General features: G+C 35.5%; 17 protein-coding genes, 1 long non-coding RNA gene, 2 other non-coding genes and 1 pseudogene across 29 annotated transcripts; 12 read left to right on the top strand and 9 right to left on the bottom strand.

Annotated features, from left to right (window-relative positions):
• Positions 1 to 4,965: 4,965 nt before the first annotated feature.
• On the top strand, positions 4,966 to 12,409 carry LOC106405534 (salutaridine reductase-like). Its single transcript, XM_013846054.3, has 4 exons — positions 4,966 to 5,092; positions 5,196 to 5,457; positions 11,351 to 11,533; positions 11,889 to 12,409. Exons 1-4 carry the CDS (start codon positions 5,046 to 5,048, stop codon positions 12,282 to 12,284), a joined length of 888 nt encoding a protein of 295 aa, XP_013701508.1. The 5' UTR covers positions 4,966 to 5,045; the 3' UTR covers positions 12,285 to 12,409.
• A 1,301-nt stretch (positions 12,410 to 13,710) lies between these two features.
• Positions 13,711 to 17,014, bottom strand: LOC106405595 (L-type lectin-domain containing receptor kinase V.5-like). Its single transcript, XM_013846123.3, has one exon. The coding sequence runs from the start codon at positions 16,756 to 16,758 to the stop codon at positions 14,800 to 14,802; it is 1,959 nt and encodes a 652-aa protein (XP_013701577.1). The 5' UTR covers positions 16,759 to 17,014; the 3' UTR covers positions 13,711 to 14,799.
• LOC125589478 lies at positions 13,748 to 13,874 on the top strand. Its single transcript, XR_007325666.1, has one exon. It is a non-coding gene; the product is annotated as a small nucleolar RNA snoR86 (small nucleolar RNA).
• Positions 17,015 to 23,444: 6,430 nt separating the features above from the next.
• Positions 23,445 to 32,335, top strand: LOC111206911 (annotated as a pseudogene).
• Positions 28,875 to 28,981, top strand: LOC125589533. The gene has a single exon (XR_007325715.1). It is a non-coding gene; the product is annotated as a small nucleolar RNA R71 (small nucleolar RNA).
• Positions 32,336 to 32,519: 184 nt separating the features above from the next.
• Positions 32,520 to 35,010, bottom strand: LOC106403104. 2 transcript variants are annotated; one of them, XM_013843954.3, is made up of 5 exons: positions 34,921 to 35,010; positions 34,107 to 34,539; positions 33,711 to 34,033; positions 33,115 to 33,626; positions 32,520 to 33,038 (listed from the first exon to the last, which is right to left on the bottom strand). In XM_013843954.3, the coding sequence occupies exons 2-5, from the start codon at positions 34,451 to 34,453 to the stop codon at positions 32,760 to 32,762; spliced, it is 1,461 nt and encodes a 486-aa protein (XP_013699408.1). In that variant the 5' UTR covers positions 34,454 to 34,539; positions 34,921 to 35,010; the 3' UTR covers positions 32,520 to 32,759. The 2 variants fall into 2 exon arrangements, with proteins under 2 accessions (XP_013699408.1, XP_013699409.1); XM_013843955.3 differs by having other exon boundaries at positions 34,107 to 34,494; positions 34,921 to 34,997.
• Positions 35,011 to 36,426: 1,416 nt separating this feature from the next.
• On the top strand, positions 36,427 to 40,440 carry LOC106406430 (BAG-associated GRAM protein 1). The gene is made up of 18 exons (XM_013847094.3): positions 36,427 to 36,727; positions 36,843 to 36,893; positions 36,987 to 37,084; positions 37,211 to 37,286; positions 37,511 to 37,639; positions 37,740 to 37,786; positions 37,884 to 38,004; positions 38,144 to 38,260; positions 38,344 to 38,373; positions 38,457 to 38,556; positions 38,794 to 38,900; positions 38,974 to 39,120; positions 39,199 to 39,303; positions 39,407 to 39,553; positions 39,666 to 39,719; positions 39,822 to 39,885; positions 39,992 to 40,053; positions 40,149 to 40,440. The coding sequence occupies exons 1-18, from the start codon at positions 36,539 to 36,541 to the stop codon at positions 40,281 to 40,283; spliced, it is 1,779 nt and encodes a 592-aa protein (XP_013702548.1). The 5' UTR covers positions 36,427 to 36,538; the 3' UTR covers positions 40,284 to 40,440.
• Positions 40,441 to 40,467: 27 nt separating this feature from the next.
• On the bottom strand, positions 40,468 to 41,360 carry LOC106406431 (54S ribosomal protein L51, mitochondrial). The gene is made up of 3 exons (XM_013847095.3): positions 41,169 to 41,360; positions 40,879 to 40,985; positions 40,468 to 40,791 (listed from the first exon to the last, which is right to left on the bottom strand). Exons 1-3 carry the CDS (start codon positions 41,246 to 41,248, stop codon positions 40,619 to 40,621), a joined length of 360 nt encoding a protein of 119 aa, XP_013702549.1. The 5' UTR covers positions 41,249 to 41,360; the 3' UTR covers positions 40,468 to 40,618.
• Positions 41,361 to 46,389: 5,029 nt separating this feature from the next.
• LOC106403839 (putative F-box/kelch-repeat protein At4g11750) lies at positions 46,390 to 48,376 on the top strand. Its single transcript, XM_022704533.2, is given in 2 exon segments — positions 46,390 to 46,683; positions 46,686 to 48,376. Coding segments are annotated over 2 exon segments (1,179 nt in total). The 5' UTR covers positions 46,390 to 46,401; the 3' UTR covers positions 47,583 to 48,376.
• A 5,679-nt stretch (positions 48,377 to 54,055) lies between these two features.
• On the bottom strand, positions 54,056 to 58,584 carry LOC106402843 (protein NLP9). 2 transcript variants are annotated; one of them, XM_013843642.3, is made up of 7 exons: positions 58,162 to 58,584; positions 56,970 to 57,896; positions 56,790 to 56,828; positions 55,878 to 56,582; positions 55,373 to 55,493; positions 54,943 to 55,302; positions 54,056 to 54,864 (listed from the first exon to the last, which is right to left on the bottom strand). In XM_013843642.3, the coding sequence occupies exons 2-7, from the start codon at positions 57,804 to 57,806 to the stop codon at positions 54,269 to 54,271; spliced, it is 2,658 nt and encodes an 885-aa protein (XP_013699096.1). In that variant the 5' UTR covers positions 57,807 to 57,896; positions 58,162 to 58,584; the 3' UTR covers positions 54,056 to 54,268. The 2 variants fall into 2 exon arrangements, with proteins under 2 accessions (XP_013699096.1, XP_048616926.1); XM_048760969.1 differs by having other exon boundaries at positions 56,970 to 57,787.
• A 1,921-nt stretch (positions 58,585 to 60,505) lies between these two features.
• LOC111206910 lies at positions 60,506 to 64,553 on the top strand. The gene is made up of 11 exons (XM_022704362.2): positions 60,506 to 60,698; positions 60,755 to 60,954; positions 61,186 to 61,434; positions 62,004 to 62,105; positions 62,320 to 62,555; positions 62,650 to 62,863; positions 62,958 to 63,074; positions 63,261 to 63,335; positions 63,495 to 63,707; positions 63,823 to 63,897; positions 63,966 to 64,553. Exons 1-11 carry the CDS (start codon positions 60,506 to 60,508, stop codon positions 64,551 to 64,553), a joined length of 2,262 nt encoding a protein of 753 aa, XP_022560083.2.
• Positions 64,554 to 73,937: 9,384 nt separating this feature from the next.
• Positions 73,938 to 74,997, top strand: LOC106404507 (60S ribosomal protein L38). The gene is made up of 3 exons (XM_013845231.3): positions 73,938 to 74,085; positions 74,339 to 74,522; positions 74,779 to 74,997. The coding sequence occupies exons 1-3, from the start codon at positions 74,083 to 74,085 to the stop codon at positions 74,799 to 74,801; spliced, it is 210 nt and encodes a 69-aa protein (XP_013700685.1). The 5' UTR covers positions 73,938 to 74,082; the 3' UTR covers positions 74,802 to 74,997.
• Positions 74,998 to 82,238: 7,241 nt separating this feature from the next.
• On the bottom strand, positions 82,239 to 84,701 carry LOC125588965. The gene is made up of 2 exons (XR_007325155.1): positions 82,607 to 84,701; positions 82,239 to 82,512 (listed from the first exon to the last, which is right to left on the bottom strand). It is a non-coding gene; the product is annotated as an uncharacterized LOC125588965 (long non-coding RNA).
• Positions 84,702 to 104,809: 20,108 nt separating this feature from the next.
• On the top strand, positions 104,810 to 106,250 carry LOC106403838 (probable LRR receptor-like serine/threonine-protein kinase At4g36180). The gene has a single exon (XM_013844620.3). It carries the CDS (start codon positions 104,851 to 104,853, stop codon positions 106,075 to 106,077), a length of 1,227 nt encoding a protein of 408 aa, XP_013700074.1. The 5' UTR covers positions 104,810 to 104,850; the 3' UTR covers positions 106,078 to 106,250.
• On the bottom strand, positions 106,221 to 107,974 carry LOC106406836 (protein YIF1B-A). The gene is made up of 5 exons (XM_013847571.3): positions 107,777 to 107,974; positions 107,255 to 107,427; positions 107,073 to 107,171; positions 106,837 to 106,988; positions 106,221 to 106,745 (listed from the first exon to the last, which is right to left on the bottom strand). Exons 2-5 carry the CDS (start codon positions 107,423 to 107,425, stop codon positions 106,358 to 106,360), a joined length of 810 nt encoding a protein of 269 aa, XP_013703025.1. The 5' UTR covers positions 107,426 to 107,427; positions 107,777 to 107,974; the 3' UTR covers positions 106,221 to 106,357.
• A 4,672-nt stretch (positions 107,975 to 112,646) lies between these two features.
• On the bottom strand, positions 112,647 to 114,233 carry LOC106404813 (probable fructokinase-4). The gene is made up of 4 exons (XM_013845480.3): positions 113,742 to 114,233; positions 113,221 to 113,553; positions 113,025 to 113,141; positions 112,647 to 112,949 (listed from the first exon to the last, which is right to left on the bottom strand). The coding sequence occupies exons 1-4, from the start codon at positions 114,141 to 114,143 to the stop codon at positions 112,821 to 112,823; spliced, it is 981 nt and encodes a 326-aa protein (XP_013700934.1). The 5' UTR covers positions 114,144 to 114,233; the 3' UTR covers positions 112,647 to 112,820.
• Positions 114,234 to 115,168: 935 nt separating this feature from the next.
• On the top strand, positions 115,169 to 117,175 carry LOC106402848 (protein FAR1-RELATED SEQUENCE 6-like). Of its 3 annotated transcripts, none has more exons than XM_013843647.3 (3): positions 115,169 to 115,534; positions 115,958 to 116,517; positions 116,798 to 117,175. In XM_013843647.3, coding segments are annotated over exons 1-3 (759 nt in total). In that variant the 5' UTR covers positions 115,169 to 115,533; the 3' UTR covers positions 116,996 to 117,175. The 3 variants fall into 3 exon arrangements, with proteins under 3 accessions (XP_013699101.1, XP_048616922.1, XP_013699100.1); XM_048760965.1 differs by lacking the exon at positions 115,169 to 115,534 and adding an exon at positions 115,579 to 115,842; XM_013843646.3 differs by lacking the exon at positions 115,169 to 115,534 and having other exon boundaries at positions 115,849 to 116,517.
• Positions 117,176 to 117,277: 102 nt separating this feature from the next.
• Positions 117,278 to 118,189, bottom strand: LOC106402849 (calmodulin-like protein 4). Its single transcript, XM_013843649.3, has one exon. It carries the CDS (start codon positions 117,988 to 117,990, stop codon positions 117,376 to 117,378), a length of 615 nt encoding a protein of 204 aa, XP_013699103.1. The 5' UTR covers positions 117,991 to 118,189; the 3' UTR covers positions 117,278 to 117,375.
• A 3,322-nt stretch (positions 118,190 to 121,511) lies between these two features.
• LOC106402992 lies at positions 121,512 to 124,956 on the top strand. 6 transcript variants are annotated; one of them, XR_007325153.1, is made up of 9 exons: positions 121,513 to 121,620; positions 121,979 to 122,132; positions 122,300 to 122,381; positions 122,473 to 122,573; positions 122,777 to 122,881; positions 123,062 to 123,622; positions 123,700 to 123,877; positions 123,955 to 124,044; positions 124,112 to 124,956. XR_007325153.1 is itself a non-coding variant. In XM_048760966.1 (5 exons), exons 2-5 carry the CDS (start codon positions 121,998 to 122,000, stop codon positions 123,203 to 123,205), a joined length of 747 nt encoding a protein of 248 aa, XP_048616923.1. In that variant the 5' UTR covers positions 121,512 to 121,620; positions 121,979 to 121,997; the 3' UTR covers positions 123,206 to 123,623. The 6 variants fall into 6 exon arrangements, 1 of the variants encoding a protein (XP_048616923.1); XR_007325154.1 differs by having other exon boundaries at positions 122,459 to 122,573; XR_007325150.1 differs by having other exon boundaries at positions 121,512 to 121,620; positions 122,777 to 123,622.
• Positions 124,957 to 125,156: 200 nt separating this feature from the next.
• LOC111207303 lies at positions 125,157 to 126,151 on the bottom strand. The gene is made up of 3 exons (XM_048760967.1): positions 125,823 to 126,151; positions 125,639 to 125,700; positions 125,157 to 125,562 (listed from the first exon to the last, which is right to left on the bottom strand). The coding sequence occupies exons 1-3, from the start codon at positions 125,931 to 125,933 to the stop codon at positions 125,163 to 125,165; spliced, it is 573 nt and encodes a 190-aa protein (XP_048616924.1). The 5' UTR covers positions 125,934 to 126,151; the 3' UTR covers positions 125,157 to 125,162.
• A 1,586-nt stretch (positions 126,152 to 127,737) lies between these two features.
• Positions 127,738 to 128,154, top strand: LOC106403837. The gene has a single exon (XM_013844618.1). The coding sequence runs from the start codon at positions 127,738 to 127,740 to the stop codon at positions 128,152 to 128,154; it is 417 nt and encodes a 138-aa protein (XP_013700072.1).
• The last annotated feature ends 7,897 nt before the right edge of the window (positions 128,155 to 136,051 follow it).

Genomic DNA, 136,051 nt, shown 5'->3' with positions numbered 1-136,051 from the left:
CATTATATATCAATTATACGGATATGAACAATAGACAAGTATCCAATATACAACTGGTAGATACCCAACATGAAAATCTTATTCAAAACCTAAGATAACGTGAATACTTATAGTCTTAAGATCTAGCTATATCATCACATAAAAGTTGTCATTTAAAGAATATTATTCACTTCAACAATTCAAGTCGTAGGTCAGCATGTATACATGTAATATCAATATTTTTTATAGTTTTTTTTTTTTAGATAGGAAACTCCGTATCCGATATCATTATATGACAAGAGTATATATAGTACATAGAAGGAATGTTCTAGAGAGAATATCTAGTGTATCTACAAGATACATAATATCTAAACCGTATATACTCTAACACTCCCCCTCAGTCGAAGCGTCCGACGACGGACAGACGGTGAGACTGGTCCGAAATTCATTGAACAGAGGAGAGGGTAGCCCTTTGGTGAATATATCTGCAAACTGTCGAGCTGAAGGAACGTGCAGGACCCGGACGTGACCAAGAGACACATTCTCGCGAACAAAATGAATATCAATTTCGACATGTTTCGTGCGCTGGTGTTGAACCGGGTTTGACGACAAGTAGATGGCACTAATACAATATACCACTGTGGCTCGAGACAGGGGAATCTTCATTTCGAACAATAGATTACGCAGCCATGTTGCGTCAAAGACGACATTTGCAACACCTCGGTACTCGGCCTCAGCGCTCGAGCGAGAGATGGTGTTTTGTCTTTTAGAAGACCATGACACCAGATTGTCTCCTAGGAATACGCAGTATCCTGAAGTGGATCGGCGAGTAGACGGGCACCCTGCCTAGTCAGCGTCAGAATAAGCGGTAAGGTGGAGTGACTTCGACTTGAGCATGCGAACGCCAAGAGAGATAGTGCCTTTTAGGTAGCGTAGGATGCACTTGAGAGCATTGAAGTGAGATTCTCGCGGGTCATGCATGAAGAGACATATCTGTTGGACTGCGAATGCTATGTTAGGGCGGGTGAAAGTCAAGTATTGGAGGGCTCCAGCCAGGCTTCTATAGAGTGTGGGATCAGAGACCGGTGGGATGTCATTGGCAGAGAGTTTTTGTGTCGTGTCAACCGGCGTGAGACAGGGGTTGCAGTTTGTCATGTTAGTGCGATGGAGGATGTCCGCGGCGTAATTTTGTTGATGAAGAAGAAGGCCGGTTAAGTCGTGTTTCACAGTGATGTCGAGGAAATGGTGGAGAGGGCCCTGATCAGACATTTCAAATTCCGAGCTCAGACTTTTGTTGAGGCGATTCAGCAGGCATGTAGATGATGCGGTGAGAATTATATCGTCAACATAGAGAAGGAGATAGGCGATATCAGCTCCAGAGGAGAGCACGAACAGCGACTGATCAGACGTGCTCTGTGTGAAACCCAAATGACGAACAAAAGAGGCAAACCGTGTGTTCCAGGCGAGGTGATTGTTTGAGTCCGTATAGGGAGCGTTTAAGAGGCACACATGGTCCGGTTTGTTTTTGTCGTGAAATCCCGGAGGCTGGTGCATATACACGGTCTCGTCGAGGTCGCCATTGATGAATGCGTTCTTCACGTCGAGTTGATGCAGAGGCCAATCGCGAGCTAGAGCAACATCAAGGACGGTGCAAATCATTGCCGGTTTGACGACGGGACTGAACGTTTCATCACAATCTATTCCTTGTTGCTGGGATTTTCCATTCGCGACGAGTCTTGACTTGTGGCAGCGAAGAGTGCTATCTACATTAAACTTATGCTTATAAAGCCACATACAACGCACAATGTTAGTATTCTTTGGGCGTGGCACAAGAATCCACGTTCCCTTTTTAATATGAGCATCATGTTCTATATGCATAGAATTATTCCAGAGAGGATCCTTAGCTGCATGAACATGCGACAATGGGAGAGGAGAAATTGTTTTATCAGTATGAAGGCACAAAGAAGTTCGCGGTTTGACTATGCTGCTTTTACCTCTAGTAGTCATGGAATGAGTATTTTGAGTAGGAAGAGGAGGTGGAGCTGGAATTTGAACAGGTGGAGGAGGAACGTGTGGGAGTTGTGTTTGGCGAGGAATTGGTGTAGGAGGAAGCTCCAGGGGAGCAAGAGGAGCTGACGCTTTAACATAGTGTTGAGAGAATGGAAATATCGTCTCATCGAACACGACGTAGCGGGAGAGTATGATGTGTCTAGTGTGCAGATCCAAACACCGGTAGACGCGATGATCTGTTGGATATCCGAGGAACACACACGGTGTGGAGCGCTGAGCGAGCTTGTGCATTGATGTTGGTAGCAAGTTAGGATAGCAAAGGCATCCAAACGTTCGCAGGTGTTGATAGTTGGGCACCATTTTGAACAAGCGAGTGGCCGGTATGTCGTTGTCAATTGCCGCCGATGGGAGTATGTTGAGAAGATGAGCTGATGTATGAAGCGCCTCCACCCAAAACTCAGGTGGAACAGATGCCTAAAACAAGAGTGTGCGGATCATGTTGTTGATGGTACGTAGGATGCGTTCGGCTCGACCATTTTGTTGAGATGTGTGGGGACATGAGAATCACAGACTTGTCCCGGTTGATGCCATATGGTCTTTGAACGCACGGTTATCATACTCTCCACCATTGTCGCATTGCAATGATTTGATAGAGCTATGGAATTGTGTCTGCACATAGTTAGAAAAGTGAAAATATTTTCCAAACGTATCACTTTTACGGTGGAGGGGATATACCCAAAGAAAATGTGAATATTGATCAAGAAACACAAGGTAATACTTAAGACCACTATTACTGATAACAAGAGAGGTCCAAATGTCAGAGTGCACAATTTCAAAGGGATGAAAAACAATAGTGTTTGACTTATAAAAAGGTAAACGAGTGTGTTTGCCAAGTTGACATGCTTGACACAAAGTTGTTAAGTCTGTTTTTGGAAGAGAATGAGAAAAAGAAGACAATATACGAGAGAGGGTAGAGTTGTTGGGATGCCCGAGACGCTGGTGCCAAATGGAGCTATTCAGTGACGTTGTTGTGAAGGCGGAAGGAGAAGAGAGTGGTAGTGAGGGCGTCACTGAATATAAGGGTCCGGAGCTATCACACCGGAGCAGTTTGTTTCGAGTCCGAAAATCCTTAATACAAAAACCAAATGGATCAAACTCAGTGTCACATGAATTATCTGTGACAAACTTGCGAACATATATGAAATTTTTGATTATGTCAGGGCAAACCATAACATTGCGAAGATCAAAAGAGCGAGAAGGAGAAACAATTTTACCATGACCAGAGTTCTGAACAGCAGCTACGTAACCATTACCAAAGGTAACCGGAGTTATGGTGCTCATATTAAAAACAGATTGTAGGTTACCTGCGTTGGAGGTGATGTGCGTGGAGGCTCCATAGTCCATGTACCATGCGTTATCTAGTTCCTGAATGGTCCTCATGTTGAACGCATGAGCAAGGCCAGGAGGGAATTGAGTCATTTGCGGAGTTGTTGTCATCTGCGCCATATATGCTTACTGATTCGGACGTGAGGGTTGAGAGCCGAGAATGCCTTGAAAAGCAGGTGTCCCTTGTTGATGCTGGTATTGCTGGAAAGGTCCTGGTGAGTAAGGAGCGTACCTCGGAGAAGGATAAGCAAAGTGGGGCGGCATCGTTACATAGGCAGGGGGCTGCTGGTTGTAGTACCATGGTGAGCCAAACTGAATCTGCTGCCAATTGTTATTGAAGCGTCCTCTACCTCGAGAGCGACCGTTTACGCGATTACGGCCTCTGTTTCCACGACCGGAGTGGTGGTGATTGTTGTTATTGGCGGACCGAGGGTTTTCATCAGCGCCGGTATACAGTACCGTGGAGGAAGAAGAGTTGTCTTGATGACGTGGTGATGGTTTCACCTGTCTGGCGAGGCGAGTCTCTTCCATCTGTAGCATTGATCGAGCCTCCAGCAGGGTTGGAAACGGTGACTTGTGTTGGATCACATTAATGATCGAGTCAAATTTGTCGGACATACCATTGAGGAGATGCGAGACCAGAGCCTGTTCTGTCACGGGAGCATCAATGTTAGCGAGCAGATCGGCGGTGGACTTCATCTTCTGGCAGTACTCGTGCACGGAGAGATCGCCAATGACCAGCGTTCGGAGGTCGTTCTCTAGTTGGAGGGCACGAACTTCCTTGTTGTCACGAAAGATGTTTTCAATGGAGGGCCAGAGATCACGTGTCGTAGCGTTCTTCTTGAGAACGGTATCAATGATGGAGTCAGATATGGTGCCGTAGATCCACATCTTGACTAGGCCATCACGTTCCTTCCACTCTTTTTCGGTCGTAGGAGTCGAAGAGGAGGAACCGTCAATATGGTGTGAAACACCGAAGCTTACACAGTGGGTTTCAAAGAGTTCACGCCACTTGTCATAGTTAAGCTTTGACATATCAAGAGAAGTAGGGATGTACGCTTTGATTTGCGAGATCCCGTATGGTTTATCACTTGTCGATGCAAGAGCAGACATAGTTTCTTAACAGAAGAAGAGGAAGGTTTGATAAGTAGAGAGGGAGAAGATACGAAGAGGAGGAAGAAGAAGAGAGCGGAGATAGGATCGATCGCTATTAGCTTAGTGGCTAGGGTTTAGCGTCTGATACCATGTAAGATAGGAAACTCCGTATCCGATATCATTATATGACAAGAGTATATATATAGTACATAGAAGGAATATTCTAGAAAGAATATCTAGTGTATCTACAAGATACATAATATCTAAACCGTATATACTCTAACAACTACATACAGATATTCGAAACCGTGTGGACACTTTGACCCAATGGACTTTACAGTCACGTATTTTAGAATTTAGATAGGTCTTGCCTTCTTGATGTTCTATTATATATATATAACACATATGATATAATTCCTATGACACCGTCACACACAAAACACAACCACATGTTATGCATGTAGCCATGTATAGTATAAATATGCATGTGTTCAGATCCAAGTCTATTTATAAGTTATTAAAGCCTTGTCTTGATATAACCCCTCATCAACTAGTTGTTAGCATCAAAGTCATATATGGATCATCTAATTTCTCTTATTTCTCCAATACCCTCTTCAAACAGGTTCTTGAACGCCTTTTATTTATTTGTGTGTAGTATAGTTTCTTCCTATGTAATTAAATAACTATTGCTAACTTGGTTTTGATAATTGTTGTGATTGTTAAAGATGGTGGTCGGAAGAAACAATGGCAGTTGTGACCGGAGCAAACAAAGGTATAGGTTTTGAGGTGGTGAAGATGTTATCGAAGCTTGGACTAACCGTAGTCTTAACCGCCAGAAACGCCAAGAATGGAAGCATCGCATCCGATTCCCTCCGCCGCGATGGCTTTCAAAACGTTCATTTCTTTTGGCTCGACGTCTCGGATCCTTCTTCCATCTCCGCCTTTGTCTCCTGGTTCCTTCTCAACTTTGGCGTACTCGACATTCTAGTAAGTACAATGTGTTTTGTTTTGATTGTTTGTAATTATATGAAAAATATCATCAAACTACAATGAATCATAGAAACTTGATTACTTCTTTTTTATATAGTAATTAATGATGATATACATTGTTTTGATAATTTTGATAAAAAAACAAATCCATTCAGTTTTCTTTAACGAAACTAAAAGATATTAAAAAACACGCGCCTTTGAAAAATCTTCTCAAGCTGAGGTCAACCTCTTTTCTCCTCCACCGTCACTCTCAGCGGCGACGGCCCCAACCCGCCGCCATGGCAAAGAAAAAAACCCCCAAACAGCCGGTCCCTGCCCGGAAATCTCCATCCCCCCCTCCGTTGAAGGTCTCTGTTCCCCCAATTGAAGATCCGGTGCCTGAGTTTGACCCAGCCACTGTGCTTGATTTACCAAGCGTTTCTCTTGGAAACACAGACTGTGAAGTCCCTCTATCCCCATCCCTGTCCACTGAGCTTGATATTCATCCCGCTCTGGTCTCTGACGCGGAACCCCCATATTCTGAAACCCTAGCTACAGTGTCCTGTGATGTCCCTGTAGTTAAAGAAGGTTCCACCGTCCTCGCTGTCCAAGCTAGTGCGGAAAAGGTTGCAATTGTCTCCTCATCTGTCCCCGAGCAGTCTAACTCTCTGGTCACTTCCTCTGCTCCTGACCTGACGAAAGCTCCGTCTTCCTCTGTTGAGCAGGCTAAGTCACCAGCCGAAATATGGAAGGGCTTTGTCAAACCCACACAAATCAAACTTCAACCGAAAGAAACACCCTTTCTACTGGAATCTGGTGAACCTTGTGTTACTATCCCGAACTCGGTGGTGGAGAAGAACAAGAAAGCTTGGGAATACTTCATTATTGGTCAATTCTACGAAGAAGCCCCGGCTCGAGGTGCTGTACATGCCATTGCAAATGGTATTTGGAGCAATCAGAGAAGGGACATTTCAGTATCCAAAATGGAAGGGAACTCTTTCCTATTTCGTGTGCCTTGTCCTAACGCTCGACGCAGGATACTCAGACAAAATTTCTGGCAGATAGATGGCCAAACAATGTTTGTTGCCAAATGGGCTCCGGGCTTGCAGCAAGTAAAGCCGGAACTTGAAATGGTGCCTGTGTGGCTGGAGTTCACGGGAGTTCCGCTCCAGTTTTTCAACAGTGAGGCTCTCCAAGAGATTGCAGGCATAGTGGGTCACCCAGTCTGCTTGCATCCTTCGACAGAGAATCTCACAAACATTGAAGTAGCGAAAGTCTATACAGTCATTGACCCTAGCAAGCCTCTCCCTGCCTTTGTTAATGCGAGATTCCAAAATGGTGATACTAGGAGAATAGCTGTAACGAGCCCTTGGCTGCCCTCTCAATGCACCTTTTGTAATAAGCTAGGTCACACCATCTCACGCTGCAAAGCTGCTCCGAGAACCTGTGCTGCTTGCAACTCAGTTAGGCATACCACTGAAAATTGCCCGCGAGGTCTTAACTTGCCCCCGAAGGATAAAGGGAAGGCCCCTATAAAGAGTCTGCTGCCTATTGTTTCCCAGAACAAGAGAGAGTCTTCTCCCAAGCAGGTGTATAAGGAAATACAGAAGAAAACAAATGTTCCTTCTTATTATGTATTAGCTCGGGATTCCGTCGCTAATGCAGCAGCCGTGTTTAAGGAAGCCGAAACAAATGAAGGTCCCTCTTCGGTTTCGAATTACGGGGTTACGGTTGCCACAGTTCACGATCTCAATAAAGTCCAACTCTATGTTGATCTCTCAGGATCTCCGGGCCACTCTCTCATCGCCTCATCATCCTCTGGTGAATCATCCGCGGAACTGGACTCTATTCCTGGTGATGAGGACAACCCAGGGGATTCCCAGGATGAATTCATAGAAGTCATCTCTAAGCGCTCTAAGAAGCAACTAAAGGATAAGGAAAAGTCAAGAGCTAGGGTTAGAGGCCCTCAAATCCTCTAAATTTTGCCTTTTTTATGGATATTTTTTGTTGGAACATAAGAGGTTTCAATGATTCTGTAAAGCGGAGAGGTTTTAGAAAATGGTTCAAAAAACACAAACCTATATTCGGTGGTCTCATTGAGACGCATGTACAGCCGGCTAAAGCGTCGACTATAGTATCTCGTACGCTTCCGGGTTGGTCTTTTGCTACTAACTATGAGTTCTCTGATCTCGGGAAGATATGGCTTCTATGGCACCCTTCGGTTCATGTCGCAGTCATCTCGAAATCTCTACAAGTTGTTACTTCTCGGGTTAAGCTGCCATCGCTCAACTCCGAGTTTATTGTCTCGCTGGTCTACGGCTCTAACTGTGCTATTGAAAGGCGTCAGTTATGGTTGGAACTTGAAGCTACTGCTAATAATCCTGCTATTGCGTGTTCTCCTTGGCTCATTCTTGGTGATTTCAATGAAATCATTGCTACTTCTGAGCATTCAAATGAAGCAAACATTGCCATAAATAGAGGAATGCGTGAATTTAGGGAATGTCTCATCCGCTGTGATCTTTCAGACCTTCCCTACCGTGGAAATTCTTTCACTTGGACGAACAAACATGTTTCTAAGAAGCTGGACAGGATTCTGGTCAATGACACTTGGCTGCAAACCTTCCCCGACTCCCTGGCTGTCTTTGGAAAACTGGGAATTTCTGACCACACTCCCTCGTGCCTCTTCATGGATCAGTTTAGGCCCAAGCAGAAGCATCCGTTCAAATTTTTTGCTCACCTAAACCAGCACCCGGAGTTCTCAGATATCATAAGGGGTTGTTGGCATGGTTTGGCTTTCTCTGGCTCTCGTCAGTTAGCTATCTCCAAGAAGCTTAAAGAGCTAAAGCCGGTCATCAGATCTTTTGCTAAAGAAAATTATTCAAATCTGGAGAAACGAGTGGTGGAGGCTTTTGATAATCTCTCTCATTGTCATCAACTCACTCTTTCTTCCCCCTCTCCTTCAGCTGCTACAGCAGAAGAGGAAGCTCACCGTAAATGGTTTGCGTTAGCCAAAGCAGAAGACTCTTTTCTCAGACAGCGTTCAAGAATTCAATGGAAGTCCTTCGGAGATGCAAGCACAGCTTTCTACCATAGGTCTATAAGGACTAGAAGGGACCAGAACCAAATTGATTTCTTCATTGATAACGATGATAATATCATTGACTCCCTGGAGGGCATTAAGGCGCATGCTGTGTCGTACTTCAGCTTGCTTTTGGGTGGCTCTGTTAATCACACATCCTCTTCGCCCCAAATCATCTCAGACATTGTCCCCTTCAGGTGTTCACAAGAATCCGAAAATGTGCTAAACAGTCCCTTCACCGCCTCAGATATTCAACAGGCCTTCCTCTCCCTCCCAAAGAGTAAGGCTCCGGGTCCGGATGGTTACCCAGGAGAATTTTTTCAAGCAAATTGGGCTGCAGTGGGTAAGGATATGATTGATGGGGTCAATGAGTTTTTCGCCACAGGATGTCTCCTTAAGCAATGGAACGCAACCATCATCTCATTAGTGCCTAAGAAGACGAATGCCTCACGTATCTCTGATTTCAGGCCAATATCTTGCTGCAACTCCGTTTATAAGGTCATCTCTAAGCTTTTAGCTAATAGGCTAAAAACGGTTTTGCCGCAGATTATATCAAATGTGCAATCAGCTTTCATCCCGGGCAGATTATTGGTGGAAAATGTTCTCCTGGCTACTGAATTGGTTCAAGGATACAACTGGAAATCCATATCGAAGCGGTGTATGCTTAAAGTTGATCTTAAGAAGGCCTTCGATACTGTGAATTGGGAGTTCATTTTGAACACTCTTGAAGCCTTGGCTTTTCCTCCTAATTTTCGTCACCTGATCCGACAATGCATTACAACTACTAGATTCTCTGTGGCCATCAATGGTGAATTATGTGGATACTTCAAGGGATCTAAAGGGCTGAGGCAGGGAGACCCCCTTTCACCCTATCTTTTTGTACTGTGCATTGAGGTTTTCTCGCAGCTACTGAACTCAAAATATGCTGATGGTTCGATTGGCCACCATCCAAACGCGGTCAACCCATGTGTCTCTCACCTCGCCTTTGCTGATGACATTATGGTATTCTTTGATGGTGAGCGGTCTTCCCTGCAAAACATCTCCAACACGTTTGATATATTCTCGGGATGGTCTGGCCTTGAATTGAACAGGATGAAAACAGAGCTTTATACTGCAGGCTTGACTCAGAATGAAACCTCCGAACTCTCAGATCTTGGCTTCACTCTAGGCTCTCTACCAGTTCGTTATCTCGGGCTTCCTCTTATGCATCGTAAGCTGCGGCTGGAAGACTACAGATCACTCATTGACAAGATTACCGGCTGCTTCTCTTCATGGTCTAACAGAGCGCTTTCTTACGCTGGGCGAAGAGAACTGATATCTTCAGTTATCTATGGTATTGTAAATTTCTGGACTTCTGCGTTTATCCTACCGAAGGGATGTTTGAAGCGCATCCAAAGTTTGTGTTCTATGTTCCTATGGAGTGGAAAGATCTCTGGCCCGGTCCAATACAAAGTTGCTTGGACCACTGTCTGCCTACCAAAGGCGGAGGGTGGGTTAGGACTACGGGATTTTGGTCTCTGGAACAAAACGTTATGTTTAAAACTGTTGTGGTTGCTATTTGCAAATGCCGCCTCTCTTTGGGCGGCCTGGATGAAGTCAAACAGGATCAGGGATGAAAATGTTTGGAGCTGCGATGTGGATAGAGCAAAATCTTGGACATGGCGTGCTCTCCTCCACCTGCGGTACTTGGCCTCTCGATTCATAAGGGCTCGGGTTGGCAATGGTCGACTGATCAGCTTCTGGTGGGATATTTGGACACCTTTCGGTAAACTCATTGAATATTTCGGACATGATGGTCCTCGAGAGCTGTCTATCCCTATTCAGGCATCCATCTCCACCGCTTGCAACTCTGAGGGGTGGATCGTACGCGGGGCAAGGTCGCCTGCTGCTGAGATGCTTCAGATATTCCTTACCACGCTTCCACTCCCCTCCCTTGTAAGTGAAAATGACTCTTTTGTTTGGCTTGTTAACGACACTGCTCTAGAAAGTTTCTCGGTCAAACGAACTTGGGAAGTCCTGCGTCACAGAGCTCCGACACAACCTTGGTCCTCTTGTATCTGGTTCAAAGGTGCGATACCCCGCCATTCCTTCAATATGTGGCTAGCTCAGCTAGACAGGCTACCTACAAGAGCTCGTCTATCCCAATGGGGCACCAATTTCCCATCATCTTGCTGCCTCTGTAATATCTATACAGAAGACATAGATCATCTCTTCTTTCGCTACGAATGGAGTGCTGATCTCTGGAATATCTGTCTGCGCAGAATGGGATACTCCTTTGCGGGATTTCACACATGGTTAGCCTTCTCCGAGTGGCTTAGCCTGCGTGATATATTTGTCCCTAGGTTACTCAAGCGCCTAGTGGCCTCAGCAACAATCTACTCAATTTGGTCTGAAAGGAACAAGCGTTATCATGATAACATATCATCGTCTCCAACAACCATCTTCAAGCTACTAGACCGTTTCATTAGAGATGCAATTCTGTCCAAGAGAGATCAAAAACAGAGTTGCGGACTAATGCAACACTGGCTTTCTAGGGAGTGAAATACTTGCTCTTCCTCTCATATGCTTTGCCTTGTTTTTATTATTTTTGCCAAGGTAAACCATAGTATGAAACAACCGATTGTAATAATTTACAAACTCTACCCATTTTAATGGAATTCACATATTTGGCAAAAAAATACTAAAAGATATTATACCTCACAATTTTCTCTCGAAAAAGATTTCATCATATTTTATTATATGATAATTATATCATTTTACATTTTTTGTTTGCATTTTGGGAAATTTTGGTAGTTTGATGAGGCCAATAATCGTTTTTTTTTTGGGGCTCAGGTGAACAACGCGGCCGTTTCATTTAACGCGGTCGGCGAAAACTCAATCAGAGAGCCAGAGACCATAATCAAGACCAATTACTACGGTGCCAAGCTTTTAACGGATGCACTTTTGCCGTTATTTCGCCGCTCGGTCTCCGTGGGACGCATCCTTAACATTAGCTCAAGGCTTGGCGCATTAAACGTAATACATAGTTTCTTTCTCCTACTCTATTTTTTTTTTGAATTCATCTTTTACCAAAGAGAAGTACTCGCTATTTTCAGTCTTGTTAGGACAATATTAAACGTTAGATACATATAAACATATATATATATATATATATATATATATATATCATATTGTTTTTTAATTTGTATATATATATCATGCAATATCAAAAAGCTATTCTATTAATTCATAACAGTCTTGATCATTTCTTTTGAATCCGAATATATATAGATGCAGCGTCAAGTTAACTTTTTCTATTATCTATCATGCATAATATTTATTTTAATCTATCATGCATGCCATTTGACATTTCGTGTTTTTCTGCATATAGAAACTGAGAAACCCTAGTTTAAGACAAACCCTAGAAAGTGAAGAGCTCACGTACGAACAAATCGATGCCACAGTCACTCAGTTTCTTGAAGACGTGAGCAAAGGGACGTATGAGGAGAATGGATGGCCGGAAAATTGGTCGGACTACGCCGTCTCCAAGATGGCCTTGAACGCTTACTCTAGAGTCTTGGCTCGACGTTACGACGGCAAAAAACTAAGTGTGAATTGCTACTGCCCTGGTTTCACTCGTACGTCTATGACAGGTGGTCAAGGGACTCACACGGCGGAAGAAGCTGCCGCAACCATCGCCACGTTGGTTTTGCTTCCTCCGGAGAAGTTGACCTCCGGCAAATTTTTCATGTGCGTGGAGCCCAATAAGATTATTTCCAGGTTGTAAATTTTATAGTTAATATAATCATTATTGAATATTGACAATTATTAATTGCTTACTGGAGCATATAAAAAGTCGTCAGCCTTTCTGTGATTTAATATAGGGCAAATTTCCAAAATAGCACATTTCTAAGTTTTTATCACAAAATAGCACTCAAAAACTAAAATGACCAAAATAGCACATTTCTAAGTTTATCCTTTGAAAATTTTAATTTTTTTATTTTTCAAAATTTAAAATCTTATCCCCAAAACCTCATTTCTCAACTCTAAACCCTAAACTCTAAACTCTAAACCCTAAACTCTAAACCCTAAACCCTAAACCTTAAACTCTAAACCCTAAACCCTAAACTCTAAACCCTAAACCCTAAACCCTAAACTCTAAACTCTAAACCCTAAACCCTAAACTCTAAACCCTAAACCCTAAATCCTAAACTCCACTCTTTAACTCTAAACCCTAAGTTTGTGACTTTTGATAAAACATTAAATGCTATTTTTGTGATTTTTGACATGCTAGTTTGGAAACAAAAACTTGATTTAGTGCTATTTTTGTTTTTTTCTCTTTAATATACTAAAGGAGTTTTTATATATGTGTATGTGTCGATAAATAACATATTTTATGTACAACGGTGGTTATTAAAGTATCTGAACTCATATCAGATATTAATTGAGTGATGAAGATATAATAAACAAAGAGAAATGATAAAATATTAGAAAAATATCTCACATTCGTATATTATAAATATGATTATTACCTTATATATGAAACTTGAATTATTTTATAGTTATTCTTTTTACTATATTTCTTTGTGATATGTCCATATGTTTAAACCAAATTTTGGTCGATAAATATATTATTTCGAAAACAACTCTATCTGATTATGTCTATTTACATAAAAAAATACAACGCATCTCGCTCTAGCTTTCTTCGTTAATGAATCCACACAAATTTCCAGCTCGTAGGAATATGAATTAAAATTAAGCTCTCAAAATCATCTGAAAAAAAATGAAACGCATGTATCTTTGAGGTGAAGTGCTCTTGAAGTTATTTTACTATACTTTAAAAATATTTTTAAAATAATGTGAATGAAAGTGGTCTTGAAGTTTGATTCGGTTTGGTTTTGCTGGTAAAGGAGGTTATGAATGATGGATGATGTCCCCATTAATTAACTTCCAAAATTTCATAGCAAGTTCCTCAAGGGCCTAGGCCCGTTTGCATCAATATTAGGTACATTGGCCTATGAATGAACTCAAGCTTATGTATTTGAAGACATTAGGGTTTTCACTGTTTCTGCAGCCGCCTTTACTTCTTCTATATAAAAGTCATCAAAGGGCATAATTTTCATAATCATCTCTAAGTTCAACTTTTAAGTTCTTTCTTCATTGTCTACTAGGTTTGTTAGCTTTTCAGTTTAGTTTTTGAACTTCTATTTTGTGTTAAAGCTTTTTTTCAAGAAAGAAAGCCAATTTGCAGAGCAATGACGTCAAAATATAAAAAATGGCGTGAGTTGCCTTGAAGGTTGGCAATAACAATAAGCGATTCTCCGTGCCTATCAAGTTTTCTTTATACTGATTGTGGCCTCGAACAAGTCGCTACATTCATTAGCCTTATCAACTCCAAACTCATTTTTTTCTATAGGTTTTAATCTTTATCAACTTCTTTATAATATGTTTTTCCCACTGGATCCAGTTATTCACCTGGGATCTATAGAAGAACGACCTTTAGATTTGACCGTGTATTGTATGTACATTTTCATGGAACGTTATCTGGGACTATAACAGCTTCTTACAGACAAGACCAGCTATGTGTCGGACGTTCAATGATTGAGGCTAGTCCTGTTTAGACTAAAAATCCGAAAAGCTGTTATGTTGTATCGTCATCTTTAGAACCAGACTTCCCTAACAAAATCTATATCATTATTACCGACCCAATCAATTCTTTAATATGTTATCGACTATGGATATATAGAACTACCTCTAGAACTACCTCTATATCTGGGACAATAACGGCTTCTTAAATAGGACACATTCAAAGATTGAGCCACATGGCCCACATAATATTCAGAAAATCAAATACAAATAGCTGTTTTGTCTTATCTAATCTTTAGAACCACACTTGTTTGTTATGGATCCAACTAAAACGAATCTTAGTTCTTCTTCCTAAATCATGCTTGAGCTCATCAAATATTTTGATTCTTGGTGAATTAAAGCTAAATAGTTTTTAACTTTTTATATAAAAAAAGATATAAAAAAAAGAAAGAATAAAGCTAAATATTTAATGCATAACGCATCGAGATCAAATTGTTTACATATGAAATTAGATAAACAGAAACATCACAAGTTTAGAAGAGGAGACTGTGTGGCCTATGTAATGTGCGCATACCTCCAGAAACATAATACAATGGGCTCTCTGTTGCTGCACCAAAGCAATCTCTACCAATGTAATTGTGCATAAATCTCATCTTTTTAGTATTCAAAGAATCAACTTTATTTGGCAAATTTCAATAATCAGCGTCCATGTGAGACTAAGAGTGTGTAAACGTGGATGAATTCAAACCAAGTAGCATTTCCATCGAAGTCTCAGGCAATCCTCTCAACTTCTCATCCCTCATGACATCAAGAAGATTATCCGGAAGCTGTGAAACTCCATTCAAGAACTGCATAACAGTACTCATCGCTGGTCTAATCGATACACCTTGATGCGAGCACAACACACCAAGCTTCAAAACAAGCTCAACCTGTCCCCTGTTCTGTTCCTGACGTATGTTTTCTTCAGCGGCATCAAGAATATCTTCTCCTTTCTCCCAAAGCTCCACTATCCAATCCACAAGAACTTCTTCATTCTCCACTGCACGTCTCTCTATCAACCGTCTACCGCACACTACTTCAAGCATAACCAACCCAAACGCGTAAACATCGGTGCTTGTAGTTGCTCTCCCTGTTCTTAGCAGCTCAGGTGCAATATACCCGAACGTTCCAGCTACTTTAGATGTTTGCGGATCAAATCCCTGATCATACAGCTTAGCCAATCCAAAATCTCCTAGCCGTGCATTCATCTCATGGTCGATTAATACATTAGCCGGTTTAATATCTCTATGTATAATGACCTGTACCCATTCTTGATGCAGATATAGTAAAGCAGATGCAACATCTTTTATAATCTTGAAACGTGTCTCCCAAGTAAGCCGTTCTTGATTCTCACCGTTACGGTATAGATACTTGTCAAGACTTCCATTAGGCATGAAGTCATAAACCAAGTAGAGATGTTCTTTATGCCTACAATACCCCAAAAGCCTGACTAGATTTGGATGTCTGAGCCGACCAATTGTCGATATCTCGGCTAGAAACTCTCTCATCCCTTGCCTTGAATCATGAGAAGTCCGTTTCACAGCAATCTCTGCATCAGAACCAGGAAGTGTGCCTCTATAGACTTGACCAAAACCTCCTCTTCCAAGAAGTTGTTTCTCCTTGAAACCCTTTGTGGCATTGGAAAGCTCCTTGTAAGCAAACCTATGAGGTCCATATTGTATCTCCCATTCCTCAAGAACTTCTTTAACTTTCTTGTGTCTCAAGTAAAAGACTAAACCAAACCACAAGGCGATAAATGCAGCGATTACGGATACAGTTAAGCAGACCGCTAAAACGGTTCTTGTTCTGTGAGATGCTTTCTTTGGATATGGAGGAAGGTTTGGTTGCCTACCAAACTCCAAACTCGGATAACTGATCTCTCCAACAATAAACCAACCCATCATGTAATGAACTGCACCAACTGAACCAGTTGAAGCAGTGAATCCAAGATACATTTCCTCAAGCAAATATGGAGAAAGATCTTGGTTTAACGACAAAAGCGGTTTTCGAGGAGGAACAGAGATCTCGGCAGGGAAGAGAGTAACATTAAGCTGTTGATCAGGCTGACTATAAACTATAGAAAGCCTCATTACATTTCTACTAATCAAAGAAAGATTCTTAAACTGTCCATCTTCATCATCATAGTAACCAGCAGAAGCAGAGACAACAGATCTCATATCATTGATGTTAATCCCAACATGATTATCATCAATATCACCAAACTCTTGGTCTTTATGTATATCTAACTCGATAGCTATCACGTTGTTAGAGCTTTTACCGTTGGTTGTTTCGTTGAATATACCTAAGTATTGATCAGAGGAAGCTCCGGGGAGGCCTCTTGTGGGAGAGATAACGAAAGCCATACCGTGTGAGCCTTGGTTGTTATGCTCAGGGACGATAGCGAAGAAGAAGTTGATGGAGAAAGATGTTGTGAGGTTTGTTGATGGGTTTGTGAATGAAAGTGGTTCGCTGTCGAAAGCTTGACCGTGTGTGTGTTTTGTCGTGTTTGTCAACGTGAAGTAACCGTTAAAGCCGATTCCTACGGATCCTGCTGGGAGGAAGTAGCCATGGGAGTTGTTAAACAGAGTTAGGAACAGAACAAGAACGGCTTCAAAGAGAGTAAGTTCACGAGACATTTCTTGGTTGTAGTTTTCTTTGTTTGTGTGCAAGACTTTTTGGTTGTAGTTATTATCATCTCTTTGACGTCGAGAAGTTACATGGAAGATAATTCCTTTCTCAAAAAAAGAAGTTACATACTTGCATGGAAAAGTCAAAGAGGTTGACTTTTAGGACATTATGGGCTTTTCAAAGTCGGGTCAAAGTTTGCAGCAGGAAGGGTTTTGAATCTTTTTGTAAAAGCCTACCCCGCGGCGGGAACTATCCGTTCTGTGGGTCTTCACTGATTCTCGCGTTTAGATTACTACCTGCACCACGTGCATTAAAAAAATTTAAAATATTTTTTAACAGATAAATATAAATTATATTTTAAAACAAAATTTTATTAATATTATAAATTTTCTTTTTCGTATCAATATTTTAAGAGAAAAAGACAAAAATAGCACTAAATCAATTTTTTGTTCCCAAACTAACACTCAAGGTCAAAAGTCACAAAAATAACATTTAATGTTTTATCAAAAGTCACAAACTTAGGGTTTAGAGTTAAAGGGTGGGGTTTAGGATTTAGGGTTTAGGGTTTAGAGTTTAGGGTTTAGGGTTTAGGGTTTAGAGTTTAGGGTTTAGGGTTTAGAGTTTAGGGTTTAAAGTTTAGGGTTTAGGGTTTAGGGTTTAGAGTTTAGGATTTAGGGTTTAGAGTTGAGAAATGAGGTTTTGGGGATAAGATTTCAAATTTTGAAAAATAAAAAAATTAAAATTTTCAAAGGATAAACTTAAAAAGGTGCTATTTTGGTCATTTTAGTTTTTGAGTGCTATTTTTGTGATATAAACTTAGAAATGTGTTATTTTGGAGATTTGCCCATATTTTAATATAAATTTGATTTAATTAAACATAAAAATTATATTTAAGAATATGCATGTATATATTTAAAATTATAATCTTAGATAGATTTTTCTATCTATTTATTTTAATTAAATATATTAAATAAATTTGCAAAAGTTGCAAAACTACCAAAAATTAAAATTAAACAATATTTATAAAATTTGTAGATATATAAGAAAATAATGATTTTACGATTAATTTTTATAATTTTCTAAAAAAATTGTATACATTTTTGAAAATTTTAGTAATAAAATTATATAATTTAAAAATATATAATTAAATTATATTTCAAAATTTATAGTGTCATATTTGAATATATATTTATTTTAATGATGATTTATGAGTTATTCTCATATTTTAAAAAAAAAATTCAAAAAATATAAATTGACATTAAATGTAATATATGAGTTATTACCATATTTTAAAAAGTTTATCAAAAATATAAATTGACATTAAATATAATTGTCCATGTCATATTAAGCTATAAAACATGTCATCAATTTCAGTAGCCACGTCATATTTATTTTGTGAAATTGATCGTAGAAAGGACATATGGCAAAATCAATTCGCAAATATAGTCTAGGGGATTGATGCACTTATCGTTTTTCTTCAAACCCAAAACCTCAATTTTTAACCATCCTGCAGACCAACCTAGAGCACACATGACGGATAGTTCGCACTGGACTGGTTGTTATACTTTTATCTTTTGTTTATTCGTAGTGTGAACGGTTTTTTAAGCTGACATTATAAGACAGATACGTAAACATGCTAACAATGTCATGGATTGTTTTACAATTTTCAAAGGTAAAATATAACATTTTTTTGACCGGGAGCTTGTGGTCAAGTGGTAAGAGGAAAGACTTGGATATCATCACATTTCAAGTTCGATCCACCTACAATGCGAAACTAAGTCATATTTTCCTGGTCACCTACACGGATATGGGCTATTGCATTTCGGCCCATTTGAATACCCGGGAGAAGGTCTATCCGTGGGCTGCACCTCCCACCCGGGAGTTAGGTATGTGTCTTTAATAGACCCGGGTTTAACCCTTTTCTTTTTCAAAAAAAAAAAAAAATATAACATTTTTTTTATAATTATCTATTTTTGTCAAAATTATTAAACACGAACTAAGATAATCTTTGATTAAATTCAAAATTTATGTCTAGAAGTTAATTTTTTCAAATAGCTATTTTGTCAAAATTAATTGTAAGTTTATTTTGACAAACAAAAACTAAGATAATTTTGAATAACGTCAAAGTTATGCATAGTTAAATATTTAAAATTATATTTAGATTCATAAATCAGCATATATAGGCAACTAATCAAGTTTTCCGATTGAATTTTATTTAAATTTAAAAACTATACAGTATAATAATTGCTTAGTGTTATCCCCATATGCACTATCATAAAAAGATCGCATAGCTCAGTGTATAAGAAAATTGCCAATTTAACTTAGGATAAGAGTTAGCAAATTTTGTATAAATATCTATATTTTATCAAAATTAATTGTAAACTAATTATTTAAATAACACAAGCTAAGATCATTTTGATTAAGATTTAAAATTTATGTATTCTAAATTATTTTTAAATATAATTAGATTGATAAATCAAAATTATGTTTTAAACAATTTAATTTAAAAGTTTTAATGTTGCGCATGACACATGAAATTACCTATTTGTAAATCATTAGAAAATAAAATAAGAAGGGCGAATTCGAGGCATAAGACACAAAAACAACAAATATAAATCTGAGTGTTTGGTCTAAATGCAAATCTTGAAACAACGAGAACCGGGAACAACAAACAATTGGAGTACTTCCTTTCATTTATGTTCCTACATTTCAGTTAGTGTGACCATAATAGCTTTCCAGTTCCCAAGTCCATGACATTGCAGTTGTTTTCTAACCCGCTAGAATCACAATAGCCAATTAAGATCCAACTCAACTCCTTCAAAGTATTTCACATCATAATGTAATGCTGCTTACTAGGGGTGGGCGTTCGGGTATCCATTCGGGTTCGGTTCGGGTTTATTCGGGTTTCGGGTTTTCGGGGTTAAAGATTTTAGCTCCATTCGGGTATTTCTAAATTTCGGTTCGGGTTCGGTTCGGATCTTTGCGGGTTCGGATCTTTGCGGGTTCGGTTCGGGTTCGGATAACCCATTTAAATGATTTTTAAAATTTTAAAATTCAATATATAGTTTCAATTTCTCAAAATCTGTAAATAAAATACTATATAACATATAAACTTGAATAACATATGTCAGAGTACCTAAACTTAACATATAAATTGGTTTGTTTGAATATTTTGATAGACAATCAGTAGACATTTCAACTATTTTTGGTTTTTGAGTATATTTTATACTATTTTAGAAATTTACTTTTGAATATTTGTATATATTTTCAAGTATTTTAGACAACTTAAAAGTATCTTATATATTTTGAATGTTTTTAATATACATTGAATCTAAAAATAATTAATATATTTAGATATATAAATCTATTTCGGATACATTCGGGTACCCGAAATACTTCGGTTCGGGTCGGGTTCGGTTTCGGTTCTCTGGATACCAAAATTTTGAACCCGTTCGGATATTTAATCAATTTCGGTTCGGATTCGGTACTACTTTTTCGGATCGGGTTCGGTTCGGTTCTTCGGATTCGGATTTTTTGCCCAGCCCTACTGCTTCCCATGCTACACCGAATCTGCTATCATTTCTAGAAGAAGTGGCTTCGTCCAAATTTTGGATTCTAGTGCTTGGTTTCCACTTCTCAATCAGCGAGGAAAAAGAACACTGATTACATAAGCCATATCTGGTCTCTATTCAGATTTCCTCGCACATTATTGATTTGTTAGTTTAAACACCTAGCTCATAGGTGCTTAGTTGGATCTTTTGGTTGACTTCAATGGTTTTGTCAATGGAAAAATGGTCTTCTACACTAAGCATCTTTATGAACCAAGATATAATGTGGATATCATCTCCGGATCGCGTGTGGTCTATAGCTTTCTGATGGTTATGAGCTTCATGAGGATGACACCAAAGCGCTCGCCACAATTACAAAGATTTCATTGGTTAGCAAAATAATTTACATGTTAGAATCGAATAAATATTGACAAAAGAATGAGAAAACTATTCAATACTTTTGGGTGATTTAACCAGCTCTCCAAATACATTTGCTCTTGATTGATTCTCTACTTTTTACTTTAGCAATCACTAAAGAAAAGTTGAATATTTTGGCTCGTCACTCTTCTAAGAAGAATGTTTAATGATTTCAGGTCCACGTGGATGTAGCTTTGATATTGAAGAGCCTGCCCGAAGTCACATCCAATCCAACAGTAAGACGTGTGGTCCAATCTAGTGGTGTCAAACCATGGTCATTCCAGTGAAATAGATGTCTACTCAAAGTATCTTGGGGGCATGAATTGATAGTCTAGTGACCTCTCATTTCCTTCAATGGGACACCCATTAAAAGATAATAGGTTGCAGTGATAAACTCTAGTTAGAACACTAACCTTTAACTTAAATTCACTGATGTCCTTACAAACAATAACCGTCATTGTTGCTTTTACCAGTAATAACAGATTGGTTCATTTTCTTAATTGCAATATTACTTCCATGTGGCAGTGTACCTTCCATCTTGAATTGAAATCTAAAAATTTTATTTTCATAAATTTTCTTTAATTTTTGTTCAAAATTTGCTTATGTTTTACTTATGTATTGTTTATTTTTAATTATTTTTATGTTAATGTTTACTTTAGTTTTTAATTAGTTTTATTTTAATGTACAGATAACCTTTTAAAATTATTAAACTTTTACCTATAGTCATGTAAAATTAAATGAAAACATATATCTGATTAAATTTAATACTCATTAACACAATCTAAATTTTCAAAACTCTTAAAGCATCCCAAAATTGTAAAAACTGTAAACAATATTTTATACAACACTTTGAAAAATTAATTCATTCTTAATCTTGCTGATACTTTTTAGATTTCTAATTACTATAAAAGTAACAATAAATATAAACAACTATGTAATAAACGAATATCTATATAAATAAAGTTGAGAAAATGTTTTGATATCCGATTAATTTGTCTTATGTAAAACTCATGCATAGTAATGTGAAAATATGATTTTCACTTTTAATCTTCAAACTAAAATTATATTTTAAAATATTTGACAAAAATATAATAATTTGATTATACTAATATATTATACATATATATATATATATGTATAATTAGTTTATCTCTTTTGCTGATGGTTCAAAATTTATGCAAATCTTGCATTATTTAATATTTATTTCATTATTTGTTGAAATTTAAACATACATATAAACATGTTTAAAATAAATAAGATATGTAATTTATCATTTTAATAAGTTATAGATAAATTAAAAAGGGCGATCCTCTCGAATAGTCATTTTTAAGTTTTTGTCATAAAAATAGATTTCAAAGAAGAAAATGACCAAAATAGCTCATTTTTATTTTGAAATTTTTAAAATTTATTTTTTATTTTAAAAATATTTGAAATCATATCTTCAAAACTCCACCCTTTAACTCTAAACTCTAAATCTGGATTACTTAATCCTCGGATAAAAATGTATTTTTACCCTTTAATAAAACTTATTTTGGTCATTTTCATCCTTAAGGCTATTTTGTGAAAATAAACTAAAAATGACTATCCTATGGAATTTGTGTATTTAAAATATTTTTTTCATTTAAATCAGTGCTTTTAAATTTGACCCGGACCCGCAGTAAAACCGTTAATCCGATGATTCGATATACGTTAGAAAAAAAAATCTATATTTAAAACCTGTAAAAATCACTAAAACCCGAAACTAACCGATTGAACCGATGGATGACCGCTATGTAATCTGGTCTCTAACATTCTTGTGGACCTAACTTCTTTTTTGTGGGATTATAAATTAAATACACTCATTTATTCAGTTTCAATCACTACTATATAAAAGGAACTAAATTGAAGCAATTCTAGGTGTGCCACATAGGACAAAATATTCATAACCAATCATTTGTCCATGTCATCAAGGATGTTAAGCTGTTGGACCACGAATCTGTGCTACGTAATAGGTCCATTAATTTTAATGACCAGTTTGTCTTACTTTCCTCTTCCTCTAACCCAAGTTGTCACGGCATCTACAGACCATCCAAAACTCATCGTCTTCCCATCTCCTATGTATAACGCCTGCGACGGCAACAATGATGAATAAAAGCTATCCTCCAGACAAATCGGCGTGTAACTTTCCACACCCCTCCTCTTACCCAATGATATCAATGCCTCTTGAAGATCCCTTAATTAATCACTTAAATGAAACACATCACATCTCTCTCCTTTCCCTATTGAGACTATATATATATATATATATATATATATATATATCCCAACCCAACAATCTCTTCCTCAGCAAACGCATCCCAGCACTATGGCAAATCAAACGGCAGTCGCCACCGTGCAATACAAGCCATTCTCCACTTTTGTTTCAGCAGGACCATGAGATTCCAAGTTGATGTTTAGACTAATCCATTTTTGGGAAGCTTGCAATAATTCCAAAGGAGGCATCCTTATCGGAACCAAGTACGTGACAATCGATTTCTGTAAAGATCATCATCCACATTGGCTCTCTCATGTTCCCTTTTCCCACTACATTCTTAGAGTTCCCTGCTGGCGAGTTCTACCGAAAATTCAGTGAAACGTGTAGTAGGTACTCACTTATCTTTTTCCTCCATTTAAACCATGATTAACTCTACGTTTAGATTCTCATTTCTTAAATAGATAAAGACACCTACTTAAGCTTGATTTAAAGATAAATGGAGTCTCTAAAACTGATAGGAATCAAAGGTTCGTAAGTTTCTAATCTTCTTATGACATCTACGTTTTGCTGTTGCTTAGGATGGTTATCTCTCAAAAAGACATGATTGCTTACCACGAACATGCCGGAGAAGCCTCAAATTCACATCCGCCTATGCTCGATGCAGTGTCAAATGAGTTCTGGGAACAAAAAATTGTGAGGAAGAGCAATGGAGCGGATATCTACAGACTATAGAGGAACGTTAAGAAACGGGACATGTTAGGTTTACATAAAGATGGTTTCGAAAGAGAAAAGGCGTGTGTTTTTAAGCTAAGACACAAGAATTTGGTAAGATTTTTAGCAGTAACTTGATCGCTTTGGTTACAGAATCGACCGGTGGAGAAAATATTAGAGACTTACGCTCAATTCTTCATTGACTGCGTCATGGAGAAGAAGATTAGGAGTGGTTATAGAAGTTGTAGAAGGTATGTTCTATCTATTCGAAAAATGGCCTGAGATTATATTTGATCTGAATGCAAGTAGTGTTTTGTTATCGATGATGATAAAGAACCATTGATTTCTCAATTCAAGATTGGAGATGAAACCTACTCATGGAGATGAAACCTACTCATCAAGTAATGTCTTTTTCTTCGAAAATATAAAATACAAAAATTTCAAGTTACGTGTGTTTTTGTTTGTGTTATCATTGATGTTAGGAGTTTTCAAGGCTCATAAGACAAATGTTGTAGTATAAATGATTGTCGAACCAGTTCTGAGGGATATCAAAGCACCGAGAATGCAAGTACTCACTTAATCTAAGTGCAACCAATGATTTAGATGAGTTTTAAACTACTACTAATACTAGAAAGCAAATACAGAATGATACTTTCTTGACTAAGGGAAAAGATAACTCATGGGCATAGGGATTAGACCTTGGGTGATTAAGTTTCGAACTAAGGATGGCAAATGACCAATCAAACTATCGACCTTAAGCCTAGACACAATTCTAAGCAAGCTCTATGTCTAGATGAATGCTCATTTGCTAACATATCCCAAACATCAAATGTCTTTGGTTGAATAATGTGAAAGCAATCATTACTAACAAGTCTATTAGCTATCTTAGCATCTTTAACAACAAATGTCTTTGGCAAAGTATACTAAGAGCCTAGGAGAGTTGTTTCAGGCATTTCATCAAACACCTTTTGGGTGGGAAATGCCTATTGATCAACTTTTGAGTGGTCCAATCAGAAGATGCATTATGAATACTCTACTAGCAAGGAACAAGAATGATCTACACTAAAACATCCTAGAACTAACCTAATTACCCCTAATCTCCCTAACCCATGAATTCAAAAAGTGATTACTCACTAATCTCCATGATTCCTCTTAAACCCATATTGGATTTCAGATTAATCATGTAGAGAAATAGACAAGAAATCAACAAGAACACAACATCAAAGTAATGAAATCTGAATCAAAAGAAGTTTTACTAGTTGTTCTTCTCCAAAAAGAGATCTCGCCTCTGGTGGCTACAAAATGTACTTAAAACATAGGTTTTGAAAAGTAAAAACGTGCATAATGAAATGACCAAAAGGCCCTTTAGAAAACATGAATTCGGCTAAACAAATAGACGCGGAGAGACCTCGGCACGTCGCTGCGAGAGGTCGCTCCCGGGTCGTTTCTCCTAGAGCGACCTGGCTGTGTCGCTCTGAAGACGTCGCTCCTGGCTTGCTCAGAAACCATAAACGCGAGCGACCTTAGGGTGCCGCTCTAGGAGGTCGCTCCCGGCTTGTTTGTCGCTCTCAAATTGACACAACCCGAGCGACCTCTGGGTGTCGCTCCGGTAGGTCGCTCTTGCTGGAGCGACTTGAGATAGTCGCTCTGGGCTGGTCGCTCTGGCTGGGAACGACCTTGGTAGGTCGCTCTGAGAGGTCGCTCCAGGCAGTGGTCGTCCAAAGATCACTCTAATCACCTCCTTTGAGCTCCAAATGCACCCAAATGTCTCCAGAAACTCCATGTGGTACTCCAATACCTAATAGAGACATATGTATGCAAAATGCAACCTAGACATGGCTAAATCCTAATCTATATGATGAAAATGCACATGAATAAATAGATAAAACAATGTAAATATGCAAGATATCAACTCTCCCAAACTTATTCTTTTACTTGTCCTCAAGTGAACTTTGTAGAACTCATAGGGAGAGAGGTTTGAAGGTGGGAGCTCATAGCCAAAAGAAACACACAAGCACTCAAATCAACATCTAAATTCAGCATTAGTACACCCTCTTTTATTATACTCTAGCTTCTCTAGGCCTATCTCAACTCTTTTCATCCCTACACTCATCATCATGCATTCACACATGCAAATCAGCCAACTCTCAAGTTCATTAAGCATAGCATCAAGTGAATTCTTGCAAATGGTCAGTTGGTCCAAATCATTTGGGTAAGGGGAGGCTTTTTAATCAAGTGAGTCAAGGGGTTCAAGATATATGATATTTAAGGTGGTATACTCTCAAGACAAGTAGCCTTGACATTGCACATAATATATCTAAGAAATGGATCAACTCATGCATACAATGCTCAATCCCCATTGTTCTACCCTTTTCCCAAACATATATGATACACATTCATTTCTCCATTCCAAACCCAACTCACATCTCTCACCCAAGGACTCCAAAAGCATTTCCCAACATAAAACTCTTTTTTTTTTTTAACAAGGGATTTCTTACACTTTTTGAACATCTCTTATCTCATACTAATTTTGATAGCCCCCTTTTCTTTATTCTTTTTTTTTTTTTTTTTTTTTGGGGCCAAGACTTTTCACAAATTGAGCTAGAAGTTTCTCTACTTATCCCATAAAGACTAGTCAATTAAGCACAAAAGTTCACTCTTTTCCTTCAACTTTCTCATACTCCCAAATCAAACTTTACAACACTCACCCCCATCCTATGGCTAGACAATAATATGCCTAATCTAGCAAGAATGAAGATCAAGCATTGTCGTTCCCGATACTCTCAACATTATGTGCATGTAAGACTTTCCGAAAAAGGTCTCACTCATCAATCAATGAAGGCTTAAAAGGAGGGAAGGGCTTTGGGAATGGTGTACCACTCGAGTTTGTCAAAAAGATTGGCATAAAGGATGTGACAACTCAAGTGTGTATATCCATGACTCAGTACACAAGGGACTATAAGCAAGAAGCATTAAGTTCATTCAGTTCAAACAAGGTTGTAGTTGGCTTCAAAGGTTGAGTTTCAGCAATCAACAAGTTTCAGGAAGAGTTTTCAAGGCTCGAAGCATACAAGTCTTTTTGAGAGGTGCATAAGCTACTCAGGTGCAAGGTAATGTTCTTTACAAGGCATTCAAATCATTGCTCCCAATGCAAGTAAATGCTACCTATATGCTCTAGTCTCTCCTAGAAATGCAAATGATGCAAACTAAATGATTTTTTTTATGCAAATAGGTATGCAATGCATGACTCAATAAAACCACATCAAAGCAAACATGATCAAATACTTGGTACCTCCCCCAAACTTAAATGACACAGTCTCTGTGTTGTCAAGGAGAGAGAGATACCCAAAAAGAGAAAACTAATATGCAAAAACGAAATGGTATATACAAGGGAAAGTAGTGGGTTACCTTCTATGGGGAATGAGTAGAGGGAGATGCTCCCTCCTTGTCGTCCTCAGGTGGTAACTCTTCAAGGTGCTCATCAGCAGGAGTGTCCATCTCTTCAATGTAGAAGGCTTGCCCGAACACAGTTGGTTTCTTCATTTTCCCCTTGATGTCAAAGTGGAGGATGTTCTCTTTACCCAAATGGAGATCAATCGTGCCTTCCTTCACATTAACAATAGCTCCTGTTGTAGCTAAGAATGGCCTTCCTAGAATCAATGGGTCTTGAAGTTCCTCACCCATCTCAAGCACCACAAAATCTGTAGGTATCTCATACCCTCCAATTTTCACAGGGAGGTCCTCTAAGATGCTCACAGGGTACTTCACCGAACGATCAGCTAACACCAGAGAGAGTCTACACTTCTTGTACTGAGTGAATCCAAGCTTCTTTGCAACAGACAAAGGCATCAAGCTGACACTAACTCCCAAATCGCAGAGACATTTCTCAAATACCATAGGTCCAAGAGCACAAGGTAGTGTAAAGCATCCTGGATCCTCTAACTTCTCCGGAACATCAAGCCTCTGAATGATGGCACTGCACTCATGGGTAAGAATCATCATACCTTCCATCTCCTTCTTCTTTGCAGCTACAACATCTTTCAGGAACCTGTTGTATTGAGGAATCAACATGAAAGCATCGATGATGGGCATTGCAACCTGAGCTTCACTCATTTGCTTCTCAAACAGAGCTTTGTACTTCTCTAGCAGCTGCTTCTTGAATCTATCAGGGAATGGAAGTTTGGGTTCATAGGGAGGAGGAAGAAAAGAATTCTCACTTGCTGGAGCAACAACTTCACCATCTTTCACTGTTTTCTTCTCTTCCCCAACCTTTCCTTTACCTTTGGCTTCCACAATCTTCTCCAAGATTTCATCATTGATTTTCTCATAAACAATCACCACTTCATCATCTAAGTTGATGGCCACCTTCTCACCTAGTTTCTCAGCATCCCTGGTGAGGGTTGTAGGAGGTAACTGCTTACCACTCCTAAGGGTGATAGCTTTGGCCTCCTTGGGGTTTTGGTCAGATTTTTCAGGTAGAGATCCTTGTTGTCGATTCTGGTGAGTGTTCATGGAAGCAAACTGATTCTCTAAATTCTTGACTGTAGAAGCAAGATGTGAGAATTTGTTGTTGAGCTCATTGTAGCTCCCATCAATCTTAGAATGAAGGTTCTTCAATTCATAACCAACATGCTTCTCACTTCTAGTCTAAGACTCCAAGATTTGTTTCAGCAAGGTATCAGTGTTGCTCTCTTGACGAGCAGAGGAACCAGACGAGGGGTTTTGCTGAGGCTGATAGCTGCCTTGCTGGTTGTTTCGAGGCGGATAACCACTCTGTTGGTTGTTGGGATAGGATTTCTGTTGGTAGTTGTTGTACTGAAAGTTGGGCTCTTTTTTGTACCAACTACCATTGTTGTTGATGAAACACTGCTCTTCCTGACCTTCCAAACCCTCAACCTTATGGACAACAGGTGGTGTCTCTTGGCTTGGGTTACCAACAAAGTGCAGCTGCTCTTAGGTGGCTTTATCAGCAATGAGGATGTCTATCTTATCTTGTAGAGCTTTCAACTCCTTCCTCGTCTGCTTATCATCTGTTCGACTGCCTCTGTCGTGGTCTCCACTGTAGACTGCATCACTCTTTACCATGTTGTCAACCAGCTCCTCTGCATCTTCCTCAGTTCTCCCCAAGAAGAACTCATTGCTAGCTGTATCCAGTCTGGCCCTGTACTTAGGAAGAGCACCACGGTAGAATGTGCTCAACAAGCTCTCCTTAGAGAAACCATGGTGTGGGCATTGAGCTTAGTAGCCCTTGAATCTCTCCCAGGCTTCACTGAAGCCTTCCAAGCCCTTCTGTTGAAAGCTAGAGATCTCATTTCTCAGCTTAGCAGTTCTTGAAGTAGAGAAGAACTTCTCCAAGAATGCTTTCTTGCAGTCATCCCAAGTGGTGATAGAGTCGCTGGGTAGAGACTTCTCCCACTGACGTGCCTTATCCCCCAAAGAGAAAGGGAATAGCTTGAGCTTTAAGGCATCTTTGGACACACCATTGGTTTTTGACAACCCACAGTAGCTGTCGAACTTGTCCAAGTGATCAAATGGGTCATCTAGAGCCAAGCCATGATACTTGTTGTTCTCGATCACGTTGAGGAGTCTTGACTTGGCCTCAAAGTTGTTGGCTGCCACAGCCGGTGCTCGGATTCCCAGTATATGACCATGAATGTTGGGCCGGTTATAAGTACCAATGGGTCGAGCTGCCCGCGGTTGGTGTTCTGCCCCTTGCGGTGGATCTGCCATATCAATATCCAATCTCTGCAAGTGGGCTTGTTGTTCTTCTTCTCTTCTAGCTCTAGCACACTCTCTCTCTAAAGCTCTGATGTCTGGTACTATTGGAACTAGGTTTGATGGACCTCTGTTCCCCAAGTTCATACACCTGAAAGTTAAAGGTAGGTGAAGAAGAAGAATCAGTAACAAAACAAAATTAAAATGACTTAGTCTCAAGCAAGTGACTAAATCTCAATGTTCAAATCTACTCAGAATTTGGCAACGGCGCCAATTTGATGTTAGAAGTTTTTAAGGCTCCTAAGACAAATGTTGTAGTATAAATGATTGTCGAACCAGTTCTGAGGGACATCAAAGCACCGAGAATGCAAGTACTCACTTAATCTAAGTGCAACCAATGATTTAGATGGGTTTTAAACTACTACTAATACTAGAAAGCAATTACAGAATGATACTTTCTTGACTAAGGGAAAAGAGAACTCATGGGCATAGGGATTAGACCTTGGGTGATCAAGTTTCGAACTAAGGATGGCAAATGATCAATCAAACTATCGACCTTAAGCCTAGACACAATTCTAAGCAAGCTCTATGTCTAGATGAATGCTCATTTGCTAACATATCCCAAACATCAAATGTCTTTGGTTGAATAATGTGAAAGCAATCATTACTAACAAGTCTATTAGCTATCTTAGCATCTTTAACAACAAATGTCTTTGGCAAAGTATACTAAGAGCCTAGGAGAGTTGTCTCTGGCATTTCATCAAACACCTTTTGGGTGGGAAATGCCTATTGATCAACTTTTGAGTGGCCAACTCAGAAGATGCATTATGAATACTCTACTAGCAAGGAACAAGAATGATCTACACTAAAACATCCTAGAACTAGCCTAATCACCCTTAATCTCTCTAACCCATGAATTCAAAAAGTGATTACTCACTAATCTCCATGATTCCTCTTAAACTCATATTGGATTTCAGATTAATCATGTAGAGAAATAGACAAGAAATCAACAAGAACACAAGATGAAAGCAATGAAATCTTAATCAAAAGAAGTTTTACTAGTTGTTCTTCTCCAAAAAGAGATCTCGCCTCTGGTAGCTACAAAAGGTACTTAAAACATAGGTTTTGAAAAGTAAAAACGTGCATAATGAAATGATCAAAAGGACCTTTAGAAAACATGAATTCGGCCAAACAAATAGACGCGGGGCGACCTCGGCACGTCGCTGCGAGAGGTCGCTCCCGGGTCGTTTCTCCTAGAGCGACCTGGCTATATCGCTCCGAAGACGTCGCTCCCGGGTCGTCTCCTCGCGAGCGACCTGGCTGTGTCGTTCTGAAGACGTCGCTCCCGGCTTGCTCAGAAACCATAAACACGAGCGAACTTAGGGTGTCGCTCTAGGAGGTCGCTCCCGGCTTGTTCGTCGCTCTCAAATCGACACAACCCGAGCGACCCCTGGGTGTCGCTCCGGTAGGTCGCTCTGGCTGTAGCGACTTGAGATAGTCGCTCTGGGCTGGTCGCTCTGGCTGGGAGCGACCTTGGTAGGTCGCTCTGAGAGGTCGCTCCAGGCAGTGCTCGTCCAAAGATCACTTTAATCACCTCCTTTGAGCTCCAAATGCACCCAAATGTCTCCAGGAACTCCATGTGGTACTCCAATACCTAATAGAGACATATGTATGCAAAATGCAACCTAGACATGGCTAAATCCTAATCTATATGATGAAAATGCACATGAATAAATTGATAAAACAATGTAAATATGCAAGATATCAATCATCTACATATATATTTAACTTTGGATTGTTTATCTTGGAAATGATTACAAATCTTAAACCTGGTGAGGAAAAAGAAGATCCAGAAAGGAGGTATGTTGAGTAAATAAGAGTTTATGGTCGGATAACTTAGAGAAAGAGTGGTTGATGAGAATATGAAGATTGAAGAGAGAACGTTGGAGAAAATTAAGCAAGTAATTACACTTGGACTTATGTTCACTGACAAATCCCCGTCAAAGCAAATCAAGCTTCTACGTAGATTTATGACATGGTGTTTCTTCGTATGAGTCTAGCTCAAGACATCAATCAGATATGTAATTTGGTTGTGTGTATTGAAGAATTGAAGCTTTACTCTTTTGTTTTGATTTTAATAGAGAAGATAGTTCTGTTACGATTTCAAGACATATTTTGTATACAACCAATAAAGTTGCACCTTACTTTTTAGGTAAGATTTGCACGTACACAAATAAACATATCTGTTAGCTGGTTTATTATCAGTCACCATTTTCAGTCCAATGTAATATCTTTTATATAATTAATAGGCAAAACCATCTGTGGATACGTAAAGGGTTCTAACGAGACATATAATGAATCTAAGTTTATAGGAAAACATGGATGAACTGACATGATGAAGAGTTTTGCTCAAGTTTGCGGGATCAAAACTTCTTCTAAAAAACACACGTACGTATTATTTGTATAACTAGGTACTGAAAATATGAAAAAAATGTGAGTATACAAAAACAAATGCTGTAAAATTCCGAGATAAAAAAAATCTATATTAATATGCCTATGATCAATAAACAAAACTTTCAATAAAAATAAATTAAATTTGTATGTATACAAGAGAAAACAACAAAACATACATCTAATCGTTAAAAGTCATGAATTTGAATAGTATTGTTTTAACATGAAAATTCAAATATTGGAACAACACAACATATATACACTCACCAAATATAATACTATACATTACTTTGAACTGAAAACCAATCAAACAAACATGTTAACTATGAGCAATAAATCAATCAATTTAATATTGTCAAAAAATCACAAATAAAATCAACCAATTCTTACCCTTATTTATGATTTTTGGTATAAAATAATGTAAATTAAATTTTAAATATTTTTTAACAAAAATTAAATTTAAAATTTATAAGATACTATCCGCGCGTAGCGCGGAAAATGAATCTAGTTATAGTAACAAGAATACTAATTTCGTTTTCTAATGAATTGATATCACTAAGATACTAATTTATTTTATGTCAGTTTCAATTTTAGTAAGAGGAATAATAACCCGCTCGGCCGGTCGGATCCATATCTGGTAAGAATTAGAAAGCATAAACCTTCATATGTTTTCAGAACCAGGCTGAATTTGAATAACTTGTAATCAGGCTACAATCTAAAGCTTAATTATACACACTTTGTGTCTTCTGTCTAACTTTTTCATCAACATCACAGAACAGAAAAGAAAATAATGATATGAAAAAACGAAGTTGATGATTCTGCAAACACACAATCTGAAAGTAAGGAAGCGGAGGAAAAAAGACAAGTAAAGAATCTTCAGAATAGTCGCTGTGGCTCAGTAGAATCAAGCTTACTGAGTTTTTTCTTTTAGCAATCACTGGCTTTCAGGATCGCTGAGATGTTTCTTGCACCAAGAACTCGCTTTACGTTCTCCACATCTTGTCCTTTTGTTCCTAGGAACAACAAGCCTCTCAGAAGCCAAACATGATCTTAGAACCGAATCTTGCTCTGTTTCTTGAAGTTGCTGCAATGGTAGCACACTGGTTCCTTCTCCTTCCTCAGGTTTCTCACCTTCTTCTTGGATACTAGTTTCCATCAAATCAGCATTCATTTCTTCAGCCACTCCATTTCGAATAAATATATTATCCAAAATCTGCAGTTAGCCGAATCAAACAACATAAAAGAAGATGTTCTTAAGTATAATAACAAAAGCAAAATCACAAACTTACATCTTCACAAGAGTCTCCAACTTGAGGATGATGTAATGTAACATCTGCATCTGCAAATAGACCAACAGTACTTTCGATTATATCAGGAATGTGAAACGCATCTCCGTAGCTTGAAGCCATTCCTTCAGATGAGAACACTAAATCTCCAAGAACGTAGTCTTGCATGAGGTGAGAAGAGTTGTAAACTGCTTCAATAGAGATCACATCTCCTCCAGCAGAAACCGTGGGGCTAGGCGCAGAGCTTGCAGCAAGAAGGCTCAGATTCTCTGAGGAAGAGAATCTTGCTGCGTTCTTAGACATCACAAGATCAACTTGAGTTTTCAACCTATGAACATGTGAATGCACCAGCTCTATCTTCCAGAGAACCTCTTCCAAGACACCATCTCCATCTCGGTGGTCGAAAAGTGAGTCATCTTCATCTAAAGCCACCCGGTCCTTTGACTCAATCAGTGTATCCTGGACAGCAAAGTCATCAGCCACTGACATTCCATCTGAGCTCAACCTCTTGGTCTCTGAAACAAAAACCATAACAGTACATTGAATGATATGCTCAAAGCAATACAGACATTATGAGTTGTTATGTTATAGCCCCTTACCGATGTAAGAAAAGAGGTTATGATGGGACATATATGAAGCGATATCGTCTGTTCTCTCAACCTTCTTACGCTTTCTTCTCCTCTTTGCTGCTCTTTTTCTGTAAGAGGGATTAGAAAACGGTAATGACTTGATTCCCTTGCCATAGGTTTCCAACACAGATGGATCAATATTAGCTCCAAGCTTTTCTTGATCCAATGATTCAAGCTCCTTTGGGTATTCTAAGGCTCGAGACTCTAACTCCCTAATCTTTAACTCAACCCACTTGGATCTCCACATCAATGGCCGTATAAAGCTCTTCCAGTGACTTGTTAGCCTTTTCTTCCTACAAAAGACACAAACATAAGAGACACACAGAGAGATAAAACAAGAAACAATGGAGCAGCAGAAACACAGACCTATAATGAAAAATGCTGCTAAAGGAATCATAAGCAGGTCCTAAGTCAGTTTCATCCCAATAATGAGATTCCACCTCAGCATATTCTTCGGCCAGTCCATTACACAACATGTCAGCATCCTCAGATGCAGTGTCGGAGAACGAGCTTGAATATTCAGTAGCATCTGGATCTTCTTCATCCGTGGTGGCTATGTTGTTTTCATCAGATTCAACTATATCAACCTCCAGTTCCTCACCTGTATTAGCTCTGGTAAGGACACATTCTTCATGTCTTCCTCCAAGACTCTGCTCTACATTTAACTGTTGACTTTCTTGGTTGAGCTCCATATGTGGTTCAGCCACATTCATTATAACCGTTTACACATACTCTTCTTATCTTACATTAGAACCTGATCAAGTTGAAAACCATGGTTGATGTTTCTCAATACAGTTACCTGGCGATGAAAGACCACCGTGAGTATATATACTTATGTTACAACTTACAGCTAATCATATAAACATTCAGATTGATAACATCTTATTGTAGACTATAGACTTGAATCTTAACGGTTTCCTTACAGCTAATCATATAAACGTTCACAATTATGCTCAAAGAAGCTCTAAACCATTACAAAAATGAACCAGGGAAACAATAAAAGCTATAGTCCATAGCTAATAACGAAGCTGGAGCTCACAAGGCAACAACAACAAGAAGAACAAAAGGTCAAGACCTTTGCAACCACACTAAGCAAAGAAAATGAGTAAAACGTCATAAAGAATCAAAACATATAGTTTAGATACAACAGAGTTGGGATTAATAAGAGGTGCGAGATCACCTAGTTAGTAGTGGAGCTGTGGAGGTTTGCCGTTTGCGGCTAGAAGAGAGTGAGAGAAGAAGAAGGAATGTTGTGAAGGCACTTACAAAAACACTGATCAAACGTATTTATACTACACCTCAATTAAAAAACCTAAACGTGGTTCTTCCCTCTCTATCTGTCTCTCTATGTTTCCCACGTGGCTTGCTTTCATTTGCTGCCTCTTCGATTAATTACCACTTGTTGTAAAACCGAACCGATTTAGTTAATTAGTTTATGGATTATTATCCGGTTAACTAGATTCTAGAAATCAAATTTATTGCATCATGCATCCGTTTTCTAATTGTTGATGAGATGTGCAGAGATAAGAAATATATTTCTATAAATAGGTTTCCAATTGAGTTATCTAAATAGATTCTAACACTTTCTTCTTTGCTTGTTTTATTTCGTTGGATATTTTGGAGGTGTTATTGGTTTATATATTTTGATTGATTTAGAAATTCATATAGTATTTATAAATCCAAGTAAAATATGCAAATTCGGAGGTTTTTTCTCGAATTTGAGTCTTTGTATTTTTAACTAAAAAATCTAAACAAATCCATTCAAATCTATTATAAAATCAAATATATTAGTAAATCTGTACGATTGAATAACACTTGATTTGATATAGAATTTATGAATTATTAAACCAATAACACCTGATTTTAATACAGATTTGAAAATCACAGAACCAATAACACTAGATTTAGTTCGGATTTTTGAATCCATTAAAATACAACATCCAATAATTCTTATTTAATCCAGTTTACTACTTTGTTTCAAGTAAGAGATGTTACAAACGTCCAACAAAATCTAAACCATATTTTAATATTCAATTGATGGGCCGATATCAGATTCAAAAGTAAAGACTAATCAAATAGTTCGGTTTGACTAATGAAAGTCTAAATCACACTGTAGATGTCATTATAAAATATTTAATTATTTTTGACTAAAATAAACGATATTATAGACAGAAAATGATTGACATTAGCAATTTATAAGTTGAGAATTTTTTTAAAAAATTAAATTATTAGTTGAAAGTTTTTTGTTCGATTCAAAATATTTAGAGGGTTTAAATCCTTTGTTAAACCAAACTTAACATCACTAATTAGGTTTGCTGAACTTGATTAGGCTATATATTATTTTGATATGATTTCATCTCGAATGATGGGTTTATTTTCATGTAAATCATATAATCTATAGTGAGAACTTTCCAAATGTAATTTAATAATAATAATTTTGTGGGTTTTTTACAAAGAAGAATATTTTCAAAAGAGAGACTAAAAATGAAGGAAGAAAATGTACACGTTTTTCATTTTTTCAGTTTAAAAGTCTTCACTCGGTGTTCTACGGTTACTGCTGTCAACACAAATTCCAAAACTAACCCTCTATTCCCCTGGTCTTCGAACCGTAACTGTCTACAGTTACAAGGGCATTCCTGTAAACTCAGTCTCCTTAACTCCTAAATTTCAGAGTTTCTTTCTTCTCCAAAAGTCATTTCTTCTCTGTTGATTCCACTTGTCGGAAAAATGAATCCCTAGACCTCGTTGATCGCCGGAGAAATTTCGTATTTTTATCAACTTACTCTATCAAAATCGAGATGGTTCCGTTGGGGGTGGAGTTCCTGGTACCTTCTACGTGGGAGATTGAGGTTGCGGTGGCCGCTTCCGCTTTCTTGATCGTTTCTTATTGGCTGTTCGCTTACAAAGTCGACGGAGATGACGAAGCTAACGGCGGTGTTGGATTTGATCGAGATTCCGGTGGTGACGCCATCTTTGCCAAAGACAAGGTTTTTGATTTCCTAAACTGAAACGTTTCTTTAGTAGTAATAGCTTGAGAAATCTTGTGGGTGATAAACAAGTTTATGACTTGCAGTTTGTGCAATTTATTTTTTTTGTGTGTAGATAGGACAGTTGAGAGGAGACACTCAGACAAATGCTCCATACATAATCAAGGTTAGTGTCTTAAACTGGCTCTTATGTTTCATCTGCGTGTCTGAAGAGTTTAAAGATTAATGTCGGATATTAACATTTCATTTTGTTTGCCAGGTGGAATTGCTGGCTGCTAAGAATCTCATTGGTGCAAATTTAAATGGAACATCAGATCCTTATGCTATTGTCAATTGTGGATCAGAAAAACGATTTAGGTAATGAAAAAGGCCTTTTCTTTTTCAATTTTTTTTAGATTTTATAACTTTGTTAAGAACAAAAGAACGTATATTAGTGAAAGCTTACACTTTGGTCTGTCTAATATATCTCTTTGCTTGTTACAGTTCTATGGTCCCTGGCTCCAGGAATCCAATGTGGGGTGAAGAGTTCAACTTTCCTACAGATGAGCTTCCTGTTAAGGTTATCATCTTTCACAACTTTAAGATGCTTTAGGACTTAGTTGGATTGTTTAGATTTCTCATGTGAAGTACCCTAGGCACAAGGTTGATTGTCATATGAATTGGTAAAGAATACTGAAAATCACTTATTTTGATTGATAATTTCGGATGCAAAACATTCTGATCACCTTTTTTATGTTTACCAAATGCATTTTCTAACATGTACCATATGTTTTGTTATGTCAGATCAATGTAACAATTCATGACTGGGATATAATTTGGAAAAGTACTGTCCTTGGCTCAGTTACTATTAGCGTCGAACGTGAAGGCCAGACGGGTCCAGTGTGGCACTCATTAGATAGCCCATCCGGACAGGTATGTATATTCCTAGTTTCTGTTTGCATGTTTTCCCAGTGAAGGCTCTTAAGTCAAGCCTTCTTGTTTCTTTAGAGGCTAATCCAAATTTGTTTGCCAGGTTTGCCTTAACATTAATGCGATCAAACTACCAGTGAATGCTTCTAGGTAATTCCGAGTAAATGGTTTATCATGTTTAGAAAGTAGAGCATAACAAATTTAGAAGAGGTTGTGTTGTGTTTACAAAATGGATTTTCATTGGTAGGGCTATAACTGGATATGCTGGAGCTGGTAGAAGAAGGGTCTCATTGGATCAGCAAGGTCCAACAATTGTACATCAAAAGCCAGGGCCTCTGCAGACGATATTTGATCTCCTCCCTGATGAGGTAAGCTAGTCACAACCAAGTTACTAACTGTGGTATCTATTGTAGGCTCTCATATGAGGGTTAGGAAATCATGTGCATGAAGATGGGTTTCCTGTTATATGTTCAGTACTCTGACTATGTTCCCTGCAATTTTACTTAGGTAGTTGAGCACACCTATTCATGTGCTCTGGAGAGGTCATTCTTGTATCATGGCCGAATCTATGTTTCTGCGTGGCACATATGTTTTCACTCCAATGTTTTCTCTAAGCAAATGAAGGTTAGTGCTTCTGTTAGTTTAATAACTACATTCTAAATTCTATGAATCAATTGTTAAAACTTCCTCTCCTTCTCATTTTGCAGGTAGTTATACCTCTGGGAGATATAGATGAGGTAGTATTATTTTCTTGACCACTCAGAATTTCTATTGATTTAAACGGATAACTGGGCTAGTGATGCGTAAATGTTTATTATAGATTCGTAGAAGTCAACATGCATTGATAAACCCAGCTATAACAATCATACTACGGATGGGCGCTGGTGGACATGGTGTTCCCCCTCTTGGGACTCCTGATGGTTAGAGATTTATTTTTATTACTGGATTTTCAGTTTTGTGATAAAATCAACCTTCATGTCTTTCTACATCTTCAGCAAACATTTTTTTTTTAATGTTAGTTCAGAATATTTTCACATTTGGTTTCTGGCATAGCCTTTTTTACCTGTAGGACCGACCAAAGTTTAGTTTTTGGAAATTTTATCTGTAATGGTGCTTTGTCATGTTTATGTCTCTATGGAATACCTTCTTTATTTCAGGTAGAGTGAGGTATAAATTTGCATCGTTTTGGAACAGGAACCACACACAAAAAGCATTGCAGCGTGCAGTTAATAATTATCACGCAATGTTAGAAGCTGAAAAGAAGGTCTCTCTCCTATTTGGCTGGCTACCTGAAAACTTAACATGTTTCACCTTTTTGTTGGCTTTTTACTCTATAGGAGAGAGCAGAATCTGCTTTGCGTGCTCACAGTAGCTCTGTGAGAGGAGGTGGTAAAGTACAAGTGAAAGCTCCCGAAGATACTGCAGCTGTACCTGTAAAGCTTCAGACATTTGTCAAGGAAGAAGTCCTTGTCGGCATTTGTAATGTAAGCATTTGTTTCTTCTTGTTAATGCTATCTATAGTTGTTTTCTGGAAGTTTATGACATCATACTCTTGTATGCAGGATGTTTTCCCAAGTACACCTGAGCAATTCCTGAACCTTTTGTTGGCTGATGATTCCACTTATACTAATGAGTACAGATCTGCACGGAAGGATAAGAATCTTAATGTAAGTTTTGACATTACTATCTAGAACATTAGCCTTCATACACAGGCCTTCTAATAGCTGTGCTCTTTAGATTAAACATATATGTAACTTTGTGATCTTTCAGATAGAGCCTTGGCATACTGCTGAAGAATATGATGGTCAAGTTAGAGAGATTAAGTTCAGATCCATTTGTAATAGTCCTATGTGTCCTCCAGACACTGCTGTGACGGAATGGCAGCATGTTGTTCTGTCACCAGATAAGAAAATGCTGGTAAGAATGAACTTTCCCTTGGAAGGGTAGTAATTGATAATGTTGTTCAGATTCTACAAACGAAAAAAAAATGATATCGATCTGATAATACTTATATCTTCCTGTCTTCCAGGTTTTTGAAACTGTGCAACAGCCACATGATGTTCCTTTTGGTTCTTACTTTGAGGTACATTAATCTATGAGTAAAATCTGGTTCTGAGTTCATCATTCTCTTTGCAACCCATCATTCATTTCAGCTTGGCATGCTTCTTAATCATGTCTGTATCAGGTCCATTGCCGATGGCGATTGGAAGCAAAAGAGGAGACTTCCTCTGTAATTGATATAAGAGTTGGTAAGTATCCTTTCAAGGTTTCCACTTATTCCAAAGTGTGTTCACTAGTCAGAGTAAAACTTGCAATGGCACAATGTATGAGATGATCTCTTGTATTCATGTATAGGTGTACATTTCAAGAAATGGTGCTTGATGCAATCGAAGATTAAAGCAGGAGCAATTGATGAGGTTAGTTTATGTCCTTATTCCGATCGACTAAGCTTAAGATTCCGCTGTAATAGGCCTATTATGATGCATTTGGTTTTTGATACTTTGTAACACAGTACAAGAAAGAAGTGGAAGTGATGCTAGAAGTGGCATCGTCGTATCTCAAGTCACACTCATCCTCAACCAGCCGGGGGGATATAGACAACAACTCTGCTTCGTTACCTTCAATACCAGAAGACATAAGCTCCTAATTTACTAAAATCAAAACAGCTTCTCACAGTCTCCATCCTCCAGTCTACTAAGTTTTTTTTACATGTATATGTTGTCGTATTACAAGGGGGCTTGTCTGATTTCTTGTACTAGTGACAAATAACAAAAAAAAAATGAAAAGTTTGAGTCCTCTCTGTATTGGTAAGATGCTAAAATACCGAGAACTACTATAACTATGAAATTTACCATAAACCCTCCTGAAATCTTATTAAGACTCAAACAACTGAAGCTGAATCTTTGTCCAAATAGAAGTAGAAACAACTCAGGACTGCAAATGTAAGATAACAAGGATGAATACTTGCAACATCCAAAGTTGTCAGAACTTGACAGCGGTTGTCCAAGTGCCTTGAACACTGGGGTGCTTGGTCACATGTCTAGTCCTCAGCTTCACCACTTTCCTTCCAAGTGAGTTCCTAAGCCTCGTTGCATTCAAAAGCACTTGTTCAGGATCCATGTTCTTCACACACACCACCCTCTCATTTCTATTCCCTATACAACAAAGCCGTATATAAAATCGCTGAAACCTTACATTACCTGTACATTACAACAAGCAAGAAAAGGTTAGAGATTACATACTGTATATGCCCTTGAGGTAAGGATGTTGCCCCCTTGAAAGCTCGGTTGCCACTTCGAGCTGCGGGTTTTTCTCTATAAGCGCAGGCAACTCTGATTCCATAAAGGCTCTGTATATTAATTTAACAACAAGGAACATGTTCAGTACTAGTTCCTAACTATGAAATGGTAACGATTTCATTACATTGGATACATCAAAGAGAGAACAGTAGACTCAAACTTATAAACATGAGATGTTGTCCAAACTCCAGATTCGTATAGATAGATAGATGATAAAGAATAGGTGGTGGTACCTTATGCCTCTACTGCTACCTCCCCAATTACAGTAGCTCACTACGAGCTTTTGGAGCTGCCATACTCCTCTAAGCGCCATCTCAAATCTCTCGTTTACACAAACCCTACTCTTCCGTCTCCAAGTGTTATTGGATTTGATAAAGCCAAAAAAAAAATCACCTGATAGGTGCACGTGACTTTTCTGACTAAATGAAGATGGGCTTATACTATTATACGTCCTAATGGGCTTGTATTAGGCTTAAATAAACATCTCATAATTTTGACTTTTGTATTTGAGGTTTTTTTGTTGTTGTTACTAATGGCTAGTCCTAGAGTCAAAAAGTTCTTTAATTTAAAAAAAAAAAACATTTTATAAGAGTTATTGTTAAGCTGATGAGATTTAAGATTTACCTGGCACATTTTTTCTAATTTAATATTGCAATCCCAACAATAATCTAAGAACATAATACAAAACCTTCTACGTTGTCCACAATGTCTGCTATAATTTGCTTTTAATAGTGTTGATATTGATATATCATTGATGGTAGATGTTATAAGTTGTAGATACTATAGGTAAGTACGTTTGGTAACCATTAAGCATTTTTATATGCAGATAAGATAAGTGGGTCACAAAAAAAATTGAAATTAAAGGAGAGGTTACATATATTTATAAATGTTAGAAAATATTATTTGGTTGTTATATAGTAGGGGTTGGTTATAATATTTGATTGTATATAATAAACTGGACTAAAAATGAAAAAGTGTAACAACTTTTTTTAATTAGATTTTTTTAGGAAACGTTCCCTTTTAATAGTATAGATTTAGTAAACCAAATAGAAAAAAAAGCTCTTTTGGATCGAACCTTATTAGTAACAAGATATGAGCCCGTTGCGTTGGGTTTTGTTTGATGTTTTGATTTAATTAAAACCATAAAATAATAAATCATTTTATTATAGTATTATGATTGTTTTTTGAATATGTTGTTTGAGATTTATTTTATAATTAAAATCCGTTTTCACACATAAGTTCAAGTTAATATTTGTATTTTATAATTATGGTGCTTAGATGAGTTGTTATAAAATTTATACTAATGATTAGAGAAAATACTATACATAAACATTTAAACTGAACACAATCTGAAATAAAAAAATGAAAAGTAAAAAGAAATGAAAGTTAAATACACCAATCGAATCAATGACAACATTATACATGTTCTTATGTACTAATTTAATGTTTTATTAAATAAGTCCTTAAATATTTATTTTGCTAGGTTTTTTTTTAAAAAACATTCTATTCTATAATCTTCATTTTATTTACAATTAAAAATAAAAAATAATATTAAATACTCTTTTACAATTTTGTTTAAGATTTAGAAGGTAAATTATTGTCATATAACCTATTACAATTTTCTTCTTTCTAGAATTTCAGAAAAGAATATTGCTATCAAATAATTATTTTTAGTTATAAATAAATATTTTCAAAATTACTATTTTTACAAATCGTATCAATACTAATTTTACACTATCATGTTCATCATCAAACACTCTCTTAAAAAATAATATCAAATAATTTTTTACACTTCTCTTTTGGTTAGGACTTAAAACTATTATACAATTTTCTTTTGTTTAGGATTTTTCTTTATAAAAAGAAAAGAAAAATAACTATCAAATATTCTTTTACAGTTTTGTAGGATTTTAGAAAAGGAAATTAATATTACATAATATTTTACAATTATATTTTGTCTAGGATTTAAAAAACAATTTCTATCAAATAACTATTTCCAGTTAATATTAACTATTTTTAAAAGTTGCAATTTTCAAAATTCGTTTTTTACAATTTTTTTTGTTAATTGAATAATTGTTACTATCATGTTTATCATTAAATTTTTGAAGTAGAAATTACTATTAAATAAAATTTTACAATTTTCTCCCGTCACGATTTAAAAGAAAAAAAAATTCTTATGGGAAAATTACATATTTACCACTTTCATGCTACCACTTTTCATTTTTACCACCACTAAAGAGACATTTTCAAAAATATCTTATTCATTAAGTGGCAAAAGACTCTTATGTCACTGTTCTTTATATATATAATAAATAAATATTTAAAAAAATAAAAATCTAAAAAAATAAAAAAATTTCTGAATTATACTATTTTGAAATTCAAACCCTAAACCCTAAAACTTAACTCTAAACCCTAAACCATCAATCCTAAACCCTATTTTTTTTTGAAATACGAATCCTAAACCCTAAACCATCAATCCTAAACCCTATTTTTTTTTAAATAAAACCTAAACCCTGAAACATCAACTCAATCCTAAACCCCGAAACATCAACTCTAAACTCTAAACCCTAAACCTTCAACTCTAAACCCTAAAACATCAACTCTAAACCCTAAACTTCAACTCTAAACCCTAAACCATCAACACTAAACCCTAAACCCTAAAAAGTAAACTCTAAACCCTAAACCCAAAAAAAATAACCATAAACCCTAAAACATCAACTCTAAACCCTAAGCTTTAAACCTTCAACTCTAAACCCTAAACCCTAAACCCTAAAACCCTAGAGTTGATGTTTTAGGGTTTAGATTTGAAGATTTAGGGTTTAGGGTTTATGTTTAGGGTTTAGAGTTGATGTTTTAGGTTTTATATTTGAAGGTTTAGGGTTTTAGGGTTTAGGGTTCGAATTTCAGAAAAATATAAGGTTTAGGGTTTAGAATTTACATTTAGGGTTTAGAGTTGATGTTTTAGGGTTTGATTTGAAGGTTTAGGGTTTAGGGTTTAGGGTTTAGAGTTGATGTTTCGGGGTTTAGGGTTTAGAGTTGATGATTTAGGGTTTAAAGTTGATGTTTTAAGTTTAGATTTAGGGTTTAGGGTTTACGTTTAGGGTTTAGAGTTGATGTTTTAGGGTTTAGATTTGAAGTTTTAGGGTTTAGGTTTTAGAGTTATGTTTCGGAATTTAGGGTTTAGAGTTGATGTTTCATGATTTAGGGTTATGGTTTAGGGTTTAGAGTTGATGATTTAGGGTTTAGAGTTGATGTTTTAAGTTTAGATTAGTTAACCATATATTTTTTTATCAAAGGTAATCAAAAAGTTATAAATCTCTTTTACCCTTCGTTAGAGATGAGGGTAAAAGTGGTTAGTGTAAATATGAAAAGTGGTACTTTGAAAATGATATTTTTGGCAATTTCTCAATTCTTAATTGGTTAAGTTTAGAAAAAAAATTTATTTTAGAAATCTCTTTTATTTAATATTTTAGGAAAAGAAGAAGTTATTTTTACATAATGGAAGTTTTCATTGACACATTCACAATCTAATTTTTTAAGTTAATTTGAAGTGAAAGTTAATTTAGGTTAATCTTTTAAGTTAGTTTTTATTGATATCAGGTGAAATATTTGAAGTTAATTTTGGTTTATATTTTTTAACACAAAATTATTAAAAAGTAAAGTTAGTTAATTATAAGAAAAATATGATTAGTTTTACGTTTTTATTTTATTTAGACTTTTCAAAAAAGAAATTAATTATTTTATTTCTTTTAGATTTTATACAACTATTTTATTTTAAATAGAAAATTTCTGTTTAAGTATTTATATATTTTATCTTATACATACAAATACATATTTATCATATTCACACGTACTCATGTATCACAATAACAACAAAATTAAAAGTTATGCTAGCATAAGATGTAATAAAGATAATAAAAAGTTGATTTGTATCAAGAAATTAAAACAAAATACTCATATAATATTTTTCGTATAAATACTATTGTGTTTTGTAAAAATAATACGTGGAAGCCTAAACCTAAATATAGATGTGAAATATTTGTAGTTAATAGTAGTAAATATAGATGTGAAATATTTACTTATAAGATAATAATAAGAGTAATTTTACAATTTTCTTTTAATTATGCTTTAAAAAAATTAATATTAATTATTTTAAATTTATTTTTTCTTCATGTTTTTATTAAATAATTTATTGTACTTGTAGGATTTTACAATTCGTTTTTATTTAATATTTTTTTCTTAAAAGTTAATATTTATCTTTTATAATTCTCTATCTTTAGTATTTTTTAAAACAAACATTATAATGAAATATAATAATAACAATAGTAATAATAATAATAATAATAACAGTAAAAATAATAATAATAAGACTATTAAATAATATTTATAATTAAATTTTAAGAAGAAATGTTTTTATTATTTTATATATATATTTTTGATTATGATATAGTTTAACACATATCACATTTTAAAATATATAACTACCATGTGTCACAATCATGTAAATTAACAATTTTGAAGAACCAATCTCATTATAATCTCTTATAATTATATTTTCATTAAAGTTTAGAAAAGAAAAATTATATTAAATAAATTGTTTTCAAATCTATTTTTTTAGGATTTTGAAAAAGGAAAATTTCTAAAACAATTACTACTAAATATTTTTTTAAATCGTTTTTACCATTAAATAATTTTTAAAAGTAGTTTTTTCAAAATTCATTTTTATTATCTTATTATATATATTTTTAATCATTATATATTTAAAAAAATGGCACAATATTAAAAGGAAAATTATTATTAAATAATATTTTGCAATTATCTTTTGATTAAGATTTTAATAAAGGAAAATTACTATTAAATAATATATATAATAAGATTTTTAATAAAATTCGTTTTTGTTAATATCTTATTATATATATTTTTAATTATGAAATACATTAACACATGCCATAATCCTAAATATATAATTGACATGTGTCGCGATCATGTTAATTAGCAATTTTGAAGAACCAAGCTTTATATAATATTTATCTTTTGATTAAGATTTTAATAAAGGAAAATTACTATTAAATAATTTATATAATAAAATTTTTAATAAAATTTGTTTTTGTTAATATCTTATTATATATATTTTTAATTATGAGATAGATTAACACATGTCATAATCCTAAATATATAATTGATATGTGTCGCGATCATGTTAATTAGCAACTTTGAAAAACTAAGCTTTATATAATAAGATTATTGTAATATACAAATTTTATGTCTCAGGCCTCACAAGTTCTCGCACGGCACTGACTTTAAACTGATTAACTCGAATTTTGTTTTTCACATATTTGGTCTAATCCGCCTCGATACGTCACTCGAATATTTCCTAATAGGACTAGTATTTATAAGATATTCCTCTAGTACTATATAGGAGTTAATAAAGGCTCAAGAGTTTGATTATTCTCTAAACGTTTTCTGCCAATGACGGAGTTCATAGAGTTTACACGGGTACATATTCTTGATCTTCCTCATGATTTACTATTGAATTGCTTAGCTCGGGTTTCAAGATTGTACTACCCGACTCTTTGCTTAGTGTCCAAGAGATTTCGCTCTCTTATTACATCGCTTGAGCTTTACCAGACCCGAGCTCTCTTAGGCCGCACCGAGAGTTGTCTATATTTGTGCTCAAGGCTCAGTTATGGTTCTAAACAATGTTGGTACACTCTATGCAAAAGACCAACTCCAAGCCCTTACCTAACCCTAAGCCTAAGCCTAAGCCTAACCATATCTCAGGATGGTTCAGTCCATGCTTTAGACCATATAGAATCCCCAAGTCGAGCAACTATCATATGGTCTCTGTCTCAACTCGCAAATTTTCTCATTGGACCTGGTGGACTTGTGCCGCAATTGGTTCTACTATCTACACGGTTGGAAAATATATCTATGGTGGGATCTCGTCTAGGGTCTTCTTCTTGGACTGTCGGTCTCACACTTGGCACGAAGCTCCAAGCATTCAGATGACGCCAAAGTACCCTCTCATGAGCGTTATTGATGGGAAAATATATGTAGTGGAAGGCTTGAACGTTCCGGATTCATCAGATTCGATGAAGGTTTTTGATCTGAAAAAACAGATATGGGAGCATCTACCATGCCCTAGAGCAGAGATATTCGGGAAGAGTTATATATTAAGAAGCTTAGCCATAGACGGAAAGCTTTACCTGTTTGGGGATAAAAATATGGTTTACAAGGTCGATGAAAATAAATGGGACGTTGTAGGATTAGAGACGCGTATAAGTTGGGCTTTCAGTGATTTTTCATGCGTAATAGACAACATAATGTACAATTATATCTTGTCCAGAAAGCTTCAATGGTACGACTCCAAGGGAATATTGTGGAGAGATTTAAAGGGTTTGGAAGAACTTCCAAAAATGCCAAAGAGTTGTACTCGTGTTAGGATGGTAAATCATGGTGGAAAGATTGCGCTTCTGTGGGATAAGAAAGTGCGTGGTTTTGACTCCAACGAGAAGAATATTTGGTGTGCTGTGTTTGCGGTTGAAAGGCGCAGCGAACAAGAGGTTTATGGGAAGCTTGAATGGTGTGAGGTTGTGCTTAAAGTCCCCAAATCATGTTGTTTATTGGAATTTCTTGCTGTTGATGTTTGATGGATGAACGGGCCATTCTGAAGAATGCATTATGCATATGACGTTTTTTCTTCTTTGAATGTTTCCCGATCCCTTCTCTGCTTCCTATGTTTTTCTTCCTCAAACTTTCATGGAAAGAGAAATTGTTTTCTTTTGTGCTTAACAAAGGTTTATTGATTCACAAAATATTCGATTTGGTTACTTCAAGCACTTGAAGAAGAGTCAAATGTACAAACATTATGGACGTAAATTCTAGGACCCGAGCGAGCCCATATTCAACGGGTGTCAACAGTTTCAAACTTTAAAAAACATTATAGCCAAAATAAATAAAGTGAAAGTATGATTACGGTAATCTTGATAATGGACTAACAAATACTTATATCCTACCAACAATATAGCATATACTAACATTATTACATATGACAAATTTGTTTAAAAGTAAAATATCATCCTCAAATGTTATTTACAATAAAACTCTATGAATTAATTAATAGTGTCAGAAGTATAACATTTTATTAATTTATATAAAGTTATTTATTTAAGAAATTATTTTTTATTTATATGTTTTTATAAATATAAGTATATGTGCTTTCATGAAAATAAACAATTCAATGTTTTTATGTTTAGAGACTTTGTATCTCTATAATATTATTTGAGAAGTCAGTTTTCTACGTGTCGTTCTCACGTTAACTCTGACCATGGTTGATTACATTGATACCCCTCGATGGATTAAAAATATTTCATGCAAAATACTATTATTTATTTATTTTATTTAGTTTTCTTTTTAAAATTTTCCAAAAAAACATATACATATAATAAAAAGGAAATTTCTTATAAAGTTTAAAAAACGAATTGACAAAAATATATGTATATATAATATGATTTCATAAAAAAGGAAAGTTCACAAAATAGTAATATTACATTTAAAATATATTTTTAAATAACATAAAATATAATTTTGAAGTAATAAAATACTTTCTTTATATCTATATATTTTCTTAGATGATTACATAAAATAATTAATTAACATAAACTGATATATGTTTAACTGACTAAAAATATTTTATAATTAGTATTATTGAAATGTTTTATTTATTTTTCGTATATTTAGTTGACTATAATATCTTTCAATTACAGCAAAAAAATATTGATAAATTATATTTTACTTATATAATATTATTTTTAAATACCGTCACAATTTTGTTTACTGCTTATTTTCAAGAGTTATTATAAAAAAATAAAAATAAATTTTAAAAATAATCATTGTTTGATCAGATAGTTACAAAATAGTTTAATGAGGTAGATATATTATATTTTATCATTATTAAATTATTTGCTTTCTTAATATTAAATTTGATTTTAAATTTTATGGTTTTTGTATTTGTGGAACTTAATAGAACTATTATCAAAATACCAAAGCAAATCTAAATTCTTATTTTTAAGATTATTTAAATAAATTTCAGTTTCCATTCAATAAATCAAAGGCATAAAATTATTTATAATTTATAAAATATTTTTATTATTGTAATATTGATATGTGTTCATGAACTTCCATAAATGTATCAGCTACTTATACATGTAACTTTCTATTGATCATTGCTTTATTTTTCTAATATTTTTTAAAAAACATCAACATATAATTTGATAAATATTATGAAAATACATTGACATTTCAACGATAAAAAAATCGATTTGATTTGACTTAATTATAATAATAATAACTATACTTCATTTTGAATTTGAAAGAATATATGTAACTCAATGTACTCACAACATGAGTGACTCGACTAATCCAACTTATATCTAAAATCATAGATTTAACTACGATAAGAATATATAATTTTATAAGAATAGTAATTTATTTTATAAATATAAATCATAGGAAAACTCAAAACATATTAAAAATGAAAATAAAATATTAACGCACTGTTATAATTTAGTTCTTTAATAAAATTTATATATATACATCAGACTTTAGAATATTATCTTTATAAGCACAATATATCTTAAGTTACACATAATCTTCATAAAATATATTTACATTTCTAAAACAACAACCACTTAAATGCAAATAAGAAATTAAACAAAATTTTAATATAGTTAGCATAAAAAATAGGGAGATTTGCCAAAAATGACTCAAAACTTGATTTTGAATACAAAAGTATACTCCATATTCAATCAAATGCAAAACTAACCCAAAAGCCTAGTGAAATTACAACAGCCCCCTTATGAACAAACAAAAAAAACCGTATTCAATTTTACCATTATAACCCTCTGTTAGAGAAGACTTCTTTGTAATTCTTCTCTATGATGACTTCTTTGTAAGTCTTCTCGTTCAGTAGATCTTAAAAATAATTTTATAATTTTATAAAAAATATTTTGATGGGTAAAAAATTGAAATCATGTAATAATAAATATTTCTCAATGATGTAAATTTAGTTCATCTGAAATTAAATTATTTTCAACATAGATGAGTGAATGTATATTGGCTCATGAGTCATTAGTTTAGGGTTTGATAACATATGTTATAGTATTGTATGTATCTTTAGGGTTAGATTCTGAAATCTTAACTTCATTTTTTTTCTTTTTCAAATTGACCCATATATGTTTAGTAATTTAATAACTTGATTTAAACATTTTTTAAGTTTTTTTTTTAAAGTCTAAGAAAGTGTTTTTTTGCATAGTTAATTGATTTTAGGGTCTGGAAGTCTCACATAAGACTTTAAAAGAAGTCTTCAGACACATCCCGCCAAAATTTTAGTAGAATTTATGGTTTCCGCCTGAATTTTGGAATGATTTAGGTTTCCCTCTTAAATCAAAGTCTTCCATAAGTCTTCCAAGAGTCTTCCATAAGTCTTCCAGGAGTCTTCCAGAGAAAGTCTTCTCATGGTTAGATCTTAAAAATAATTTAAAATTTTTATAAAAAATATTTTCATGGGTTAAAATTTGAAATCATGTAATAATAAACATTTTTCAATGATGTAAATTTAGTTTATCTGAAATTGAATTAGATGAGCGAATGTAGATTGGTTTATGAGTCACTGGTTTAGGGTTTGGTAACATATGTTATAGTATTGTTGGTATCTTTAGGGTTAGATTTGAAATCTTATCTTCATTTTTTTTCCTTTTTCAAATTGACCTATATATGTTTAGTAACTATCTAATAATTTGATTTAAACACTTTCTAAGTTTTTTTTAAGTTTAAAAAGGTTTTTTTCATAGTTATTTTATCTTAGGGTCTAGAAGACTCACGGAAAACTTAAAAAAAAAAGTCTTCCGACACATTCCGCCTAAATTTAAGTAAAATTTTGGGTTTCCGCCTAAATTTTGGAATAATTTAGGTTTCCCGCCTAAATCAAAGTCTTTCATAAGTCTTCCATGAGTCTTACATGAGTCTTCCATGAGTCTTACATAAGTCTTCCATGAGTCTTGCATAAGTCTTCTGGGTTAAAAATATTTAACCTATTTGAAATTTTTGTCTCCATATATAAAGAAAATTTACACATTTTTTTTCTTCCTCTCAAATGACTGCAACAAAATGTAATGTTTCTCACTCTAAAACTCTCCAACTTCTCTCTAATATCTTTGAACATCAAAACATCAAACTTTATATCCATTTCTCAATTTTTCTTATGTCTTCTCGCTAATTTATCTTATTTTTGCAGGTTTTTCATTACATGATTCTCATCTTTCACTCTTTCAAAGGTAGATCTCTAAATTTTGGATATGAATTTATGTGTGTGTTTATATGTTAGATTCTAAAATCCTATAGATTCAACATAGTGTGACTGTTTTATTTATTTTTTAAGCATAAAATTTTCATTTTTGAAGTTTTCTCTGTTTTGAAGTCATTCAAATGTTTTTGAATTTACAAGTTTTTCCAGATCTGAGAAACTTTGAAAAACTTCTCAGAAGACTCTCAAAAGACTCTCGGAAGACTTCTCAGAAGCCTTCTTTGAAATTCTTCTAATGCATTTTATGCTAGAAGACTTCCCACGAAGTCTTCAGAAAGTCTTCCGAAGTCTTCTGCCTAAAGTGGTATAAATTTTGGATATGTATTTTGTGTATTTTATATATTAGATTCTAAAAAATTATAGATCCAACCTAATGTGACTGTTTTGTTTATTATCTAAAAATTTATTTTTGAAGTCTTCTCTATTTTGAAGTCATTTGAATGCTTTTGAATATGCAGATTTTTCAGATCCGAAACAGATTTTGGAAGACTTATGGGATAATTCTTGGAAGACTCTCGAAAAACTCTCGGAAGACTTCTTGGGAAATCTTCTAATGTATTTTATTCTAGAAGACTTCCCACGAAGTCTTTAGAAAGTCTTCCAAAGTCTTCTGCCCAAAGTGGTACAAAGAGATGATGTGAAGTGGAGTCCAAGTTTATCTATGTTGAGGAATAATATCTAGCTGTGTAATTATTTTTTTTATGATCTTTTTATGATTTATATGTGTAATATTTTAGTTGTGAATTATTTTGTAAACTTTAAGAGATGTTAATCAAAAGAATGGTAAAAATGTTCATGTTTTGCCAAAAGTACTTGACTTCATTAAAGTTATTGATGAAACATATCAAAAAATAATTTAATCATTCTACCCACACATAACAAAACAAAACAACACAACACAAAAGCTTAATAAAATTTGCTAAAACTAAGAGAGAAGACTTCTCAAGAAATCTTAGTCAAATTCACAAAAGATCAAAATTTAATTTTAAGTGAAAGTTGAAATTTTAAATCTCATGAAAATTAAAAAATTGTATCTTATGAGGAAGACAACGCAAACACAGAACATCAAATTAATAAAATAAAATCATCGGAGAAGACTTCTTATGAAGTCTTCTACAAGTCTTCTATGAGGAAGACTTACAGAAGGCTTCTCCGTTTAGCTAGAAACATTATTAAACATCAATATTTGTAACTTCATAATTATCACCAATTAAGTTATAAATTCGACTTAGTAGTCCCAATATTGACTAATAAACATGAATTAGTAAGAAGATATTAAAAATTCATTTTAATTTTGGATAAATTTGAAGTTTAATAAGGATTTACGTAGAAGACTTCTTTTGAAGTCATCGACGGAAGACTTCAAAAGAACTCTTCTCATTGATATTAAATATTTTACTATTATTTTTTAATTCCAAAAGTAGTCCACGCGGACATCTTCCGGCATTGAGAATACTTAAGGAAGACTTTCAGAAGACTTCTGTAGAAGTTTTCTCTAGGTACAAAAAGTCAAATTTCTGACCAACTTCGGTCAAATTTATAAGTAACCTGTTTATCTGGGAATTTCGAAATTTTTTGTTTACAAAAGAAAGTTAGAAGACTTCTAGGGAAGTCTTCTATTAAGAACACACAAAATGTCAATTGCAAAACCAACCTATGCATTGACCAGAAGACTTCTAAAAAAGTCTTCTTCGCCGAACAGATCTGAAAAATAAAATGTAGTTTGCGATTTCATACCTTGAACTCGTGAGATGACTTGCGTGGTTTCTCCAATCACCCAGAACTTCACCACAACAGCTACCTACTCGTTAATCACCAAGAATCGTGAGCTTATGAACCTTACATAATTTGTAATCAAAATCTTCAGTTTAATTAATGAATTTTGAGAGAAAGTGTAAGATATCTGGTTTGTGTGGATAGGAAATGAGAAAATATGAGAAAAAAAATCAAAACTTTAGGGCATTAACACTCTCAATTTGGTAGTTCATGGTGGTTGAGGTATTGATGTCAATGGCAAAGTTGTAAATATTTGGTAAAGATGAGGATGGTAAGGTAAAAGCCTTATTTTCGAAAAAAATAATGGCAATTTCGTGAATAACTAAAACTTCTAGAGTGAATAAGACAAAACAAAGTTTCAAAAAAATCATATGTTATTTTTATGTTTGACTTGAAATTTTGAGTCATTTTTGAAATAACCCTTAAAAAACATTATAGTTGAATTCAGAGATGCAATCTAATTTATCCAAATGATAACTAAATCGACTGTAAAGACAACAAAACCGATTGGATATAACATATATAAAATCATATGTATAATTAAAGTAATATAATATTATTATTATAAATGATGCATACAAATTATAGATTAATTTAAAATTATAAGTAAATAGCAATCGATTATTATAGTATATTTACTTTTGAAATATTTATATTCGTGCATGAGCACGGAAAAATCATCTAGTACAATAATATTAGTGAGAGCATATATTTGCATAAAGCTTTTCTAAAATTTATTATCTTACTAAATATTTAGTTGTAATTATAATTTAAAATCTTTAATTCAAAATCAAAAATATTTATTAGTTTTTTGAGTTTATTAATTTATAAAAAAAATTATCGTATATATTGAAATTTTGATTCATTTGATTATTGTATTAAAAATTTCTTCTGATTTATTCAACGTTAACGGTTTCAGTTCAGAGAAGAAGGATAGGGAAAACCCTTTCAAACGATGTCTGCTAGTTATGCAAAGTATGGTACCAGGAACGCCAAGACAAGCCAATATATTCATTCAAGATCTACTTCTACAACTTATTTTGAAGCCAAAATGCAATCTTATATCTGTCTTTCTATGATTATATACATTCTTTCAACTCCACTACACATATCTTTTGTTTTTCTACATGTCGGACCAAACATAGATAATAATGTGTTTCTATATATGATACTATATATGTGGTTATAACACAGATGCTAGAAACCTGTTCCGAGGTACCCGTTGCTACCTCCTGAACTTCCCATTGCAGCACCAGGTATATCACGGACCAAAAACTTCACCGTATGTTTCCTCATACCGTTTAATATCTCTAAACATTCTTGAAGATCAGAATCTGTAACCAACATCACCCATTCTTCATCATCATCCAAGTATTTCAACTGAAACGCACCCTCTTGCAGCTTGAAACGCTTACCAACCTCTTTGTATAGCTGAGAACACCCAACCACATATGGATCTAGCCTGAAACGTATAGTGTCGTCTCTATAAGTTGCTTTAACAGTCAGTAATGATCTACTCTCGCTGCTACTGTTATGAGTTCTGAATGTTTGGTTATGATCTTGTTCCATGGAAGTAGATGAACTTCTAACAAGAACTGCTCCGGAACCATTTGATGAATCTGACATGCTACTTGAGATAGATGGGTTTGGTTCAGCAAGTGCTAGAGAGCTCAGGCACCTACGGACACCAAGGTCTTTATCCTTCTTTACATCTGCACTCCTTGTCCCTATATCAAAATCATCACTATAGTTCAAGCCAGACTGTTTGCTTACCCATGGCTCCATCAAAGATCCTGAGAACATTAAAAATAGCTTATTAGACTCTTCAGTCTTCACCAATTCTAATAGCTTATCCAAATAGGTTCACTTACCTGCAGGTCTTGCTTCATTTGTTTCAACACTATCCTCCAACTTAACCTTCCCACCATCATGAGATTTGACTTTCAAAAGCTCTAAAGACACATCTTCATCCATATCACACTGTCTCTTTAAAAATGCATCGTCATGATGACATGGTAGACTCTTTTGAGTATCAAACTCTTGAACAAGAGAGCCAACTGCTATGAACTCGCCTGTCGCTGAGTCAAACTTTAGTCCTCCTTCTACACCTTGGACAGAGTCCAGCACTGTCTGTATTTTCCTCAGTGACCTATTCACTTTGTTAATCTTGCGAGATGGCCACCTCATGATTCCGTGTTGTCTGCATATCCGTTTGAGTGTAGTCGGACAAACTAAAGAAAGCATCCATGTCAGAAACTGAAAAGTTAGTAAGGGAAACAAGCAATGAACACTTATTCTTACCACCAAGACTCTTTGCAGCATCCTTTAAGCTCCCAGAGAAGTACTGTTGGAGAACGTTTAAGCTCACATTCTTCTCTGTGCTGCTTTTCTTCCTCTCTGGTCTTCTAGCTCCGCTAGTTTCCTACAAAATATGTGTTTATATGTCGTGAACAAACGCAAATTAACCTTGAAAAAAGCAAAGAAATTTAAGAGAGAAACACATTGAGATATATACCCGAGTTTGCATATTGATCATGTGAATAAATATCTACAATCCTTTAGACCCGTATTTATACAGTTTGAACACCCGATATTCTTTTTTCCTTTAGAAAAACATTCCTATCTAACAAAGTTATTTTCTTAATCATAAAAGGCATACTGGTAACGAATATGACTTTTTACTGGTGCACAAAGATTTAAGTTACTTTTAAAATCAACAATATGTAAGAGAGAAAAACCAGTCATCGTATACATCTACCTGCCATTATCAAATGTAGAGCATAAACGAATCAGCCACATCATATACCTGTTGAAGAGTTCCATGAGAACCTGCTATATCACTCGAGAAGACACTTCTAGTATAGTTGAGATCTGTATCAAGCAATGTTGTCTGAAAGCTTCCTTCTGAAACAGTAGTTTGTGTAAGATTTAACATTCTGTCTCCACTCCAAAGTCCAACTTCATCTGAAACAGTTCTCAGAGTCCGACATATTCTCTGCATCGTACCAGAGAGACTATCGAGCAAAAGCTGTTGTTCTGAGCTTCCCTTCATATTAACAGGTAAGAAAAACTCAAGTATATAGTCACTGTCTCCAGTGAATGTGCTCCTTAGTTTGGTAGCAACTGCAGCATTAAGACCAAACTTTCTAGCATGCTGAACAAGAGGGTACTCGCTGATATCAAATGTCTTTACATCGGATGAGAAAGACGGTTTGTTTGATATGAGTGCTTTGCCTGCAACTCCTTGTCCTTTGCTCAGAAAATGCTCCATGCAGGCAATTACAAAGCATTCCATGTCCATGTCATTCACATAACATGCAGACTCTTCTATGCAAAGAATAGAATTCCCATCTGATTGTTTCCCATAGACTTTGACCAGCTCATTGTTGGTTCCCTTGGAGTAGCTACAGGGGATCCAAGCTAGAGCTAGAGGCAGCCTATGTGCATGGCACACTGCTCGAAGGACATCTCTTATCTCAGACAAAGCTTCTTTTTGGTTGCTTGAAAGGTACTGAAAAACACACACACTATGCTAAGTTTCCTAGACGTCCAACTTAAAACCAATTGACGATAAATGGATCAGTTCAAGTCCCTTATATATTAGTCATATCTCATCTAAATTTTTGATAGGAGAGCTTATATTCTTACACACTAATAGATTTAGGCAGAGAAGCTAAAAATAAAACCCATTTGTGTTTGCTTGGTTCAGAAGATGTACCTGGCGGCGTGGAATAGTCGATGTTTGTAAGTTCACAGCCTGACAAAGATAAAGAAAACATGAATCACACTGCCATCATTGTTTCATATGATGTTCATCACACATAATGACATCAGGGAACACCACAAGAACAAGCAAAGACACAGAAGAGAAGCAGAGAGAGAGAGAAGGTGAGTTAACCTGGAGAGCACGGCAAACAGAGTCCATCTCCAAATCGAAGTTTGGTTTCTCCCTGCATGTCACAAGTTCAAGGACAGCACAACAAGATGAACCAGATGCTTCAAGAACAGGAATTGCGATGGAGCCACGAACATCGTTATCTAGAGCATGCTTCATCCTTAAATACTCAGCTGTCTTGTAATACATCACGTTTGAAGTCCACTCAGGAACTCCGGAGATAAAGACTCTCCCTGGAAGACCCGGAGAAGAGTATTGGCTTGTCTCTGCAGAGAATGTGTACTTTCTCGACACTTCACGGTATCCAGATAACCTCGAGTCAAGCAAGTAAGCCTGATCACAAGTACTAAGCATGTAATGATCTCCAGACTTAACAGGAGTCCAAAACTGAGCCAGTATACCCTCTCCAGAGAACTCCATAAATAAACTTAATGCCTTAAGCATCTTCTCATCAAGTGAGTAGCTCAATGACCTTGGAACACTACACTCTATTGCACTACTCTTGCTTCTTTTACCTGATAGGTAATGAACTTGAGAGCTCATCTCCTGCACCGGTCTTTTTTCGCCAACGTAACACCTTTCTAAACCATGGAAAGAAGGAGAAAACTCTGCAGGTAATGCAGTGAAACCTCCAAAAGGCGTAGGCGTAGTGGATTGAGAGTTGGTTAAGCCGTATTGAGTGAACAAGATATCAGAAGCGGAAGGAGTGTTGCACCAAGAAGCAAAAGATTCAAAGTTCACAAGGTTTGAAGAAGAGCTAAACATGTCTTCTTCATAGATCAGATTCTTAACCCAACCATCCATTTCTTCAGCTGGAATATCTGGAGAAGTGTTATCCATTCTTTTGATGATTAGACTGACACAAGGACAAAGTTTGGTTTCCTAGTAAAACCGATGTTTTATCAGTTTGGTTCAGTTTTCATGCGTATTCTACAGAAGACAAGGAATAAACCACAACACCAGATTAGATTCACTTATTGTTTATGTTCCCAACAACTTATGCTCTATCTCCAAAACTAAACAAGACAAACTTCACCGCAAGGAAATGAAAATAAATAAATCCTTAAATCCAAGAATTAAACTATTGTATGGTCGACTAACGCGGAAGCAACAGCGCAACATTCAGGAGGGATTCAAAGTAAACAAACACATTAAACTAAACAAAGAAACGAACTTATGAGTTCTAGAGCTGAACCTGGAGCCTCGAGCAATATAAGAGACTGTAGGAGAGTTTCAAGGAGGTGAAGCCTTGACTTTGAGTGGTATTGTGGGAGAGAAAGGTTTAAGCCACCGAGGAATATATAAAAAAGAAGATACTTTTTTAATAAAATATATATACTCAGGACTGTATATACTAGCCGATATGGTTTCTGTTAGAGGAAATTGCGGTACAAGCTTGCTCCGAAGCTCGTGGGAACTACATCAGCATAGAGAGAGATGGTTCCATTAATGGAGGAGAGATTCTTCGAGGTTCCTTATTATTTTAATGGTGTTCGTATGTGTTGTTCTCTGCTTTTGGCGTGTGTGTGTGACTCACTGAGCCGTAAATAACGAGGCTTTGCTCATCGACCCCACCACCTCAAATGAGGTAATTAGAAAAGTATGTGATATTTATTTTATTTTCATGGAATAATATAATTAGATGAGAGAAATAAGTACTTAGAGAACTATGAGAAAGGTTAAGAGCTATTTATTTCTATATTTGTTTTTATAATAGTAGAAATAAATTTTGACCGCACTTTCGTTCTTTCAAATATAACTAAAAAGATAATGGGTTTTCTGCAAAAAAAAACCATTTTTTGCAAATTAATCCGCAAACTCAAAAACCCACGGGTCAACCCTCCAAGTGCCAGTCAAACCGCAATATAACCCTCGGCCATATTTATGTGTATTTGACTGTGTATAATTTTAACATTTTTTCAATAATAGGTCGTTTTGGCGCTAATTTTTTAATGAAAAAAATTTGTTGAACCCCACCTTCATTGTGCATTTACGCAAGCTCCCATGTCCGAGAAAAACAAGGTCATTTCGTTTTAGAAATCTATATAATTGCGTTTGTTAAGTAAACAAATATATTTGTTGGCCGAGATGGTTATATAGCATGCACATGGTATTTAAGGTTCAAATTTCAAACCACGAGTTCAACAAATTTTTTTCATTAAAAAATTAGCGCCAAAACGACCTAGTATTGAAAAAATGTTAAAATTATACACAGTCAAATACACATAAATACGACCGAGGGTTATATTGCGGTTTGACTGGCACTTGGAGGGTTAACCCGTGGGTTTTTGATTTCGCGGATTAATTTGCAAAAAAAAACCACATTGAGAGTTTTTTTGCAGAAAACCCAAAGATAATATACACGTTAGTTTTTCATAGACTTGATCATTTTACTTTCACAAAACCTAAATCAGAACATACGCAAAATTATAGGTTCAGGTAAGACAAATCTAGGTTAAAATACCTATTTGACCTATGGGTCTTGTTTTGGATCTATGTTCTACTCGAGATCCCATCGGATACTTGAAATATCCAAAATTTCTTTTACTTATATACTTATATTTGAGTATTATAGTATATTTTTGGTAGTAAGAATACTTTTTTATGTTTCAGGTTAGAGTGATTATAGTTTCGAGTTTGGGGTAAATATTTTCAAAAATATAATTCAGGTATTCGGGTAAATGTTTTAGCAGTTTTGAGTTTTCAAATCAAATTTTGGATAAACATTTGGGTATTTGAATATTTTTAGGTATTTTCGAGTTTTCGAATTCATTTTGGGTATTTTGGATCTTTTTGGAATTTTAAATATTCGAAAATACAAAAACATATATTCGAATACCCGAATTAAAGCTTGCATGTTATTATTATATACTTTCAGAGCTTTTTAATTTTAAGAGCCACAGTTCGATAAATGAACAATATAAGTTTTAGTATATTGGAGATACATCACGAGACATGTTAAGAGTTCATGATATTTTTGTATATTGGATTTTTACGTATGTATAATTCTTTGGTCCACTTACTATACGTCCAATAAGATGATTTATAAACTTGGTCCACAGAAGTTAGTCGAGTAATAATTAAAAATTAAGTTAGTCGAGTACTAATTAAAAACTGTTAGGATTAAAAACAATTTGCCAAGGGGGCTGTTAGGATTAATTAACAGAAATTGGTGAGAATGCACCTAGTTACTAATGTAATGTGTCATGTACCCTTTGTTTAGAAATATATTTGTATTGGACGGTTTTGCCCCTGTCACATACGTCGATCTACACTCAAGGGTCGCGTGTGGCTGAATGTCTGAGGACTGTCTTTAACCCATTGGACAAAGAAAGGTTTCATGCCTTTTCAGATTCTGCAATTGAAAGAGCGTGAGGCTATTCTGTGGTTTTCGAGCATCGAACAGTTGCATTTATTCACACATCCCCAACCACTCATTCGTCTCCTATATGCATAATTTTGGTCATAATACATTCTCAGCCTCCTCAAGTAAACCCTAAATTACCCAATCGTCCCAATTCTTCTCCCAAATCGTTGAGATGGAGGATCTTTTGCTTCCCCCCAGAATGTTCGCCGCCGTCGAAGAACCCCTTGGAGAGCGTGTCAACTCGTATCACAAGTTAAAGCGGACCGAGTTGCTTATCGACGCTCTTGAACCGGAAGAGTTAGAGTTTCTGAGAAATTCTACTTTTGGAAAGATTCTCGCGATAGAGGAGAACCCGCCGTTTTCAGGTGCGTTTGGGCAATATGTCGTTGTTAGGCTTCTGAAAGTGAACAAAAAATACGAGGTTTGGTTCATCTTTGTGGGAACCCTGTTAGAATGTCACTCCGGGAGTTTGCTATCGTCACCAGACTAAACTGCCAGAAGATCCCAGAACCAACTAAGAAGAGGAAAAACCCTCTGAAAGAGAAGCTGTACTGGAACGAACTCCTTGGCTCGTTGAAGTTCTGCACTGTTGACACAGCCATCGACATGTTGAAGAAAAAGGTTGTGAAGAGCAAAGAGGCGTAGATTAAGTTCGCTTACCTTGCAATCACATCGTCGATTCTCTTCCCGTCCTCACACACACCTCGCATCATCCCAGAGCATGTTGAACTGATTTGACATGTTGAACTGATTCGAGATCTAGACGAGTTCCTCGCATTCCCTTGGGGGAGAGCCTCATACCACACGCTTGCTACATCTCTTATTTCGAAGGATGAAATATCATTATCGCAGGCGTCTGTTGCGATTCGTGGTTACGTTGATGCAATTCAACTAGTTCTTCTTGCCGCCATCCCTCAGTTGAAGGAAGAAATCACACAGTCCGAGCGTACTGTTATTGTGGATTCCGAGAGCGAGAGCGAGAACCCGAATGAAGAGTTAGCTTTAGAGGATGACAACGCGGTGCCGCACGACAAACCATCTGAGGTGACCAAGTATTGTCTTATCCCCGGGCATGCTAAGAGCATAGATATCGAGTGCCAGGTAATAAATAATCTGTAACATGATGTGTTGGCGTCTTATTTATGTGTTAACTCGCTCTATACGAAGCATTTAATAAGAATGTTTTATTGTACTAAAACGGTTAGTAGCTACTAACAGATAGATTAGTTGTTAACTACAAAGGATAAGCTAGCTCCCAATCATGTTCTCTTACACAAAACAATACTAGCAAATCGATTTCGGGGGTGTTAGATATGCAGCGTTAAACTTGACTGGTAACTTCCCTTGTTTCTGTAAATCTGATAGTTAGCGGATAAATCTTATCTTTGACGCAAACGTTTGTGTATTATGTATGTGCCTGTGAAACAAATAATTCAATCCACTATGTTGATGTTAGATTGTTAGATGTATAGTTGACTGTTAACTTTTTACGGTATCGTAAACCTGTTACTTAGCGGGTTAATCCTCTCTAACACGCAAACTTATTACGTTTATCTTGTTGATGTTAGACTGTTAGATGTATAGTTGACTGTTAACTTATCACGTTATCGTTCACCTGTTAGTTAGCGGGTTAATCCTCTCTAACACGCATCCGGTTCATGTTTGTGCAGGTGCCTGTCAAGTCTATTCTAGATGAGCCGTACGAGGAATGGTCCGCTGGTCTAGATTTCTCGTGGGTCGATGAGTCCGAGGATTTGGCTGTAGAGAACATGGTTCAATTGATTTGTGAGGGTTTTTCATTTCAGAAGGAAATGTTCAAAGGTGGTCTAAACGCAAGTGATCTTTTGCGTTTGAGGGGAGTGAAGAAACTCAAGGAGAAAGAACCGAAGGAAAAAAAACGACAAGGATCACGCCGCGGAGGTGACAGATGGCGAGGGTTCCGACTCTCAAGCCCACATTTTAATAGCTAATTTGGTTGCGTCGCAGCTAGTCGACAAGTCCAAATCTCCCGCCTCCGACTTACATGATGAAATCAGCTCGCTGGAGAAGCGTATTTATCAAGCACTAGACGCCAAGCTAGAGAAAATTGCTTCATCAACTATTCAATCCCAGCAATTAGCTATCCTTCAGACTACTATCGCACGATGCCTCCAGGACATCGATAAGAAGATTGGTGCTGCCCTCGTTGGTCAACTGAAGATCATGCAAGCTGCGATACTCACGTGTGTAACTGAACTCATTGACCAGACCATTTCTAGCCGCGATGTTTCTGTTGAGCATACGCTTTTCGGAAAATCTTCTGAGTTTCTTCCACAGCAAGACACAACCGCCCCCTGTCAACGGCAACCTTCCAGCCGTGCCTGACATTAGTACCCCATCGGAAGCTGCTGATTTTCGCATCAACGAGGTGCTGCGTGATCTGAACATAGTACCTGACCATTTTCTCCCACCAAACACAGATGTTGATCTTCCAAGGAAAACTCCCGAGCGCGGTGGGTCGTACGCCGATGATAATCTTGATGCTGAGTTGGTGAGATATCTTATTTTTAGCTAACTCAGCCATTTGTTATCTTGCATTCCAAAACTCATTTGTTTCCACTTTTTATTTGACAAAACCCTATTAGGACACCGCCAACGGATCGTCGATCCAGATCTCAATTGGTGCTGACTCACAGCTCCCGGTTGAGCAGAGAGAAGTACAAGTGGAGGATTTAGTACCAGCCAACAACATTACTGAACAGGTAAGATGATAAGCTAGCAATTACACCCAAACTTTGCAGCTAACAATTTACTGTGCTGCGCAGACCGAGCACATCTTAGATGCTAATAAAACGCCAGACCTCGTAAATTAACTATTAACTGCTAAGTTTAAGTCGGATAACCATCTTGTGTATATGAATGCTAACACTCCCTCCCGCTGCACGTAGGAGAACAATCAATCACTGGGAGTTTCAACTATGGTTGTTGAGAAGCCTGTCTCCCAAGAGTTTGAGATGGAGGAGGTAATTTTTGGTCTATAACCGTATCATTTCACTATATCTGTATCTATCTATCCTCATCCTTTCCATCTCGCTGATGTGTAATGTATATTCACACACACTCAGATGCATATACCTTTTTATCTACACGATATGCCGTCTTTCTCACTCGGGCTCTCGCAGGAAGATGCCCCCGGTGTGGAGGAGTCGCCCAACCCGACTAACTACATTTCACCACCCAAGGCACATGAAGAAGAGGCATCAGAGCCGCGCAAGAGCAAAAGGTCTTGGATAATCCCTGCTGGACTTCAAGACTACAAGTGTGATGCAAAAGTCAAAGCAGGGCTATGCATTATCCCTGATGTAGACCACCGTTTTATGCTAATGGAGCAGAAGGTTATGAAGGAATCGTAAGTAACCCCCCAACCGTTTTTTACTGCAAGCCTAAAATTATTAGTTGCATCTACAAAAAATTTTAACCCATTAATTAAATTGTTACTGAGAAATAAAGCTTCCTAACGGCTACTCCATGCCATCGCTTGAATTCTGTGATATTGCCTATCGTACCACCATATTACCTACGGGGGTAAGCAACACTTCTCAGATGTTTAGCAAGTTTTGACATGTATGCTTAACGATAGTTATTCAATTCAGGTCATTGACACCCTTATCGGATTTGTGTCTCGTGGCCCCATGGTTGGTCCCAATGTTGCCATATACGACACTACCCTTCCAGTAACTCTGATGAACCACAACAATCGGTTTGTGAAGACCGCAGTCAAGGACCGTTCCAAGCTTAAGTTCGTTGACGTCCCGCTGGAGAAACACTTGGAGAAGTCGCATGAGAGGATATATTTCCCATTTAACATGGACAAACAACACTGGGTTGGAGTTTGTATCGATACCAAAGTGTGCACTCTCCATGTTCTGGATTGCAACACATCTTTTCGAAGCGACAACTCGCTGAAGAAAGAGCTAAACCCTATTGCTACCCTCCTTCCATACGTTCTTAAGCAGTTTGGCTTTTTAGGAACCAACGCCGGTGTCAAGGCCTTTACCGTGTCCAGATGCAAGGGAATACAGCAGGTATCTAGTCAAACTGATTCTGGAGTCATGACGGTCCTATTGATCGACGCTCACGCTGGGGATGGTCTTGGTGCTTACAAGGCAATCACTCCGCGTCTGCTTCCAGACGCATCCAAGCAATTGGCGGTCAAATTCTTCGATGACATCTCTATGTAACCGTCTTGTTTCCCTCTTCCTACAAACTCAGGCCTATGTGCCCAGCTTATGTTGTTGTTTTTAAATATTTCTTTTGGAACACGCCCTACTATCCAACAAATTTGGAATTTTATCGCCCGACGTTAACTCAAAAATTCGTCGTTATTAGTTAACAACCTATGTAGTTTGAATAAATCCTAACTTAGCTAGCAACTTATTTATTGCTTATTAACACGGCTAGACTTAGCTAGCGGCCAACATATATCTTACCTGCTAACACGCATCTTAGATCTCAATTGCCCAAAAGCTTACCATCATTTAATGTTTTCACTTATGAGAATTATTAAGTTATAAATTATAACACTGAAGTTAACGGCCAACATATATCTTACCTGCTAACACGCATTAACTTTATTGCTTGTTAACACGGCTAGACTTATCATTTTAACAACTATTAAAGCTAACATAACTCTGAAGTTAGCGGCCAACATATATCTTACCTGCTAACACGGATTAACTTTAAGTAATTGCTACATTTGTCAATTCGTCGTTATTAGTTAACAAGCTTTGTAGTTTGAATAAATCCTATCTTAGCTAGCAACTTTTTTATTGCTTATTAACATGGCTAGACTTATCATTTTAACAACTATTAAAGCTAACATAACACTGAACTTAGCGGCCAACATATATCTTACCTGCTAACACGAATTAACTTTAAGTAATTGCTACATTTGTCAATTCGTCGTTATTAGTTAACAACCTATGTAGTTTGAATAAATCCTAACTTAGCTAGCAACTTATTTATTGCTTGTTAACACGGCTAGTCTTATTATTTTAACAACTATTAAAGCTAACATAACATTGAAGTTAGCGGCCAACATATATCTTACCTGCTAACACGCATTAACTTTAAGTAATTGCTACATTTGTCATACCGTTTTAAATACATAACACTCATATAGATCAAATTTCACCTCGTTCTACAATGGACTCTTTCCACATAAAACCTTTATTCTCTGTTCTCATTCAAATTAAATTTCCGAAATATCATTTATAATAACTCTCCGAAGTTAACGGATAACATAGCATTTACATGGTAACTCACATTAACCTATGGTATAACGATGTTAAAGCACTTGATAATTTATTGCCCCTGCTATATATTACCTTATGCACCATAAGTAATTTACCACCATGAGCAGTCAGACTTATCATTTTAACAACTAATGCAGCTAACATAACTCATAAGTTAGCGACCAACTCATTTATTGTATGTTAACATAACTATGCTGTTAGCGGCCAACTAATATATTTCATGTCAAATCGAAACATATCAATCCATGAACTAAAGCATCGCGAATAACTCGAAGTTAGCGGCTAACTTAACAAAGACATAAATTTCATAACATAAAATGGGGGAGTCTTTATTCATACTCTACATTGCACATACACATGCGTCAATGTGAGAAGCTTAGGGGAACTTAGTTTTAGTACATGATAACAAAAAAAGGTCACCCCAGATCTGACCATTACAAAAGAAACACAACAACTCCACTCACCCCTACATACTTAGTCTTCATCTCGATCTTCAGATAGGCATCTTACAAGCGACCTTGTTATGGTCTGTTCCTCCACATCTGCTGCAGGTTCTGCGGCGCTTTAAAGCACCACTCATCTGCATGTTGGTAGTTAATTACATGTTAACAAAGTGCTTAGACGTTAGTATACATCGTAACAAGTAAAGTAAATAAATCACACCAAAGATACTAACCTTGAATTCCCCACGCGATGGAATTCTGGCCTTTCTCGGTCTCCCAGGTGGGGGCGAGTTGCTGGAGAAGGTGGCCATCCTCTCCATCCACACCAAAATTGTACACATCAATGTTTGCTTCTTCCACTGTACGCTAATCCCCAGTACGTGTTGCTGTAATACACAGCCACCTTACTCTCCACTGACTCCCGTGCATATATGGCAGCATATACTGCATGAGCACAAGGGATGGCCAGCGCGTCAAAATCCTTGCAAGAACAAATTTTCTTATCAAGATCCACACGGTGATACATCCCATTTCCATCAACAACTTCGTACTCATTGTTTATGATGTGTTTGACAGCATATCATGTGGAGTCTGTGAAATTGCGCATGACAATATCAGTAACTTTCGGAGTTAGTGCCCCCACATTCTTTGCTGCTGCATCACGTCTCGAACAGAACCATCCCATCATCATGGACCTAATATACTCCAGAAGAGGGACAATTGGGTATTCTCTAGCCTTAGACAGTGTTGCGTTCAGAGACTCAGCGAGGTTACTTGTCATAATGTTGTACCTTGCCCCATCAAAATGCGATCTAGCCTAGTGCTCAAGTCCAACTCGGATCAGATAATCCGCACAAGCGCTGTCAACCACCTTGAGCTCGTTGAAGTGCAAGTAGAAATCCTACAGTTTGTAAGCTCTTGCTGCTCTACCTAGAAGGTACCCCAAATGCTTCTTCTTGAAGATGGCCTGGACGTTCCTCTGGAGATGTAGCAGGCAAGCACAATGCTTAGCCATCGGATAAACCTGTTAAAAGTAACTACCGCAGTTAGCAAACTGTGGGAGTGATCTTATTCTACAGACTACCAAATAAGTTAACCGCTAACTTATGCACTATAGTTTACCCTTAATATTTTAAATAGAGGCAATGCAGTAGGTGCTTACTCTGCGGATTCCAGAGTATATTGCGATGTGTCTGTCAGAGACAAAGACTAAGTCAGTAGCATCAGTCACTACAGCAAGGAGCTTGTTGAAGAACCATGTCCATGATTGGTCATTCTCGCTATCCACTATCCCAAATGCAATCGGAAATATCTGATAGTTCCCATCTTGTGCACTTGCTGTGAGCAAACACCCTGCAAACTTCCCCTTCAAATGCGTTCCATCAATGATGACTACCTTTCTCATGAAATCAAATCCTTTTTGGCTTGCCACAAATGACAGGAAAAGGTACTTGAAACGCTGGACACTACCTGGTTCCTTGCTTGTGTCCAATGCGACCAGAGTCCCAGGATTCGTAACGGCCAACTGCTGAAGGTAGGAAGGTAAAGTACTATATGCTGCCTCAGCATTTCCATGCCCATTCTCTATAGCAATCTCTCGGGACTTCCAAGCAGTCCAGTAGGATATCGGTACACTGTGGTCCATCCTCATCATCTCTCTCAACGCTCTTGGCCTTGGGCCACTTCTGGTACCAACATACTTGCTCCTCATCATTCCCCTAACAATTGATGAGGTTGCATGTCTCCTAAACTGCCCCCGCTCGCTAACAGTGCAACGGTGGTTACTATCCAATGTCTTGATTTCAAACCGCGGGCACCCCGTGATTTTAGTTGCGTACACCCGCCATTGACAGTTAACTCCACTGCACTCCAGAACCACTTTTCCGGGCTCAGACTTCCTCACGAAGTATCTGTACTTGTTAGCCAATGCATGTAGCGACATGTGAACCTTGAAAGCATCCCGGTCGACATATACTTGCCCCACATAGAGTTGATTATTGCTGCCCATTTCCTCTTCGTCTGAAATCAGCAATTCATATATTGTTAGAACATACAAACTCATTTACCAACTAACTCATCCATTACTCGGAACAAATAAACTTATCCATCACGGGGGAAGCTTACCTTTTTGCTTACCAGCATAAGCTTCACCCTCCTCAAGTGCCACATCGCCCCCCTCAGTGTTTGCAAAACCGGAGCCAGAACCCATTTGCAGCCCGAAGAGCTGACCACCCCTAATGTCTGGACCAGTCATTACCCCCTTGCCTTTCCCATACGAGCCAACGCGTCCTCCATCAACGTCGTCAGTAGTAGCTAAGAAAACAGTTAACACTCAAACGCATCAGTTATCCGCTAACTATATATACTCCATCAACCAGTTCATTTCCAACAAAACACTCAAATAAACTTCTACTTACCTATCGCCAATGTCAGGTTCGCTCCAGCTGGCGGTTCTGTAGGTATTTCCTCAAGTCAGATCATCCCTTCAGCATTAGGTGTGAAAATATCCATTTCATCTGATGAATCGGTCTGAGAGGAGTTTTCATCAATCACCATCAGGGGCTGAAAAACCTTTATATGGTAACAACAAAGTTAGCATACAAATATACAACTTAGCAACCAACATATTTAATGGTTGATAATGCAAACCTCTCCACAGTATTGGTTTAGGTGGAACAACATCAGTCCCGTCTTCCGTCAGCCCGAACTCCTCCCTCCGCATGGTGTGGTAGCGGCCAACTTCCATGTTTCTATAGGCCGCACACAAAGTCAAGTTAACGTAGTCCATCCTAACCGCCATGAAGAGCTCCACATCTTTGTCTTCTAGTATGTCAACAGGCGGTGTGGCGTAGTCGCCAGGAACTTTCATCCACTCAGGGAAGTCATAGGTCAAGGCGACAGGTGCAGAAGGGAGTACTCGGTATTTACCCCTCATCATAGCCACCAAGTCGCCGTAAGTCTCATTCTTTCTCAATACAATATCGTATTTCACTTGTGTGTGATCCATGTCGAACCTCTAGGTCCCATGTGCAAGTCTCTGCCATTCACCTACAACAACTCTCACCAGGTGCCCCATTGCTTGTACGTGAACAAGTTCGTTGTTTCCTGAACAAAAAGACAGAACACAGATTGTGAATCTCTAGTTTATAACATCGAACACAACCGTCTATTGATCATCAAAGAGTTGTTTCCTAAACCAAAAGGACAGAACAAGTCTATATAGATGAATATATGTCAATAATCTTCATACCTCTCCTCTAAGAGATAACAGACACTGTCAAACGAGTTCCTAACCTCTAAACTCTCAATCACAGTTTTCGTTTTCACTTTGTCTCTCACACCAATCTCTCAACCCTCTGCTAAGTATATATATTCTATTTTATGAACCCTAGTACCAAACCCACAACCCAATACACAACCACCGTTCCACGTACCGAAGCAATTGTCATCATAACGAGTAAGGACATCCTTTTTACCCAGCAGTTCCTCGCCTCCGTCGCCTCTTTGTGTCAGTCACGCTCCTCTGTACACGCCTCAACCAAATCCCAGTTTCTCTGCTTTCTGACACACATGTGCGTTCTATCGGCGAACCCACGAGGTTGAAAGGGGACATTTTCGTCAAATCGTGGCCAAAAAGGTCATTGCTTTTGCATATATCCAAACCCATGGGCATTAACCAAATTTGGGCCTCTTTTGGGTATATATCGCTCATTCACTCATTAATTAAATATATTGAATGTTATATAGTTAAAAAAATATAAATTAGAACAAAAAAATAATTAGTTAATAAAAAAGTGTAACAACTTTTCATAAGTAATAATTCTTTTATTGATAGAGGTAAATTTGTTTCAATCTATTTTTTTAATGTTCTTTTTATATATTTAGAAAAAATATTTTCTTATTTTTATTTAAAATATAGAGAAATGTTGTTTAAAATGATACATTATAGTAAATTTTATTTGTATTATAAAGTTATTCATTTAAAAAAAAAATAAAAAAAAACACATTGAGATGGTCGAAAAGGAGTTTTAGACCGTCCCGTTTTAGACAGAGGGATAACTTTAGTCTGTAGTGGAAGAGAAAAGTGACACGTGTGCAGCTGTTAGATTTCGTAGCCATGGCTTTGCGTAATCTGACGTCACTTCTCTCATTCATTAACTCAATCAGTGAGAGAGAGCTGTCACTTTCTCTTCTTTTCCATATAAAACAACAACGATTATAATTAGAATAAAGCTGACAAAAAGGACTTTAAATAGCAAAATAACTACTTATCTTTTCTTTTTGTTAGTAAAAAAGTCGATCTGTTTGTGTTGCTTAACGCTTTATGTCGTCATAATACTTGAATTTTGCACAATCGTTAAAATATGGTATAAGAAGAAATAATCTAAAAACCAACAAAGATGATCCTAAACCTAAATCATTGTGTTTACGCATCTCTTAAAATAATCAGATCACGTATTAATTTATAATTTACTTGATCTCCCATAGTATTGGAGCGACTGTCGGCAACAGTATATTAATTGTCCACTACCGATGAATCAAACAATAATCAATTGGTCGATACATTTAAATATGAGAATACCGAAGGATTATTTCAACACACAAAGTCATCTTGAGACTCCGTCTTCAATTTTAGTTCTTTTAACATGGTTTTAATTTATAGAATTAACGTTATTAGTACAAAACCATTAAATAATAAGTTATACTCTTAACCAATATATAGAGAAAACTGTCATTAAAACAACTTTCAAATTTAAAACCAAAAAAATTTCAACTCATGTTTAAGTCAAACAATTTTTCAAATTTTAAATATTGGATGTTTTAACTCTTATATTTTGTTGGTTCATCCATTTAAGAAATTCGAATAGTCTACTGTTAAACTCGAATAATGGCGCCATTATACCAAATATGAGGCCGTTTTAAAAATTATTTTGTTTGGGAAAAATCTCAAATCAGTTTCATCTTTCTCACACGAAAACATAAATCCCTAATTCAATTTCATCTTACGCAAAATCGATTTCAGAGGTAATCTCTAATGAAGACAACAAGTGGTGGTTTCTCCAGCGTGACAATTGGACTTTATCAAATTGATGAGAATCATTACCTATTGCAAGAAAACCCACCATTGCTTGTCTTCACTCAGTGATAGCTTCAGAAATCCATTTGGGGAAGATAAAATCGAATTGGAAAATAGGTTTTCGAGGAAAATATTGATTTGAGATTTTTCTTAAACAAAATGAATTTTAAAATAACATTGTATTGGGTATAACGACCGTTACTCGAATTTAAAAATTGACTATTCGACTTTCTTAAATGGCCGAATCAACAAAATATGAAAGTTAAAATTAAATGACTAATATTTAAAAGTTGAAGATTTGTTTGACTTAAAGGCGAAAGTTTTTTGGGGGTTTAATTTGAAAATTAAGAGTTTTAATGGTAGTTTTCTCCAAATGTATATGTTTACCAAGTCTAATAATGACTTCGTAGTTCTAGGCGCTAATTAGCATTAACAAACACCTAAGTCCAAACTATTTTAGAAAGCTTTGTTAGAAAAAGATATGCGACATTTTATTACAAGTGACTTTAGATCAGTAATAACATCGTATTTCACATATAAGTTTAAGATTATTGCTGTTTAGCATTAATTTGTTTATGTTGCATCATTGTTGAGGTAGTGAAATATAAAATACATGTAGATTCATCGAGAACACCAAAGTAGTAATGTAATGGGGACCATGACATATATACTATGATTATATATTCTGGCACTCTAACCTAAACTATATAATTATAAGTTAAAATATTCGCTTATGTCACTAATGATCCACTCCCTCTTGTCGTTATATTATTCTCTGCTTAAAATAGATTCCTAAACTTAAGATATGCTGAATTCTGGCCGTTCATTCTTCTTTGAAGATTAGGATTCTCTTTTAAGATTCCTCATCTCCTCCATATATACGTGGAATCTTTCAACAATATACAAAGATACCCACGTCTCTTCTTAGCTATAGGTCTGTGCTAGTTCCTCTAATTTGCTGTAAAATCTTCTCCTTTTTTCTTAAACATCCATATGTTAGTGTGAGTAGTTTACGTTTTTTGCATTAATTATGTGGTTTAGGAATCACAATACGTAACTCGTTTACTGTTGTGTCGGCATGTAATATTGGGTGATCGACAAGATCTATACGTACATGAGATAGGGTGAACAAAAAAAGTATCACACGAGATAGGGTTGAAACGGTCCGATCTAATTACACTATTTACTTGTCTTATACATGTATTTGGTTAATGTGATTTTCTTACATATATTTGTTCAAGTATTTTACCATATCTAAATAAAGGTCTTTGTCGACAAAAGAAGAAAAGAAGGTGCTTACTTTTTTGTTAAATGGTATTTTAGTCTATGTTCGATGTCAAGGTATATTCAGACCGTGTCATCTATATAACAGGTGTACCATTTAGAAATTCATATAGTATTTATAAATCCAAGTAAAATATGTAAATTCGGAGGTTTTTCCTCGGATTTGAATCTTTGTATTTTTAACTAAAAAATCTAAACAAATTCATTCAAATCCATTATTAAATCAAATATATTATGAAATCCGTACGATTGAATAACACTTGATTTGATATAGAATTTATGAATCATTAAACCAATAACACATGATTTTAATACAGATTTGAAAATCATAGAACCAATAACACTAGATTTAGTTCGGATTTTCAAATCCATTAAAATACAACAACCAATAACCTCTACTTATTTTATTTGATTTATAAATACAACTCCTCTCACACAAACATGCAAAAAAAAGGTTATAAAATGTAGTAATCTCTAATAAAACTGATAATTAATGTCAGTATATATCATCAAAGGTTTAGGTCGAAGGGGAAGATTTCTACTATAATTCTTTTCCAGGTAATGTCAACTTGTAACGTTGGTCGCTTTCTAACACAACAAATGATAGATTGATGACTAACCTAATTCGGCATTTCCCCTTTGTTTAACGTTACATAATTTTAATATATAATAAGAATTTTATATAATCTGAATACATAATGATAGCTCAGTAGTTTGCCACTTGTGTTATGTTGCATCACCACCCAATTTTCAATCGGTTTCTTCTTATATTGGAAAAGCTAGGAACGCGATTATTAGATTGTCATTTAAAGAAAAATAATCAAGTAAACTCTTATAAATGTTGTTGGATAAATTTTCCGGAGATCATTAGATAATGATTCCCAAAATAACGATATAGAGGTCGTAGTATCACTTAAAATGCTAAAATATCGAAAATAATTACACAGAAATAAACTAAAGAATTACAAAAAAAAAATAGTATGACCAACTTTTTCAAATGATTTAGTGCGATCATGTAGTATATATAAGTTATCAAAATCATGATTCAAAAGAATTGGAGTTTTTTTTTTTTTTTTTTTTTTTTTTGTAACTGAGAATTGGAGTTTTTTAACAAGTTATTAAGCTACACCTAAAATCTTATATTTTATACGTTATCAAGTTGGTATTTATCTATTCCCTATAAACGTGAAGAAGGTGGCTTCCATGTCCATTTTCCTCCAACATGGGTTTCAATGATAGCCATATCGAAGGTTCTTTAGAGATTTGACCACACATTTTGAGAATCATCAAGTCGTATATAAACGTCCTGAAAAGACCCTCCATCTTAGTTATGATTTTGAAATATATAGTGACGAATGTTGAGGTTATAGGAAAAAACAATTTGGGATTAAACAGTGAGAAAACGATAATGAAGGGGTGTAAAAGAAAGAAATTCCAGGTTGAAATATGCAAAACAACTAACTAAACCATTTGGACAATAATATGAGCCGTTAAACCCAATAGCTATATTACTGGGCCTAAGGGGTATATTTGGAAATTAGAGTAAATTGCTCATCTAGGGTTTTGCTTCTTAAAGAGAATATTTAGCTTCTTCTCCGACGGTGGGTTCTCTAAGTGGAAGGAAGTTGCAGCGGCGAAAACAGAACCGAGAATGGTACCTTCTTCTTGTAGTCTCTCAGCTCTTGTTATTCTTTCAGAACCGAGAAGCTGTAATTCTGTTTTGTCATTTTTTTTCTTGGGAATTTGATTGTTTGTCTCACACGGCTAGAGTTTGTTATGAAATGTAATACCTTATTGCTTGATTTCTTATTAATCTTGTTGATTGATAGCCATACTCGTCACTACTCTAAGTTGGAATAAGTTTCTCGAATTAAAATGATTGTATTTGGACTTTGATATGCGTGCAGCCTAAGCAAATCCACGAGATCAAAGACTTCCTTCTGACAGCGAGAAGGAAGGATGCTAGGTCTGTGAAGATCAAGAGAAGCAAGGACATTGTCAAGTTCAAGGTCAGGTGCTCTAGGTACCTCTACACTCTTTGCGTCTTCGACCAAGAGAAGGCTGATAAGCTGAAGCAGTCTCTTCCTCCAGGTTCGTAGTCTCTTCTCTCTCTCCCTTACACTCGTTAAATACTTGCTAACAATTAATTGGAACCTCTTAGATTATTTAACATACTTGTTAGATTTTGCCAAATAAGTATTGGTTAGTTGTCTGAAAGTTTGTATTCTAAGAGTCTTAGAATCTTTGTCTTGGCTTCTTGTAAGGAAGCATGTGTGTTAAGTATGTGATATATGTTTTGTAGATTTGAAAATGTGGGAGTTTATTTATTGGAACTTCCTTATTTCAGGTTTGAGTGTTCAAGACCTTTGAAGTCAGGGCTCTATGTTAATGCCACCAGCGTTGAATTATAGAGATATCTTTCGCTTGGGATACTTTGTTTCTTGTTACCTTTTGAATTACTATGATTCAGACTCTTCTCTTTTCATTTTTAAGACTGGGTTTTGTATTTTGCTATTTGCCATGTGATGTCAATGACTGCAACAACAAAAAAACTTCAATTGCTATCTTCTGCATCGGTTCACAAAACATCAACAAATAGACAAACTTCAGTCCAATGGACTCTAATCAAAACGATGTTTTAAGTTAAACGGAGATGGGTTAGTCAGCAGCATTGTTTACTTTTAGGGATGGTAATTGGTACGTTAGCCTGCGAACCTAACCCGTAAAGTCCCACTGCGGGGCGGGTTTGGGCTTACATATCTTAGGCCCGAGATATTGCGGGTCTTGCGGGTTGGTCAATTTCGGGTATGGACCAATGCGGGGCGGGTCGACGCGGGTTTGCGGAACATTCGAGACCCGCATGTCTTCTTCACCAGAGACATTTGCGTTCTGCTCACCGACGAAAAAGATGAGAAATGGCGACTGTGGAGGAAATTTTGGACCTTCTCTTCCACCCGTTGACAAAGGTCACCACCGGGCCTTATCTTCTTCATCGGTATCTTCTCTTCATCTTTGGTCTACAACCGTACTTCTTTTCGTAGAGAGCACCACTGGAGCTTCTCTTCTTCCTCGATCTACTACCATAGCTTCTCTTTTTCCTCGTTCTTCTTCCTCCATCTACCACTGTAGCTTCACCTCTTCCTCGATCTACCACTATCTACCATCTACACATGTATATGATTTCTTCATCTCGGTAGACACGAGTTAAAGTTAAATCTTTGCATGTTATTTATATCACTCGGCATTCTATACTGTAATTAGATTAAAAATTTACAATCTGCTACTAAGTTACAGTATTGAGTTCAAGAGTTCGTTTGCTTTGTTTGACTTGACTAGTTGACTTGAAACATGATGGTTGTAGACTTTAGTGACAAGAAGTTATCAGTTTTTTTATTATTATTTATGAGATATTTTGTTTGAAATTTTGATTGTTTTAAAGTTTTACTATTAATTGTCATTGGTATCAGATTGATTCAATATTACACTTTCAATCTTTAGTAGAGAAACCAAAGAAAGCGTGTACGCTAATAACATGTCTCATCTATCTTGTTTATCATCAACAGTGTCTTCTTCATTGTCAGTGATCTTCCTCGGACTGCCTTGATTCTCTTCCCAATCGAAAGGAATCAAAGAACGTTCGGAGAAGTTTCTTTTTTGCCTCCTCCTCGTACTCTCTGTACCACTATGTGATTCTTCGTGGGCTTGTTGGTGCGCTTAAGAAGCAGCTAGTGAATTTTCTTTGCGAAGATGGAGCAGTTAAGCTCATCACTTCCATTCTTCTTTTTTTTTTTGTCTTTTTGAGAACTGTTTGATTTGCGAAGAGTTATGAGATGTCTCAAGGTCAATGAGAAGAAGAAAACTAATGAGGACTGCATTTTCACTATCCGCGGGCCGGACCGCAAAGTCCTATGTAGCAAGCGGGGCGGGTTTGGGTAGAGGTTTAGGAACCGCGGGTTACGGCGGGCTGACCCGCAAAGATCCGCCAGAGATAGAGACCGCAGTGGGGCGGGCCACGGCGGGGCGGGTTGTCCCAATTGCCATTCATATTTACTTTGTACTCATTGATGTTCTTAAATAAAGAGGGTATATAAACAGCAAGATTGTTCACTAATTGATTGGCAAAGTGGCAATCTGATTATGAGACACTGTTCCAATCCAAGGTTCCCTTAACCTCCTCTCTTCACCCAGAAGCTTCATTACCTTTCCTTGTCTATCCTCAAGAAACTCCAAGACCTTACCATCTTCGCTAAATCTCTGAAATCATAGTGTACAATCTCATCCCCATTGCTTTTGCCAGCAACCTCACTGGTATTGGCAGAAAGTAGATGCTCTGCAACATACTATTGGCAATTCAAAGTTTCCATCAAATTGATTAAGTATTAGTAATCATTCTTTTAAAATCCTTTAAATTCTAAGGTTTATTTAATTTAGCAATTTCCTAATTCCATTAAATATTTGTTATTCGAAAATGTGGAATTTATCCGGATCTTTTACAAAAAAAAAAGTAAGTAAATTCGAAAATGTGGAGTTTATTTATTGGAACTTCTTTATTTCAGGTTTGAGTGTTCAAGACCTTTGAAGATCTCTAAACTCAGGGCTCTATGTCAATGCCACCAGCGTTGAAGTTATACATTACCTTTGGCTTGGGATACTTTGTTTTTGTTTACCTTTTGAATTAAATATGATTCAGACTCTTCTCTTTTCAATTTTAACACTTGGGTTTTGTATTTTGCTATTTGCCATGTGAGGCCAATGACTGCAACAAAAAAACTTCAATTGCTATCTTCTCCATCGGTTCACAAAACATCAACAAATAGACAAACAGCAGTCCATTGGACTCTAATAAAAACTGAGATATTTGTTCAAAGGGAGAAGGATTATTCTCAAGGCAATATGGTTATGAGCCATGTTCCAATCCAAAGCTTCCCTATTATTGGATTAAGTATTTTTCTTAAATTTATTAAATTCTAGTGTTATTCAATTTAGTTATTTCATAATTTTATAAATGTTGGTAATATTTAATTTTAGTGTATTTCGTCGTAATTGTATTTAAAATAAATTTAATGCAAAATATAAAGAACCAATTTCGTCTCTTTAAACTAAGATTTGAGGATAATTTTATATAGTTTAGCTATCAAATATATACGTCAAGATTATTGAACATTATTACTCCATCTGCTTTTTACATAAAAGTGTCGTTTTATAATTCCAATGTAATTTTTACCTACTCGTAGCTGAATATTAATTGCAAAATGCATTGATATAATAAATAAGCTTATTTATCTCAAATAATATTAATCGGTTAGATGTAATTAATGAAAACATAAATGTATTTCAATCATTTTCTTAATATGTGTGAAAAATGTCTAAGTGATAGGAATATAAGATATATTTGAAAATTTAATTTTTGTTATAAATTTAAAAGTATGTTACCATCTTGACAAATGATAAAAATATTATTTATCGTAATTCATGGTCCAATGGATGGATAAACCCCTTAAATTATATTATTTCCAAATGTACTAATAAATGAGTTATGACAATTATTTTTTATTTAATCAATGTGTTATGCCTATATAGCTATATTTTTACATAGTAATATGGAATTAGTCTGATTATTATTATTTTCATTAGTCAAGTTTTTATTCAATTTTTTTCTTAAATGATTTTTAGCTTTTATGAAACAGAAATGGTTAAGTTCTTATTATTTTCATCAGTCTTTCAGTTTTTGTGCAAAATTCAAATTCATGGAATTTAGAGTTATCTATCAAATTTATTTGATTTTTTTTTTTTAAATCTAGAATATCTAAATTAAACAAATGCATTAAAATCATTCATCAAATCTTTTAGAGTCAATTAAAAATAATTACTTATACGTTCAACTGAATTCATTTAGACTCAAATAAAATTTTGAATCCAATACCACCTCCTAAAAGTTAATGATACATCTCACTTTTTCAACAAAGACGTCATTGTCGTTCTTTGAAGAGAGGAAGACGGATAACAATCTAAGAATAGTTATTCCTTTGATGTTGTGAGAGCACAAATAAGCGTCTACAAAATCAGTAAAAAAGGGGTAACGAGGCATGTTAACATGCTTAGATGAAGCTTATGGGAACCTGTCATGTGTGGATATGCTTACACACCTAGTTTTGCCGGGTTTCCAATCTCCCTCAAGTTTCATACGTTTACAAGTGACACAAAAACTGAAAATATAGATCCATACCTCCTGGTTCTTTATCTCCCCTCTCTTTTGCCCTCACGTTTTTGTGTGTGTGATAGGTACATTACACACTTGCTAGCTGATATCAATCAATTACAAAGTCTTCTATCAGAACATACTTTTTAGATTTTGCAAAATGAGTCTTGGTTAATTATATGAAAGTTTGTATATGTTTTTATGTATCATAAGGGTCTTAGCATCTGTGTTCTTAAGTTGTTTGTGGACTTGTAAGGAAGCATGTGTGTGTGTATATCCACTGGTATTGTTTATATGGCTCAGTTATGTAATCTACATTATAATAGGGCAGTTGCATTACTCATGATGCGACACGTCAACGATATGTGGGTCCTACTTTTAAAAAGTGTAAAAAAGTGTCAAGTCTGTGACTCGAACCCGGATTATTGAGATCTAAACAACAACATTTATACCACTGAGCTAAAGGATTCTTTGTACATTGATGGCTGAAACAAATATATATTTATGAAGGTCGGAAACCTTTGCTTCTTCAGTTTTCTCTATGGGATCCACACTTATTTATTTTATCTAATGATTTAATAAATATTTTATAACTCACGTTTTGAAATAGAATTCGTTAAAAAAAAAGCCCAATAAACCTCTTTGGTCTGTAAGCGTTCTCTTCAATAGAAGTTTAGGGCTTTCAATTTTTAATCATCGGTTCATGACTCATCTAAGAAACACAGATTGACTCTTTGAGTTTCATGAATAAGTTTTTCTCCTTTAGTCTCTACATCTCTCCATCTTTAATAAATTCATCATCGTTTCTTTTATTTTTTCCTGATAAATCATGATTGTGTGGTTTTAATTTTCTTTGGTCATCCTTAGCTTCCACCCTTTGATCTAACCAAGAAGAAGAAGAAGACATTTGTCGTTCAGGATGCCATCGAGGACTCAGCTGAGTCACACGGGAGACATACTATCCGTTGCCTGATTGTTCAAGAAGAGTTTATGTGCTGTGAAATATATTTGTTTCTTTTCATCAGTTGCTTTGTTTAATCTTTTTTCCTGCAAATAATGATGGTTTTGACAGTTCATTCACGAGAGCCAAGAAGTAAAAGAAGAAGAAGCCAGTGAGTGTTTGACATTTTCTGTCTTCCTGAGTTTTTTTTTCCCATTCATTAAACTTGGATTTTGAAGATTATGTGTCTCACATTCTTTTTATTTAGATGGTTGTTAGGTTGAATGAAGATCATTGAATAAAGAAAATGTCGATGCTCCTGAAGATTTGGAGGGTACTTTGTATTTCTTTCTCTGATAATTCTAGCGACATTTGAACCTTACAGAGGGTATATTGCAGAGCATCCTAATGATGAGGAAGAGGTGGAGGGAATTGATCTGCACCAGCAACGTTACCCGTGGGAGGGAAGTGACATTGATTACTTATACGACGAGGTAAGCATATCATTAGATGGTTTGCGGTCCATCTTTGAGAGCCGTCGATTGTAAGTGTCTATCGTTTTGAAGTTGTACGACACTAAGATGTAAAGAATTACTAATCACAATTACCTTACTTGCAGAGTTCTTTTGCACAACTATTGTCAATGGAATTAACACTGAAAATTGATGGTGCTATATTTCATGTTCCAAATGCTAACGCAAGCTCCAATGTTGATTCTCGCATTAACATGCCAAAATCACAATGCAGTGGGTGTTGTAAGGTAATTCAATAGGCACAAATGTTCAGTTGAAAAAAATTCTAAACTGTATTTATGCATCAAACTTATCATCCATAACATAATAATATGCTTTTTCTGTGCTAGGAACCGTTTGTAAATAAATGTCTTGGATGTATATGACTGCTTAGTTTGTTGCTTTTGAAAGTGAAATCACTAAGCTTGCAATGTGTCAGGACATCAAAAGCATCTCAGCTGATGGTTAGCTTTACAATTTCGTTGGTTTCTTTTTCCTATTATGTTGGATGGATTATTTTAGCTAACAAATATCGCAACAGAGCGCTGGCAATAACTCTAATAGATTTATATATACATTTAGAATTGGAAGTTTGGTGAGAACAGAAACAAGTACTTCTGTCACGCTATTGGACAGTTATACGCCATTTCAAGAGAATTGATTTCTTATATTTCTCATAATCAGTAAGATTTTAACTGTTTTGTCTACTTTGCATTCATACCTCATTCTCCATCTAACTTCTCGGTGCTACTATATAATGATCAAGTCATTTTATGCACAAATAGGCAAGTGGAGATGTTACGTTGGGTGCTTGGTTTATTGGGCTCGGATATACAAAGTCTGTTGTGACTCTAAAACTTTTACCTTATTTAACATTGATTTTGGTTCTTGGGAGAATTGCATATTGTGAATGAAAGGCACAAGCAGGGAACATATGTGTAGCTGCGTTCGACTCGACATGTAGCGGTATCTGCAGATCCGCTGATTCCATTGTGGAGGTTAACATGCAATGTGTTGACCTGGAAATCATTATTTGGAAGCTACATTTCGAGGCATTTCTTCAACATATAAATAGACCATAGACAGAGTTTGATATTTATAATACTCAGTGATCATGGAGTCTGCAGAAAATAGTCATTTTGCATATTCTATATGGAACCAAGAGATATGTCCTTTGTTTGATGATTGTATTATGATAGCTACTAACATAGGAGATGACTAGAGAAAGAGAAATGAGTATGAAATTCTTATATGTGTAGCTTTTGTAAACACATTTGGGTTTATTAACAGTTGTGACAAGCAATTATGTTTATAGTAAAGGAAACCCGCCTCAACGTCAATAACAAATGCGCCTGTTTTTTGGTTGTTTGAGATTGAAATAGCTTATGGGTTTTCTAAATCAATATAATTGATTTCACTAAAGCTATCTTCGATGACAAAAAGAAGGATTGCAAGTTTAATAACTTCTACTTTGGACTTTAATTTCAACTAAATTATAATCAGTCTTTTATCCATATCATCTTAGTTATAATCCTAAGGATTTATTAGAATAAATAAACAGTTTCAACAATATTTAATATGTGATTTTATAAACAAAAGAACATGTAGGATTTTTAGGATTTAAAGAGATTGGAGACAATAGTTAATGAATATGAAAAGAATACGAAGCAGATGATGAAAAATGATTCGAGCAAATTAATGGCAACACATAGCTAAGCGAGATAAAAATATCAATCAATAAAGAATGAGAGAAGAATGAGCAGGGTTAAGTTATTACACAAGCCAAAACTAAGACAAATCAAACGACAGAACATGAAAACAAATGTAAACAAGACAAGAGGATATGTTGAAGATAAAATGCATTGAAAAACTGAATGCTAGATTAGTAAGCAAGAGACAAAAATAGAATAAAATGGAAAAACTCCGCGCCTTGGCGCGGGTAACGATCCCTAGTATTGAAAATGTGAGAGTTTGTTTATTGACATTTAATTATTTCAGGTTTGAGTGTTCAAAACCTTTGAAGATCTTTTGAGGTTGTTAATGCAACCCGCGTTGACTTTTCAATTTCAAGACTTGGATTTGTCTTTTGCTATTTATATCGAGGTACATGTATGGTCAATGAGACAAAGCATCATACTCTTATCGACACACGTCAATGATTCCAACAAAAGAAAAGTTCAATATTAATCTTCTGCACACATCAACAAAAGATAAACACAGCAGCCCGATGTACTCAAAATCGAAACAGAGATAGTAAGTTACAAAGAGATACAAACTACACTTTTATATTGTTCACTAGTTGATTGTTAAACGATAAGACAAAGTTGCAATATGGTTATGAGCCAATTTTCCAATCCAAAGCTTCCCTTGAGCCTCCCTCACTTCACTCCCAAGTGTCATTAATCATTAGTTACTCCCAAGCAGATCCATCTGTATTGGCAATCAAAACACTGAGTCTATATATACATGGTCTTAAACTAGTCTTCTCTAGAATATTATGGGTTGTTTGTTTATATTATTATACCTGCAATTGGTTCAAAGTCTAACTCGTATATCATACTAACGGTAAGCATGAGGCTTTTTGACTATGCTCTGTCATGTCTTTTGCTCGTGTCAGTGAAGAAGATGGAGCCATTTGTATGGATGTCAAGATCGTTGGCAAAGGGTATAGGCTTTCCTTCTACATGAGTAGCTAAAGGCCTAGCGACTCTTCCTTCAGGACCAACCACCAGTAGACCATAGTAACCGTCAGTAATGTATAAGTTTCAACTCTCACATGCTTCGTCGTTTAATCCACACCTCTTGCTCGGACCTAATTCTCATGAACACACAGCACGTAACAATCGTAAACGTGATGAATATGTAATAATATTTTACCATTTTGATGTTACAACGGAAAAATGGCCTTTCTTCCCCATTTGAAATGCTCAGAGATGGATCAGAAAGCAAGAATTGTGGTTTTGGAGTAGCTAAGGGTAACAATGCAGATCATGTGAATCAAAATTGTGTTGAAAGTAGATTCGATGGAAATGAACAAGTCAAAAGTGGATCCTAGTTAGATTAACCTAACAACAGCAAATACAATTGCCATGACTTTTTCTGACCTGTAAATCTTTCAACCTACAACTTCTCGTATATAAAACTTGAACTGTTAATCTGTAATGGTTTTTCTACCCTTTTGTTACCTTGTTTTTGAAATAAGTTAGAAGGGGATTACTTTGTAAAAATTGCAAGAATGCAAATGATAAGACAATATACAATATATCACTTAACATTTGCACCCAAAAAAATTATACAATATATCAAAGGAAAACAAGAATGTTTGGTAGCATATGCGTTCATAATCTACTAATAATAGCAATCTCAATTAATTCCAAAGGTTGTGAATCCTACTTATGTTGAAAAGTTGTGTCATTTCTAAAAAATGTCAAAAAAGTTGTGTCTTTTCTAAAAGTTCTATGTTAAAAAGTTGTGTCTTTTCTAAAAGATGCCAAAAAGGTTGTGTCTTTTCTAAAAGTTCAATGTTAGAAGGATGTGTCTTTCCTAAAAAGTAAAAATTCATATAAATATCTTATAAAAAGTAAAAAAGTTGTGACTATTCTTATAAGAATCTTTTGAAAATAACTACCTTTAAATTGAAAGAATGTGACTATTCAAATTGAATAGTTGTGACTATTCAAATAAATTTTTAAAATCTCTAAATAGTCTCTGACATGCATTTCTCAAAATAAAATTTTCACTTATCGAGCTAATAAAATGGTGGAAAAAAAAAGTTTATGCAGTTACTTGGTTACAAATTTTTAGAAGATATTCAAATTGAACGTTATAAACAAAAAATAGTAGGACGAGTTTTACGTGTTTGGTTAGCTAAAATCCAAAATGAAATAATGAAATCATTAGTCTTAATGTTTTTCTTATACTACATGAAAAGGTTTGTCTTTCATACATACAAAATTGTTTATATCCGTTTCATGTTATTGTTGTGTCCTTCTTGTAATTGTTGCTATTGTAAAACAAACCAACCAGCCCATGAATAATATATCCCAATTTAGTTTATATAAACGTTTATGTATACAACCTTATTGTTTTATTTGATTTTAGGATATGCATTTTCATTAGAATTTTGTTCATAACTGTTCATTATTCATTTTTCAAAACAGTTTATGATACCTTTTCATTTATAACTGCTTTTATTTTTTAAAATTATATCCCTTTTTATTTAATTTATTTTCAATTATATTTATAGTACATTTTCATTTAAACTGCCTTATAACTGTTTATTTCTTTGTTATTATCATTTTTTTTCTTTTTTATTATAGATATTTATTTTATTTCACCTATTAGACATCACTTATATTTTCTTTTGTTTTTTAAATTGTATTTTTTTATTTTTATATATATATTTTTATGTTAGAGATTTAAATGAATCATTGCAACCATTTAAATAAATCTTTGCAATTGTTGGGATAAACATTTGCAATTGTTGGGATGAACATCTTATATATTAAAACATAAGTCTCAACCTTGATTCATGTGTGATTGTTTTAAAAAATGGACCTAATGGATCTATTCCTATAAAGTCATGTTACATTTAATATCTAATCTTATCATTTAAATTTTGGGCCTACCAGAAATTTTTATTGTGCTATCAATAATTGGATTTAAACAACATATGACCCATTGGATTTGTAGATAGTATAAATTAAATATATATAATTTAATGTTGTAATACTATACATCTATATGCTAAATATTTAAATATTCATCGATGTTAAATTTTAAAATTATAAAGATTTTTTTTTAAATAACAAAAATCATATTATCTAACAATGACTAATCTTTACTACCTTAAACCAATGAAAACAAATTTTAAACTATATAGTTTATTTTAAAAATTAAACAAAAACTAAAAGTTTAATTATTTACTCGATAATATAAATCTATGAAGCGAAAATTTTAATTTTTAAAAAAAATTCTAAATTTGTGAAATGTTACAATATCTTTGAATATGACAATAAAACAATATTTTACTAATCCTTATATATATAGTTATGATTTTAATAATGAAATAATAATCTGAAATATATATATATATATATATATATATATATATATATATAAGAAGCAGTGTCGTCTTAAAAAATTTAATGACCTAAGGTGAAATATAAAATAAAGACCTTTTTATAAGTTTTTTCTCAACTTTTATTTATTCCATTTCCATGAACTAAATAAAAAATATTGGTATTCAAAGAAAAAAAATTAAAAATGAGTTTTTGTGTATAAATTAGATTTTGTTAATAGAAAAATTGAGAATGGTGTAAGTTAATTTTTTTTCTTATTGTATTTAAATTATATTTAGTTAATCATACACCTTTTTATTATAATTTCACCAACAAATTGATATTTAACAAACAAAAATAGACCTTTATAATTAGTAAAATAACATAAAAAAAATCTTGGACCTATGGACCCATGACAATTGCCCATGTTGCCATGGGTTAGAGCCGGCTATGAGAAGAAGATACAAATACATGTGAAAGTTTGAAACAATCTATTCAATGAAAAAAATATACAGTAAACTTATTATATTTTAAAAATTGATAGACACATATATATTATAACATATACCAATTTAAAATTGAAAACAAAATATTTATATAAAAATAAATGAAAAAAACCCATGCGATTGCGCGGATCGAGATCTAGTTTGCAATTTTTAAATGAATCATTACAACCTTTGGTGATCAACCATTGTAATCTTTGGTGGTTAACCATTGCAATCTTTGATCTATATATATATATATATATAGTTGTGAGGAATGAAAAAAGCAATAACAAGAAACATCAAAAGAAATGAAAAGAAACAGATAAAATAAGAGAGAGAGAGAGATAGATTCACTATCCCAAAAGATCATAAACAATCTTTGGAAAAACATGTATACACCTTGAAAACTCTATTCATATTGTTTTTTTGTATTTGGTTATCTTATCCTACAAATATATTTTGATAACTCAAAATTTAACAAGAGTCAAAATACTCCTTTCAAAAAAAGTTATTTGATCTTCAAATGCTTAATAATTATGTGACAACTTTAAAAATTATTGTTCTTTTAGAAGCATGTGTTGCAAAATATTTATTAGAAGGAGATGAAGAGTGGCAAGAAACAATGAAAAAACATCACTTTGGGAGACACCATATCAATTGGTAATTTATCAATCATATTATTAGTTCACTGCAAAATAAGTTAAAAAAAAATCGTGAGCAAACATAACAACACACATAGTTCATTTTCAAAAATCACATCAAAATAACCTATTTCATCTCACTTAATGATTAGATAATTCCTAAATTTCTCAAATTTACTCATTTTATTTTAAAAGATAAAAGAAAATAAAAACACACAACTATGATTAGAGGTTTTTTCACCATATATTTTTGGTATTTAAGTATAAATTGTTTTAAGTCATCTAAATTGTTTTAAATAATCTAAAAATATATATTCTAAATTTTCATATTTTAAATCATTTTTTATATATTATACTGTTTTCTACAATTCAACATTACAAAAAAATGTTTAGAAGAGTTATACCACTTTTGTAAAAAAAATTCGTTTGCTAATATATATATATATATATATATATATTAGGAATATTAAGCCAAAATAGATTTAAGAGATTGTTTTTTCTTATAATAAATTTATATTTAATTATTTTAATAAATTTAAAATATTTTTTTCAAAAATCATATTTTTATTTTAAGTATATTAATTATAGAAATATTTGTAAATGTTCACTTCTATATACATACCATTATTTTATATTCTAAACATTTGTATATATATTATTATTATTGATTTCCTCCGCGACATCGCGGGCAGAGCCGGTTTAAACTCTTCGTAGGCCCTGGGGCAAAAAAATATGGATTATTGCAAGAAACTAAGGCAATGATGTTTATCAAAACAAGCAAAACAAATGTGTAACACCTTATTATGCTCACTGAAATAACTAATCTCATAATCTAAAGCCAACAGAAACTAATGGCATAGCCGAAACAAATCATTTGACTGAGAAACGTTATTCATACGATCAAACCCGAATTAATCAGCACTTAAGCTTGTCACAAATCTATTTGAAGCACCTTTTGTGTGATTAAATAAACAATTCAAATAAAAAGAAATATAACACTCAGGAATAGGAATCTGAAAGTCCAAAAGAAAAAAGCAAAGCTGAGAAAGATAAGTAAATATAAGTTGAATTGTATCTAAGAAACAAAAACATATTAAGAAAGACAAAACACGTTATCAAATGCATTCACAAACACTTGTGATTCTATAAGGCCTACTCTAATGGGTTTTCCTCGTGACCTTCTTAACGTCCAATGATCTTTGATGAAAACGTGTTAACAAATAGCCAAATTAATTTCTTATGAACGTGTACAAAACAAGGAAACATAACTTTAGAGCCTAAAATTGAGAAATTACAAAAACTTACTCAAAACCGCTACCCATTTTCAGTCGGCCATGTGTAGACTTGAACACCTCTAAATGATAATCTTTGAAACCTAAAAATTTAACGCTATAAAAAGAAAAAACTTTTATGGACCCCTTTTGTCCATGGGCTCTGGGACGGCACCCTGCTGGCCCCACCACTTGAGCCAGCTCTAATCGCGGGGGTTCCATTCCTAGTTAAATAAATGTGAAGGTCACAAATCAGAAACATGTTTACTTGATGGAAGATAATCTTTAGGTACGACATGGACCCTTTTGCAATACATCAAACATATGATTGTTCTATTCATCTGTAATGATGCCTAAACAACACTAACTTGATTATGCAAGAAGCATTCCCTCCCATACGCAAAGCCTTAATGATCTTTTAAATTCCCCAAGCCCGTCAGTGCAAAATTTAGCTTTTAAAAAAATTAAAGCTGTTATGAACTATTATGTGGATGTCTATATAGGTCCATAAGCCCGTGTTCTAGAGGTTGTAAATCCTAGCATTGTATTCTTATATATATATATGTATGGTTGTGTATGGAATAAGAATAAGAACAACCTCTACTCTCTTTCTTTTGATTCAAAACACGTTATCGAAACTCTAGCCGCCCGAGCAATATCCAAATTCACGATCTAACCCTAGCCGCTTAAAAACAAAAAAAAAACCCTAACCATCGAGAAATAAACTAAAGCCGTACGTCGTTGGCATCATCGGATTTGTTAGATGTCTTCTATTCGACAATCATGTCTCAGTCAAAATAAAACAGCTAAGTTTACATAATCAATTTTCTTTTTAGTTATTCTATTGATTGTTTTCGGTGTATCCATCGTTTGTTTACGATTAATCAATTTTTGTAAAAGTTAAAAATTTGATCATCACAAACTGACATCTATGTTTAGATCTGCTTTATAGTTTACTGACTAATATTTTATTGAGTTATAATATCAAGCATATTATACTTATAAACTGATCTTATTTTGTTTAAGCATGGTATATTATTCAAAAAACAAAACTTCTGTACGTAACATAGAACTTAGAAATCATTGTTTAACAAGATAAATAAAACAATCTCTCGAATAGTATTGTTCTGCATATGTGTTAAAATTGATTGATTTATAATTTGCTATTGCATACGTTGTATGCATATGTTATATTTATAGTATAATGTTGTTTATTAAAGCATTGTATTACTGCTTCATAATAAAATACTATGGCCCTAATGATGTTTATAAATAATATATATGTATTATGATTTTACACTGGTATTTTTGCCATTTGGTTATTTGTGCATGCAGAGATATTTTACATGGGATATTAGGCAGCTAAGAAACAAAGTAAATCTATCTAATCAAGATCAAGGTGCGTGGAACATAGATCTTTCACGAAATCTCCAACGATGTCTCTGTCGATTACAAACCAGCTAAGTTTAAACCATCATATTCTATTGTTTATATTACTTCATTTGTCAATATATCTGTCTGAGAATGATTGACAAAAGAATTTATATATTGACATTAGTTAGCCTGAAGACGTATTATTTGTTAATTGAGACTTTTAAAGGAATTAATGAACTAGACATTTTATGATAAAGTCAGTTTATTGTTTGCCTTTACTATTCTATTGGTTTGATATTTCATCGTTTATTGGTTTAAACCATTTGATGTTCCTATGTATGCGAAGCTTATATATTACTTAGTGTTCTATTATATAAAATAATTCATTGCATTGAATTCGTGAAAATAAGTGTATAAGTTTATATTTATTGATGGTTGCTAACATAATGGCCATGTTTTTATGAGCACAATTTAAAACAATTCAGCGTTTAGTATACTTTCTGAAAGGAGAAAACTTTACAAGAGACAGTAATCGCTTGAGAAGCATAAAGTGTGTTAAAGACCACTATGTCAGATCTTCGATTTCGTTCCACTTCCTTATCGAGATAAGTATTTTTATGTTTCATGCTTAGGTTAATTAAAAATTTATTAGGTAAAATAATTTACATGAAAATTAATACATGTGATATGAAACTTATTTAGTGATTGATTGAATTAAAACCTTGTTAAATAGCATGGAAAGAGGAAACTAGTACATATAAAAGTTTATGATGATACATATCTCTATAATTTGAAATAGTTTTATTATTATTACCATTGTATTTGTGAGAATTTTAAATTTAAGGTTTGACTTTAAAAGATCCACAAGTTTTGGAAAACAATCTAAAGAAAGATATAATAATAATCAGAATATAATTATCTAAATCTTATTATGTAATTTGCATCTAAAGATTATAAGACCTGAATTCTGTAAATAAATTTCAACTACGTTGGATGTTAAATTTAAAAAGAAAATTTCTTGAAGAAATTTTTAATGATGCATATTTATTGGAAAATATATTATTCACACAAATAATGTTGTCTAGTAGACACATGATTGATAAAATGAGATTAAAGAAGTGTATAACTATATTTTGTCTCCTTGAGACCAAAAAAATAATAATAATGAGCTACTGATGTAAGATGAAAAATCACATCTAGTTGATTATGATCATTCTCTTTAAGAGAATCTGACATTTTATATTGAGAAAGAAAATCAACATTGGTCAAGAAAGTGGACATAAAAGTGATTGTAGACGTGAATGTGGATATAAATAAGGTCAGAATCTAAAGATTTTTTTTTTAGAACTCATGCTCTCACTTAAAGTTGAGAAAATAAAGATGGTAATAAAGAAGAGATATGATTCATTCATTTAAAGATGAAAGAAAATTATTGTGAGTACAATGTCTTGTGGTATCAAGATTATTGGAAGCTCTAGAGGAGCAGATGCATGCTTGCTTATGGGAACACAACTTAAAATCATTAATGCGTTATATTTTTCCAAGTCTCAAAGATCAAAAAGATCTAAGATATAACACATGACATTAAGTTGGGTATGTTGTTGATTATAAAATGGGATTCAATTCCAGGTATATGAACTTGGAGTATCATTATCTCGAGGGAAAGAATTAGAGAATCTCATATCCCTACTAAGTGGAACATCCAGAAGTATGTTCACACTGGAAATAGACTTGAAGAATCATTTTTATAGAATAAAACAAGGGATTTTACATCTAACTCATATTGAGAGAATAAGTAAAGGGAAATGCTGAATACCTTCAATATAAGTATTACCCAAGGGACTATTGTATTGTACTACACAATGATTAGAAAATGGAGATAAATGTAATAGTAAACCAGAAGTTTACCGAAATTGTAATGTTTGGCAAACCAGTTATGCCATCTCGGTTTAGTAATGATGCGAAAGATAATTATATGGATATTCGTTGAAGAACCAGAAGATTCTTACGAATGATCTCCTATTTGTTGCTTGCTTACAAGGCAATATAAGAATATGGTTTTCACCAGTCAATTAGATTTTAAATCTATCTATACAAGGAGATGTTTGTGGGTTTGATCACCCACTGGTGGACTGATCATCCACCATATGCTGATATTTAATGCATCGACAAGAAGGTCGTATGTATCCTTGTCATAGATCCGCATCCTGATGTTTGCGAGACTAATTGGTAATATTGGTGAATCACAAGCCTTTGATGATTATTTTATGCATGTGAGGATACATGATGAACATCTAGTAGCTAATGTTCATACATAAAATGCAGCAACATTGATTCGCATAATGCCAAAGAGTAATTAAGAACTCTCCCTATCGAACTGGTTTTGGGTCAGGAACCAAAGATCCACATCTAGAAAATTTGGATAAGTTGTTTGTTCCACCACAACCGCTAAAAGATAAGACCTCAAAGGAGGTTATGGATATGTTGGATATGATCTCCATTGATGATAAAATCTAAAATTTATTTAAAGACTCAAAGTTAGTCTTTCCAACATTAGGGGGAGAAAATAAACAGCTGGAGAATGAATTAAATGAAATGAATTATCATTGATCCTCAGACTAAAGATCGAGAATAGAAGTCCAAAATGAAAGTATAGAAATAATTCTATTACAAAGATTAACATATGAGTTGCCAGACTCATTTAGTGACCTTAAGAAAGTGATTAATTCACAATTACCAGCTGTAAATGCTCCAATTAAAATGGATGTCCCATAAGGACAGTATCAAACTGCTAATGAGTCTAAAGAGAGCTTGAAGCGTGAAAGACCTATCGGTTTCAAATAAAATAATCCTCGGAAAATAAAAGGAGAATGAATGAGAATAGCAGAATCGAGGAATGAAATATCAAGGATCTCGAAAAGAGATAGAAAACATGACAAGAAGGAATTTAGGTACCTGAGAATAAATAAATCTCAAATAGTCATGTCTGGAACAATATGAACCGATATCAAATCGACGTCGTGAGTACTTATGCATGCAATGTAGCAGTTGATGAGAATGAGGATCATGCACCATCTATTAAAAAGTGTACACAAAGAAATGATTGGCCAAGATGGAAATAAGCAATAGATGTGAGATTAAATCTCTTGGAAAGAGAGAGTATTTGGACAAGTAGTCCATACACCTAATGGTGTAAAACTAGTGGCACATAAATAGGTCATTATGTGAAAGAATGAATGAGATGATGGAAAGTTATGAGATGCAAAAGAGTAGTTGCACAAGACTTCTCACAAAGACATGAAATTGCTATAAGAAACACATCATGTGGTGGAAGCATCAACTTTCAAGTTTCTTTACTCTGGCAACAAAGAAAAAGAATTGAGATGTGAGATAACAAACTAAGTCCCACATTGGAGAATTAGACAAGGAGTGTCTAATATATAAAGAGATGTTCAACTCTAATAGTACGAGGGCTTTTGGGAAGGAAACCAAAAATAAAAACCATGCGGGCTTGCCTAAGGCCCAAAGTGGACAATATCGTACTAATCGGACAATATAGAGTTGGACATGGGCTCAGACAATTTCAACAATTGGTATCAGAGCGGTTACCGAGAAATCTGCAAGAAGACCAAAATACCCTTCGAGTAGGAACGAGACCCATCGAGTTAGGATTGGGAGGTGTGTGTGGCAGTGATCAAGTCAAAAGAACTTAGAAGTCAGTTGTGGGACACGAGATGAATGTGATCCTTAGTTTGAGGGGGAGAATGTGAGATAACAAACCAAGTCCCACATTGGAGAATTAGACAAGGAGTGTCTAATATATAAAGAGATGTCCAACTCTGATAGTACGAGGCCTTCTGGGAAGAAAACTAAAAGTAAATCCATGCGGGCTTGCCTCTAAGGCCCAAAGTGGACAATATCGTACTAATCAGATAATATAGAGTTGGACATGGGCTTAATAAATCCCAACATGAGAGCCACTGAAACAATGAAATTTATGTGAAAGATCCAAAAGAATATAAACTGTAAGAAGCAGTAAACCCCATAAGGATTTTGACTGCCAGAAGCAGTAAGTGCTAGCTCTCGAGAACATTACCGCGTGAGTATATTGAGCATATAAAAGAAAGAAAAAGTATTGGTCATGAAGTACCATGATATTGGAAATTTACTCATCTCTTTCATGATTGAAAGATGTGATTTCGTATAACAAGAGGGATAGTCATACTTGTAACTTTCACAAGAAGCAAGAGAATAACTCGTATGTATATGTATGCATAATGTGAATGTTTGAAAATTTTCTATAAAAGGAAATTTGTGCATGGATTCCAAATAGACCAAGATATGACATTTTGTGTGAAAGAGAGGCTATGGACTACAAGCCTAATAGTCTAAGAGATTATCTCCAAATCAAATGAGTTTATTCATTGAGAATATGTTTATATCCATTCCTAAAAGGATGATATGTATGATGATAATACATCTCCCAAAGATGATGCTTTCAGGGGGAGAATATGATGATGCGTGTGGTTGTACTCTTTTTCCTTATCATTGGTTTTGTTCCACTGGGTTTTCCATGTCAAGGTTTTAACGAGGCAACAAAAAATACGCTAATGATACACACCTAAAGAGGAATGTCATCAATCTTCCAAAGTATTTTTCGATATTTAAGAAGCAGGAGAAAATGAGATAGATCAATCATACTTGAAGAAGAATCAATGCATGAACACATTACATTCTTGAGACAGAATTGAAGGTCAAAATTTTTCCAATCAAAGGAGACCTTCTAGACGGAATTAAAATATCAAATTGGTGTCCAGAGAAAGATATTTGAGTCTACTTTCATCTCCAATTTGAATCAAGTCATTCTCCATGATAGAACGCGAGATATGAATGTTTCCGTGGGACATGTACAAGATGTCTCAGAATACCTAATATCGTCTGATATTCCAAATATCGCTAGATATTCCAATCTTACCACAGCTAGACCAGTTCCTAAAGTTATATATGGATGTTAGCTTCGATTTCCAAGTGGTTTGAAGTCATTTTGTCTTACGGCCATCAAGATATTCAAGTTTCAGCGAGGAGTATCGAATCTGCCAAAAGAAATGAACCGGTCCAAGCCTAAGACGAAGGAGTTAATTCATCACATTGGATTCTGTCCTATCAGATATCTCAAGTTATGTTCTAATCAGGGAGAGTAGATACGCGCTGCACTCTTTTTCTCTTAACCATGGTTTTTTCCACTCGGTTTTCCTGGTAAGGTTTTTAACGAAGTTCTAAATCGTAGCATTGTATTCTTATATATATGTATAGTTCTGTATGGAATAAGAATAAGAACAACTGCTTCTCTTTTTCTCTTGATTCACAACAAAAGCAACATAGTTTTAACTAATAGCGGTACAAGATCTCCATGTCAGATATAGTCAGTCGAATTAACGGTTGATTATTTTCCGTTGTTAATGTAAATGTAGGTATATTTAAAAAAATTAGATAGTTTATTTGAATTATAATCAGATTGAAATCGTATTTAACAAGAGTATTTTTGTTTGGATCGTATAAGGCACGATAAAATTTGTTAAGATCATAATAGGCCATTTCCCGTAATTTTCAGCCTTCTACCTCGCGTTGTTGTTATACATCACCGAAATTACAATGAAATGAACCACAATTCCGTAACTAAATCTCACATGATAACACAAATTTAGTAATATTAAATAAGGATATCTATAAAAGAATAAATAAGTGAACATTTTTGTTAATATTTAGAGAGATTCAATAATAAAAATCTCATCTATGCAATATGAAACTAGTATACATTTCATTCACATATAAAATATTCTTTTGTATAAGTAAACCATCCACAACTAAAAAATGATAATATAATAGTTTAGTTTAACCATGCTTGAAGCTCCTCATTGTAAGAACCATTTATTTTCTCATAAACTTTATGAGCCATCGATTTAGAAAAAGATAAACCTCTTCTTTGGAGGCGGCGGCTTGACTGAAACATGGTTCCTGGCCTCGACTTCGGTCATGATCACCATTACCATCATCATAACGACGATGAAGGAGGCAATCATGGTTCTCTTTTCGATAGCCATGGTTTGATAAGATCTTAAATGGTTCTTGTTTTTGCTTCTTTTTAGCAGTTTTAGACTAACTAACGTATTTATATGTAAAAGCAAACTTCTATATATAGTGAATTCCTAATTTAAGAATTTTTTTGAATGTTTCAGTTGTCTTTTCTTAGGCATTGGTCAAAATGATTACTAACTTTAATTAGATCAAATCTAAAATACTACTGGACAATGTCTTCCTAATTTTTCATGTAAGTTTTACAATGACAAAAATAGTTTCTATCAAAAAATAAAAACTATTAATAATGAATTGGAATACTGATTAAATATTATATAATTCTTGGTCTTGCATTAGAAGCTGTATTTATTTATTTTCTGCCAACAATAATTATAATAATTTGAATAAGACACCAATTCAAAAAGTCAAATTGGTGGAACATAATCAACATAAATCATAGTAGAATTTTTTTTTCGAACACCTCGTATAAATTTATCGGCCATTGTGTTCTTTGCTCTTACGGATCTAAACCTTCCTAATCATTAAAAACATTACTTTCCCATTTTCATTAAAATAGTTTTAATTAAACATCACACAGATTAAATTTTTTGTAATAATTCAAATAAATTCTGTTTTATATGCGTTTTTTCTTGAAACTTTAATGAATACTAGATTCTGAGGGAGGATATATTTTTTGTTTCAAAATTATGCAAGTTTTGTTATCAATGTTATTATAACAATAATCTTGTGATTCATATATATAACTAGTGTTAGATCCCGTGTTACGCACGGTAATTATGTTTATTTCTAAAAAACTAATTTTTAGATATACATACATACATATAACTAAAAGATATATTAGTAAAAGTTGTTAAAAGTTGTTCATACAACTATTAGTTTGAAGTTTTCTTGATTTAAATTTGTCTTACTCTTCCTTCAAGTACCTTTTTATTATTATTAACATGCCCTCTGAGCAGTCTATGTAAATTGGCACTTACATATACTGAAGAAATCTGATCATGTGAATTAGCTATGCCATTCACTTGTGGTTTTTGCAGCTCCGTTTAGCAGAAAGCCATGAACTTCCCTGAGCTCATTGTGTTTTAATGCCTGGAAAATATGTTAGAAATGTTCTAGGTACAACAAAAGGTTATAGAGATTCTCCTACTGAGCGTTCATGAGTTTCTATAGACATTACCTTTTTCACAGTATCTTTCCGGCTTTTATGAAGATGAACCCTAGCAACAGATACTTGCAGAGCATAGACGACACACACACACACACACATATATATATATATATATATATATATATATATATATATATATCAACCACATCATGAACACCAACACACTGGAGTAATAATGACTAAAGAGGGTTAAGCACATACTAAAACATAGATACAAGAATTGTTTTAAAAATGTTAAATAGATGTCCCGACTTACTTTTAGTGAAGGAGTTGTATTTTTTTTGTTTCATTCTCTTGTTTTACCTATCTTTTTCCTCTGTTTCTCGTCATATTTTCTTCCACATTGAGTCTTCCTAAAGTCAAAAACCGCACCTACATATAAGACAAAACTACATACTCTCAGATGTAAAGTTGGAACAGCGCACTTTGGATACTAACAAATATGTGTGTTTTAACTGCATATCGTTTTGATATTTATACAACAATTATATTCTTAATAACTAAATAGCTAGCCAACCAGAAAACAAAAGTGAGAGACGACGATTGAAGCTCTAGTTTTCATGAGGGTGATGAGTAAGGATCAATTATCAAGCCGTGTAAAATATTTTCCTTCTCAAAATGAATTTTAGTTCTTCTGAACCTGGTTTGAGATCTATAATGCTATATTATCCAAAGAAATGTAACCAAGCTATGAAACTATGATTGACACAAAGTAAAAAGTAAACCTACTTTCTCAACTCACCTGGAAATTAGAAGTTGAATATCTGACAACGTTCAAGCTTTTTATCTTCCATTTTTAGAAAGCTTCAGTTGAGAAACATGAGTATAATCCAATGACATCTTAAATTTGTTTTCTGCAAAAATGATCACGTATAACATATAATATAGTAACTGAAACAACTTAGAATATAATAAATAGAAGAACAATGATGCAAGCGAGGCCATGGAGAGCAAGGAAGGATGGAGTACAGTTCATCGTGAGTTTATGGTAGATGTGTGCATAGGGCTTAAAAATCTTAAAAATTAAAGGAGTGTAGTCCGCTTATCTGTTTGTTAAAATTAAGATATAAGAGTATGAAAAAGAAAGATATTAGATGGAGAAAGAAGATCGTGAGTCGTGGAGCGTGGGCTATTATCGAGAAACTGCTCATACCGTACATTTTCTCTAAGCATTTTTCTTGTTTTAATTTTTTTTACAGTAAGAGATTACGGGGTGAAATTTGATTGATGATGTGACTTGTGATTTAGTATATAAAAAATATGAATGGGCCCAATATGAATTCCAATAAAAATAGATCGTGCTAAAAGTAGAAGTTTGTGTTTGAGATTAAAGGGTCCACCATATGGTTTGTAGGTCGATGATCCAAACTGTATCTCCGTAACTACCTTTTATTAGTTAATACATATTTTTGTAATTGTATGTTCTAAATTATCGGTGACTAAAATGAATTCTTACTACCTTAGGACGCTCACGCGCCGGCCGACCGCCGGAGCTCTTGTTCTTTTCAGATAAAAATTCTAGTGCTTCGAGTAACATATCCAGGAGGCGGAGGCTCTCACAGATCCGTCGCCGCCGGTCTTTTGTCTCCGCGGCGGGAAAGCTTTTTCAGTTTCGGCGTCATCAGCTTTAGCTTCCGGGGGTGAAGGCTTCCACAACCTTGCGTCGCCGGCTTCGTCCCCTAGTATTTAGGGTTTAGGTTTATATCTTTTGCTCCCTTCTTTCTGGTTTTGTTTCTTGTTTCGGTTGGTTGAGTTTTCGTCGGAGGAGAGTGAAGTGCTCCGACGGAAAGAGTGTTGTTGCATGCGCGGATTTATCTTTGGGTCGAATTGTTTAACGGTGGTGGATGAGATCTCGCCACGGCGATTGATTCTCTCCGGCTAAAGATCCCTAAAGATGGTTCGAGGTGAAGAGTGACGAAGCGATGGAGTTTCGAGTTGGCCGGTGGATCCGATGGTTGGATTGCCGGAGGCGTTAGAAAGCGGTGGAGACGCGTTGGCCTCGTGACACGTGTACCCTCGACGGGGAGGATGGCAACACGTGTCCAAGCATTAAAAATCGGATCTGCGAGGCGGCGTCTCTACTGTCTTTAGATTTCTAGGGTTTCTCGTGTTGGGCCGTTGGCCTTGGCCCATTTGGAGATTGGAGTTGCCCATTTGGTTTGTTGGGCTGTAGTGGGAGCGATTGTACTGGGCTTGGCCCGTTTTTATTAATCAAAATCATCAAGTTGGGGAAAAAAAAATTATCGGTGACCACTTCTTTTTAATAGAAACAGTTATATTTAGATGCTGTATGATTTTAATTGGATTGAACTAATATCAACCCGACATATTCCAAATTTAATAGTATTGATTATGTGAAAAATAAAACATAATTTTTATATATACATATATAATGGTTTGTATATTTATTTTATTAAAAAAATTTAAATAAAAGCTCCTAGCAGTAGGCCTGGGACGGATCGGATATCCGGGCAATTTTAAGGTATTAGGATCTGGATCCTTATCCGGCGGATCCATAATTTTACTATCCTTATCCGGATCCGGGGTTCTCGGATATCCGGGTGTCGGATATCCTTGTAAAAATTGTAATATCCGGCGGATATCCGGATCCGGATTTGGATCCTTAATATAAATAAAAAATCATATTAATATATATAAAATATTAACAATAATTTAAAAATAAAAACATATATAATGTTTTTAATTATTTCTATGTATAATATTACAAAATTTACATAAAATATATATATACTATTATAAAAATGAAAATATATTAAATAAAATTAATTTTTATATATAAGTATTACTATTTTTGAAATATTTATTAATAAAACTTACGGATCCGGATATCCGGACTAAAGAATTAGGATATCCGGATCCGGATCCGACTTTGACGGATCCAACATTTTACTATCCGGATCCGGATTCGGCCCCTCTGGATATCCGGATTTTCGGATCGGACCCGGTTGATTCGGATCGAATCCGGATCTCGGATAAAAGTCTCAGGCCTACCTAGCAGTAGAAGCATTTAGACATTTTAACGAAGCCCTATATCATCAAATACACCTTCAAAGATAAAAGCCCAAACCTAATTTGTCATCCAATGACAACAACAAAACATTTTTTTGTGCAAAAAAAAAAAAAAGAAGACGCAAGCGGTGCCCTTCTTCTCACGTACCGTCGCAGCGCCACCACCGGACTTCAGCAAAGCAATCTTACAATATACTTCCACAGAGGCACCAAGGACCTCTTCCCGATACATGCAAACACATTTGAAGAAAGCCCAACATCTCTTGATTCAATTTTCATAAGAAAAGCTCAATCTAATACCCATGAAAGTCTCTCCCGAAAGAATGAGGATGATGAGGATATTATTTCCACATGAAAAGAAAAGCAAGTTCGGTAAAAAATAAGAGCAAGTTCGGTGAAATACATGAACATCATCGAAAAAATTGCTGGGATTTGAACAATAAACATTGGTGGTTACATTAAAAAATAAGATATATGGAAACAGTTACAAAAAGTGATTGCCTACTATTAAGCAAGTGGTGGTTTCATAAAATATATATATATATATATGTTATAAACCAAGTGGTGATCGACCCATATCAGGCCTAAACCGTCCGGCCCATCAGCTATCCATCCAGCCCATTCGCCAATGACTTAGGCGAATGAAAGTTTACATTTATCTATACTTGATGTTTATTCTTTTCCATATGTATTTAAGATAAGTACTATTTCCTATTTCTATTACGAATAGAATTTCCTTTTCCTCTTATGATGGTCTAAATAAGACGGTCTAATACTTGACCTCTGGTCATGAGTAATAATAAATTTTCACAGCATCTCTTTTATAACACGTTATAAGCACAATAGCCTCTAACCCTAAGCCCCCACGAAATTCCTTAAACTCAGCTGAATATCACAAAACCCTAATTCCGGCGGAACTTCAAAGAGATCGTTCTCCCAAACCGTGAGGACCCAGACGAGCAATATATCAAATTGAATCTCTCGCCGAGACGAATCAGACGCTGCAAATCGCTTGTCGATCCGATCACTGACGCGCCGTCACGCTCTGCTACAGTACACGTCGCCGATTTGCTTTGGAACCCTAATCGTTTTCCTAACCCAAATCCGAGCTCTCTCTCTCTCTCTTAAAGTTGGCTCTTTCTAGACGTGATCAAGTAAACCAGACGTTCTCCTTCTTCCATGTTCGTGATCCGACCAAGCAAGCAGTCTGTCCGCAACCGACTCGAAGAACGATCAGCTCGCAGCCTCCTTCTCTCTTTGGTGGTCCAAATCTAAACTCCATAAGTTTCTGAAGGTAAAACTCGAAACTTAAAAGAACCTACACTGAATTTGGTTGATTGATAAAGATCTGAACCATTAAAATTTGAAGAACCCTAATCTAGGATAATAGAAACCCTAACATATGGAACTAAGTTTTGGTTAGATTGTTTTCCTGTTAAGTTGATAGATCAATGGCTGTTAGGGTTTCTAGAACATTGATTGATCAGTAAGGGCATTGAAACCATAAATCTAAATTATATGATCCGTTTCCTTTATGATGTTTTGAAAATCTGAAATATCAAAAACCTAAATTGATCCGACTGTTTTGATTGATTGATTTTGATGTATCTGTGGTTTAGGTTGCTAGATTAAAACCTTGAATTATCTTTGATGATTGTTTGAGTAAATAGAACTGTTTAGAATCAAATTTGATCTTAAAATTGTTAAATTGCTGAAAACCCTAATTTTCCTTTTTGCATAAATCGATTGATAAAAAAGTTTTCATATTGTGATTAATTGTTTGAATATCGAATGACTGATTAGGAAAATTGCTAGTTTTGATTAAAACCATAATCTGTCCAGAATTGTGAATTTTCTTTTTGCTAAAAGTAGAAAATTTCCTTTTTTCTGAAATTTCCTTTCCACTTGCTGGAAAATTTCCTTTTACTGTTAGGATTGCTAGAGAATTGCTAAAATTGACTGATTGATCTGACTTAATTCTTTTGTAAAGCTTGATATTGATAAAATCAAACCGAAAAAATGGGCCTTGAAACCCTAATATGATATGGTGATACTTGCAGTATTATTTTGATTGCTTGATCATACTAAATGTTTTAAGAAAAGTAAAACATAAGAATTATTGACCTGGTCTCACATTGATTAAAAATCGGCCTGAATATGATTGTTGTTATGATTGATGCGTTAATTGCATTCAGATATAAAATCCGACCTCTAGGGTTGTTGCATCACAATTTTATAAAGCTGTGTGGCCTAAAGCATCATATAGACCTCGCATACTTGTTTTTCTCGCACCATGGTCGAGTAGTTAATTGTTTGGTCGAGAGGCTTGTGAAACCGTATGCATTGATTTTATTGACTCGGTTGCATCTTGAACTGATTAATAATATGTTTCAGATGTCGAAATTTGAGCCTTCGGATTATGCTGCCCTAAATCTCTCTGGAGATAATTATCTAGAATGAGTAATGAACACTTTAGTTGCCCTGAAGTCTAGAGGACTCGGGAAATGTATCATTGATGGCAATAATGCAATTGAAAGTGGAAAGCATAGAGCCATAACAATTATGCGCTATCATCTCACTGAGGATCTGAGAGATCAGTACTTAAATATTGAGGATCCTTGTGACCTTTGGACAAAACTAAATTTCAGATACTCAATGGCATTATGGCGAAAAATCATGAATGAATGGAAGATTCTTAGGTTCCAGGATTTTGAATCCGTGGACGAATATAATTCTGCTCTGATGAAAATCGCCTATAGTCTTGAACTATGTGGTAAAGTGGTAACAAATGAGGATTTACTATATAAAACCTATTCCACATTCCATCCAAAAGATTTGTTGTTATCACATAAGGCTAAGGGTTTCACCACCTATAATGACCTATTGTCATGCCTATTGGCAACTGAGCAAAGAGAGCAGAAAGTTATAGATACCATTAACAGATTTGAAAAACTTCAGAAAAGATACATTGAGCAACGAAACAGTGAGATGAGACCTCCTGAAGCCAATGAGGCTAAAAATGATAAGGAGGAATCCAAGGAAGCCGTGTGGAAATATATGGATTGTGAGGTCGGCTTATACATTGACTAAAGAAACGAGATTTCGACATTCTGATTTTATGTTTTATGTTTTGCTTTGATTTGCTTGTCAGTTACAATTTTATAGCAATAATAAGAGTTGTTTTTAGTTATCATGTTTGATTTGCTTGATGATTTCTTGATTGATTTACATATAAGAGAGCTCATAAAAGAAAGTAGCACTTGAGTTTAAAGATATAAAGCGAGGATCATGAACCCACGTAAGAGTACTCATAAAGAATAAAGATCAGATTAAAAGAAAACGTGAGGTTTAAAGAGTTTAAAGAAGAGATGGGTGTATTGGCCAAATATATTGAAACGCCATATGATGATATAGACCAGTGGATAAATGGGTCTTGTGAGGGAAAGAAAATCGTGAGATGTGGAACGTGACTAAGTAGTCAAGAGGTCGTTCACATTACTACTTACAGCATTCAAAGAATGGCTTGTTACACAAAGATACTCATAGAGACCAAAGGAACAGATTATAAGGAAATATGCTCCTATGTGGTGGATGCTACTACACAAACTCGAAATTGATGAAGTCTGGAAACAAAAGAAATAATGATGTAGTAAGCAGTATATTGATCACTGGATAAAGAAAATAAAGGTACCAGAAAGATGAGAAAAGAAGTTCTCAAAGAACATCATTGTTCCTAAGCTGTTCATGGACTGAAGCAAAAGCAGCTGCATTGAATATGATAAGACTAAGTAAAACTTAGTGAAGGAGTTCGATAAAGAAATCCCTTGTGTTTATAATAAATCAGCATCTGCAAGTAGGTCATGAGATGCCACCAAAGAATGTGTGGACTGCGATGTTTTTCAAGTAATAAGATTATAGTATGGGACTGCAATGTAAGCAAAAGCCATTATGTTTAAATCAGTGGATAAAAGGAAACCATAATGGTCCAAGAGAGTGACCAGAAGTATGTCTGGTCGAGGTCAAATAGATATGGCATTGCTGAAGGCAAGAAAGATCGATAACCATTTATAAAGGTCCTTGAGTGTATTTGACTGCAGATCCATAGTTTGATGAGATTATAAAACTCATTGCAGCAATGATTATTAATGATATGACCTTAGACACTCATGGGGGTATGGACGAGTATAGACAAGGTCTATAACTCAACATGGATCGACCAATGAAGAAAGATCAGCTATAATGGATAAGCCATTAGCACATACGGGTGATGTATGTCCGAATGGACGAAGGCATGTCCGTGAGAAGCCAAGTGATTCATATGTGTTTGGGTCGATGATTCAATATATATTAAAGTGTCCACGGTGTGGCAAAGCCATGTGACTATAGGATCCGTGGGACATGAGAGGACTTGCGAGTAAAGTTTGATCGCAGATTAGAGGTCCATCAGAGTACTGGTCGAGTGCCATCCGTCCGACCAGGACATAGAGTGGTCAGCTGCAAAGATGCACGTCTTGACCATGTCTTAATGAAGTTCCAGAAGATATGAGAGTTACAAGATAACTCAAGTTACAATTCGGCAAGAGCTATTCCTACATCAACGTTCAAAAAGCTCAAAGGACTACAAGTTCAATCATATGATATGTCAGCCGACTTTTTTCACCATGTCTACACCAACCACACGTCCATGAAATTTATCTATCAGTTTGGGACGTGCCAATTAAAGGACCAGTTCAAGACTTGGCGCCCATGAAGCTAAACTATCAAATTGTCCATACGCCAACTTGAAGAACATACACGGGGGTACAAGTCAGGGGGAGTTCATGTGTTGTACTCTTTTTCCTTATCCATGGTTTTGTCCCACTGGGTTTTCCTGGAAAGGTTTTAATGAGGCAACATTAAGCATGTTACAAGCCCTAAAGTGGATGTGTCGATCAAGGGGGAGTGTTATAAACCAAGTGGTGATCGACCCATATCAGGCCCAAACCGTCCGGCCCATCAGCTATCCATCCGGCTCATTCGCTAATGATTTGGGCGAATGAGAGTTTACATTTATCTATACTTGATGTTTATTCTTTTCCATATGTATTTAGGATAAGTACTATTTCCTATTCCTATTAGGAATAGGATTTCCTTTTCTCTTATGACGGTCTAAATAAGACGGTCTAATACTTGTATAAATATAGACCTCTGGTCATGAGTAATAATAAGCTTTCACAGCATCTCTTTTATAACAATATATATTTTGTTGCAGTTATATTAAAAAGGTATGTATTGTTAAATTTATGAATTGGACACAACATTTATCAACTGGACATGTTTTTTTTACCAAAAAAAAAAACTGGACATGTTACTAATTTAATAGTACTGATCAAAATATGATGCATTTTGATGATAATGGTTTAAATTTCAAGATAGCTTTTGTGATTATCTCAAAGTAATTTTTGAGGTCGGTCAATATTTGGTTTGATGTAAATTATTAATATCACAACAAAGATGTGAATCTCACCAACAACGTACCCAAAACCCTTTGAAGCATGTTAGGTCCCACGTAGGTTCAACACGACGACATTCTTCTTACAAGAACACTCTCTTAAAAGGAAAAGGTTCCACATCATTCATTCATGCTAAAGAAGAACCATAACAATGGCTTCATCTTCCTTACTACTCATGTCCTTGTTCTTACTACTTGTTGTCCCTTCATCAGTTCTCTCAGCCACTCTTCGATCTGACATTCAAGCTCTAGAGTCTATCATACGCAGCATTGATCCAAGTTCCATCTCCCCATCCTCTTACCTCAGCACATGGGACTTCTCTGAAGACCCCTGTGAAGGCTCAGGGACGTTCTTGGGAGTCATGTGTTCTTTCACTCTTGAGAACACGACCAGCCGAGTCACGGAGATCGACCTTGACGATGATGGTTATGACGGTTTCCTCTCTGAGGCAATAGGGAACCTCACCGAGCTCACTGTACTTAGCCTCGACAACAACAGGTTCCGCGGTCCAATACCAGAAACTGTGTTCCAGCTCAGGAAACTCACCAAGCTCTCTCTCTCCGGAAACTTCTTCACCGGAGATATAACCCCTGGAATCACCAAGCTCAAGGAGCTCAAGACCATAGACCTGTCCAAGAACAGTATCGCTGGTGAGATACCTCCCAGGATCTCAGGCTTGAGAAGTTTGACTCACCTGATCCTATCAAACAACCATATAGACGGAAGAATACCTGCTCTCAACGGCTTGTGGAAGCTACAAGTGTTAGAACTCGGTAACAACCATCTTTTCGGAATGCTTCCTAAGCTTCCCACGAGTCTCAGAACTCTATCTCTCTGTTACAACAGCCTTGCAGGACGTATATCACCTTTGCATAGGCTAAAACATCTTGTGTCATTAGACTTGAGCCAGAACAGATTCTCAGGCACCATCGGCCATGAGATCTTAACGTTTCCAGAGATTTCACGCATCAATGTGTCTTTTAACCAGTTCATATCCATAGAGGTTATTCAGGTTATAGGCATGGAAACACACCTGCGCATCCTCGACGCTGAAGGAAACCATTTACAGGGCCCCCTTCCACTGAACCTGGCTACTTATGGAAACTTGAAGGACATCAATCTACGGAGCAACATGTTCTCAGGAGATATTCCAAGGATCTATGGGAAAAGACTTGAGAATTCATGGAGAAGCTTGTACTTGGAGAACAACTATCTCACAGGTACACTTCCTGTGGAGTTTCAGAGAATCTCCAAGCAGATCAGAGGAAGCCTTTCTAATAACTGTCTGCAATGTCCTAAGAATGTTACAATCTGCCAAGGAGTACAGAAGCCAAAATCACAATGCACCAATGCAATGCAGGAAGAGGGCTTAAAGTAGAGAACATCCACATGGGAAGCAGTTTCTAAAAGAAAGCATGATCACCAGAGTTAAGTTCATGTCCTTTTATGCTTTTAAATAATAATGGTAGAAAATGTAGTCAAGAAACTGACATTCAAAACAAACGATAAAAAAGAGATGTGTACTCGAGATAACACTTTTCTTTCATCATATATTTATGTTTGACAAAAGTCTAAACCAAGAAATAAATAAAAACTTAAATTCTGCTAACATAACATCAGAGGTGTTTCTTTTCACAACATCTTAAACATAATGCAATTCAAAAGAGCCAATTGACACTAATGTTACCAAGCCAGATCAAAAGAGGAAACTGAGCTAACGCTACAAAGATCAAGAGGTAGTGATGCCTGCTCGAGTCAGAACTCCTAGCTTCCGCATAGAGAACTCGCTTCATCGTCTTCACTAGGAAGACCCCGCTGCACAAGCAGGTCCACGGAAGGAGAGCATAGTAAGAGTATCCCCAGATGATCTTGCCAAGAACAGCTAAGCAGAGACCCGTGAAAGTATAGCCAGCATACGCCACGATATCCAAGAGGGGTGCTTCGCCGCTACCCAATGAAAGCAATGTTATCTTCAGCAGCATGACTTGCAAGAACCAGCCAACCATTCCTTTCACAAAAAGCCAGTTCAGAGCTTCCGGAGAAAACCTAGAGAATCCAGAATCACGACAAGAATCAAAAATATTGAAAACAAAAATGCAGTCTAAAAGACATATAAACGAATAGATAAAGAACTTACTTCCCATAGAGTCCTAGAGACAAACCAGCAAGAACAACGTATGTGCCGAATGCCATAAGCGGAATGTATAAGTCTGGTGCATTAATATCATATATCGGGGGCTTGTATGAAAGCCTACCCCCAACTGGCTCTGAGATTCTAGTCCAGTGTCCCTGATGTTTCAGCAAAACTGATATGAGACAGAACAAAAAAAGAAAAGAAAGAGTACAGCAAAACAAAGTAAGCCTTCCTCTTACCCTATGAAGGAAAGGAAGCAGAACAACCTTCAACTTGTTCCTCACATACTGGTCATTCACTTGAAAATAGTATTGAGGATCGGAGAAGTAACGAGTTATCTGTTTATATCACACTTCAGTTAAAACAAATGAAACGCCAATCATGTGAAAGAAACAAGCTAGAGACACAGGGTTTGACTTACGTTGCTCTGCACATACTCAGAGCTGGATCCGAAAATCTTCTCCCCATAAGCTCCCAAGCCACTTCTGATAAGTCCAGAGCCGGGACCAGAGAAGGCATTCCCAAAAGGGTTAGGCTGAGGAACTGCCTGAGGCATAGGCATCCCAGGCTGAGGTCCCATGTTATTATACATCTCTGCCAATTCAACACAAAACCAATTAGGTAATCTAACTAATTGAAAATCTCATATACACAAAGAACAAAACTTTTTTTTTTATGATTCTTGTTTTAACAATCCAATCATCAAATCACCATGAACACCCATCACCTCTCTCTCTCTCTCTCTATCTATTGCTCAACGATTATGTTTTCTCTAGTTACTGAATAAAGTCTGAGCCTTTGAAGCAGGAATAACTAAGCAACTAAGCATGGAAGAAACCCAGATCTCGGCCATGGACAAAGCTTTTACCCAACAAGGGATCGCTAGAAAACACATACAAGGAACATCAATTAGCAATTGGTGATAGCGAATACGAAGGCCGACCTGGAAGAAGATGTGAAGGAGACAACAGATCTAGAGATTGCTTTCTAGGTTGATTTGATTCAGTGCGACGGCTGAGCTCTCCGGTGGCGAAGAAGAAGATCTATAGATCCAAGGTGGAGAGTCTGGAAAATAACGGGAGCGAGGGCCCGTGTGAAAGCCTTTTGTTCGCACGTGTGAGCCAGCATAGGTTGCTCTGCTTCATCACCGAACCAATACATGCTCGACACGTATATAAGAAAATTGGATTTATATGAATACTCGAAAGTTCAGGGTTATTTATGTACGATCTCGAAAGTTCAGGGTTTGTATTGTAAACGTTTCCAAATAAAACATTTACCATGTTAGCTTAGTTTATCAAGCCATGAAGTTTGGTGATATGGCTCATGGACTATTCGGCATATATCACATAGAATATGCAATTTACAACCTCTCAACCAAGCCTGTCCGTATCTTCAAAGTTCTAGTACAAAGGTTAGCTGTTGTATATATATGAAACTCTAGCTTTTCGATCATTGTTGTCATGTCTACACTCAAAGATCTTAAAGGAACGGTTCCAACGAAGAAGGCTTTCATTTAGAATTGCTAACTGTTGGAGTTCCCTCCTTAAGCCCAAAACAAATCAAGCCTTAGTCCAAGAAGAAGAAATATCTAGAAGGAGAAGAAGAGTGTGGATTGAGAAGTGTGTAGAAGTGTGTTGAAGTGTTTAAGAAAAGAAGATGGAGAAGTCTCTAGAATTAGCTTGTAGTTACCCTCCACTAGTATAAATAAGAGTGTAGAGTCCCTTTGTAACATCATCCAAGAATCAAGAAAACAAAGAGAGAAAATATTTGTAAGAGAGAGTTCTCAAAACAAAATCTTTGTAAACCTTTTCCTAAATATAAAGAGTCTTCTTCTTAAATCTTTTAGTTGTCTAATCTCATCTTCATCTCATCGATATTGGGTAATATTCCCAACAAGTGGTATCAGAGCCAGGTTCAAACATAACATCAAGACCCGTGAGATTCAAGATGGAGGCTACTGTTACCGTTGAAGGTGACATGTTCAAACTCACGACAGACAACTACTCTTATTGGAAACCGATGATGGAAGATCACCTTTATTGTAAGGATTTGCATGAACCCATCATCATGAAGGAGAAGCCGGAAGGAAAGGATGACAAAACATGGGAAATACTAAACCGAAAGGCGGTTGCTGTAATCCGTAAGTACATTGATCGATCTCTCTTTGAACATGTTTCTACCTACACAAATGCTTTTGAATTATGGACAAAACTTGAATCCATGATTCAAAAGAAAACACCTCGAAACAAAGCTCTTCTTGTTCAACGGTTGGTAAAGTTGGAGTACAAGGATGGCCAAAGCATGATGGAGCACTTGAACAATTTCAAGGGGGATGTTATTCTTACATCAAACACTGGATGTAAGATAGTTCTCAAGGATGTTAGACATGTTCCCGACATGCGACTCAATCTCATATCAACCGGAAAGCTCGATGATGTCGGCTTGGACAGTCATTTTGGTGGTGGCAAATGGAAGTTAACCAAAGGAAGTTTGATCATGGCTCGAGGAAGAAAAGAAGGCTCATTATACGTTACTCAAGCCAAGCTTTGCAAGGAAGAAGTAAACGTTGCAAGTGATGACATCGATATATGGCACCGAAGACTCGGGCATATGAGTGAGAAAGGTTTAAATATACTTTCTCGCAAGAAACTTCTTCCTGATATGAAAGGTATTTCTCTCTCACCATGTCATGATTGCTTAGCCGGAAAACAACATAGGGTCGCTTTCCGAAGATCGTCTACGCCTATGAGAAGAAATCATATTCTTGATCTTGTGCATACTGACGTATGCTCCATGTCCGAGAAATCCAATGGAGGGGGCATCATATTTCGTCACCTTTATTGATGACCATTCAAGGAAGGTATGGGTATACCTTTTGAAGTCAAAAGATCAAGTTCTTGATGCTTTCAAGGAATTTGTAGCCCAAGCAGAGCGAAGTACGGGTCAAAAACTCAAGTGCGTTCGATCTGATAATGGTGGAGAGTATCGAGGTCCCTTTGAAGCGTTTTGCAAAGCTCATGGAATAAGAATGGAGAAGACACCACCAAAGACGCCACAACTAAACGGGCTAGCTGAAAGAATGAATCGAACGATCACAGAAAGAGTTCGGTGCATGCTCTCTCACGCTAAACTACCCAAACCATTTTGGGGAGAAGCCATAAAGACTGCAGTGGATGTCATAAATCTTACACCATCCGTTCCTTTGGAAGGCGATGTCCCGGAGGAAGTTTGGTCAGGTAAGAAGGTCTCTTACAACCATTTGAAGGTGTTCGGTTGCAGAGCGTTTGTCCATATACCTAAGGATGAACGATCCAAGCTAGACTCTAAGACTAAAGAGTGCATTTATCTTGGATCACCAAAAGACGAATTCGGCTATCGGCTTTGGGATCCGGTTAACAGAAAAGTTATCCGAAGCAGAGATGTTGTTTTCTTCGAAGATCAAACAATCGAAGACATCAACAATTCAAAGAGACCAAAGCTAAGGGTTGTAAGGAAAGAAGAAGCTCATAATCCCCAAGATCATGAACAAGCGATTGGAGATGGCGCTAATCCAGAAGAAGAGATTCCTATCATGGATACAAATGGTGATGAAAGTGAAGAAGAAGATCAAGTGGAGCCTGATGAAGAACATGAACCAAGAAGGTCTGGAAGAGAGACAAGACCATCTGTAAGATATTATCGAGATGAGTATGTTAATCTTACAGATGAGGGGGAGCCTCAAAGCTATGAGGAGGCCATAGGAGACACTCATAGAGATGAGTGGGTTGAAGCTATGCAAGAAGAAATGCAATCCTTGCATGATAATCACACTTATGAGCTGATGAAGCTACCAAAAGGAAAGAGAGCCTTGAGGAACAAATGGGTGTACAGGTTGAAGTATGAAGAGAAAAGCTCAAATCCAAGATACAAAGCTCGATTGGTTGTGAAAGGATTCAACCAAAAGAAAGGCATAGATTTTGAAGAAATATTCTCTCCAGTGGTGAAGATGTCCTCTATCCGAGTGGTTCTTGGTCTAGCAGCGGTTCTAGACTTGGAGATTGAACAACTCGATGTCAAGACGGCCTTTCTACATGGTGAACTCGAGGAGGAAATCTATATGGAGCAACCTGAAGGATTCAAGGTTCCAGGAAAAGAAGACTTGGTGTGCCGATTAAAGAAGAGTCTTTACGGTCTCAAGCAAGCTCCAAGACAATGGTACAAGAAGTTTGAATCCTTCATGGTGGATTATAACTTCAAGAAAACCAATAATGATCATTGCGTTTTCATAAAGAGGTACGAAAGTGGCGACTTTCTCATATTATTGCTCTATGTTGATGATATGTTAATTGTGGGTCAAGATCGCAACAAGATAGCCGCATTAAAGAAAGATTTGGGAAGGTGTTTTGCGATGAAAGATCTGGGGCAAGCGAGACAGATTCTTGGAATGAAGATCACTCGGGATAGGCCAAAGAAGCTTTTATGGTTGTCCCAAGAACGATATGTTGAAAGGGTGTTGGAGAGATTCAACATGCACAAAGCAAAGCTGGTGAGCACTCCACTTGGTGGAAATTTCAAGCTAAGTTCGAAGCAAAGTCCAACAAGTGAGAAGGAGAAAGAGGAAATGAAGACTACCCCATATGCATCAGCAGTGGGCAGTCTCATGTATGCTATGGTGTGCACCAGACCGGACATTGCCTATGCAGTAGGAGTTGTGAGTCGCTTTCTAGCAAACCCAGGAAAGGAGCATTGGAAAGCAGTTAAGTGGATTCTACGCTATCTAAGAGGCACAACGAAAAAGTGTCTATGTTTTGGCAATGGAAAATTAGAGTTAAGCGGTTATACTGATGCAGATTGGGCTGGTGATAAAGACTCAAGAAAGTCAATATCGGGATATGTGACTACCTTTGCAGGGGGAGCTGTTTCCTGGCAATCGAAGCTACAAAAGTGTGTTGCCTTATCCACCACAGAAGCAGAGTATATCGCAGCAACGGAAGCGTGCAAGGAGATGTTATGGATGAAGAACTTCTTACTTGAGTTGGGAGTAAATCAAGATAAGTATGTTGTGCTATGTGACAATCAAAGCACCATTCACCTAGCAAAGAATCCAAGCTTTCACTCTCGCTCGAAGCATATCGACATTCGGCATCATTGGATTCGAGAAGTTCTTAAAGAGAAGCTTCTACATCTCAACAAGGTACACACCGATGAAAACTGGTCAGACTTTATGACCAAGGTATTACCGATCAAGAAGTTTGAAGATTGCTGCAAAGGCACGGGTATGGCAATTGTTTCGGGCTAAATCGGGAAGGGGGAGATTTGTTGGAGTTCCCTCCTTAAGCCCAAAACAAATCAAGCCTTAGTCCAAGAAGAAGAAATATCTAGAAGGAGAAGAAGAGTGTGGATTGAGAAGTGTGTTGAAGTGTTTAAGAAAAGAAGATGGAGAAGTCTCTAGAATTAGCTTGTAGTTACCCTCCACTAGTATAAATAAGAGTGTAGAGTCCCTTTGTAACATCATCCAAGAATCAAGAAAACAAAGAGAGAAAATATTTGTAAGAGAGAGTTCTCAAAACAAAATCTTTGTAAACCTTTTCCTAAATATAAAGAGTCTTCTTCTTAAATCTTTTAGTTGTCTAATCTCATCTTCATCTCATCGATATTGGGTAATATTCCCAACACTAACAAGGTAAGAATGACTTTGCTGAAACATTTCTGGAGAGGATGGGTTCGAGGTAATGCAAATACATTTGTGGATCACTGAACTTGCAAGTTTCTGAATGTTATCCTCAAGCAATTTATTGTTCTTTAGGATTTCAATTTATTGCAAGTTTCACTATTAAACTTGGTAACGAGTTCTTATTAATTAAAGTGACACAAAATACAAGACACTTAAGACAGTTGAATAAAAAAAGGTCGATACCAGGATCAAACAGTTGTCTGAACACCAAACCAAAGCAAAAAGCAAAAGTAAAATGTGAAATGTGAAATTCAAAATCCAGACTTGTAGATCAGTTTCCAATGAGGAGAGTCTGAACCTCAGACACTGTAGGTAGAGCTGGTATAGCTCCTTTCTTGGTAGTTGTAATGGCTCCACATGCATTAGCAAACCTAAGCACTTCTCTTAGACGAGCTTCCTCCTGTAGTTAAGAAAGAACACGGTCTATAATCAACACAAAGATTCAGAAAGCGCATAGACTGATCTGATATGTTACCTCGAGAATAGTGCTGTCATCAACAATGTTGCTAAGCAAGGCACCAACAAATGAATCACCAGCACCAGTTGTATCCACTGTGTTAACATGGAAAGGATCAACAGATCCATGGAAGCTCTGTAACCACACAAGCACAAGAACACAGCTTAAGTTACACTATTAAGTAAGACATGAAACTTAAAAAAAAAACATTTACCTTGGTGTAATATTTACAACCCTTTTCACCCAAAGTGACCAAGAGAAGTTTCAAGTTATCATGCCACAGAGACAAAGCTGTCTCATCATCAACGTTATCAGATCCAGTCAAAAACATAAGCTCATCATCACTGACTTTGATCACTTCAGCTTTGTCCCAGATGCTAAGAATCTGCTTCTTAGCCTCCTCCTTCGAGGGCCACAAAGGCAGCCTCAAGTTTGGGTCGTAAGAGAGCAACGCACCAGCTTCTTTAGCCACCTCCATGGCCTTCAGGTGAGCTGATCTACATGGCTCAACGATGAGGCTTATTGATCCATAGTGAAACACCTTAGCCTGTCACAAAAAAAACAATACAAATCAGAGCACTTCTTCAACCTAGCTTGAACTCCACGTTAGATTTATCAAGAACCGTTACAAAACCAAAACAAAACAGAGCACTTTATTAACCTAACTTGACCTCCACGTTAGGTCTATCAACAACCGTTACATACAATAGTTACTTAAAAGTCAACGTAACGTACAGATTTGATGAGATCGAGATTAAGCTCATCGGGACGGAGGAGCATATCGGCGCTAGGGTTCCGGTAAAACATGAACTCACGTTCTCCGTCGGATCTTAGCGTCACGAACGCGAGTGCCGTCCTAGCTCCGGTGTCAAAGTTGATTCCCTCGGCAGATACACCGTTTTGTTTCAAGATTCCGGCGAGCATGTGACCGAACTCGTCGTCACCGAGCTTTCCAACAAAAGCAGCGCGACCACCGAGACGAGAAACGGCGATAGCGACGTTGGCAGGTGCGCCACCGGGGGCCTTGATGAAGCCAGGAGCCTCGGCGAGTGAGACGCCGGAGACGGTGGGAACGAAGTCGATGAGCATCTCACCGAAGCTCACGATCAAGCTTTTCTCGCCGTTGGATGCTGCCATTTGTGGTCGGGGTGTGTTTTATCTGACAGTAGAGATTAGTTTTGGATATGAGAAGTGTTTGGAGAACGAAGGATCGCGTCGAGGGTTTATATACAAGTGTTAGGATCATTTGGTTTAATTAATTTAAATGAAAATTTAAAAGATTTATCTATTTTAAAATCGTTATTATCCGCATTACCGGAAAACGTATTTGGTAAGTAATTAATATCGAAATATTCGATTGGTCCGTTGCATAATATTAATTATGACCTTGTGAGATCAGTGATTGGTGCTTGGGACCAGCGTTACGTGTTTCACAAGGTTTACTATTAGGGTAGATTTACTTATCCATTGTTGGATAAAGATATCTTACCCTCTTTTAACGCCGATTATTTCATTTTTAGGATTACTTTCCTCTATTATACACATTTAAGTGGATATTATCTCATGTGAATTTCAAAAAAAAAAAAAATTCAAAGTATTAATGTGCGATTTTTATAAATTTTAGAAACGGGATTTGGTTTGATATAAATATATGATCCTTATCCAGTTATCCTTTTATTTTTGGAATTGCCGACTATTTGATTTCCTATTTCCCAAGTAATAAATACTCCATTGTTGTATTTGTCATTAATCAACGGATTCTTCATCCTTTAGACGTTAAAGTTCATAAACAGTCAAACTAATTGGTAAATGCTAAGTAACGGATAAGATCCAAAGGAAACGTATCTACTGATATATACAAAGAGGGTGTAGATAATTTGCAACATGGTATTTAAAAGCAACAAATAAATGACTTTCGTCATGAATTATCAATGAAATATTACAGAACAAAATTACAAAAAAAAAAAATTATCAATGAAATATTACAAAAAAAAACATATTAACTTTGGTAACCATGTATGTTTATGTAATTTGGATATTGAAAAAATTACACCAAAACAGTAAAAAGAACTGGCCTAGTGATACAAAAAAAAGTTGAAGGCTAGGAAATAAAATGGTTGTTAGTAAATATAAGGATGAATCTGTAAATAGAGATAATAAAAGGGTAGATCTGTACAATTACCAAAAGTAATGGACATACCGGTCTAACCGGTGCGTCTGTCGGCGAGAATCACGGTGTAAAAATCTAAAAACAAAAAAAAAACTAAACCAAACGAATAACAGGAATTATCAGACGAGGAGAAGCGCACCGGAGGAACCATAGAGTCGATCAACCTAAAGCTTAGAATGAACGGTGAGTTGACTTCTCTCCGATATTGACCCAATCATCTCTCGCCACGTCATAGGTTTATTGCGTCCCCAGTAATCCATCACCTTCTCTGTCTCTTCCCCATCGAAAAACCTAAATTGATCGCCGCCGCCTCCGATCTACATCCGCCGCCGGCGAATCCCCCGGAAAAACTTTACAAGTAAGATTCTTTATTCATTCACCGTCATTTTGTTCCTCTAATTGAAATTGGGTATCACAGATTTGAGATTTTGATTTGGGTTGAGATTAAAAGTCTCAATCTTTCGATACTTTTGATGATTTACACAACTCTCCATTGCTAAAAGATTGAATCTTTGAATAGCTTCATGCTTAGGCCTACGGGTTTCATTTAAGCTTTGTTTATTGTATTGTTGTGGAGTCTGTAGGCTGTAGTTATGAAACCACTTGTGTAGTTGAACTTTGTCTTCATGTCTTGAATTGGAAGAGTTTCAGTCACAAAGGTCTCTTGTAAGAGGATAAAGACTTGTTCTTGTTCTTTGCTAGATATCTGCTGTGTGTTTTGCTCACCTTATGATTGCTACTTGCAATGGTGTTCATCTTCTTGAACTCCTTTTGCTTGCAGTGGATTTCAGAATTGATAATGGTGATGCTGCTGCTGGGATGATGATGGGGCATAATGAAATGGGTGAAAGCTCCGGTCAAGCAATGATTGAGCAAGATGAAGAAAACCATAACGAGATTGGTGAACACTCTGGTGAAGAAATGACTCTTGAGCAAGATGAGAAAGTAGATCCGGACTCTATCCCTCTGGAAGTTGCAGATATGGCGGATGAGCCTTTTGTTGGACAGGAGTTTGAATCTGAAGCAGCCGCACACGGGTTTTACAATGCTTACGCTACAAAAGTAGGGTTCGTCATCCGTGTTAGTAAACTGTCACGGTCAAGGCATGATGGGTCTCCCATAGGAAGGCAGCTTGTTTGTAACAAGGAAGGGTACAGGTTGCCTAGCAAGCGGGACAAGGTTATTAGACAAAGAGCTGAAACAAGGGTTGGATGTAGAGCAATGATCTTGATTAGAAAAGAAAGTTCAGGTAAATGGGTGATCACCAAGTTTGTCAAGGAGCATAATCATCCTTTGATGCCTGGAAGGGTTCGAAGAGGTTGCATCTATGATCAATACCCGGTCAGTTCTTGCTCTTTTCATTGATCAGTATTCTCTATATTTTGCTAAATGAAGTCAAACATGTAATATATATTAGATTCAGCTATTGCCATTCTCTTACCAGTCTGCCTTAAATGTTCTGAAAGAATCAATCACTCTTGTTGGTGTTTCTGTGTTGTCCGGTCAATGTGGCATTGGTTCATGATTAGTTGCTATATGGTTTGATTCTGAGTTTGCTTGTTTCTCATTTGGTACTGCTAAAGGAACGAAGTTCTAAAGAGTTTGGTCTCCTCATTTGCAGAATGAGCATGACAAAATCCAGGAGCTGATGCAGCAGCTAGCTGCAGAGAAAAAGAGAGCCGCTACTTACAAAAGGCATCTGGAGATGCTCTTTGACCATATCGAACAGCACAATGAAGGCCTTACTAAAAGAATTCAACACATAGTAGACAATGTGAGGGATCTGGAACAGAGAGATCATCAACAGAACCAAGTATAGTCTATTTTTGGTCTCAGGTTCTTCCTTGTTCATTTTTCACCAGTTTGATTTAGGAGATAGATCTTCTCTTCTGTATTCCCTATATCCTCTCTTTTAATAAAGATTTTCCTTGTCAAAATACAAAAGAGCTTGCAATCGCCTTCAACAAAGTTTTGTTCTGATGCTGCATAGGCATAACTCTAGGGTGTTATCTTGCTTGAACCCTAACTTTAGATAGTTACTAAAAATAAGTCAATAACTAACCTATCTTCGTCCAATTCTCAACCTATTTGGCTTGTAAGAAAAGTCAAATATCTTTTTATCTAATTGTTCTTAACCATTCAGTTCAAGATTCATTGCATGACATTATTTACATAGGAGTAAAAAGATCAAAACCAGCTCTAATTTGATGATGATGATCTATTGTTAAATCCACCAGTTTTCATCATCTGAAGAAACTCCTTGTAATTGACTCTACCATCTCCATCTTCATCCACTTGCATAATCATCTCTTTACAACACTCTAGGGTTTTACCTTGCTTGAGTCCCAAGGAAGCCATCACAGACTTTAACTCCTCAACGCTAATAAACCCATCACCGTCTTGATCAAACACATTGAACGCATCTCTCATATCCTCTTCCTCTTTCTCTTCAACAATCGAACCGTAAAGAGATTCAAACTCGTGTATGTCTACACAACCATCTCCATTTGCATCCATCTTATGGATCATCTGGATCAGATCTTTGTCTGGCATGAAGATTCCTAGGTTCTCCAAGGAATCATTTAGCTCTTCCTTAGTGATGCGGCCGTCTCCGTTCTTGTCGAACATCTGAAACACTTGTTTCAGATCCACTGGGTCTGTCCTTGTCTGAGATTTTGGTTCCGGTTCTGAAAGTGGTGGTGGGATGTTGTCGTCGATGTACCAAGAAGGAGGGAAGAGAACTCTAAGCTTCTTGGGAACCAAATACAGAAGAAATGAGTTAATGAGGTTGTAGAGAAGAAAAACTCTCACCATAACTCCTGGACTTTGTTAAAGAAGAGAGAACAAAGAAACCAAGCTTTGATGTTTTTATACAGTTGGAGAGAAACTTGAAATGAAAATTGTCTCAAGGTTGTTTTTATACAGTTGGAGAGACAGATAGATAGAGATGTAGTTAATATTTAATAATTTGGCAAAAGATCTTTCTTACATAAAATCTTTTTTGGTAGAACCATTGATTCCATTGACACGTTACCTCTTTGCTTAGTTTTATAACCTTTGTTAGAGTTCAGAAAAAGAAACTAAAAATTAAATGAGTAAATCCAAAAAGCATTTTCATCAATTTCCAAGAAAAAGTGTGATAGAAGTATATTTTACTTTGATGGAAGTGTGATAAAGTTAACAAACGTATTTGTTACTTCTTGTTTTTTGTCACAAAAGTATTTGTTACGTTAGACTCTTTTTTTTTTTTGAACACTGTTACGTTAGACTCTAAAGTCTAAAAATACGCGTGAAGAAGGTAGAGGGTCTAAAAATGGAGGATTATTAAGTTTGTTTTATTTTTTACAAATAAATTAAAAGATAATTATTCATTTAGTTAACGTTAACGCGTTGTTATAATTGTTGGTGTTTGATTCTTGTCCCCATTTATTGCGTATTAGATTAAAACATGAGTAGTGGTTCACTAGCACATGCCACCAACGAGAGGCTGACGGCCGTTAGAATAGGTGCAAGTACTAATTAAACATTTAAGTTAACGTAGAAAAATTGGATCGAACGAAACACATGCAGTGGAACAAACACTGAATATTAAATCTAACGTATATTATTAACACTTTTGAATGTTAGTTACATTCGAAAATATATTTGAGGTGATCAAAAATTCGTTTTCATACACTTGTTTTATCTATTGAACCAGTATATTTTCTATACCTTTTGCACATTCTTTCAATCAAATGCATGCGTTTATGAAATACTTGTCTCCTAACACTTTTATGTTGTACAGTTCTCATTATATATATCTTGACTGAATAGTGTTTTAAATATGTTTTTAAGTACAACAAAGACGTAAAGACAAGTTTCCGGAAACTTAGTATCTTCCGGAGATTCTCTGACGGGGTGTGTCAACCTGTAAGGGTATTTTACCAAAAAAAAAAAAACCTGTAAGTGTATCTAATCACTCTTATGTGAGATTAACTCGTCTAAAAGTTGTCTTCCAGCTCATCCAAAGCCACTACCACTCATGATCCATAATTCTTATCATTTTTGTAATTATATAAGTTTTACCTAAATGCTGAAATAAAAAAAAAAATGAAAATTGAACTATACTAGAGGGTACAAGTTTTACTTACATCATCTCTGACATGATTTGATTAAAAAAATTATCGCTGGTAATTTAGAAGTTTTTTATTAAGATATCTCGAACAGATGGTGAATCTATTCTTGGTGTCTTGTGAAAAGAATCATGATATTTTTGTTATTAAACAATTAAACTACCAAGGACTACCTGAAATCAGGGGCAGAGTTAGTGCGGTGGAAGTGGGATCAGCTGACCCCATTTATATTAAAATTTTATTAAAAATTGTTCCCATTAAAAAAAGTTTCTGGCTCCACCACTGGCTGAAATTATAATGGAAGCTAGAAGGATTGAAATATTTTATTAGATCACAAAATAAACCATTCAATTATTGTTTACAAGATATATTATACAAACATTTGAAGTATCTTACTAGTGAAATTTTAACATGTATGCTAATTATATATTCAGTCAGCTCGGTAAAAAACATATTGTTTAGACTTCTTTTAGAAGCTGCTTAATCTAAATTTGAAATGTTTTTCGACTAATGATAGTAAAATTGCCTATAACCAGAATTTAGAAATAAACAGTAAACTAAAAACATTTTTGTAAATAATAGTATCTTCTTTTAAGCCGGCTTGAGGTTCCTTTCTATGATATAGTACTAGAAGGCTGCCATTATAGAATAGGTCCATGTAAATTGCACTGATTTTTTGGTATTTTGAAGGATGGGATGAAGCACTATTGCCTAAAAGCGGGAAAACAACCATTTCATATCCAATATATTGCAATATGTTTAATTCATACTCAACTTATATGGATGTGCTAAAACATACCTGAATTTTCAAAAAAATTCAAATAACATACCTAATGTTTATTTTCTTAGCCAAATCATACCCCAAGTCGCCACATCAGCTACCACATCATTAAATTTTGCTGACTTGGATACTACGTCAACTAATTTTGCTGACGAAGATACCACATGTACATTAAAAAAACAAAATAGTCATTTTATAAAAATATTTTTTTAGAAAATGTAAAATTTTATAAAAATTTATTATTTAGTGAAATTAACAAAAATAATTAAAGAATTAAATTTTAATCTTACATAAGAGATAGACTTGTAAATGTTTCGATCATATCACAACACCATCCTTATAAGAGTTATATATATGTTGTAATTATTCAAATTCAATGCTAGTATTGCAGTCGTGTTACTCTCGATTAATTATGGTTGTGTTTATTAAAAAAATTATGATACGTTAAACTAAATTCTTTAAATGTAAATAACATATTCCTGATTAATCAAGAGTAACACACTGCAAAATTTGATACATGACAACATATATAACTCTTATAAGAACGGTATCATGATATGATCGAAATATTTAAGGATATATTTTTTATATAAGGTTAAAATTTAATTATTTAATTAATTTTTGTTAGTTTTACTAAATGATAAAAATTTATAAATTTTCAATTTTTCTAAATTTTTTTTCTATAGATCAGCAAAATTAGCTGATATAGCATATAGACCATCAAAATTAGATGACGTGTCAGCTGATGTGACGACTGAGGTATGATTTGGCCAAAAAAATAAACATTAGGTATGTTATTTAATTTTTTTAAAAAATTCATGTATGTTTTAGCACGACCATATAAATCAGGTATGAATCGAACATATCGCGATATGTTGAGTATGAAATGACTGTTTTCTCTACCACAATCTCCACATGTATTCTCGTCTAATATTTTTAAGACTAGCTAGTGTTTCTCTCGGTTTGAGTCAGCCAACCACAAAGCCATTGGAGAGGGAAGAAGATTACAAGAGAAAGATAGTGTATAGACAAAGATCATCGAAAAGAAAAAGCAAGGAAAAAAGATGAAGATTACTTGAGAAATTCCTAGGGTTGAATGACTTGAATCTATATGCATATAACCAAGTGGTATTGGCCTAGTGGTAAAGGAGTTCCAGCTGGAGCTTCCGTTCTGGGTTCGATTCTCTTTGGCTACCCATAGACGCTTTTAAGTGGCAGTAAAATCTGGATTTCTATGGATCTCTTGGTGATTAGTCCTTGGGTATAGAAAGTTTTTGGGATCACACCAAGGTTATATAAAAAAAATCTATATGAATAACATCTCACAAAAACAATATTCTAATAAAAAATTGGCAGGGTCATATAGTGGGTCGTAAGAAGTAAATGGGTTTAAAGAAGGCCCATAAATTGCCAAAAGAATTTTGAGTTTTAATATTATTCAACACGCATATTCGAAGAGTCCTCGTAAGTGGGCTCTCCTGTCTGCTTCCTTCCCTGCAGATATCGAAATCTTCTCTCACTTTCTCGGCAAAATTCCCGGAAAAGCAGCAGGTATTTAGTGTTGTACCGCTTCTTCTTCCTCTTGAAAAGAACTTCATATTCTTTCGATCTAAATGGGTTAATTGTACTTCTTTGGTGAGTGTTTAGTCTCCTAGGTTTTGATGTTCTGTAACAGTAACAATTCTCTTTGCATAATTTTTCTATCTTTTTTCAGCTGAAACTATATGCTTTAACTCATGTTCCTAGATTTGTTAAACTATTATGTGAAAATTGGGGAGAAATCGTTTTATATTGATTCAAACTTGTGACCGTTGGGAAAGTGTTGAACTCTGTGTTGTATATCTCACTGCTTTGGTCTTTCTTTGTTTCAAACTCCTAAAAAGTGTATTGCCTTTTCTTTTTTGAAAAGGAGTGTGTAACGGTAACAGATGGTAAGGAGACAGGATGTGGATTTCTATCGCTGGTTTTCGAGGAAAGAGCTTCCGAGTTTGTGCAAGAAGTATAGTTTGCCGGCTAATAGATCAACCTTGGATATGGCTGAATCATTGGTTTCTTACTTAGAGGTATTTTCTTTTATGGTCATTAGCTTGAATGCAATCTGATATCATTAATATGCATCTTCATGTCTTTTTGGTTTGATAGTTAATGTGGTTACATGCTCTGTTGTTCTTCTGATGATTTTTCTTGTTTGGCACCTTAATCATGTGTTGTTGTATCTTAACAATTGCAGAAAAATTGTTCCAACTCGGTAGGATTTGGGATTCAAGATAGTTCAGGTGCACATTCTAGAGTACCAGCGAGTAGAAAAAGAGGTTTGACAAATTTTATATCTGTTGCTATAAGTTTTCTCTTGTCTTATGTTATTAAAACATTTATGTAGACTGGTTAGAATGTTTCTTGCAGATTCTTTTGGTAACGAATTGAATATAGCCAGAGGCGGTTGTTTTCAAGGTACAGTGGTTAGGGAACCAGACTTTATCCTTGGGGATAGTACACAAACTCAGGTTCGATTCAGCTTTTTAGAAAATATTCATATGCTTGAAACCGAGGCTCGCTTACAATTGCTTTATGGAATTGAAGTTATATCGCTATGATGTAGGATAGTTCCTGAAAGAGATTTATTGATATGATTGCATAAATGTTTTCTAGTTTCTCTGCCACTCTTCTGCTGGCTAATGTCCTCTTAAACGTTTCTGTGGGAATGCAGGAACGAAATGGTGGTTTGATTGATTCTGAATGTGCTCCTTCATATATGAGGAGACTGAATGAAAAGGGTCCACTGGATCCTCAGCTAGAAAACACAATGAAAGAGGTAGACAGTAATGATAGACCTAGTTTTGAGTTTCATGTTAGTTTGGAAGAGGGTATTAGCCTTTCAGTTGATCTTAATTTCAATCCATCAGACTGGATTAATAGCTTGAGAAATGAGGTCAATGTATATGACAGAAAATCTACACATTCTTCTGATCTTGGCATTGATAATGCTACACAGTGTAAGAAACAGAAGAGTTTGGAGCAAGACAAGGATGGGAATGCAAGGAGAGAATCATCTATTAATCAAGCAATGAAAGACAATACTCAAGTACCTCCTGATGATCATTCAAATGGTGGACGCTCTCTAGCAACCATACCCTGATTCTTCAGGACCTGGCCAGATTGCACCATCTTGTGCTGAATCGTATAGCAAAAGCTGCTGTGTTGACATGGACTGTGTTCGGGAGAAGTTGACAAGTGGTTATGTTATGGTTGCTGCAGAAGAGAAGCAGCCAGCTGGTGGTGATCTCCTTCCGCAAAATCCATCCATGGAGAGTTTTGAGAAGGTGGGAAACTCAAGTAGTGATATATGTCCAATGGAGCTGGTTCTGAGTTATCATCATTAGAAGCAGAGGCTTATCTCTCAAACCAGACGCGTTCTCCTCGCAAGACCAGTGGATCCTCAAATATCTCTTCTTCAGAGCTCATTATTGACAGAGAGTCCACTAGCTATTCTGAATCATTCAAGTTCCAGTACAGTGGAGGCAAGAACTGTCTGCCAGTGAATACCGAAGAGCAGGTGTGAAATATCTCCTTTACTATCTATTTTCTACAAGCATATTTGCCTTATCCTTTGCGTTGTTTCTTCTTTCACAGGAAAAGAGTGAAGTCTTAAGTGAGCAGGCAAGGTCCAAGTGACTTGTTTGAATGGTGAAACATCCACTGTGTTGTATAATATTAGTTCAAGTGATAGAGAAGGGCAAATGTAAAGATAGTCAAGGAGTGGCCTTTTTTCCTCGGACCAAGAGGTTTCTACCGCTGTTTTATTTTTGAGGTATGCTTTTGTGCTCTCTATATATATCATATGATTGAAGTTAATTGAATACTTATATGTTGTTGGCTTACACTTAGGACACCGAATATAAGGAGATTTCCTTTGAGAGCACTGGGTTGAATATCACTGAAGGGCTTTGCACTGACCTAGGGAGAAGTTAATTTTAGGTCAGTATGAAATTCTGCATTTGTGCCTCATCGTGTCTCACTCCAGTCAGTCTCCTCTTCTGTGTAGTTCCAAGGTTGTTGTAGATGTTCTCCTCTCTTTATCGAGTGAAAGGTGGATGTGAGGCGCTCCACCAAGAACCTATTTTCTTAGTTCAAAAGACTACAACCGTGGCGCTCGTTGGTAATCGATTGGCTTCTCCTTCTTGCTCCTGACGCCGTTTTACTTGGGTTTTGAGGACATCCCGCTGTGAAGGCATCTCCCGCATTAAGGCGGAGCTCTCTCTTGCCGATTTGAGTCGCTTGTTTTCGAGGAGTCATGACTCCTCCTGCGCTCCATTTCCCTTGTTCCCTAGCTCCGACAGTTGGTTTAGTGTGCCCTCTGAGTCTTTGCCGCATCTCATGTGTCGCGTGGCCGGTTCGGGAGCCAATTTGTACCGCCTACGCTTGACCAGTAACCCGAATTTCCATTGTCAGCAGCATCGATTTGGGTTAGTACTTTTATCTACTGTCGAGAAAGCTTGGGTTTGTTTGGTTGACGTCCTCCTCCAGTAGTGTTCCGGGGTGGGAGCCAGACACCTCCGTTGAAGCTGATTGGAGCCACTTCGATGATTGCTCGACTGAACTCTCCTTCAAGCTTTCTCTTGCTTCTTCAGGATTGCTCCAGTTATAGCAAGAAGCGCTTCGCACAGAGAGTCTCATTCTGTTGTCTCTTGTTCTATTGTGTCATATTAACTTCAAGCTTTCTATTGATAGAAGCTTGGACTTAATAATCTAGGTTCTTAAGGGTTTTTAAAAACTTTTTGCGGCTCCTTAGAATCAAATGGCTGTCTCAGTAGACCGTGGTTTCAGATTCATTTTGTAACCGAACCTTCATTACTAGTAATGACATTTACAATTTAGCAAAAATAAACACTATAGGAAATAGGAAACTTCAATTATCTACAAAAAAAAAAGTAATGTAAATATTTTAGTTGTATTAGTCCAAGAGAGATGTTTTCCCTGAATTTTCATAGTATCTAATAATATTGGCCTGTCTTGGAAAAAAAATCAATATTTTATACTTATTTTGATCTCATTTTGAACATGCCCGTGGAGATAATACTAGTAGATAATAAATCCTAAACCAATGGTTGGATTAAGGAATCATCTCCCAAAAATTCTGGAATAAAAGTTGAACACATAACGAAAAAAGTCCAAAAAAAGAATGGTATTCCTAGGAAACAAAAGGCAAAAGCCTCAATATGATTTGATGGAACTCTATACGTGAGGAGAAACATAGATCCCACCATATGGCTGATATGCCCGAAGAATGTGACACACATCTGGTCTTTAAAAGACGCCCTCACGGCAATTTCCAATAAACCAAACACAAGGTATAAGACAGAGGGGCCTATGACATGGAAAAACAGGACGACATCAAAGCCGCCCCTTGTATAGAAAATCTGAAAAGTTAGCAAAGTGAATGCTGTGATGATCAAAATATGCATCACTATTGAGTAGACTACTCCCGAAGTCATCCTGCAGTTTACATGAAATCAAGACATGTATTAAAATCAAATAGCTTTTAAATAAGAGATAAACAAAAGACACTCACCTGAGGATAAATCTTAGTGAACGTTTCCACATATCTTGTCTCTTTACAAGAAAGTCATCCATCTACAAAACAAATTAGAGGTAAAACATCAAATTAATGACTATCTTAGTTAAACCCTAAAAATCAAAAGAAACCCCAAATTAACCCTAAAACCCAAAAGATAAAAGCTTATCAACTAACTCTCCGGCAGGAGTATAGGGACAGCAACAGACAGCAACAAAAGAACTGACGGCAGTGACTTAGAGACGGTAGTGCAAGCCCCTGTTCTGAAGTTTGATGAAAAACTAGGCATCATAACCTACGTATTTATATATAAATAAATATTAAAAAGTGAAAAGAAAACAAATAGGAAAAGGAGTTGTCGACCGACATATGAGGACTTTTAAATTTTGTAATAAATTTTATAATTTTTTATAATTCTTCAAATTATATTTACCACAATGAATCAATGATTAGGGAAAAGTACAGTTTCTCTTTATCAGAATTACGTTTTATAATTAGAGTATTGTAACCATAGTTTTGCAAGTATTTACCCTCTCTTCAAACAGATTTGTTTGGCAGCTCTACCCTCTGATCAATTTTCTCTCGGCATTCCTAAGCTGCTTATACTTTGAATTACTGGATGATAGATTTACCGGAAGCTTGTGCGCCAAGTAACAGAGGTGATGCATAAGAGACTGTTGTTGTGGTTTTCAGAGTTGAGTTCCAGCCACTGAATTGGTAGATGTAGTTTCGTGAGTCGTGACCAGACCGGTGATGGTATCCCACCAGACTCCAATTGAATTAGTCAGTTTGGCTGCCACCGCTGGAATCAAACTCGTTCTTGAACTGCCTAATGCCTTCTATATGGTTCGGACGGCAAGCAACAAGACTTACTATACTTATCATGACAAACAGACTCATTGGACTGGATACGTTTGTACTTTGTAGCTCTTAGTGTCTTTTTTATTTCCACAAACTAGCATTGTTTTTTGTTTCAAAGCTAGAATATGAAACCGGAATGTATGTATATTATAATGTGTTTGACCACAACACTGAAGATTATTGGGGGAAAGTGTATCTGAAATCAGAACTAATGCTAATGCAATTATTCGTAATCCTGCTGTAAATTACAGGGATATTTATTATGAAAAAACCTTTGAGCAAAGACTGGTAGCCTCAATAAGAAGCCAGCAAAGGAAATTGATTCAGTAGCCCTTAAAAGAGTTCAAAACACACTATTTCTCCTTCAAGGTGGATAGATATCAAAGCCAAGTTAACGCAAACAAGAATGTGCTTATTCAGCGGCTTCAAGTGCAGAAGCTCCAGAGATAATTTCGATAAGCTCTGTGGTAATAGAGACTTGACGAGTACTTTTGTAAGTGAGGGTGAGAGGGTCAAGCATTTTTCCTGCGTTTCTGCTTGAGCTGTCCATGGCAGACATCATACCTCCCATCTCACTACATGCATTCTTCAGCACCGCATTGAACATTACCTAAAACAAAGTTTAAGAAAACCTTATATGTTTAAACACCGTTCATGGTTACTTACACAAGAGAACTGGAACTCGGCAAGATTCTCTTGAATTATGAGTAGAAAACCAAAAATGAGTTGAAAAAGTTGATGTTTGGATGGTTCATTTTAGGTATTAATCATGAAGCTAGTAAATATGTAACAGGTTGATAGTGTCAAACACATTTGCAATGTACTTGGAGCTAGTGTGTTGACAAGAATCATTCTTTTAACTTGAAGGGTTAAATTGGAACTTCAATGCCGCCATTGAGGCTTGCCGTCAATGGGATCACCTTGTTCATCATCGCAGCTTCAAGATTCAGTTTTACACTCTAAGCACGATTACCTGAAAGAAGCCAATATAAGATGATAGGTATCATGTATATAGTTTAGATATCGTTAGATACTATTCTCTGTATATTCCCTGGAATATCTCACATGTACGTTGTATATAATATCGTATCAATACAATTATCAGTTCAAGGGAAACAATATTACTTACATGGTATCAGAGGATTCTCCTTCCTGAACCTTTTACGCAAATTCCCAACTCTTTTCTTCTCCTTCTTTCGTCTTCTTCTTCTCTAAATATCTTTTTCTGTACTTCAATGGCCGCCCCTGCTGCTGTTGCTCCTCTTGATCGTGTGTATGGTGTCACAAACATCAAGACACATGTTCCGCTTCTCCTAGATCTCGATGATGGGAATTATGATGCTTGGCGTGAGTTATTCATGACCCATTGCCAAAGCTTTGATGTTGCAGGCCATCTAAATGGCACTCTGCTCCCAAACAACGATGATGATGAAGCTTGGACAAAACGTGATGGCGTTGTTAAGCTTTGGATCTACGGAACCCTCTCCAAAGATCTCTTTCGCAGCACGTTTAAAACTGGTGGGACTGCTCGCGAGATCTGGATTCGTCTTGAAACCTTCTTCCGTGACAACAAAGAAGCTAGGGCCGTTCAACTCGATCACAAGCTCCGTACGCAAGAGATAGGTGATCTCACCATTCATGCCTATTGCTAAGAGCTCAAATCAATTGCTGATCTCATGACCAATGTCGATGCTCCGGTCTCCGAAAGAACATTGGTTACCTATCTGCTCAACGGACTCAACGCGAAGTACGACAACATAATCAACGTCATCATGCATCGTCAACCTTTCCCGACGTTTGATCAAGCGCGTTCCATGCTGCTCTTGGAGGAGGAGCGACTAGGATAAGGCAAAAAGACCTCGCCTTCTTCTTCTTCTGCTAAGGTTCTCAACGTCACCACGAGCCAACCAGAACAGAAATCAAACAACTCAAACTTTCAGCAACGCAACTTTCAAAACAGAGGAAACAGAGGCCGTAACTGCGGTAGAGGTCGCTCCACCAACAATCAACAACGACAGTTCTTCAATCAATGGAGCGCACCGTACTGGCAAACAGGATATCCAATGTGGCCACAACAACAGTTCAATCCATGGATGTAGCTATCCCAGCAGTCGCACCCACAGCAGGGACTACTCGGCCCGCGTCCTCAACAACAGCTCCTAGTACAAGGACCACACAACAACGCCGGTAATCAGCAAATACCCACCACGGATTTCGCCTCAGCCTTCAACACGATGACCCTAGTCGACCCCGCAGACGGCCAGTGGTATATGGATTCAGGCGCAACTGCTCACCTCACAAATGCGGCAGGTAATCTTAAGTCTGATTTTAAAAATAGCATCGGAAAAACAGTCATTGTTGCGAATGGTGGTAAGATTCCAGTTAGTTCCTCCGGTTCATATTCTTTTCAAAATCATTATCGTCCTCTTTCTCTAAAATCTGTTCTTGTTACTCCGTCAATTTTAAAAAATCTCTTTTTTGTTCGTCGTTTTACTAAAGACAATTCTTGTTCTGTTGAATTTGATCCTCTTGGTTTCTCTGTGAAGGATCTTCAAACTCGGAAGATGATTCTCTGCAGTGATAGCCCAGGAGATCTATACCCGCTACTTCCATTCAACAATAAAGCGGCATCTCAACCTTCTGTTTTTCTTACTGCTTCTTCTGATATTTGGCATCGTAGACTGGCTCATCCCAGTGAACAAACTTTGAATTCTTTGCTTTCTTCTTCATTATTATCTTGTAATAAACGCGATGCCTTTCATTTGTGTTCAGCTTGTCAAATTGCAAAACATACAAAGCTTCCCTTCACTATCTCAAAATCGACAGCCAAAGAACCATTTGAAATCATTCACTCAGACTTGTGGACTTCGCCGATACAGAGTTTAAGTGGAATAAAGTATTACGTTCTCTTTCTCGATCAGTACTCCCACTTTCTCTGGGTTTATCCCCTGTGGTATAAGCATGAAACTTTTTCTAAATTTCTCCACTTTTCCAACTATATTAACACTCAGTTTGGAAAGAATATAAAGTCATTGCAGTGTGACGGTGGAGGAGAGTTCGATAACTCTAAGTTTCGTGACTTTTTCGCGCAAAAGGGTATAGCCTTCCGCTTCTCTTGCCCTCATACTTCGCAACAGAACGGAAAATCTGAAAGAATGATACGTACTATCAACAATGCAGGACGTAGCCTTCTCTTCCAAGCTAATCTACCATCCTCTTTCTGGGTAGAAGCTCTCCACACGGCAGTCCACTCTTAATATCCTACCGTAAAAAACAATCGGAAACAAAACTCCTTTTTCGGTACTTTTCCAAAAGGACAGAACTTAGGTTCACCCCCTAGGGTGAACCTTTAAATTTACCCCACCCTTTATGACCAATTAAAGTGACACATAGATTATTAATTAAAAAACATTAAATTAAATAAAAAATAGCTACAAAAAATAAAAACGCCAGTTTCTCTTGTAAATCAAAGGTATAAACTTAGAACCTATATCTTGAGATTATGTTATTGTTTCTTGTAAATATTGATACGTGTTTAACTTTCTAAAAGCTTCAGTTTCTCTTGCAGGTAGTCCTATTAATGAATCAATTGATGTATATTGTCACTCAACCACAAATCCTAAACAATCTAAAAATTTTATTCTTAGCAGCCGAAAATTTTCTTTTTCCATTGGATTAACACGATTTCTATATAGGACGAGACATATGAAATTTAATGTTGTCCTTGCTTGGCAATTACTTTTAGTAAGGATTAAGGTCATAAGGTACAAAAATTAGATTGTTTATGCCAAAGTCTATGTAAATAAAGAATAAAAGTTGCACCAAAATAAATTAATACTCCCTCCGTTTCAATATAGATGATGTTTTAGAAGGATTATTTTGTTTCAATTTACATGAAGTTTTGAGATTTTAAGGTTAACTTTAACTTTATTGGAAACTGTTCAACCAATTAGATTTTACCGTCTTTTTAATAATTGGTTAACTGATTTTAAAAAAGTAATTTTCTTAATCTTTGTGCACTAAGGCAAAACATCAAGTATTATGAAACGGAGGGAGTAATAAAGAATAAAAGAAAATTTACAAAAAAAAAAAAACACAATTCATAAAAAAGAGAGAGAGAGAGAGAGAGAAGTAGCAATCACAATTTATAGGGTTATCTTAAATCTATGGATTTGAAAAACCATGAATGTTAACCCATTCAGCTTATTTGGTTTAGCCGTCTAGGTTATCCTTGCACCAACTTGTTCCAGACTATCCATGGTCCAACTGGAATATTTTTGAAGTAAAATTTTCATCAATGCTTAATTCCTGTACATTCTTCAAAATGTTTGCGAGTTAGAATGAAAAAAAATAAAGAGAGTATTACATTTCATTTCATTCCATATCATTTTATATTATTCTACAAAGATAAGCGACATTTATTTGAAAAATCATTCCACATCCAAAAAAGTTTGGAATAAGTGGAATGCTGGTTCCATTCCATAAAATTCCAGAAATAATTGTTCATGTTGTTCCGTATATTCATTTTCCAAGTTACCAGTTACAGTCCCAGTATCTTCTAGACCATGTCTGAGATATGTTGTTCCTGAAAAAACATATTTCTAGTTGTTTCTTTGCTGTTTAGGGTGGTCGACTGTCGCACATATGGAAGCCACTGGCTTCAAGCCAGAGATCAGTCCAGACATTTGTGACAGCTTCACATTTTCGTTGTAATTACGAAATTATTGCAGAATTTTTATTTATATATTCTTAGAACTAAAACAGCAGATTTGCTGCTTTCTCTTAGAGACCTTATTGTACTTATGATGACGAGTCTCAGTTGAGTCTCAGGCTAAGCACATAACTTTCTTACTGAAGTTGTGTGAGGCAATTTGTCGAACACTTGGTGACTTAAACCGAGATGTTATGTTTCTGCAAGGTCTTGGTTCTCTTCCGAAATGGCCTGTTTCCGCTCATTCTGAACACGTCTTCTTCAATCTCGTCTCGAGAAAGAGCGACCCTGAGACTGTGACTCTCCTTCTTTACATTCGCAATTCTCCTCGGCTCCATCGCTCCGACTTGTTTCTGATTCTTCACATTCGAAGCTCCTCCGCCGGGAACACACCGTTTCCCTTCCTTCCTCGGCCGCAGATTCCAAGTCCTCTTTTCCTCTCTCCGCGGCGGGTATCATCGGGTTTCAGGTGATCGTGCTCGGATGACGGCGCGAATTTATTAATTTTTTGTAATTTAATAATTGAATTTTTAAATAAAAGAATAACGAACAGTCTTAATTAAAACATAAGGTCTGAAGAGAGAGAGAGGATATAATTTAAAACATTTATTTTAACGAACAGTAGTTACAGTATTCATGACTCGACTAATCTAAATTATATCTAAAATCATAGATTTAACTGTGATAAAAATATATAATTTTATAAGAATAAATATTTATTTTATAAATATAAATCATAGGACAAATATATAATTTTATAAGAATAAATATTTATTTTACTATGATTCTTGTAGAAGATATTGCAGAGACTTGGTGTAAAATCTCTAGTGAGATTCACATCTGTTTCCAAGCAATGGAAATCGACTATCAAATCAACATCCTTTGCGTCAAGACATCTAATCCGAGCGCAGACACGAGATCCAGATATCCTTCTTGGCGGAGAGCCTCTCCATGTACCAAAACCCTATTCTTATCTAAGGACTTTGGAGTTAGGATCTTCAGAATTTAAACAGAGCAATATTATTCCCAAACATGATCAGAGACCTTGTTTCATTACCGGAAGCTGTAATGGTCTTGTTTGCGTCTACCATGTTCCGAACTTCATCTATCTCGTCAATCCCGCCACTAGATGGTGTCGACCTCTTCCCAAGGCTAAGTTTTCAAAAAATTAACCGCATTAGACGAAGTCTAGATAGTAAGCTTTCACTATCTTTTGCTTGATGAATTTTCTCATACATATTTTATTGCTTAATTAATTGTTTTACTCTCCCGTGCATATAGGTAATAACAGATGTGATTTTCTAGGGTTCGGTAAAGACACTATGACAGGCAAACACAAGATGGTTTGGTTATATAACACTTTAGAATTAGACCTAGATGGTCAAATTACATGCGAGGTTTTTGATTTTGCCACTAATACTTGGAGACATGTGACTGGCTCTACACATCGAATTCTTCTTAAAGCTCCGGTATATTTAGATGGATCAATTTATTGGTTGACTCAAATATATAATGGAGAAACAAAAATAGTTTATTTCGATTTTTACACAGAGGTTTTTCAAGTGATGGCGGCAACTCCAGTTGTTCATGCATCTTCTTATTGCATTGTCATATTCAGTCTGAATAATCATCTTTGCTTGTCTGAGAAGAAAATCAACAGTCAAGAGATATGGTCATTGAATTCGCACACGATATGGGAGAAAACTTACAATATAAATCTAAGCCTGTTTGGTGGCTTAGATTTTCCAGTGATACCGGTAACACTTATAAGCAAAACAGAGTTACTACTTTTTTTTCCCGTATGCCAACTATCCTTGTTTAACAGTGCAAAGAATAGGTTCTTCGTATTCTTCATATTACAGTTCTGTTTCTGGTTTTTATATAGCTGTTCCTTTCATTCCAAGCTTGATCTCTATTTAGTTGAAGATTTTAAAGTTATTTTTCATTTTTTTCCAACTTTTTTCGGTGCAATACATATTATTAGATATTGAATTAATATTCCAAATTAGTTATCATATTCTAATTGATACTCACTAACTTCCTTGCTATAGTGTCTTTTTATATATCATCTATAAGAGATTTAAGAGTATATAATCGTTAGCGAAATTCCTCCATGTCTTCTACGATATGTACGTGTACGTAGGAATGTAGGATGATAAGGAAACCCATATCTATGACATGATAAATATAAAGCTTAACCTGGAGTAGCCTGATTTTTCTTTCCAGTATCTGTGAGTAAACTAGAGATCACGTCGGGTGTTATTAGTTATGATAATCTAATGTCTATCGTCTGTGCAACAAACGATGTCTCACAGTGATGTATCAACGGGACGATCAAAGTTCATCAGGTTGGAGAACTATTTGTAATAATATAAGTAGAATGATTCAATATGTATATGCATAGACGACCAGTTATAAAATCACTACTATATATAAAACGCTGGTGAGCAAGATTTTTTATCTTCTTCCACTAACTGCGATGAAAAAGGCAACATATCAGTTTTTGTTATATGCAGTTTAATCTATCAAATTTAGTAATTAATATAATTATGTGCAGTTTGAATCTTGCATACGGAGAAGAAAAAAAAAACCAACAGGAGATATTGTCGTTAAGCTGATGCAATGCATGGTGGGAGACTTGTATAAATTTAAGCATTGCATGTTGCCGGTCATGGTTTTTGGTTTACAAGAAAACAACGTTACTACTTCATTACCCCTTTTACCAATGATCAGAGGTTGTCTAATACAAGCTACTAAACATCTGTATTATTAAAAGAGAAGTACAGATTTGAAAATGTTCTTACTTCATTAATTAAACTCCTTTTTTTTTTGCTTGTCTTTTTTTCAGTTGCATTTATGAAATATCCTAAAACGAATAAAACTGCCTAATTTATTATTTGTCTTTTCAGTTACATTAATGAAATATGCTTAAATGAATTTAAATTTCCTATTTTATTGTTTGTCTTTTTCAGTTACCTTAATGAAATATCCTTAAATAAATTTGGACATAATGTCATTTAATAAACCAAAAAAACTCATGAGTTATCCTTACGTGCATAATTTTAATAATAGAGATTTTTAAAAACGTGCATCATTAAAATGTTACCTAAAACATGCAGCACTAATATATAATATGCATCAATAAAACTAGAATTTGACTCACACAATTTTAAGGATATTATTTTCAGTTGATTAAATTTAAAAATAATTATTTATTCAAAACATATTTAAGAATGCCCATGTTTTTAAAAATTATATGATATTATTTGCTCACAACTCATTTGTCATTTGATAAATTGTTAGAAAGAAAATTTTAGCATAATATAACTCAGTTGTCATTTGCTAAATTTATGGTTTTTATTTATATTTTTTATTATTTAATTATAATATTTTCATTTTATATTTGAAAGATAAATGAATTTTCTTTCAAACAATATTTTTGTAAATGTATTTTTTTAAAAATAATCAATTAAAATTGTTATTATCATTGAATATCATTATTTTTGACATAATTTGAGTTTTTCGTTTACATCAAAACTTATCATATTTTAGGATAATTTTAATTTAAAATATAATTTTCATATTTTTCAAACAAATTCTAAAAATATTTTTTAAATATTTTGTTATAATTGTTAAAAAAATATTGAGTTGCATTTCAAATAAAAATGTAAAGATATTAAAAATATTCTAATTAAAATATGTAAAATTTAATATAGTTTTAAGGAAATGGTCAAAATAAAAACAATTATACATAAAATAATCATGATTTTTGTTAACTGGGCAGATCATTATTTATATGATATCGCACACGAAAGAAAAATTTCTGTTTTTAAAATTATCTAATTAACTCTATACTCATTTTTTAATATTTTTTATATGATATCACACATTCGTAAAAAATAGATAGTTTAAGATGCAAAAAAAAAATATTTACTTAATGAGTATAATATGAACGAGTATTACAAATACATCATTTAATAAAATAAATAATTTAAAACTGAAAATTCATACACGCGCTGGCGCGCGGATCATGGTCTAGTAGCTTCTTATTTTGTAAGAGTGTAGGTAGAGTTGTTCAAATATATGTATAATCTAAACTAACAAAATAAAAAAAATCCTCAACACAAGTTCTATCATTAAAGTTACAAATTCGATACACTACAAGTAATCTATATTATTAAAAGAGAAGTATACATTTGAAAATGTTTTTACTTCATTAATTAAACTCCTTTTTTTTGCTTGTCTTTTTTAGTTGCATTTATGAAATATCCTAAAACGAATAAAACTGTCTAATTTATTACTTGTCTTTTCAGTTACATTAATGAAATATGCTTAAATGAATTTAAACTTCCTATTTTATTGTTTATCTTTTTTTTTTTGACTCACACAATTGCACAGATATTATTTTCAGTTGATTAAATTTAAAAATAATTATTTATTCAAAAAATATTTAAGAATGCCCATGTTTTTAAAAATTATATGGTATTATTTGCTCACAACTCATTTGTCATTTGATAAATTGTTAAAAAGAAAATTTTAGCATAATATAACTCAGTTGTCATTTGCTAAATTTATGGTTTTTATTTATATTTTTTATTATTTAATTATAATATTTTCATTTTATATTTGAAAGATAAATGAATTTTCTTTCAAACAATATTTTTGTAAATGTATTTTTTAAAAAATAATCAATTAGAATTGTTATTATCATTGAATATCATTATTTTTGACATAATTTGAGTTTTTCGTTTACATCAAAACTTATCATATTTTAGGATAATTTTAATTTAAAATGTAATTTTCATATTTTTCAAACAAATTCTAAAAATAGTTTTTAA

This window comes from Brassica napus, chromosome C6 (assembly GCF_020379485.1).
Source record: "Brassica napus cultivar Da-Ae chromosome C6, Da-Ae, whole genome shotgun sequence".
Classification (NCBI taxonomy): Eukaryota; Viridiplantae; Streptophyta; class Magnoliopsida; order Brassicales; family Brassicaceae; genus Brassica; species Brassica napus.
The sequence above is the reverse complement of the archived record's forward strand: the minus strand, read 5'-3'. Positions and strand labels throughout refer to the sequence as shown.

Excerpts from the sequence above, each read along its gene's own strand:
- LOC106405534 (XM_013846054.3), top strand. The coding sequence starts at position 5,046 with ATGGATCATCTAATTTCTCTTATTTCTCCAATACCCTCTTCAAACAG. Across the intron at positions 5,093-5,195 it reads CCAATACCCTCTTCAAACAG|ATGGTGGTCGGAAGAAACAA; the intron begins GTTCTTGAACGC and ends TGATTGTTAAAG. Across the intron at positions 11,534-11,888 it reads CAAGGCTTGGCGCATTAAAC|AAACTGAGAAACCCTAGTTT; the intron begins GTAATACATAGT and ends TTCTGCATATAG.
- LOC106405595 (XM_013846123.3), bottom strand. The coding sequence starts at position 16,758 with ATGTCTCGTGAACTTACTCTCTTTGAAGCCGTTCTTGTTCTGTTCCTA.
- LOC106403104 (XM_013843954.3), bottom strand. The coding sequence starts at position 34,453 with ATGAATGTGGCTGAACCACATATGGAGCTCAACCAAGAAAGTCAACAG. Across the intron at positions 34,034-34,106 it reads AGCAGCATTTTTCATTATAG|GAAGAAAAGGCTAACAAGTC; the intron begins GTCTGTGTTTCT and ends TGTCTTTTGTAG. Across the intron at positions 33,039-33,114 it reads TTGGAGACTCTTGTGAAGAT|ATTTTGGATAATATATTTAT; the intron begins GTAAGTTTGTGA and ends GGCTAACTGCAG.
- LOC106406430 (XM_013847094.3), top strand. The coding sequence starts at position 36,539 with ATGGTTCCGTTGGGGGTGGAGTTCCTGGTACCTTCTACGTGGGAGATT. Across the intron at positions 39,720-39,821 it reads CTTTTGGTTCTTACTTTGAG|GTCCATTGCCGATGGCGATT; the intron begins GTACATTAATCT and ends TGTCTGTATCAG. Across the intron at positions 39,886-39,991 it reads TGTAATTGATATAAGAGTTG|GTGTACATTTCAAGAAATGG; the intron begins GTAAGTATCCTT and ends ATTCATGTATAG.
- LOC106406431 (XM_013847095.3), bottom strand. The coding sequence starts at position 41,248 with ATGGCGCTTAGAGGAGTATGGCAGCTCCAAAAGCTCGTAGTGAGCTAC. Across the intron at positions 40,986-41,168 it reads GGTAGCAGTAGAGGCATAAG|AGCCTTTATGGAATCAGAGT; the intron begins GTACCACCACCT and ends ATTAATATACAG. Across the intron at positions 40,792-40,878 it reads TTACCTCAAGGGCATATACA|GGAATAGAAATGAGAGGGTG; the intron begins GTATGTAATCTC and ends TTTGTTGTATAG.
- LOC106402843 (XM_013843642.3), bottom strand. The coding sequence starts at position 57,806 with ATGGATAACACTTCTCCAGATATTCCAGCTGAAGAAATGGATGGTTGG. Across the intron at positions 56,829-56,969 it reads CTGTTTGCCGTGCTCTCCAG|GCTGTGAACTTACAAACATC; the intron begins GTTAACTCACCT and ends TATCTTTGTCAG. Across the intron at positions 56,583-56,789 it reads CGACTATTCCACGCCGCCAG|TACCTTTCAAGCAACCAAAA; the intron begins GTACATCTTCTG and ends TGTGTTTTTCAG.
- LOC111206910 (XM_022704362.2), top strand. The coding sequence starts at position 60,506 with ATGGAGGATCTTTTGCTTCCCCCCAGAATGTTCGCCGCCGTCGAAGAA. Across the intron at positions 62,106-62,319 it reads ATTTGGCTGTAGAGAACATG|CTAGTCGACAAGTCCAAATC; the intron begins GTTCAATTGATT and ends GTTGCGTCGCAG. Across the intron at positions 63,336-63,494 it reads AAGAGTTTGAGATGGAGGAG|GAAGATGCCCCCGGTGTGGA; the intron begins GTAATTTTTGGT and ends GGGCTCTCGCAG.
- LOC106404507 (XM_013845231.3), top strand. Across the intron at positions 74,523-74,778 it reads GAAGCAGTCTCTTCCTCCAG|GTTTGAGTGTTCAAGACCTT; the intron begins GTTCGTAGTCTC and ends TCCTTATTTCAG.
- LOC106403838 (XM_013844620.3), top strand. The coding sequence starts at position 104,851 with ATGGCTTCATCTTCCTTACTACTCATGTCCTTGTTCTTACTACTTGTT.
- LOC106406836 (XM_013847571.3), bottom strand. The coding sequence starts at position 107,425 with ATGTATAATAACATGGGACCTCAGCCTGGGATGCCTATGCCTCAGGCA. Across the intron at positions 107,172-107,254 it reads CTGAGTATGTGCAGAGCAAC|ATAACTCGTTACTTCTCCGA; the intron begins GTAAGTCAAACC and ends TGATATAAACAG. Across the intron at positions 106,989-107,072 it reads TGCTTCCTTTCCTTCATAGG|GGACACTGGACTAGAATCTC; the intron begins GTAAGAGGAAGG and ends CTGAAACATCAG.
- LOC106404813 (XM_013845480.3), bottom strand. The coding sequence starts at position 114,143 with ATGGCAGCATCCAACGGCGAGAAAAGCTTGATCGTGAGCTTCGGTGAG. Across the intron at positions 113,554-113,741 it reads ATCTCGATCTCATCAAATCT|GCTAAGGTGTTTCACTATGG; the intron begins GTACGTTACGTT and ends TTTTTGTGACAG. Across the intron at positions 113,142-113,220 it reads GTTGTAAATATTACACCAAG|AGCTTCCATGGATCTGTTGA; the intron begins GTAAATGTTTTT and ends GTGTGGTTACAG.
- LOC106402848 (XM_013843646.3), top strand. The coding sequence starts at position 115,906 with ATGATTGCTACTTGCAATGGTGTTCATCTTCTTGAACTCCTTTTGCTT. Across the intron at positions 116,518-116,797 it reads GCATCTATGATCAATACCCG|AATGAGCATGACAAAATCCA; the intron begins GTCAGTTCTTGC and ends CCTCATTTGCAG.
- LOC106402849 (XM_013843649.3), bottom strand. The coding sequence starts at position 117,990 with ATGGTGAGAGTTTTTCTTCTCTACAACCTCATTAACTCATTTCTTCTG.
- LOC106402992 (XM_048760966.1), top strand. The coding sequence starts at position 121,998 with ATGGTAAGGAGACAGGATGTGGATTTCTATCGCTGGTTTTCGAGGAAA. Across the intron at positions 122,382-122,472 it reads ACCAGCGAGTAGAAAAAGAG|ATTCTTTTGGTAACGAATTG; the intron begins GTTTGACAAATT and ends TGTTTCTTGCAG. Across the intron at positions 122,574-122,776 it reads GGGATAGTACACAAACTCAG|GAACGAAATGGTGGTTTGAT; the intron begins GTTCGATTCAGC and ends GTGGGAATGCAG.
- LOC111207303 (XM_048760967.1), bottom strand. The coding sequence starts at position 125,933 with ATGATGCCTAGTTTTTCATCAAACTTCAGAACAGGGGCTTGCACTACC. Across the intron at positions 125,701-125,822 it reads CTGTCCCTATACTCCTGCCG|ATGGATGACTTTCTTGTAAA; the intron begins GAGAGTTAGTTG and ends TTTGTTTTGTAG. Across the intron at positions 125,563-125,638 it reads TCACTAAGATTTATCCTCAG|GATGACTTCGGGAGTAGTCT; the intron begins GTGAGTGTCTTT and ends TGTAAACTGCAG.
- LOC106403837 (XM_013844618.1), top strand. The coding sequence starts at position 127,738 with ATGGCCGCCCCTGCTGCTGTTGCTCCTCTTGATCGTGTGTATGGTGTC.